Raw genomic sequence first — 137,282 nt, 5'->3', positions numbered from 1 at the left:
GGGGGAGGTGGTTCTTTTCTTTGATGAAAACGCTGCTGGCTCTGAGTATCTTCAGAAGATCTGTGCATTAGTGCATTCTCTACACAGGGCCCAGAGGGGGCTAGCTACAGTGCTGTCTGGGGGATTGAATTGCCAAGAGCGGTAGATCTGGAAAGAAAGCAGATTTGATCTCAAGGTCTTTAGCTTTACTTCTGTTTAATTTAAAAGCTTTTATAGTTTATTTTATATTATAATCACCCGTAGTAAGATGCTGACACACCACTTATGTTGACAGAAGAGTTGGACACAGGGACATACGGGAATTCTAGAACTTTATTTAAATGCTAAGTAGAGAGAGAGAGTGATTCTTTAAAACGGAAATGAAACCAAATGTCTTCACCCTTCACCCTCACGGGATCCAGGCAACAACAACAAAGGAACACAACAAACAAAAATGTTTTATTTTTATTTATTTAACGTTTATTCACCCAGGGTAGGTTCGCTGAGCACGGATGCTCTTTTGCAGCAATGCCCTGCTTCACACTCATACACATTCATATCTGGGAGCTGCCCAGTACAACCACCATCCTTTATTGTTGGCCACTGAGCAGCTCCACTGGAGGGGAGAACATTTTTATCCAGTTAAATCAGGGGATAATTACGTGTCAAGTTTTTGTGAGAGCCAGATCTGGGATTTTAGCCAGGACACCGGGGACCTCCAATTCTTTGCGATAAGTGTCATGGGATCTTTAATGACCACAGTGAGTCAGGACCTCGGTTTAACGTCTCATCCGAAAAACGGCATTTCCTATAGCACAGTGTCCCCATCACTGCACTGGGGCATTGGTTTTAGCATTGACCAGACCTATGGATAGCTGAATAAAACACTTACACGTCCATGTCCAATACTCCAAATCATTACAGATATGAAAATCTAACAATCTAAATGTGCATGTCAATCAAAGTAATCAAGATAATGGGGTGTCTGTTACAAACACCCAACAAAATTACTGATGTCCACATCCCATAATGTATTAAAAAAAAGGATAATCATGTGTCCAATCAGAAACTATTCATAGATATATGTCCTACATAATGTACATGTACATTTATTCTTGATCATTCAGCAATATCCAAAAACACAAAATGATAAAATCTGAATGTCATTTCTGATGCATGCATCTTACCAATCACAAGAGGCGTATGAGATACTGAGGGTGCACTTATAATCGTTTTATCATCAACCATATTGACTCTCAAATCTAAATTCCATCTACTTTAAAATGACAAACATGTATTGCTTGTGTGAAGTGCATCACTTGTTTCAATTACAGTTCTGCATGAGTATTCTGCAAAATTGACAGGCTACAAAATTGACAGGAGAGATGATGTAAAAATTCTTTGATGCATTAAATTCATTTTCAATAGAATACAAAATGCATTTCACAGTACTTGTGTATAATCAAAATTTGCATGTAATGTGTATTTAGTTTGACATTTTTAATTTTCTATCGTGTGTTCTTGTAAAAATAAGGGGACCGTAATTTTCCCATCAGAATATACACAACACAATCCTAGACACAGACAAGGGTAATTGTTATGCTGCCAGTTGGCCATCCCTCAGCTTTGTCATTGATTAAGACAGCCTATTCATTTAATAGTGTTAATTATTATGAATAAATGAAAACAGAATTGTACAAAAAGGCTCTAGCAGACAATTCATTCATTGCATCAAGTTACCTTAAGATCATGTTGACAGAACATAAAGAGCAAATCTCAATGAAAAACAATAGCATTTTTATGCTTTGTTTTATTCTATGAAGCATCAATTATTTAAAAATGTCAATCAGGTTTAATGTTTTATGTATAAAATGTTGCCTGCTTTATGCTATTTAATCACCAAAGTGTCAAATTTACCAAAATGGACTCCCTTCGAAGCATTCATGCTTGAATAAATCTACAATTCATTTCTAGATTGGTGTGATCATTGGACCAATTATATGTCTCCACTGATGGGTGTTAAAAACAATTCATTTGACTTGTTTATTGACTATTGAATGCTGTAAGAAGCATTGCCTTCATTTTGCTTGGAAACAGACCAAAACATCAATGAAATTATTCAATGAGAACAGGGCTATTTCACTTCAAAAGTCTAATAAACAAGCATTTGCTGCATAATAAAATATAATAATACGGTAAGGTACAGTAAAACATGTTTTACCACATTTGAAAACCCTATTCTTGAATAATAAAGTAGAAAGCAACAGAAGTAATGGGAGATAGAGGTGCAAAATGTAAAGAAGGATAGACACATCATGAGACCAGTAGCAATGTCCAAAGGGACTTATAGGTGAATGCTTATCAGTCTTCTTGAAACAATATCATATACTGGAATGTGTGTAACCATTAAATCCTCAGGTTGTGTTCATTAATTTGACTGGAGGGGTGGCATTTATCTATTTTGTGAAGAATTGGGACTGGGAATGTGGAGTTGTAATTCCATGGGGAAAAAAATACGCTTGAAGGTTTATTATGGAGGGCAGTTTAATGTCCATAACAATCTGAATAAGACATACATGTAAAACAATACAAACACCACTAATAAATAAAATACACAGACGTACAAGGCTAGGTTATTCGTAATATACCACTTTCCTGACAAATCATCCTCAGGTATGGTATTTTATTTTATCTAATTTCTACTTTTTTATTTTATTTATTTTTGTTTGTCCAACAATTTGGCTTTGGGTACAGTGCAGTTGAAAAAAACCGAAAAACCCTTTTATTTTTCTTTGCACATTATTTGCACTGTACATGTACTACTGACTGTGCATTACACTTTTGACACATATGTCACACGTTGTAGTGTCAGAAACAATTTCAATACCCCAAAATTATTTTCAAAAAACCTGGGCTTGGAGCCACACCTGCCTGTGAGGTTGAAGATGTTAAGCCCAGGGGCGAACATCATGGATGAAAGAAAAATGAAGAAAAGGGCTGTAAGAGAAAACTTAAAGAGGCAAAGCGATCACATCAGCAGTAACTGCAGGCCAAAGGTGAACGTGTGCTCACAGTTGCCTACAAAATCCAACAGAGCCAGCACACATAGGTCAAAGCCAGTTCTGTGGCAATAGACTTACAATTACGGGGAAGAAGAAACCTTTTAAGTTACCCACTTCAGCCTTAAAGAGTTGGGTGAGTTTCTCCAGTAATGATTATTGGCGTCCAGCTCAGCGTACTAACTTGTATTATTTTAACAATGTATTACTTTGTTTAGATCATATATAGCTATTTCATCTTTAAACATGCCATGCAGCTGCATTCACAGTCATGATTGTAATTGGTCTCATTTGTTTGATTTTCTCTCTCTCTGGCTTTGCACAAATATTTTATTGCACCAACAATAAAATGATGCAGAACAGATAGAGGCTTCTTGTAGACACGGATGTGCCTCTGGCTTGTGTAGCCTGCATAAATCCGATTGTGTATCTTGCTACAGCGCTAGTGTATAGGCGACCGCTTACGGGTGCAGATATCCGGAGTTCCACAGTATGTGTGTGTTAGGATGTTAAAACTGCTAGGTGTGCAGTGGTAAGAGTCAAAGAGGACTACCAGGTCAAAATGAAAGTAGTTTGTTGTACTGTTCAATAATGACAATATACAATGGTGCAATACGATGCATAGGAGACCATGACAAGCCACCTCAAACCACTGTACTTCTCCTCTTATATGCCCAGAGAATCAAAGCAAAACCCCAAGTCATCAAATAAAGACACAATCAAAACAAAACAGTACATTAATGATCCTCCTTGTGCAACCTCTGTAAGCATAGCACACGGGGTTAACTCTTTTAACTGAGACACAAACTTGTTCCCCATGACATCAGCTTTCCTACAATACTAAACATGATTACACTGTATTATGGAGAACCTAAGGTTTACATAATGCTGATCCAGTAGGAAGGATGCAACTGAGCACTCTCTATTACACCCTGCTGACTCCCTGTCAGCACAGTAAACAGTCTATTTTCCTTTGGGAGTCTGATAAGGGGCACACTTCTGTAAACTACCCAACACCGATTAGGCACAATTCTTAAGGGGCCAGGAGACTGAGTTCACAATGGGTGGGTGTGGGAACCATAAAAAGTTTTTAAAAAGTACCTGCAGATTTCCTAACAGGTAAGGCTTACATTCACCATGAAAGGTGGTATAGACTAGTGCAGGCTGTATGCTAAATTGTGAATCTTGGCCTAATATGACAACCAACCAACCATGAATTGCTCTTAAAACATAATCTTCACGCTTCGTCTTAAGTTTAGAATGGGGAGACAGTAGGCTGGCTTTAATTCATCAATTAATATAGCCACATACAATATTATAGTTAGGCCTCAGTAAATGACGCCTATTTTTCAAGGCAATGATAGATTTTTTCCATAGTACTAGTGACACCTCCAACACGCGGGGGGAAATCCATAAAAGTTGACCATTTATTTTAATTAATTTATTTATTTACTTATTTATTTTTGCTTTAACAGGGTCTACTTAATTCAGCCCTCCTACTGACTGAGCCCACCCGTCTGCCCCTTGCCACTCTTCTCTTGTGAAGAGGATCTATCAAATTGTTTATATGAAATGGACTGAAATGCGTACTTGAATTTATGAGTGATCATCTGCCAATGAATCTACTCCCCTGGCTCAACAAAACCCAGAGGAGCAAAATTAGCAGTTTTATATAAAAGGATTAATTAATTGTATGCTTAAAAAAATGTCTTTGCTCTGCATTTGCGGACAAAAGAGAGTATATTTTGATAAGATTAGAGGAGAGGGGATTTAATTAACAGATGTGCTCTGTTTTCAGTTATTAGGAAACTGCTTTAATGAGTGGAATACATTTAACTTAGCAGGAGTATACAAACACTTTTGCCAATAGAGATTAGTTACTGAGGTAAATTTAAAATTCTATGAATTTTAGATAAGATTTTACCTTTAAATAAACAATGACATTGCAGAAAAAGGCACCACATGCGTAGTAGTGAGAGAGAAAGAAATATAGTTGTAGTCAGCAAAGTAACCTCGACTCTCTTAGTGATAACAGTAAGATTATGAATACTGCCTGAGATTGACACCTTGCACAAATCAGCACAAGAGGACTTGTGTTCTGCTGTCATGAAACCACTGCATCAGCCTTACATGTCCACAGTAATCAGGAGATCCTTGCGATTAGATGTCTCGAGAAAACCAGGCGCAATACCCTCCCACCCACCTTTCCGCCTACAGCTTAAAGGCCAATTATAGGCAATCAGACACTTGGACTAAAAATTCTTCAACAACTGCCTGCTATGTGAGTTTGTAATGAATGCATATATTTCAGAGTGAGGACATCAACAGCCATTCTTTCAGTGAGATGAATTTGAGGGGGGGTTTTCAAACCCCACTGTCTTATAAATCTTTCAGGAAGACTCTGCTCAGCAATACAGCAAAAAAGAGGTTTTAGAAAATAGCCAATCCAGAAGAACAGAGTAATTGTGGATCTTGTCAAACTTGTTTTGCTTCAGAACGGACTAATGTTGTAGTTCTGAACGGTAGGTACCACTTGGTGGGAGGTCCCACATTATAGAACAGTCGGACATTTTCAGTGATGCAGCTGAGGTTTACAGTCTGTGTCACAGCTGCATCAAGCTTTGTGTCGTGTGGCCTGGCCTTTGCAGACTTGTTGACAGATGGTGCAGGGCATGACTTTGCTATCTCAGAATCAGAACAACAAAGAAAGAACACCATAAAAGAAACTTTAATAGCTTCGCCATTTTAGGCAGTAGGTTTGAAGATGAAGATGTACATGAAGAATTATCTGAAGATTGTCACAATTTCCAGGGATTCAACAGGGTGTAAGGAGGTCAGTCCTGGCAGAGGAGGCGAGTGGTGGCAATGGCACTTCAGTTCGGGCCCTCTGCTGCACCTTTAAGCAGACAAGGCTATGGGGACGTCTCTGTGTTCTGAGCTGCAGGCAGCTCCACTGCCCCAGTCCATGTAAAATGGTTTAATTTGAGAGACAGTTTCTGCATCCTCGAGAAGCGGATAACTTCTCAATGACCAAAGCCCTTGTCATTTCCTCATCGAGAGGTCTGAATTTTCGAGGCTTCTCTCTTCCTTACAAGATTTGTGACTGACTGCGAAATTGACTATACTTTTTGGAAGAATAGCTATTAACGAACACTAAGCCATTATAAAGAACATTAAAATGCATCAATTCCTTGAATTTCCAAGAGGAAATGAATGCTCTGTGCTTCACTCACTAATCCTGGGCAAAGTGGAAGAAATGTGTGAATCTCGTCGTCAAGCCATGAACAAGTAGATAAGAGGAGTTGGCTGAAGCACATTCATAACTGTATTGTATGTATTAAAGCATATTATTTGGATAAACAATGCCATGCTGCAAAACAGAAGGCATATTTGCTATTTGATGCTGATTTATCCACAGGCTTGCAATTTATGAAAAGAAATGACAAGCACAATAATGCAGTCTGGTTTGGGAAAAGAATTTCTTTGCACAGCTACACGCAAATGATAATTTAGCCAGTTCTCCACAGGAGCATTTGAAATGCAATTTGCAAATATTCTCGTAAATGGTTATGTGAGGAGGAACAGTATTTTACTACTCAAATAAAGTGTGTGAGTCATTACATGTGGTATTTAGCTGAATTTTGATTGTCAGAATTATTTTCTAAAGTCTAGCAATTTATATAACACATTTAAAAAGTGAGATAGGTTGTTCTAGGTTTGTAGGAACAAACAATGAGGAAACAATAGGACACAATGAGATTAGCAAGTTCACTGAGTCACAGTGCCATGAAAAAGCATTTGCTCTTTCATGATTTCCTTTATTATTGTATATTTGTCACATTGAATGCTGTCAGATCTTTAGACAAAATGTAATATTAGAAAAAGAAACTGTGTAAACACAAAACAGAATATTATTAATTTTATTTAATTAAAAAAGTTATCGAACACCCATATTACCAATGTGAAAAAGTAATTACCCACTTTCTATTACTCAATCAAACAAATAAGCAAATTTTCTTATTATATTCAACTGATTGAACACAGCCTCAGCCACAGTTTGATTTCCAGTCAACCCTGTTCACTTATATTGGAACTTATATGGCAGGGGTCCTCAATCTTATCCAGAAAGGGCCGGTGTGGGTGCTGGCTTTCATTCCAACCAAGCAGTTGCACACCTGATTCTACTGATCAACCACTAGAGTCTTTGCTAAGGACCTTGATTAGTGGAATCAGGTGTGTAACTGCTTGGTTGGAATGAAAGCCTGCACCCACACCGGCCCTTTCTAGATAAGATTGAGGACCCCTGTTATATGGGGTTGAACCTACCTCTGGGCCTCGACAGAACCATTATCTCCAAATGGAGAACACTTGGAACAGTGATAAATCTTCCTAGGATTGGCAGGGAAGTACTTTTTCATGACACTGTATAATTACCATAAAACCAGAAATGGCAAGAACATAATTTTTTAAATTATTATTATTATTATTATTATTATTATTATTATTATTATGCATGATTTTGAATCAAAGAAAAATAAATATGAGAACATGAGTATACCAAATATATTTCCGCAGGAATCATACTATCATAAAGAAAGAGAGCTGCATTTCATTTGGTATGCATGGGTTTTCAAGTCTGTTTCTCCGAAAGTAGAAGCCAACTTGTCAGCCTCATATTGTAACACAGTATGGCACATTAATACGTAATGAATGCATATCTATTTCAAAAGAATTTGTCAGCCAGTGCATTATAAGACAACTGTAATTGTCTACTTATGTACACTTTCTAGTCACTCAATAATTGAAATACTTCTAAACCAGCAAGGCTACCTTAGTGGAAAAAATGTGAGCATTCTACTTCCAAATAACTCACTCTAACTCTATAACTAACTCTAAAGAAAATCCTATTTTAGTTTCTTTAATCAATTACTGAACATCTGTGAATATGACTAGCAAGAAGCCATTAACAGCACACTGTTAATTAGCTTTTCTGAGCCTTATAATGGAGATTATGAAATTGTTTAATTGCTTCGCTCTTATCAGTATGCACAGTGGATTACATTGAGCTGTATATTTTTCATTGTGTTTAAGTAAAACTCACAAAGACACATTCAGGTACTCAAATAGCTTTCAATAGCCAGAATCATTGTAGGAATAATGCCACAATCGTATGGGTATGAAATGTGAAATGCAAATGTAATATGGGAACAGGATTTTTAACACTTTAAGTTTTCATTAACTTTAAGCTTCATTTACATCCCTGTACATGGACCGGTCCACATTACTAATTTAATGCACCCTTTTTTACTGATTTTTCTGAACATAGTGATTAAAAAAAACACAAATTGTTGTGTTTTTGTGTTTTGAACACTGAATAAATTGACAATATGATTTGTCAAAAACATTCATAATTGGATGTGGTGGTTCAAGCAAGATAAATGTTGAAGACTTGGTGTCACCGATGACCTCAGATTTTTCAATATGGTCTGGCCCACTGGGTTATTTCAAAACAGTCACTTGTAATATCATGAAACACAGATTTTCATTTACAGCAATATCATCTGTTACTTTCCAACATTTTATTTTACAGCAATATCATCTGTTACTTTCCAACATTTTCTTTTACTGTTTTGCCAAGTCCGGTTTCTGTTTTCTTCAAATCATTTGTCAACTAGTATTTTTGTTTGTACATAATCTTGCAAATGCCTTATACAGGTTGTTTCTTTAATCAAAATGATCTTGTGATTCAAAAACATATTTTATCCATATCACTATTCCCAGTTATATTTTCTTCATATATTATCAACACCTTTTTGAATCTGATTTCTGATTTGAATGTGTTAGATAAGACCATGTATTTCTTTTTTTCCCCCTTTTTTAATTTGAATCCAAGCATTTCTCCATTGGGTTGGTTTGTTTTTATTGTTTGTTTTTTTTTTTCATATGTCTTAATGGCATTATTAATTATAAAGTAAGTATTTCTTTGTTTCTTTTTTGAAAATAAAATCCACATTACTGCTCTTGCACCGTAAGTTACTCCACCCCCCAGCCAGGCATCAACTTTCCCACTTTGAGCTGTTGGATGAAACAATGGGTAGAATATTACAGTTCTTGGGCGATTGGCTCGTGTTCCATTATATAATGAACACAGGTGTCCATCTCCTATTTCTTGCCCTGGGCAGATATGTATATTTGTGTCAGAACGGAAAAGCCATTGGGATCATGACATAGTTAGTTCCTTGCTGCGCACAGAAATTAATTCCCCCTCTACAAATGCTCTTGGGCCTGATAATAATAAACCAGGGATTGTGACCAATCTGCTTTTATGTTAACTTTTTTCTTGTTCTATTTTTATTTATGAAATGTGTGCTGTAGTTTCTTCTATGCATTAACATTTTTAGTAAGGAAAGAACATTCATTGAGATAATAACTGTCTTCTGCATGCACATAATGCATGGTTTTAATGAATAATAAAGATGTGTAAAGACATGTAGTATTCTGCTGAATATTGTCATTAACTGGTTTCCACTTTGTCCTGAAAAAAATCAGCTAGAAACATGCTAATAAGCATCATTCCAAAGAATGCAATTTTGTACAGAAAACAATGTGTTATCATCTTTCCCACAATCAACCAAAATGACAAACTAACATCTTGTGCCATGTGTCATTTTGAAAATGATATTTACTATTGAGTTTTTGAGTTTCATTGTGAAAGGGGGGTAGAAACAAACAGAAAGAGAGGTAAGAAATTATACTGAAAGAAAAAAAAAACTTTTCGACAGACTGGGCTCTTATCTGATGTAAACCTGTCAGAGAAATATAAATTTCTCTCTCACAGTCAAATGTGTGGATCCCACGCAGCTATTGTATCTCATATTGTATGCATACCTTGGGCTTGGATGGAGGGAATAATCTAAATTCTACACATAATGAATGAGCCGATACATCAACCTTATTTAGAAAGGGTCAATATTTTGCAATGTAGTCAGGTTTGAGGTTGACCTCTCCTATGAGTGATGATGGCACATTTTCTATGACGCAATTCTCGCTATTTATACAGAAGAAACAAAAGCCACAGGGATAATTAATTTCAATATTAAATTCATACAATATTTATTATGAGCTTGGTGCATTGGATAAAATGCATTCACCACATTCACCTGGCAGCATTAATTAGTTTATGTTTTTTTGAATCACATTTTTGAGCAAATGTGTGTATGCCCACAGCATTCAAATTAAAAGCCAGATGGCTGTCAGCAGTCTTTCAACTGTCAGAAGTGAGTATTAAAAATGAACAGGGGCAGAGGATAGCGCATTGACCAGGACTGGGATACACACGGGGAATTGGTATAATGACTAAATTGGGGAGAAAATGGCAAAAAAAAAAAAAAAATGAACAGGGGGCCTCAATGATAAGATGTCGCAGAGGTACCCTGAAAGTCAGTTTATCAAATACAATATCTCACTTTTTAATTTCCTCGCAGTTCTGTGGCAGGATATGACGAGGTGTATATGGCCTCTCTTTTGATCCTGAGAGGATAATGTGAAAAATTCACATGAGATCTCTATCTCAAATGTGGTCACAAAGCCACATGAATGTAATTAAAGAAATAAATGATACCCATCATTACAATTGTATATATTGTCTTTAACTAACGTATGACTGCATAAATGTTATACACACATGGTGTACAAACAAATGTCATACAGAGGATATGGATATGGTAGAGTGCAAAACAGAGTTCAAGATATTAAACTTGATATTGAGATTTTCTCAGCTGATCTGAAACTGCTATTTCATATGTTTGATCTACTAACTAAATGAATGTTTGTGACAAGCTGGATAAGAGCGTCTGCCAAATGCCTGTAATGTAATGTAATGTAATGTAAAGCTACACATCATTGTCAAATACATGAACTAAAAACTTATTTTTTTGATGTGGACATATATTTACAGTATATCTGAGTATCAATCTAAGAAAATTTTGAGCACAAGTCTGAAGTTAGCCCACATTCAATGCTGTTTTAGTTATATGTCATTCGTGTACAGTAAGAGTTTTGAGGGCAGGTCAGTCGGTCAACTGATGATTCCCATTTCCCAGCTCTTCTGGATTCCATTCACACTTTTTACTTTATTTTGGAAGGGGATGGGTAAATAGCCTCTCAAAGAAATTAGTTCTTCATCAGTTGCTTTATCGCATCATCGTACTTACAACACATGGCTTAACTGCTTTCTCTGTTATGATTCATGCGCAAAAGAAATTGGGTTCTATTTTTATGGCGTACAAGTGCTCATATGGGTGAGGCTATTATTTCTGTGAAAGGTCTAGTCTTGTGTTCCTGAAAATTGATATTCAACTTGATGGCTGATGTAGCAGTGGCTCTGCCATAATTGGGTTGTCTGTAATCGAGCAGCCCTGGGAGGGAGATGAGCAGCCTTCTTCACTGTTACACATTCATCCCAGGGATTCTTCCCATTTCTCCTCATAAGAGACTCAAACTGAGATGCAATTTCTAAAGCCATGCAATGTGAGGCATGCTCCTACACACTTCCTACATGAATGAAGAATGATGAAAGCCTTCAGACAGACAGTTTGTGCAATTGCCTTTGCTCACTGAAGAATATGTAAGTGATTTTATTTGACTTTTTAGTAATTCACTCTGCCTTTGAAAGTCTCAGTCAGCAAGGTATCGAAGATGGAATCCAATCAGTGGTAAAGATTGAGATTTGTAAGACTGAAAGACCCCATACAACTCCTTCCTTTTCTCTTTTTTTCCCCACAGAGGTAAGCTACCCACAGTTGGGTGCCTTATTTTATAGTGTGTTATTTAAGCATAAAGGAGAGATGTGGCAGTCATTCTGAAAAAGTGAGCTAAATGCAAATGCCTTGGTGTCAGTTTTGGTTCCAAATCATATTTGTTTTTCCCAAATAAACAAGGCAAAATAAAATCTACTGACAACAGAAAACTCCCAAAGCTTATGTTTGAAATTATTAAAGATGAGAGTAAATTAACATTGATAGACACAGCCAGCTGTGATGAACTGTAATTAATGCAAATGCATGATGCATATTCTTCCAAATTGTCCCTAATGGATCAATAAGGAGTCTCTCCACTTATGTTATCTTAATCAAGTAAAAAAAAAAACTTACTGGTGTCTGCATGCTGGGGAACCACAATTTTGCCCAAATTCATTTTGACAAAAGGAAATTAACAAAAGAGTCAATAAAAATTCTTGAAGCACAGAGTAGCAGTATTTCTGTGAGAGAGCAGAAGCTGTCTGTGTTACTTCAACAGATGTAATGTTTTTAGAGAAGGAGTATATACAGTTGGGGAGAAACGGTTTTCATATTTGACACAATCCTGAAAATATTACTAGAACTAGATTAATTATTTTTTAATAACAACCTACATCCTTTGGCTATGATCACACATCATAATGAATTTATGGGACATACCCTTTCACTAGCAACCTGACTGAAAGTACTGGGAGTAAAATTTTACCGTTTTTTTATTACATTTATGTTTTTCATGGCTACCCTGAAAATCTATGAGAAGACTGTACATTATTCTCCAGTTCTCATCAAATGTCTTTTCTTTTCCATCGAAACAGCTGTATCAGTTGATGTCACATGTCATCATGTAGCCTAAAGTTATAGCTGAGTTACTTATACTTACAAAGATCAGGTCTGAGTTGAAAAAATCCAATCATTTGGTTTATCAATAGTCTACTGACAAGACTGTTAATTTCAAATTTTTATTTCAAACATATCAAAGACCCTTCTCTGGAGACCCCTCTCAGCAGTTCTTTCTATTTCTCATTTTCTGCAAACAAATACAAATGACTGTTGATTGTTTGAGAGATATATTCTGCATTGTGTAGTTACATGCTTGTCTGCATTGTCTTCATATTTTGTTATTTTTTGGCTTTTTTGGGCATTGTATTGTGTATAGATCAGGGTGGGAAATTAACATCAGCCACCAGACAAATGCTGGCAACTTTTATCTGTGGCTGGCAAGTTTCTTTACACTGGCAGGTAAACGCCCATCATTTGGCAATCCTTTTCTACTCTAAATATCTGGTTTTCTGGTAAAATAGAGAACTTGGCTGGGAAATTGGGACGCACCAGCCACTGTGGCCAATGAACCAAAAAAAATTGTTTCCTGCCCTGAAGCTTAAGAATTGTCATGACAAAGTCCTTTAAAAACATTCCTTGGTCCACTGTATTCTTCTGTCATTGGTGGCATACAAGTAGCAGAGACTGGGATTGGTTGGCACACTTTTCACTGTTTGCTTCTCTGGTATAAATTATGTTAGAACATTCTGGCAGTAGCAAATGCAAAGCATCCACTACAAATAAATATATTTTAATGTCCATGACTGTTTTCTAAAATTAGTTCACTAATGATTAAAGGAATGCTGTGCATTTGTGCCAACAAGCCCCAGCACGGGGTTGGTTAACATTATGGTACATTATGGTATGCCATTGTTACAAAGAATGAAGCAACCAATAGAAACTATTTTCAACATTTTACTCAAATAAGAACTGGACAATAGGAATAATAAATGGAATATACATGTAAATATCATAAACCAATAAAATATAAAATGTCTTTCCAGAAATTTATGAATCTTAAATACTTAAATAATGCCAATACCGGTCATTGAGAATTAGCAACACAAAATAAGTGCAAACCATAACAAATCAGCTTCATATTTATTTAATTTTTATCAGAAAGAATTAACATGGTGCATGTAAAAAAGAAAAAATGCTCTTGCTCATGTTGCTGATTTGTAGTTGTAGTTTCAGCCTACAGTGACACTTCAGTTGCAGTTTAATATTTCAAATGTATAACATTTCAGCCATGTGTCAAACGCCATACAGTACAGATATCTTTCCATATGTCAAATTTGTCATTTATTTTAGTATTAAGCATGCCGTCCAGCTTTAACATCCAGAAAAATGCATGACAGTATAATGTCTGTCATTCCTTCTCTGCCCTGTGTTCATAATGCCCAATATTAAAATATTCCTGTTGAGTAAATTCTGTTGAGCAAAATAGCTGCACGTGGAAAGATCCTCAGATAACTGAACTGAGGGACACACTGTCCAATACTGGGACAGTAATCTCCAGTAGGTATGTGGATAAAAGGAAATTACCATTGTTTTCACAAGAATGCGTACCATTCTGCTACGTCCCTACAGTATCATTACCATCACTTTTGAAATCAGCATGTCCTTCATCTTAAGTGATGACCTGCTGAGAAATCTTGTATCTACTCTTTGCTGCCTCATCAGAGAGAGTTTTTTTTTCCATCTGCCGATGAATAAGGGACATTTGTAAGTGGAATTTCTCTGTGGGAGACCAATGAATTGAGCTTCCTGTTTCATGTGGACTCATTTACTCTGCTGACTGAACAAACATGTCATTTACTCATGTCATTTCATTTTACAGAACAGTAATAATGTGGTTTCTAAAAAGAAAACAATCTGTAACATGGGGAAAAGTGGAAAACAGTTGGAATTTTATAGAAAAGTAATTTATATGTACAGTATACATATAAATGACTTGTCTATTCCAAACAAAAGTCAACATTGGTTCCTATTGTTCCATTACTTGTTTTATATTAAGACATCATACAACAAAATGAAAAGAGAACAAAACAGACAAGCAAGCAAAACAAACAAATAAACAGACAAAACACCACGGCTCAATTACAGTGTACTTAACTGGAAACAACAGACCACAGGCCTCTTAAAACCCGTAGACCACAGAACTGTGTAGCAACTGGAGCAATGGTCCAAAGCTGTTGAATAAGGATTAGCAATACCAGTTTACATGCAGTTCTGTGGTCAAGAGATTTACACCTGAAGTTTAAACTCCTGCTAAGCGCATTGCAATTGAGCCCACATGTCCCTTCCACTAGCCAACCCATGGCCCTCCACCTCCCCTGTGCTTGTCTCAAACAATTTACAAAACATAGCGCAGACATTTGTTTGAAAACAAACATATAACAATACTACTACTACTACTAATAATAATAATAATAATAAAGAGGTATAATTGGAGCCCAGGCTGAAAAAGCCCCTTGAAGTTGCCCTGATGCCTGCACTGTGAGACACCTCCAGGTAGGAGGGTGACCAGATCATCCGGTTGGTAGTTGATCACAGGTTTCCAAATCATATTAGAATGTTCTTTCTTTTTTAGTCTTGAAAGAACAGAGGTATCCTGTGTGGTACATACCATTTAGGCACTTTGGCAGTGGCCCCAGTAAATGCTTCCTGTGGCCCCAGTTAAATTTGGCTAACTGTGGCCAGCGCAATGTCTACCAAACTACCCATAAAGCATTGCCCAGGGGAAAATAACATCTTTCAGCAAGACATCGCCTGCCTTCTTGTTTAAAAGCAACCTTTCTAGTCAATCGGAGACCTTACCTTCATTAACTTTGTAATCCTTCAGCACAGTAGTTTTGACTGTCGTCTGGCAGAATGCAGGGTGGAAATAGAGTGGTTGGATGGCTGCATTTGACAGGGTGCACTCTCTTTGAACTGAAATAGAATGTCACAGAAATAGGACAGAAAATTGAGAAAGATGTTTTAAAATAAAACGCATTGCCTTCTGGAAAGTCAGAAACTTTTATTGTGCATGTTTTAGTTCCACACTTTTCATTTTTACTAAGGAAAGAAGTAATGGAAGTTCTGCGTGTACCAATCTGTCTTTACCCCAATACCAATCAAAGGAAAGGTTTGAATTCCAATAGAAAAGGAACAGTTACACAGGTTGGAAACTGCAAATAAACATAAACCGTATAACAATGAGTCCACCATAAAAATATGTTGCTTGGTCTCCAAGGTGGTTTATTTATACTTTTTGACAGAAGCTGCCCCTTAGAAGTTATTTATATATTTGGTTCCCTGATTCTGCCAATTGCTTGTGTTTGACTTGTGTTTGAATGCATGTGATGTTTAAATACACACAGATGTATAACGTAGAGTTGGATCAGGATGAAACGCTGGTGGATGAAAAAGCCTGGGAAAATAAAAGGGTAACAATTGAGTTTTCCAGTCATCTTGTTACTATAGCTAAGATGTGAACTGTGAGAAAATGGAAGCATTTAAGAGGTTTTTAATTTGTGAATGAATCAAAATGAACTTCCAGTGTTCCAGAACAAAGGTCCAAATTATATATGGTGATTAAGCAGTTAAAAAAAATTCCAGAGAATGTCTGCAATTAAGAACTGAGTGAGGAACTTGCCTCCCACTGGTCAATATCTATTGTACAGATATTTATGTACATACAAAAACCTTTGCAGATATCTGTTTTTCAACCAGAATAACCATGGGTATGTACAGTGACTGGTCATACGGTAAGTACTGACAAGACACGGAACATCTGATCCTGATGAATTCTTAACTTTGTCAAGTCAAAAATTACAAAAGCTTTATTTAAACATTCCTGTTCATATTTAAATGTTGGGTTCAACTGACTTTTCTGGTATACTACCTTGTAGTATCACTTGCCCATAGTACATCTCCATGATTATCACCCAGTTCACTTCCAGCTTAATGTGTTTATAATAATATTGCACTTTGACATGACTATTCATCACTGATCATTTTATTTCTTATCCTAAATCATTTGACCTTGAGCCTCCCAGGTAACATTGAACAGTGTCGTTTTCTCACAGTTTTCCTGTAAATTTTCTCAACTTTCTTTCCATTGTTCTTAGCTCTAGTTCAACGGCTGCTGATGGTATTTAACTCCCCCAATTATATTTCTTCATGCTGATATTGACTGACATGCTGTCATTTTTCACTACTCTCGGATGGATGCAGCGTAAATATCACCACAGGTGAATGCTATTTTGAAAGATAGCATAAAGATAAGACCAATTACTGTAGAATTCAGTCACAATTTAATTAGCTCTCTGTATGACCCAGCCTGAGCAGGACTAGCAGTGCATGCTTCTTAAAAGGCATATTCAATGGTTTTGCTACCAGGGTGATAATTCTTCATGGCCACCAATGGGATAGGTATAACTACAGATCACAGTTGTGATAAGTGCTTGGTGATTGCCTACACAGTATGTAATCAGACATGACTGATTGTAAAACCTCTTCATATACAGTCAGATCCATAAGTATTTGGACAGTGACACACTTTTCATAATTTTGGTTCTGTACGCCACCACAATGGATTTGAAATGAAACAATCAAGATGTGATTTAAGTGTAGACTTTCAGCTGTAATTTAAGGGTTTTGTCAAAAATATTGTATGAACAATGTAAGAATTACAACCATTTTTATACATAGTCCCCCTCATTTTAGGGGCTATGTAAGTAATTGGACAAACTAACATGATCATAAATCAAATTGTCATTTTTAATACTTGGTTGCAAATACTTTGCATTCAATGACTGCCTGAACCCATACTCATCACCAGACGCTGGGTTTCTTCCCTGGTGATGCTCTGCCAGGCCTCTACTGCAGCTGTCTTTAGTTCCTGCTTGTTCTTGGGGCGTTTTGCCTTCAGTTTTGCCTTCAGCAAGTGAAATGCATGCTCAATTGGATTCAGGCCAGGTGATTGACTTGGCCATTGCAGAACATTCCACTTCTTTGCCTTAAAAAAAGTCTTGGGTTGCCTTCGCAGTATGCTTCGGGTCATTGTCTATCTGCACTGTGAAGCACCGCCCAATGAGTTTTGAAGCAGTTGGCTGAATCTGAGCAGATAATATAGCCCTATACACTTCAGAATTCATCATGCTGCTTTCGTCAGCAGTCACATCATCAACAAATACAATGGAACCAGTTCCAGTGGCAGCCATACATGCCCACGCCATAACACTACCTCCACCATGCTTCACAGATGAGGTGGTATGCTTCGGATAATGAGCAGTTCCTTCCCTTCTCCATACTCTTCTCTTCCCATCATTCTGGTACAAGTTGACCTTTGTCTCATCTGTTCATAGGATGTTGTTCCAGAACTGTACAAACTTTTTAAGATGTTTTTTTTATTTTTTTATTTGGCAAACTCTAGTTAGTTAGTTTAAGTTTATTGTCATTCCTTCTCCTTACAGGTTATGCAAAGAGTAGAACGAAATATAGTGCCCCCGGGGCCATAGTGCAATACTTAAAAACAAAAAAATTAAACAAGCAGAACGTACAACAATAAAAACAGCAAACTTAAAAACTTCACTCAAGACGAAGTGTAAAAACAGCAGAGTGTCTGACTGTTAAAGTGCTGAAGTGCTTCTGTAAGTACTCCTGGAGGGTATTCTTGATCTGGCCAACTGTTGTGAAGGGGTTTTTCTTCACCAGGGAAAGTATTCTTCTGTCATCCACCACAGTAGTTTTCCGTGGTCTTCTGGGCATTTTGGTGTTCCTAAGCTCACCAGTGCGTGCCTTCTTTTTAAAAATGTACCAAATAGTTGATTTGGTCACACCTAATGTTTTTGCTATCTCTCTGATGTTTTTTTTTTTTTTCAGCCTAATGATGGCTTGCTTCACCGACAGCTCTTTGGACTTCATATTGACAGTTAACAGCAACAGATTCCAAATGCAAATGCCACACTTGAAATCAATTCTAGACCTTTTATCTGCATACTTGTAAAAGAAATAATGAGGGAATAACTCACACCTGGCCATGGAACAGCTGAGCAGCCAATTGTCCACCTTTGGTCCCTTAAAAAGGGGGGAGCCACATATAGAAAGTGCTGTAATTCCTACACCGTTCACCCGATTTGGATGTAAAACCTTCATATTAAAGCTGAAGGTCTGCACTTTGAGTTTATATTGATTACTTAATTTCAACTCCAATATGCTGTGGTAGACAGCTAAAATAACAATAACTTTGTCAATGTCCAAATATTTATGGACCTGACTGTATCCAGGGCAGGAAATGGGGGGGGCAAGGGAGGAGTCCAGGTTAAATATCAAGGGTGGATGCCATTCCAATTTCAAATGTCTCCGTTTGTCCTCTTGTGACGCAGGTTCTGAATTTCTATTCATTTAAAAAGCTTTATGTCGTGCCAAATGTTACCTTTGTTGAATTCACGCAGCCAATAGGAATGTAAGCCTCTCTCTCCTCGTGCACAGAAGGCTTTTTCTCTGTAGGGAACACTGGCACTAGTCTCTGCTGGCACGCTGCTGTAATTTGCTGTGTGTGTGACTGTGTGACTGTTCACTGAGATTAAGTTAGTTAGCAGCTATGTCTGCTGAGATTACAGTTTTTGGATGATTTTGATGACTTTTTAGCGTCATATTTCTCATGTTATGTTAGCATGCTGTAAGCTGTAGAACCTAGCTAATTTCTTTGCTAGTTCCCGAAATGCATGGGTGATCTAATCGCACTCGATAGCAAGCTAACACCACTAGCTAGCAAGCTAATGTTAGATAATGAGTTGGAAACTTTATTTGATCCTAGCTGGCTAGCTAGAAAACTAGTGACATATTTTATAGTTATTGAGATCAGAAATCCAGAGGTGAGGTCAGAAGAAGAGAGGTGGTAAGAGGATATGAGGTGACATACTACTTCAGAAATATGCATGTAAAGGTCTAATGTCTTGCTTATTCTTAATGTGGACACATATTATAGATGATCGGTTACATATCACTTTTTAGATTAACGTATTATTCACTTAAATGGACCTGGAATTTCCACACTGTGTCTCAACTGCGTGGCTTTATGCGTCTGTACCTTCATGTACAAATACCGGAAGAATTTGGCACCTTATACTTACACTTAAATTCTGTTACACAGAACAGATTATTCAGTACCTACTGAACCTACAGTTATTCATATTTTTCCCCAGGTTACTAAAGCCGAAGAGTGCTCCAAACAATTTAATTGCATGCTATTTGTAATTCTCCTTTAATTAACAATTAAAATATTCATGAATGATAAGCTTTGCCAAATGAAATGGCAAACTCATAAAGAGCAAATAATTTTGGATTTTATTGGAGCAGTTTTATTGGAATATATGTTTTGTTGGGACATCTATCTTGTGATATTCCTTCATTATCAATTATAGCCCCTTAACAGCATGCATTGCATGCTAGTCTGGCCAATAACCTTACAAAATATAACAATATGTGTATTTGGGGTTGTATTTGTTGCACATATCGCTTGTCCTGTAAAGGTCATGTTCACTGTGAGTTGTTGTGTGCTATGTGTATTCTGTGAAATTTTGTTTTCAAGTTTCACATTTGGACAAATATATGAATGACTTGGCACTGTCCATTCATTTTCACTGCTCTTCTTTGAGCTATCTGTTGATTTTTATGCTGTCATTGTGCCTTTTCTATGGTCCATCAGAGGTATGGACCTCCTCACCCTGGCCACAATAACAACACCTGGTCACCATTTAATTATTCAATGACTGAATGTGACTACATGGTATTTATGACAATACATTAACATTTATGAGGCTGCCGGATGGCACTGACAATCACGAATCCTTTTACTACAATTTATTACTTCCCCATTAATCAGCTAAAAAGCGGGTGAGAATGCTATGTGTTGGAGCATGGCAATAAAGAAATGCCTAGTTTATTGTTTTTCCATTGTACAAAATAAGAAGTCATTAACATGCACCAGCTACAACCAGACAGTGATTTTTTTTCCTGTTTATAGTTTATTTTTTTATGTTTTTGGTCCATATAAATATTGCAGTAAAAGTTCAGAGATGGTGGAAATATTTTTATTGTCCTGAAGACAGATGGAATGGCTTTATATTGCCACTAAACAGCACTTATTCTTGTTTAAAATTCTAATTGCAATGCTGCTCTGGAAAAAGGGGCACTTACAAGTCATTCTATTTCACACTTTTACTTTTAACACATATTTAGTATTTTCTTTTGCAGTTCCAGTAACTGGAATACTAATTTCATTGCAATCTAGGTATTCACATTAATGTTTTGACTTGCTGTTTCAATATCCTTTGGCCCAACGATGTTCGACTTAATCCAGACCTTTCCATCCCTTATAGAATGGGAAAGTAGTAAGGCTCTACTCCTTCAGAACTTTAAAGGCCGTGTAAGTTTAATTTAATCACTGCTGCTAGAAAATTGAATTGGAGGCAGGCCTTGGAGGTGAAATTGTTGATCTATTGAGTTTACAATTCCACTCAATCCAGTTGACTAATGAGAGCCTGGGGGCTCCTGTATAAAACAAACAGTGTATTTCACACTGTTTTGGTTACAAATCAGAGAAGGACGCCACTGAACTGAGCAAATGTGTTTGTTCAGAAGAACAATTATTTTTACAATATGGCAGGTTATTATTAATTAATGGTTGTAAGCTAGATAAACAAAATGTATGATGCAATAAAACAAGTACAATACATTAAGTAACAATAATGAATAATATTCAAATTGTATTTACAATAGATGCAGAAATATACAATCCATGGTTACAGTAATACTCTATATTTCTGTATACATCATGGCTTGCTAAATACACTGTACAAGGCCAGTGTACTTCAGTACAACATCTCAATCTCACACTTCCTGTCTTTATTAGAAACACATAAATCAATCAATCGATAATAAATCAATAAATGCAACAGTGCAGGTGAAATATATCAATGTCTGCTATTTCTAGGTTCTGGAGTTTTTTTATGTTTTTTTTCTTTCTTTTTTATCTTTTTTATAGGACGCATGCTGTAACTGAGACAAGTATTCTGCAGATCAAAGGGATGTGGCAATGCTCCTGCCATTTTATAAATTACAATAATGGTGAAGGAGAACACATTTTGCCTAATCATTTTAATCAAAATAACTCTCTCAATCAGTCACCCCCTGCCATTTTCAAATGCTACACAAACACTGTGCCAGCTTTGATGAAAAGCATTAATTACAGAAATGGTGTCCTGCATTTTCTGTAAACACTGTTGATAATGTATTTTTAAGGCAAGATCTCTCTACAGAACCTTGCTGAAATCACCATCTCTGTGCTTGCTGGAATGGCTTTTTGAAACATCAAATCAGAGTAATTTTGGTGAAAAATAGGGGAAAACAGATTACCATGAACCATCATTTTGAAGGTAGTCTGAAAAACATTGTGTTTCTGGAAAAACACGTGAAATGTTTGTTGAGTAAAAAAATGTGAAGAAAACCCTCGCAACTCAAGTGGATTGAATTTATATATATATATATACATATATACATATATATATAACCCACTAAAGTAAACTAGGATCAGTAAAATAATCTGCTGGTTATCAGACAATTGAGGACTTTTGCTCTTAAAAAGAATAAAATGGAACTCAATACTACAGATAATACTGATGTTTGTGCTGTTATAAACATCACTCCTGAAAACAAGGCTAAATGTGAGGCAAGAGTGGGAACATATTTGACCTAGTTAGCCTCTTTGCCATCTAATCTTTCTGATCGAGATAAAAAAACTTGGTGGCTTAACTGAAGTACAGTGATAACAGAGAACAAAACAATTTTGTAAAAAATAAATAAATAACTGACAGCTTGTGGACAAGATGAGTGGGGATAATGCTCCCGAACTGATTTCTTCAGTTGCCTTTTACAGATGGACTGCACCGTTTTCCACCAGTTGAAAGGGTGTCACTGCTCGCAATACTGCCTCATCACGTACCTGCTGATGCACAGGAAGCACGTGTAGCTTCTTGTAAAACTGAATCATTATTCTAACAGTAAATAAACACCTCGTATTTAATTAAAGATGAATTAATTAGAATGGAACAAAAATGCCAGGGTTAGAGAACATTTCCACTTCATTTATGCAGCTATTCATCCCTGGACTGAAGTGTATCATTTAGAGTGCTTTGATTACCATGCAGCTATGCCCCGCTCTGCTGTATGAAAGGGCAAGTGTAGCATGTTGTGCTCATATCAGGATATCTTTTGTATGCTTTAGTGGTAAATCTAAGTACAAACATATGTGAACAGGAACAAATTGGTGTACAATTTTGCATATATTCACAAAAAATTTTTTTTTTAATCAAACCAATGCACCATTACAGACCTGTCAATATAATGTAAAATATCTTTTTAAAGGATGCATTGTAAATTATTTTTTTAAATTTGATATTAGGGCCACGTCTCTTATCCTAAGGAATGTGACTATATACTGTAAAACATGTAGATGATATGCCATTGGGTCATTGGTTCTGCTGCTGTCAGAACCTGCATTTGATTTTGCACCCAAAGATTGCAGTACTCTCACTTCTTCAGAGAGGAAGTGAATTATAATGAAAAACTTCCTGATCAATGCCATAATTGGTCTATTTGCTTTGTCCCATGAGACTGCCCTGGCATTGTCTGATTTTGATTCCAGACCACGTGGCATCCCACTAAACCAGAATTGATTCATTTAGCATTTTATCAGAGAATATTTGTACTGTCAGAACCGAAGACCATTAAACAACCCGCATTATTTTCAAGACATGGGTTAATACACTGAATCTCGATATATTTCTGTGGTTTTAAACACACAGTATTCAGCTCTAGCAGGACATTTGTTGAAAGCTTTGTGATGTTCTTCCTGTGTAATTTAATGATTGCTTCAAGGTCTACTTGAGTGGTGTTATTCTTTTAGGCTTCAGAGTATCTAAGTGTGAGGAGTTTGTCCCTTCATTGTTGCAATTATACCCAGATCTACTGGCTTCTGTCTGAAGGTAAAAAACAACAACAACAGCTTATCATTGGGGCAGTGTGTACTCTGGCCTGGCCTTTCAGCAGAGTAAGGTAGAAATTATGAGACATCGGGGTGGGCTGCGAGCGCCACTGTCAGCCATAAAAATTCCATGGCACTGGCCATTTAAGCCTTGGCTCAAGAAACTATAATGATATAGTGCTGTGATATATCTTTTCATAGGATTATTGCAAAGATGGGCATGTATTACTTGTGGGAGATAAAACCATATGTAATCATCGTACTGATGAACAGTTTCAGTCAGTTTTCTCTTACTTTTGTATGCTTACAGTATAAGTGTTGTCCATAGTCTTCATAAGCTTATTCTTAATAAAACTGCTTTGTAGTTTAATTGTTTACTCTTAGTCTGGTGATTTTATCCAAGCATCTGGCACATGTAAACTGAAAAAAGTTTTATGCATTGCTAGGACATTATGTTTGTAGTAATATTTATTGTAACTGTCACCTGGTAGAAGATGCAATTATTTAATGTGGAGGTGCTGGGAATGAAGAAATGATATACTGAAGCTCCTTTACTGCTTATTCCATCAAACACATATAATTCTCATAATTCTCAATACTTCTGTAATATTGTTCTTATGTTCCCAAATTATCACATTATCAAAGTAGTCATTTCTTTCTTCATTTTTGTAGGATAATTTCTTTATGGGTACATTTTAATATTTAATGTTACTGAGCACTTTTCCTTCCTCCTCTGCACTCATATATTTCTCTTTGCAATAACTGCACACCAGATGTATATTAATTAAAGTATTACAACCATAGGGAAAGTGGGGGGTTTCTTCTGTTCAGGCTTATAAAAGTTTCTAAACCCATAATTCTTGTCAAAGTTCAAAATTATGGAACAAATCCTAACAAGGATGGTTCAAAGCTGTATGACCAGTCACTAACCAACCACTCAACACATTTCTGGGAAAAATTATTAGTCACCATGGTCCTCATTCATAAGGTGCTACATTAGTAAATAGAGACACTGATGAAGAGTGATCACTGTGTCTGTTAGGCAGGATGAGAGTCTCTGGCATGGACCAAACCATAATTTCACCATGATAATGGGGTAGGGTTTGTAAAGTGGGTATCCTTATCACCTCAAGCATTCTCATAGACAATCTGTTGACTCCATGACCTGTCCATCATCGTGTCTGTGATTTACAATAATGGCTGATCTGGCCCTCTGCCTCAAGCATTCTTATTACTCAAGTGGACAGATAGATCATATTTCAGATGTAGTTCCTGTAGCAATTTTATATTTGGGAGGGAAGACCTCATTATATCACTAATAAATTACCGGAAAAAAGCCTGCATTGGACAGGTCACCAATGGACAGGTCACCAATCCATCTCAAGGCACACACAACATTCACTCACACGCTCATACTAATTAGCCTGACCTGTATGTCTTTGGGCTGTGGGAGGAAACTGGAGTACCCACAGACACAGGGAGATCATGAAACGGCCTTAAATCAAAACCCCTTTCGGGATTCAAACCCAGGACCTTCTTAGTGTGAGGCTACAGGGCCATTCACTACACTACTGTGCCTACATGCACTGCACTCCATATAAAAGATAAATGATAAAATGATAAAAGATAAAAAGATAAATAACCATCAGGCCAGTGTGCTCCCTCACTTATGGTGTCCCAAGCTGTGCTCCAGTCTTCACATCAGCCTCCCCAGCTCTTCACCTATGGCAAGCCGTTTTATCTTTTAATAGATATCAGCATAATTGCATCACACTAATGTTTGGTCACTGCCATACTTTACCATGTTATTTTTGGGAGCCCTTGCCTTCAAGTGCTCATCTCCCTATTGCATGTGAATCATTTTCAAACGGTAGCAAATGCTTTCATATTGCAACACTTTGCACATATGTTTTGGGTTGAGGTTGTTCCAAGCAAGAGGATGTGGAGAGCATCGATGAGACCCTGCCATGCTAAAGTGTAGAGTCGAGCTGAAAAGCAAATATGATAAACCCAGGGTTTGAAAAATTCAGTGGTGCACTCATGTGAATACTTGGTTGCACACAGGCACTTTAATACAAGATGCGTGTTTTTAACTATGAAATCACATTTAATCTTTCCTGATACGAATTGAACCACACTACCACATGACTGTCAACAATAGTTAGTTTGTAATTCTTTAGCCCATAATGTGATGCCAGTGGTGGATTTTAAAATCAATTACAGAGGATTTCAGCTATATGTGACTTTCAAAAGTGATCAGTTCTGAAGAGCCACATTGGCATTTTGCCAATATATCTTTCCTTTCAGAGGCAGCCAATGCTTCTGTGAGAAATCATTTGCTACTGTAGCACGCTCTATTATTTCTGGCCTTTACCCTTCTTTAGCTTCAGTGCTTTGAATCCCCAGCTTGTTTGACCAGTCCTTATCACCATTTTCTGTGCTGCCATTACTCTATATACAGTATAAATTGTCTGGCTATAACTTTAATTGTAGTCCTCTATCTTTCCTCAAAGTCTGTAAATGAAGGAAACAAGAAGGCAAATTTATGAAAGGATTTTTCAGATAAATGTCTTATTTTATTCCTTTTTACTTGCTGAAAGCTATGTGGAATGTGTGTCCTAAAACTGAGAAAAGTTTCTTTTTAAAAAAGTTTATAAAGGCTTGTTTTAGAATGCCAGTACTGCTGTATAGTAGATAACATAGAAATGCATGGTGAAGAATGGAATGTAACCTGTTCTCATAAAATTGTGCTTCAGACTTTTTAGTTGCCTGTGGAGCAGGATATTGTAGAGAAAATTAGTCAGCTTCTGTAACCAGTGTGTAAAAAATATAGAATACAATGAGAACTGATGTAAAATACAATTACATTTATTTTAATGCAATGGTCTGGATTTGGGAAACATTTCTTGGTTTATAATAAATGTATATATTGTTTTCACAAATAGCTTGGTGACTATTAGAATAAAATTGGGTTTAATGCTATTTACAATTTCTTTCACTGTTAAAGTTTGAGTACAATGTACATTTTAGCATACCTATTTGTAAGAAGTGTATATAGTAAATACATTTTAACTTTGGCGGTGTTATTAGCAATCAGTTATATAAATATGTCATTGTATGCATTTAATTTTTCTTTAATTTCCTCCTAAATAGAAATTCTGTTTAACTCAGGGAATTTGGTGGATTTGACACATTGTCAGAATTAAATTCAGCACTTCATGAAAGAAGGGCAAATCAATCAGTTCTAGATAATGCACTCAAAAATATGCAATTCTGTCCATTGAAAGTATAAAAGGGTCTCAAGGCCATGATAGACAACCGACCAATATGACAGCCATGCCAATTTTAATGGGATTTTTAGGTCTGTAGTTTTATTGAGTGGGAAGCGTTTCAGAGCTCAACCATTCTGATGTGCTTTCTGTGTTGTACTTTTACTGTGATCAAAGGTTATGACAAAGATTATGTTTAGTGATGAGTATTATTTCCTGTTTATTCTAAGGCATTAATGTTAAATTAATTATTAGGGGAAATCAAACCCATACCATGCGACAGTTATCAAGGGGACAGTTTTCTTAGACATGCTAATCCAAGCATTTCTTTTTTTTTTTTACTTTTATTAGGCTCAGTTGATATAAACTCTTGAATATATGATATGACAGGACAATATATGATGTGACAGGATTTGACATATTTCAGAGGGTCTGTTTCCATGTCCCTTGCATGGTGGATTTATGCAACAGGGGAATGCAGATTCATTTCCCAGGTGGTTTGTCTGTTCTACCCCTGAGTAACCAATGAGGCCATTCAGGCTAAATGCATTGCTCATGGGTGGAACAGATGTGCCACGTGGGAAATGAACCCGCAAGCCCCTTTGTATAAGTCTGGCTATATTAATGAGCACTGTGGCAAATTCACGCTTTTAAGTTTGCCTAAGAGAATCTGTTAAAGAAATGATTGCAATAGTAGAGAGAAAGTTTGGCCCACATTTTGAGAGGATCAGTTTGGTGGAGGCTGTGACAACGCCTTACTGCAATGTGTGCTCTTTTAGTCTGTTGTGAGAGCCCTCATATGCTAATAAATGGTCAGTGCAGCTCTTAGCAGCTCATGTGCTTTGCCACACTGTGAACCTCAAAAAGTGGAAATGTCAAGGTTATAATGCTGGCTGGAACAAGGAAATCTCCATTTTACTTGCCGGTGACAAGACATCTGCTTTGAATTATACGCACTTACTTCACTTAATGCACTTTTGTACCTTTTAGTGAGCATCACAAAATGAAGGAAAGATATTAGGCAGTGAAATGAACTGAAATGAACAAGATTCATTGGGATAAGGAGCTTTTAGCTTTGAGCCCAGTGTGTGTAAGTAATTAAAACACTAAGTTGATATTCGTTGCTTACTTTATATTGGAAAATGCCAGTTGAGTCCGTAAGTGTCTTGTGTACAGACGCAGATTCACACCCACACACCAACTTAGCTGAGCCTATGATTGACATGTGGACAATGAATGTGAACACTGAATAGTTCATTCAACGCAATGACAAAGCATGACGCTTTTCTGGGTGTAATTTCTGGGAAAATAGATTCCACGTCCAACGGATGATCAGCTGAATGCGCGGCAGGAAGTTCACATGCTGATCACCAGCGTGAGTCCAGCATGCGTTCAGAGACAAAGGGAAGAGGGAAATGCCCCTTCACAGACTGAGACCGCTGAAGCCCACTGCAGAGAGGAGAGACATCCACAATGATTCAATTGCACTGTCAATGACCCCGAGAATGGTGGGTGTGCTAAAACAAAGTGAACAATTGTCAAAGTGCTGCGTTGACACAACACATGGAATGGGAGAGACAATGTAGGGCACTTGAAGACTAAATGGGTATTGCCAGTGAGCTGTTTCAAACGAAATCGGAATAGAATTCTGCGTTCATCCAAATGGATAGCATTCAAATGGTACTCAATTGGATACAGGAAATATTGATGTTTCAGTAAACAGTACTAGGACATCACATAGCAAAAATTTGTATTCCTAAAGCTAATGTGGAATGGCTTGAAAAACAAGAAAATTAAAACAAATAATCATCATGATATATAACATATACAGTATATTATAGTCTAGATTATATACATGTCTACATATACAGTGCAGTTTGTATTTGGACAGTGACAAATGTTTAGTTGTTTTGTTCTGGATTTGGGTGGGGGGGACAGGCTGTAATTGCTTTATGGATTACCCGATATGGACATGAATTACAGCTGACGGTCTCCGCTTTAACCTTATCTTCATTGTTTCATTTCAAATACAATGTGCTGAAGTACACGGCCAAAATAACAAAAATTGTTTATATAGAGATGATTTTATTATTTAATTTCCATCTAAAATGATTTGAACATTCAGGTTAAAATGTCTGCCGTACACAGCTCATTTTTACAAATGCCTTTCTGAATGCATAATTGTGGGTTGTGGGTGAAGAAATACAATTATTCCTCCTCATCCAGACCACAGCAAAGGAACGTTCCCTCCTCCTTGATTTGATGATTTGCTTCCTGAGTCAAATATTCCATTTTGAGGGTCATAAGGCCTGACAATATATAATTTCCTGTGAGTGGCCAATCACTAATCCGCTGAAGTGTCCTTGCATGGTTCCTTTTGGTAATAAATGAATCAGATGTCTTTTCTTACAAAGTGTGTAATTATATCTGGACAAAAACAAGTCAGAAGACCTGAACTTCAGCCTGAGATGGGGTTTGCTCTTTTCATGGTTGAAGATGATTGAAAATTCAGGTTCAGTAAATGCAGCCTGATAAAATGGAAATGATTTTTAGACACTTATGTCAAATATTGCTTTCCAGATCGAAGATTAATTATTCTGAGAAAAGGCCATACAAACAAATGGAGAACACCAACACTGCATACCCTGGGCTTGAAACAACATGAGTTTTATAATCTTTGTTTATATAAAATGTTTGTATTCCTTGATTTGTGTTATTGATTATGTAAGCAACATTTTGACTTTTAAAACATTCAACTTTTTATGCAGGAGGACTGGTTGAAAGATTAAAAGAAATGTCCTGACAAATTTCATTAAATTTCCTTCATTTGCTTCTTTCTTTTTACAAACTATATCTGAATTAAGTTTAGTTAAGATTATTTTACTGTGTAGAAGAACTTTGAACTCTATTCTGGATCTATGTGGGAGCCAAAGGAGACTGTAGACTATGGGGATATGTGTTCACTGCTGCGTGTGCAGGTGAGAACTCTAGCAGCAGAATTATAAACAAGCTGGAGATGAAAAAGTAAGAGATACTTATGGAAAACATACACGTAAGTCAAAAAAGCTAGCCACGTCTACAATAATTATTTACCTGAACATCATGTCAGCTAGTGACATCATCAATTGAGCGAATACATAATCATATTTGACAAATCACTGCGTAACATTCGACACTAGTTTGCTTTGAACTTGCACTTCGTCATGTATCCTTACTCATAACTATTGTATATGAAAATTTCTTTGGACTGAAAAAAAATACTTTAGTTCAATCAAATAGTTTACATTTGTTTGAAGCAAATCCACTTGGTGACCAGCCTCCAGATTCAGTTTTCATTGTGATGAAGATTGTCCTCCAGCACAATGAAATTTGAGAAGACTGCGGTAAATGGCTGTGAATAAAGCACAAACTATGATTGCCTCCATTGAGCACCTCTGATGTGAGGAGCGAATCGCTGGCACTCGCTGGCGTGCGTAAGCGGTATTGATTTTATCCACGTATCGACCTCTCACTGTGACTGTGCAACTGTGCTCTTTAGTTCCTTATCGTTTTCATTTCCAGAAGAGTGTCCCCTCCAGCTCCTCCTATTTGTGTGCTATTAACAGGAGCTTCCTATTGCCCTGAGTTCAAAGCAGTCCCATTAACTCCCATTGTCTCACTAATACCCCACCATGGCCTCAGATATTTCTCCTGCTGCAAAGTCCAGGCTTGTAGGCTGTAGGCTGTTCTGCTATTAAGTATTAGATTCTAAAACAACAAGGATACTACTCGCTGAGTACAGAGTATGTTTCATTCATTTTAAATCTAAGGATTTTTAAAACATCACATACAGTATGTTTATATCTAAGTGCTAAATTGGTAAGTATTGTTGTAAGGTTTATAAAATAATTGTACACAAATGCGTTAAAATATGTACATTTGCCATTTATGTTGTTTTTGGAGAATTTGATGTGTGTATATACATACTGTATATTAAATGTTTACACAACATCATACACCAATGCAGATTTTGAGGACTGGTCTACATGGCTTGTCTAGTAAATGAGGGGTTCAAACTCAGTACATCCGATCACCTAAAGCCTGGAAAACTGGCCTGGAGAGATGCACAATGTCACCTTGCATCTGGTGGAGTCTGTCACAACGGAGGGTAGAGGCGAATTTCATCATTTGTTGTTGCTATGGCCCCCACTATCCAGCAAAAAAACCTGTTCCTCTCTGAGCACAAGTCTGCTGCCCTGGAACTGCAGTGAGTGCATATGGAGACAATCAATAGTCTCCCAATGGGAAATGTCTGATGCTGTTCATATCCTGATATTCTCATCTGAATCTAGAGGAAAGTTGCAATTTAACTGAAAAACTATACCAATGTTAAGGAGAGGAGGCAGCACACAGCAAAAGGGCCAAACTGAATGCAAAGCTGAGAGTGAACTTAAACTAGAAATTTGGAATGAAGCAAAAGCAAAGGACTTCAACACATTCCTTGTAAGCTGGTTTTTTACTTACTGCTCACATGCTGCAAGGCCAGCAAAGAGGTGTAATGGGCATACAAAATTGCTTTGGTGTGAGTCCGCCTTGCCAATTTTACAGTATTTTCAAACACGGAAGGCAATACATTTTCACATCTGTGGCAGTAAAGTGTTTCAGATACAGTATTGCAAGAGGCTTCATTTCCTGAGCAATCACTTTTCCCATTCCTGCTTAAAATGTTGTAGATGTTTGTAGATGTTAGTTTCCTGAAATAAATATAGTTAATAGTATATGTGCACATACAGCTAGGGACATTCTAGTACAAGCATTAAATATCTTAGCGCCTTTTAATCTGTGTAGCCTTTCTGCTCAAACAGCCAACACAGTTAGGCTCATGTCCTGGGTAGTGTAAATTAATAGCTAGGTAATAATTATAATGATTCAGAGCCTCTGCAGCCTCTCTATGCTTGTGACTAGCAGATAATTTAAAAATGAATTTGTGATGAGAAATCTTGCTTGATGGAAATGGATAACTGAAGAAAAAAAATGATTACACCTCCCAGCCTCTCACCAGGAAAGCATCTTCCTATTTTACCCACACGTTTTAACCACAATTAAATGTGTGGACTCCAATGGCGCACAGCAATATAAGAATACGTCTGTGAAACAAGTCTCAACTTCCCCACAGAACAGCAAAATACAGTGGCATGTAACACATTCGTTACAAAGGCAAAACAGAAAACCAAAAAATTATTACTCCTACAGATTTCTCCTGCGGGCTCTTAATTTATGTAAGGTGGTATTGTCTTAAAGGAATTTGTTCCCATATTCCCAGTATCTGTATGTGAGGTTTATTCCGCTTTACTTTCTTATGTACGTTTTCTTTAAATTTAATATTTTCTTCTGTTCATTCACTGGTGGTGAATACAATTTTACCAGCATGTTATAGGTGTTTCTCAATGTGTTGAGGCCATTTGGTGGTCCAGAAGATGGATTCAGTCCAGAAAACTGCTACATTCAATCAAAGGCTTCAGATGCTTGTGGCCCGAAAAAGGATGCTACTCATTAGAATATCACCAGTAACATACGTATACACTGTTTGAATCTAGTCATTCTTGCTGAATAAAAGCATGTCTGTTTCCTTTTCAGGCTGCACTAATATAAATAAACTTAGGGAGCTATAACAGAGTAAGGTCATCTCTTCTTCATGACAGGGTTTTCATTTCCCCACTACCTGGTTTTCAGCGGATGTAGCATGTACTACAATGGGCTCAACTGGCCTCACAGAGTTTTTTGTTCACCATCAGTAGAGTGAAGGTTCTACGTGGTTCTACTAACATGATTGAGCAGAAAGACCAGCTCAATCCTGTCTTTCTGCTGTCTGAAGAGAATAACTGGGAACCTTAAATGGTGTGGTGAAACTTGTGAAAGTATTGGCAATGGCAAATGGAAAATTGTTATTACCAATGAGATATGGAAGATTACACATTTTTCATATCCAAAATTCCATTCCTCAAAAATAAGTCGATTTGTTGAATCCCTAATGCAAAGTAACTGAAGCTGTTTGATATGTGATATGTCATCTCTGGAATATAATTGAGGCACACAATACCAAAAACTACCTCATATTTCACAATATAATGAAACAAGACATATGCAATCAATGTTATGCAGATTAACTGAAGCAATTACTAAATTATATAGTAATAACTTCTATATTAAAAACTATAAAATAATAATATGAATATCCACTAGTCTACTAGCCTTAATCATGGAGGACAGCAAAGGAGCTTTTGCCAGAGATCGAAATACAATGAATATTCTCAGTAAAACATAACAGTAAAATGTAATAGTACCATTACCTAGCAGATCAGTTCACATTTGCGTGTATCCATTTTTATCCTAAATTTACAGTAAAGCTTGCATGAGACTCATTCCCCTACATTGGTATTAATAATTGATATATTGCCTTGTGGAGTTGCTACTGTACATACTGTAACGCTGCACAATGCCCCTGATACACAATTGAACTCAGCAGTTACTGAACATGCATGTAAAATCTTAGTGGTTAATATCAGAAATAAACATTCAACCCAAGCAAATCGCTGTTCCATATTCTGTGGTACAAGTGGAGCATATTTGGAATTAACTTCCTTGCCGGGATGAAATCAAACAAGACCTCAGTGTACAGGATTATTGTAGAATCTTTTTAAGCCACAAGGCCAAAGCTACCTCCTATTATGGCACCATATCATCAAGAAGTAAATTAATTGTCCAGCGAATTCTCAATTTTTGTGTGACTAACAAGGTAAAAGATATCGTTTGAGATGAGTGACATCGTAATTGCTTTTGTCTTTTTTTTCTACCTCAACAGGAAATTGAATTGAGTAGATGATTAAAAAAATTCAGAGGTTGCCTGGACCCTGACTCTGAATTAATTCATTTTGTTTCCAAGGAATTTTACTTCTAAACTCATAGTCATTGTGACTAGCTCAATGGCTGTGAGAGCCTCACCCCATGGCCATGCGTACAAACAGGTCTGCATGGCATCTCATTAGTGCACATTTCCACTACTGTGTTACTGCAAAGCGCTTCTGCAGTCTGAAGACACCACCAGTCTTAACGGAGCTCTTGGATAGATGAGTAAATATAACAACTGCAAATACTTTCAATATCTTAGCTTCTTTTTTGCACTGAAAAAAGTGCAAAACCAGTGCTCTTGCTTGTCGCTTGTCAATCTAAAGTATGCATTCTCAGTGCAGTCGCATGCCCCAGTGGTCTGGAATCACGCCATGCCAGTGCTGAGTCTCAGTGCTCATGATTGTCCGCAGTCAGCACTACCTGCACCAGCTGTGCGATTACTGCAGCCCTCTGGAACGATGACTGGAGCAGCGCAGCTGGTGGACTGTGAAGCAAATAGAAGCAACAGCTCCCCACATGCATATGCTAATTTGACTCCTCCCAAACTCACAGAGGGTTTTTCAGCAATCAGACCAACCAACACAATGTGACTGGGCATACTGCCTTGGGGAAAGAAATAACAAACAAAATAGGTGGCTTAAAAGAACAAGAGATGAATTGCATATATCATGTAAAATAGTGATGGCAGGCATGTAGTGATATCTTGGTAGAACTAAGACTGGGTGACGTCCATGTTTATAAATGTGATTCCAGAGTCCAGTGTTTAGAGGCTCATTATCTGTGCTTATTATGGTTTTGGTCTAATGCTCTGAACAGCTGTAACCAGAGAAATTGCTAAACACAATTTAATTTAGCGCTACGCTTTGGTGGTTCATGTTCTATCAACTGTCCTCCTGGACTATAGACAGGGGACCCTGCGCCATCACTCAAGCTATTCTGAAACTAATCATTTCACAAAGACAAGGCCAAACATCACTTTTACCCTGGAATGGTCTAATCTCTTCAATATACTTCTGTAACAGACTTTACTCCTTTACATTCAATGATGTTCTTGTTTTCCTTTAAAGCAAATCATACATCATTCCTAAGGCAGCTGTCAACAGGTTGACATAAATAATGAGTCTGAAATGGTATCTTTCTAATTGAATTGGTGCCAAATGAAGAAACTGAAACTAATTCACACCCGCTTTATTTCATTCGGCAAATTTTCAAACCAGAAACTTAACAAACAAGAAAAATGAAATATATTGGCATAACAATGGACTCAAAATTTGTCCAAAATATATTAACTAACATTGCAGCAGATGATCTTATCCAGAGCGATTTATAATATTAGAGAATGTACGTGTAGTCGTCTGAGTTATATTAACAAGAGTGCCAGACCTGGCTAATGTCTGTGGACCAGCATGCATAGGTGATATACTGTATCACCTATGCAAGTTACCTATGCAAAACCAAGAACCATTTCAATAATGAGAAATAAAAGCATATGCATTAAAATAACTCAAGAGGGCAACATATGGACTGTGTCATATAAGGCAACAAAATTTTCACTAATTAGGATATGCAAGAATTTTGTGTGGTCAATTAGATGAGACCGTACAAAGTTCCAAATTTATATATTGAAAGGGTGTTTAAATAAAGTTGTCATTTCCATGCATGACATGTACTCATTTATGATTGAGACATTGCTTATTGTTATACTTGCACTGAATCTCAGAATTTTAGCTAGGTTTAACACATGCCAAATGTGTTATCAGCTGCAATTGGAACACAGAAGGGAAAACACAACTGTACAACTGATTCAAACAAAGACCACATGAGTACGTGTAGTTGTAGCATGACTGTACAACATGCAATTATGGAGAAAAAAACCCTCTATATATGATATTATATGCTGTAACTTGATTTGGTAAAAGAAAGTATTTCTTCTTGAACAATATGAAATAGATCTTTTTTTCCTGTGAAGTTCCATTTTAATTCAATTGACAAATGGATATTGAAAGTAAGCCATGCTGTATATGTTGTACACATGTATATCAATTTATGTGTGTATGGTTTATGCATCAATTTTATTAACTACTGAAACGTTCTGATATATTTTGAGCATCTACATTCCAAAGAACAAATTGAAAATGAAAGTACAATGTGACAAATTGTTTAAGAGAGAGATTTTATTTGCCTCTAAATATGTTCTACCCATAAAATTGGTTACAATTTCTTTGAATAATATACAGCAACTACAGTATAGACTGAAAAAGTTAATTAGATGATCCTTCTGGTCTATCCACCAGGTGTTCTTATTGATATTGTCACTTTATTTAAAAAAAAGCATTTATTTTGGGGCATATTAGACACTGCAGTGAAATCACACATCCATTATCACCACTATATCAGATGACACATCTGAAGTAATTTTGGATAAAAGCCTGGTATGCTTGTAGGTATGGCTCATGTGATGACCTCATAATCTCCTATAAACCTGAGAGTGCTTCTCCATCAGTACCACATATGCCATTCATCTAATTCCATACCATAACATGTGCAATCAATAATCTGCCTTTCCTGCCTAATGAACTGAGGCTTGACTATAAACCAGGCAATGTAAGACTGAAGGCTTACATTATTGAAACAATAAGGGGTATATTGGTCTATAATATGGGTTTCTATATTCTCATTATCTTTTTTTATTATGATTTGTTATCAAATTATATGTTTCATTCCATGTGTTCATTCTCCTTGTTAGACTGGCTGCTGGTCATACAATGACAAATATGAAAAAGTCTATTATGAGAAAGTATATGCTTTGATTTAGTTAAAGTATGTACATTTTAAATGAATATCTTCCCATTTCTAAACCGGAATAATTCTTAAAACATGTTCTGAGGTAATTCACAAGAATGGAAATGAAATGGTTGAGATTCTCTTAGTTGTATTTCACAATTTAACTGGTACTGACATGATAACCAACTTAACACTGCCTTCAGCATACTAAGAAAATGAACTGTCCCTCATACATTAAGTTAGTTGCAAGGCACACAGCATACTCATTTGAAAATTAAATCTACCTTTGCTTGGATACTATATATATATATATGTGTGTATATGAAGAAATTGGGCTTAAACGGACAGACCAGCAAAAAAATGTCAATACGATGATATGCACCTTGATGTTGTTGGTCTATAGTATGTTATTTTCTGTCTCGTATTTATTCTGGTACCACCAAAGGTTGCATTCATTTTCTCAATCAATTCTGAATCAATATATGTGTGCCTTACCCATGAGGATATTCTATTTCTCTGGTATTTTCTACTCAGGGTTTTTGCAGATTGTGGGAGTTGATGCTAATTCTGGGCAATAACCTACCTGGCTCTTTATAGAATTGCTCATAGAGGAAAGGTGAACTACAGAAGTCTTTTTATTCTATTTCTGTACTAAGAGGACATCCAGGTCAAACAGGGAAAAAAAAAAATTATTGGGCTACAATGTAACAGACATCATGCACACACACACGCACACAGACACACACACACGCACACAGACACACACACACACCCATACACGCACACACACAATTACAGATTTGGGCCAGTCAAGAACATTCTACTTTTGGCTCGGAAAAACTCCTTGTTGCTTTAGCGGTCATTGTCCTGCTGCAAAGTGAAGCTCTCTCCAATGAGGCATTTTGTCAGAGTCAGATAAGATGTTTCTTTACACTTCAGAATTAATTCTGCTGTTGCCGTTAGCAGGCACATCATCAGTACAGACAAGTGAGCCCATTTAAGTTGCAGCCATACATGCCAAAGTTATAACACTATCTCCAGCATGTCTCAAAGATAAGGTGGTGTGCTTTGGATCACAAACAGTTCCTTTCTTTCTCCACAGTTTTGTCTTTCCATCACTTTGGTACAGGTTAATACTTATCTCATCTGTGCATAGGATTTTGTTCCAGAACTCTACAATTATTTTAAAAATGTACTTTATAGCAAAATCTAACAGTTCTATTTCTGCGGTTTACCAGTGGTTTGCATTTGCAGTGAACCCCCGTAGGTTATGTTGGTACAGTTTTCTGTTCTTGGTAGTCCGACACAACTATGCCTACATCCTGGAGAGTGTTATTCATCTGTTTGACAGTTGAAAAGGCCTTCTCCTCACATTTGAAAGTATTCTTTGGTCACACACTACAGAAGTCTTCCATGGTCTATCAGGTTTTTTCATGCTACCAATTTACCAAACAGTTGACACACCAATTATTAATATGTCTCTGATTGATTTATTATGATTTTTCACCCCATGATGGTCCGTTTTGCTGGCATTGACACTTCTTTGGTTCTCATGCTTAGAGAAAACAGAAAAAGATGCAAATGCCACACCACTGTAGACCTTTTGGTAGCCTTCTTGTGCATGAACTAATGATGCAACAACACACAGCTGGCCAAGAAATAGCTAAGCAGCCAACTGTCCTATTACTTTTGGTCTTTACAAAATGGGGGACTATGTATAAAAAGGGCTTCAATTCCTACATGGTTCACCCACTATGTATGTAAATACCCACAAATTAAAGCTGACAGTTTACACTTTAACCTCATATTTATTAATCCAGTGCACTGGAGTACAGAGTCAAATTGAGTCACGGTCCCAATACTCTTGCATTTATATGTACACCTGTGTGTGTGTGTGTGTGTTTGCATGTGCGTGCATGCGTGCATGTCCATGTCCGTGTGTGTGGAGGTTGGCAGAGTAAATGTGCAGTGAAAAAATCTGTGTTAACTGCATGATACTATCAAATCAGCATGGACCAAAATCCCGAAGGGATATGTCCAGCACCTTGTTGAATACCCTGTGGAATCCAAAGTAAGCAGCCACCGACAGCACAGGCTATGGAGGAGAATGAGCACTGGTGTGCACTGTCCCAGATTCATGGGAGACGTTGCAATGAGAGACAGATACAAATACGATAGAACATTCCAAATGTATATGAAAGAAGCAGAAGCTACCTCCCAGCAGCAAAACAGCAAAACCAGATAAACTATAGGTGAACTATTATTTCAAACAGCTTTTATGGTGGCCAGCCTGAATAATACTATGGACAACAAGGGGATAGATTTTTTAAATATTTATGGAACTTTAATTTCAGATGTGCAAGATTGGCTAAAACATGTGGAAATGAGAGCTGAAAAAGCACCATCAAGATGTCCATGTCACACCCGCTCCCAGTCAGCCAGCTCAGCCATGCCCAGTCCAGCCCTGCTCAACTCACCTACTAATCGTGTGCACATGTAACCCATTATTCCATCAGTTCCTAGCTACTTAAGGACCCTGTCTCTGTTGCCTCAGTGTGAGGTATTGTTCGTGTCACTCTACCAAGCCTGTACTCTGCTATACCGTGTGGTAATGACAATTTCTGTCTTTGTTGATTAAAAAGATTCTTTACAGCACTTGGATCCCTGTCTGTTATGTTACATTTTGTGTGCACCATCTGACATAAAATTTCTGTAATTTTGATTTTAAAACAAGCACCAAAACAGATCTATTTATGGGTTTCTGGGAGCACAATTATAGTATGCCATACGATTGATGGTGTCACCTTTGGGATTTAAATACGTATGTAAATCCTAAATGTATATGCATACATAAAAGACACCGGTATATGATTATGGCGAGATCACTGCCAGTAGAGTGTATAGGATCTCTAAAATTAATTTTGAATGCATATCATACACACCAAGATGGTGCTGAAAAATATTAGTGGGCAGCACAACTTGCTTAAGCACAAAGACAGGTCAATAGAAGACAGAACATTGTGCAGAACTTTCTATAACACAAGGCCAATTAGAATTTAGCCAGACTCTGTTTGAATGTCTTAGTGGCCAGGCATAATGTGTTGGAACAATGGACACTAAACAAATTGTCTCATATTTTTTACTGGTGAATTCCCCGCCACCACTGAATGCAATGCAGTGCCATCACTATGCATCAGATCCTGGTCATAACTGTTTGCACATTATCAGACCACTTAAAATATATTTTCAGTGTTCAAATTGCACACATTCATTATAGAGCTGGGAGGACTTGAGTGAAGGCCATCTAATGGGAAATAAATCTCAAACTTTACTGTCCCAAGTCTGTTCTGGGCAGTAAAGTGCAATCACTCTGTACTCAATTCATTGAAATTATCTTTCTGAAAGAGAAATACTAACAAGATGCAATACAGTGGGAGATAGCCTTTGGACAACAAACTTTTTATAGAGTCCCTTACTTGCATTATGTCAATTGCCAATTTTTCATCGCAGGCCATAAACATGCAGGTTAAAAGTTTGACTAAAATAAAATTGAAAACAACTGTTGGTTGACCTGATGCCAGATGCAGGAATGACCAACCAGGAGATAGGAGAGGCAAAATAATTATAACATTAAAAAACAAAAACTTTTTTTCTCTTGTTGTTGTTCTGCAGTTATACAGTAAGCAACAGCTGGTCTTTAGTCTGGTCTCTCCATAAGGGGTTAAATTAGCCACACGAGGTAAGTACTTTAAATTCATGTTTTGTGTGGGAGGCAATTTGTAAAGGTCACAAAATCTAAATTCTAAATAGCCCTACTGATATGTGAACAATCTTGCAAAAGAACGATTACACTTCATTAATGTGATAAATATATTTTATAACAGTAGGGTATAAAAGAGAACATCTCAAACAATCTAAAAGTAGTGTTTAAGTTCATTTAATTATTTTGTGCGGGTAAGTGGTTTGAATTTACTGTATATAAAAGGAGTGAACTTTCTCATTTTAACAGAATAATTACAAGGATTCGTTTTTACAAATCTCTGCATTATTCATTAAGGTGCAGCTTTTTTGTCTATTAAAGAAGTAATGACTCAACCTTGCCCAATTATAGTCAAACTTAAGTCTATTACAGCTACATTTATGTTCAAAACTAAATAGCTTGCGTAAATACACGTATATTAAAAGTATTTGGTAGTAGGCGGGGCATATATACTTTCGGGGTTGAAACAATCGCGGTGCCTATAAAATTTGCTTAAAGACTTCACTATCCAAAATAATTTCAAACGTAAATTCCGTTACTACTGAACAGGACCTATTCTCTCCATAAAGATTAAAATGCTGTTTTGTATTTTTGAACTAACCTCCGGTCTATTCATCTGGGAACATTAGAAATCCCACTTATTAAAAAAACATCCTTACCCCTGACAGATGAATGTAGTTGTCCTCCTAAATATTAAAATAATTGCCTTAAAACTGTAAATGATTACTCAAGTGTTGTTTGCGTCATTACGCGTCAGGAACTTCCCCCCTGTGATTGGGGATTACTATCAACCCCCAACTTGTCGTGACATTTAAGAACTATCTGCAAGCTGCAGCGTCTGTTATATTCAATGAATACCTATACCACTGAGACGTTGTATAGCTGAAGCCGGAGCTCTGCCACCAGTCTTACCTCCAAAACAAACTATACATATTTGGTTGTGATTGGGTTTACCACAGGGTTTTTTCTCTCTTGGTTTTCTCCAGAGAGATTGGCTGGCTCCTCTATAAATATTTGGTGCGAGGCGACAGCCGCATCAGTGCAGTTTGAAACTTCCGCGGACTTTATCAGTACCCAGAGACCCAGCGAGGTAAGTAAACCACCGTACATGGATCTGTTCGCTTTTATTTGGAATTTAATGTTCCCCCTGTTCATGTCAGGCTGCTGCAGTATTATTCCTTAGAAAGATTTTAAGTTCATGGCACACATCTACTTTGAAACTGGATTCCCATTGTTTTCTAAATGATTAAAACATATGTTTACTATTACGACAAATATTTACTTAATTTCAGTAACTATTGACCCATCTGTATTATCATCGACAAAGTTTAAATGCCTGCTATTTTAGTCAGTGCCAGTGATCTGTTGAATTCGCATTCTACTGTTGCTTCAAAACAAATTATTTTTCAAATACAGGAAGAAACAAGCTGCGCAACAGAATTGTTTTTGATTGCTCTAGGGATCACGAGAAGCCATTAGCTTACCATTATGCTGATTCTTGGTTTTCTATATTGCAGCTCATGGCGTTACCGATAAACCTCTGTCGGATGCTGGTTCTAAGCACCTGCTTCGTACTTACGGTCAGAGCTGAATGTGATAAAGACTGTGAGCACTGCACCTACCACATGCAGGGTCGACAAACAGAGATAAACACTATTGTAAGTACCACTTCATTACATGTTTTGAAACTATTTTCACTGTTTCGGTTCGCTTTTTAACTGAGTGGGGATTTTACCTCGTTAAACGAACAACTGCCATTATCTGTCAATCTCGTTAAATGTTGGCTAAGTGTTGAACTCTGTTTAACTGAAACACTGTAGCAGCGTGAAAAATCTACTTTTCCCATTTGAACCATGAATGGAAGTGCAAAATAAATCACAAGAGGAAATTAAGTATGTTTGATAAATATCCACTACTCTCGACGTTTATCAGGAGTTCAAAACCCGAAAATCTTTCCAATTGTCAATTGTTAGTAATAATATTATGAAGACTTGATTTTCAAAGTAACTTTGGCTACAGTATACAGCTTTTATACGTAGCATAGCATTTGGACATACAATTGAAATGTATCTTAATGGATACGATATCTGGGAAGTCACCTATATTCGTATCATAAAATATAAACGCTGTGGGTTAACACAAATTCATCCATTATTAGGGAAATTAAGATGAGTAGTAACATCAAAATAAATCCGCATTCACATCAAATGAACATTAACTTGACTTATGAAGTTGTTTCAACTGGTTGTGCTCCCGGAGTTGTTCATTTGGAGGTACTGCATATGACCTGGCGTAAACATGTTCGTGCTAGCACCCTGCTCTTTGAGTGTTCTCCAAAGTTGAACAAAAATGTGCTGTACTGTATGAAGATCATGCTTATGAAGTACATGTTTGATGAGGAAATACGTTTGGAAGTTTGTCTCCATGGAAATTCCTCCGATGTAGGCTGCTACTCTGAAGCATAAAATCAATCATAATAATATAATATATTTTCTGAATTACTGAGTAATGTATTTAATCAAACTTGACAGCAATGTTTGCAATTATTTCGATTTCCTTAAAACAAATCAACGATGTTGTCCTTGTTCCGTCGCGAAATGAAGTGGATGAACATAGGCTACTTCATCCCTTTAAAGTGCACGTTGAATTTTACAGTAAAAAATAGTGTTAAATTACACAAATAAAAATGGTAGGGTAGGCAGTTGGGGTGGGGGTGGGGGGCGGGGGGTCATTTAACGCGTTCTCGTTATCACAATCCTACGATGTCAGCGTTGGTTTACAGTTTGTTGCTTTGTGGCACTTATCTAAAGCTAAAAGTAGTATCTAAAGTAGTAATTACGATTGGTTTATTCGACTTCTTTCAACAATTTCGCTACAATTCCAGAAACGGAGGCAGGGGAGCGAAAGCATATGTAGAACACATTCCTTTCTAACAGGAGTGCGTAGTCTGCATCATTATCCTCCACAGCCATTCATTTTTGTCCCTTGTAGGGGACGTGAGTCTCAGGTTTTAATTTCAAGAATTATACGATCTATTATTATGACACTACACACTACAAGGAGCATTCAGTAAAATAAAATAAATCATATTTTTGAAAATATTTTAACTGCAGCATGTTTATGTCATCCAAGACTATTATTTTACCTTAAAAGTTTAAATGCTTAAACTTTTTTTTTCTGCTGAATCTAAGGAGGTTTTGCAAAAGGTTTTCTGTTTTATTTAAAAGCATCATCGTCCTCTCTTTTGATTCTTAAACATTCCAAACTTCAAGATATCCGTTCAGAAAGTATTATACGTTTACAGTAATGTTATACAACATAAGCAATACACCAGATATTGGCGGGAAGACTACTGTTATAATACAAATGCAATGTCTATTATTTATCTCTTGGCTTTTGGCCACGTAAAATGTGAAATTACTATTTAAGTGCCACACACGCACGCGCGCTGGGTGTGTGTATAAAATCATGTTATTAATATGCGTATTTTATTCTTAAATAGAAGGCAATAACTATCATGTCATATATATATATAATATCTATCACAGAGATGTACCATGAAGTACTGGCTGGCTTGTACGTAGGTTTATGTTTATGTTGCTTTAGTAGCCTACAGAATGCGTGTCCCGCTTTCTACCACTAGATAGCAGTAAAGCGTCATAATTCATTCTGTCATTAATATTTCATTGCTGTAAATTTTCATGGAAAGAGAAGATACGCTTGTAATGCTGGTTAGTTCTAAAAATCAATATATAAAATGCAGATGAAAAGGCATTCTACACGTTTAATTGTGCTTCTTTTACTTTCAAAATACCTGCAGTGAAGACATATAAAATAACATTTCTGTATAAGATCATACAGGAACTCCAGCTTCACGCAGTATTAGATCAATTTCCTAGAATCGCTTCAGGGAGTGTTTGGTTAAGCTTTTATGTAGTACCACCCCCAACATGGAATGTGTGCTTGGGTGTTGTTTGCATCTCTGCCACTCTACGGAATGACAGGATGCATACAGTTTGAAATATGTGCAACACATGATTTTGTTAATATCTAGGCTGTTTGCGCAACAGGTACACTAGTCTTGCAACAAGAGACATTTACCACAGTTTAATGTATGGCCATTTATCCAAAAGAAAAAATGGTATTGACTTCTCTTTTTCAAGGAAACTAGCCAACTGAAACTTACATAAATAGCCTATAACATTGTGGAAAATCAACGTGTGCAAAAAAATCCTTCACCCATATAGAGCAAAAAATGACAATAAATATCAGAAAAAATCTGTTTGGACTGTCAAAATGTAAAATACCCCCCAAAAAAGAGACGTACTAATAACTTACTAATGTGATTGTGTCTTTAATTTGTTTCAGACATGTACATTAGAATGTGAAGGAAAGTTGGCCCCTAAAAGGTCGTGGGATCTCTGCAAGGCTGTATTGCTAGGGGAAAAGCCTAACAGTTTGGCAGAGGAAGACCAAAGTGTCACTGAGAGCATCAAGCAGGAAAACGATGAACATCAACTGGCCAAGAAGTATGGCGGCTTTATGAAACGCTACGGTGGCTTCATGAAGAAAACTGCTGAGCTCTACAACGTCGAAACGGATGACCAAGACCACGGCAGAGAAATTCTCGCAAAGAGATATGGCGGATTCATGAAGAAAGACGGAGAGCACGGAGTGGACACACTTGCCGTTTTAAACGATATCCTGACCTCAGAGGGCGGTAAAGGAGGCCAAACAGACTGGGATGGAGAGATCCTGAAACGATATGGAGGGTTTATGAGAAGTATTAAAAGAAGCTCAGATCTGGAAGACGGTATCAAAGAGCTGCAGAAAAGGTATGGAGGATTCATGAGGAGGGTGGGCAGACCGGAATGGAAGGAAGATCTAAAAAGGTATGGCGGGTTTTTCAGGCGGTCCTGGGAGGAAGACGGGGAAAGTAACTCCGAAAACATGCCGGACACGGAGAAGAGATATGGGGGATTTATGGATTATTAGTTTCCAAATTAAAAGACTTTAAAAATCATCTTTTCATGTCCCACTGTCTTGCTTGCAATGTACAGTTTTTTAACTGTCTGAGCTAAAGATTACCTATAAGTATTCTTCCTCTTCCATTCAACCTTACAAGCTTTTCAGTACGTATTTAGAGATGTATGTTTATTTCAGTGAGTGCAGTTCGGGTGTCGTCCACTCTGTACCATACAAGATATTTTTACTGAGCAGAACCCTTTTCTTGCTACAGTCAGCAAAATTAAGAGAAAGCATTACACTGTACTCTACTCTCTCTCTCTCTTTCTCTCTCTCTCTCTCTCTCTCTATCCCTCTCTCTCTCTCTCTCTCTCTCGCTCTCTCTCTCTCTCTGAGTAGTCGTGAATGGTATTGAGACACTTTAATGAAATTCAGTGCCTGACATAAAATGGAGTAGACGTGTAAGGCAGTGATTTTAGGCTAAGGCTATTATGGGGAGACATAACTTCTTCCGTGCTTAATCATACATGTTAAAATAAATGATTCCGTTCTTTTTAATGCTACTGAAAATACTATGTGATGTCTTGCACTTTTGAGCTCAAAAAGCAATTTGCTGGCCAGGAAAAGGGTTTGAAATATGTTGTTTACTGATTAGTTGATATTTCCCTGTGTATGTAGTTATTAAGGCTTTGACTCATTTTTTTTTTTCAAATGTTCTATATTTTTTCATTTTAGTGAAAGCTGTATCTCCTATTGCTTAGCTTATGACAATAAATTCATCAAACTGCAGAAATGGCCGTGTTTTTCATGAACAGATGTTCTGGGTAATATTTTGAAAGGTATCACCCAATGTCCTAAACCCATGGTGTAATTCTCTATTTTAATGCATGCTATTATCTCAGTTTGAGAGTAATAGCCTACACACATGAATGCATCCATTGTGCTGCCGGAGCAGAATTGAGTCTCATAGCCTCTGTGTCTGACATCAGAGAAGAGTGATGGATGAAAATTGATGCAGATTGTAGGGTATTAATTTTTTATAGCCTGATGGACATCTGACATATAAAATATGAATACCGTATTACAGAATACATGTGACAATAGCTGCACTCTAGGTATGTTCACTGCATTGTGCATTACCGCCAGAGGGATGTGTCATATACTCCCTGATCCAAAGACAGAAAGTCTGAATAGATTCAAACAGAATCTTAATGGCAGCTGGAACACCTGCTCAAACCAAACCTCTAAACATTTTCTACTTTCCTCTACTTGTAAGAATAGAATATGTATTATAAAGATGGTCTCAAAACTCACATACTACTACAGTGAATAAATCAATGAAATTAGAAGTGAGTAAATGACTATTACTTCACAGCAGCGGTTCTCAGACTCGATCCTGGGGGCCCCCTGTGTAGGCTGGTTTTCGCTGGTTTTTGTTGCAATCCCTGAATTTCAAGCCTGTAATTTTTCTTAATGAGGTCTTTTTGTGTTTTATAGGTATTGTTCACCCTCTTCAGCTACATTATGCCAGAAATATCTGTGCATACCCTTGTTCATATTGTGCTATATTGCAGGTAGCAATGCTTTTATAAAAAAATAAAGACAGGTTAATCAATAGGTTTCTAATTAGGTTGTTGAATGTATGTTTAATTCTGGCATTGCAATTGTGGTTGGAACAAAAATCATCTTAAACGGGGGACCCAAGACCAAGTTTGAGAACCACTGCTTCACAGAATATCTTTAAATTTTGTATGTGATGCATATAAAACTGAGTTAAGACCCCAAGTACAGTATTCTGTGCATATTTAACATTAGCATTGAAACGGCATGTAAATTCACACACGCAGGCCGATACAATTATACAATGATTTCCGCCCGGGTATGTATATTTTATATACAAGAAACGCCACAAGGTTGATCTAAAAAGAAATGCATTTAAGAATGGATGATTCATTGCATATCAAAAATCAACTTAAAAATACTGAATAGTCACTTTTTCTCTTGCTATAGAGGTTACAAAAATAATCTAGAATTAAGGTTACGATTTGCATATAGCTCCATGCAATTCTTTTTAATAGATCAATTAAATGGTTTTGAATAGCTAAATTACATCCATCTACTGCATGTCTTAAATATCTTCCAGTGCGCAGCCCCACAGTGACTGTGATTGGCTATAGCATAATTCTGGTCGATCGAGCGCCGGCTATCTCCCTGCAGTCTGCTTGTTTGAGCCCTGCCTGAACTATTCTCAGTGTACTCATCGGACATAACCGCACAGCCCAGTTCGAGTCCTGAATAGCGATGAGGAGACCCCCTTTTCTGTACTCTCACAGATTGATGGAGGACATTGAGGTGATGGGATGAGCTTATGAATATGATGGAAACAAACATATAAATATTTACAAAAAAGTCTAAAACTTGCTCAGATAAATGAATATAATATTAATGCTAAAACAACTGCACAGAACATTTGAAATATTACATTGCATATTAAACATACTTATGTTCATGGTTACCAATTATTAAATTCCAATAAATGTAATCTCTGCATCAAATGTCCATTGTCTATGAGGTTATCAGAAACCTGTGTAACTACACAGAATCTTTAAAAAGCAATGTTACTATTAGACATAACTGGAGTTGTTCAAAAGAATGGGCGATTCATTGGCCTGGGTTTTAATTCACAGGTCAGTCTGAAAAGGGAGGGCAATGGCTACCAAAATAAATTAACACCCATTAGTAAGATGTTCAGTTACAGGGGCAATTGCTAATCTTTACAGGAAGAGGAAGAGGGTGCATGCATATGTTGCCACAATGGGCTGAATAAAATGTAGCTTAGTATGCCAAATGCCAGTTCAGGGACCACATTTATTGGTCTTAAACCATGTTTGTGATACTCATGGAGATCACATTGTGAAACTGGCCAGCCCACATTATCAGTCTGAAACTGGTCCTTGTAGAGTTGAAAGGAGGAAGTCTCTTTCTAAACAGAAGCAGAAGAACATTTTGAAAGTGGCAACGATTCATCAAAACGCAACTTGAAAAATGCACCATATTTTTTGGTCAGATGAAGAAAACAGAAAAAGTTTAAAGTTAAATTGAAGCTCAAACAGAGAATAACCCCATCCTTTCAGCTAAACATGGAGGACGATCCATTTTGTTTTATCATTTATTTATATTTTTGGTGCTAGCAAGGTTGGTTAAAACGTATGACATTTTAAGCTAAATCCTCGATTCTCCTGCCAAGAGGCCCAAGCTTGGCTGAGAATAATGACATTCCAACAGGATAATGATCCTAAACATTCCTTCAAATCCACAAAAAAGGCTAAGTGAGTTCAAAATCAATATTCTTTAGTTGTAACCACAATCAAAATCATATACTGAACTCAAAAAAAATCTGAAGGGGCTGGAGAAATTCTTCTAGGAAGAAACAGAAATACCCCAACCAATAGGCCTACATCAAGTATCTTATCAGTATTATCACAGCTAAAGGTAGCCATACAACAGAGCCAAAATACTGTATACAAATTCCAGTTACAATTATGTTAAAATTGGGAGGATAATGTAGATATTTATTGCATTTAAGCTCTGTGAAATACATTAATTCCAGTCTATAACTGTCAAAGTCCATGGGCCCATTTGATGTATAAACCTTTTCACTTTAAAATTTAGACCAACAATTTTGTGGTAGGCTAATAATCAAACCATGGCTGTAACATTCTTATCTTCCTGGAAAATCTTTTCTATGTTATGTAAATTGTGACTAATTTTATAATATTATGCTCATTCTAGAATGTTGAGTCACTTGCTGTTCCTTTGTTGAACTCACATAAAAAAATGAACACATAATTAATATCTTATGTAAAATATGTATTATCTTTTTGTAAGCCAAATCTCTTTTAAGGACCAGCTGTATCCAGAACATTGTCATGAGCTTTTGGTAGGACTTCAACAATCCAAGGACTATCTTGAGCTGACAGGGAAGTGCCTTGCCTGTTTTTTGTAATAACATCTGAACAGCAGGGTTTCAAAATTTTTATTTTATTTTTTTGTAAAAATCCATGAACCAAGCCGATTACATGTTATACACTATGATAATGATTAGTAAAAATGGATTTGACCAGAAGTAGTTTTCAAGCATAAAACAAAAGATAAGAAGTCATGAAAATAAATGACTTGGTTAATATAAAAAAAGGGAAAAACATATCTTCAGGATGATGGATGAGTTTAGTAATAATGGCTCATCCTTACCATACATCCTCATTCTAAAGCACCTTGCTCTATGGACTAGATCATGATATTCACTCTCACACTTACAGAGAAAATGGGCACATGAAAAGGTCTTAACCTACAATTTAACTTCACTTACTTTGTTGGAAATTGTGAAACATGCCCATGTATTTTGACTAGCTGTTTATATATTTTTAGAAGTAGATTTAGCATGGGTGATGGATTGGTCTGTGAGTGGTCATGTGGGAATAGACCCCTCCATTCATTTGACAAAGGTTCATTCTTAAAGGCGGGAGACACTGCACCCCAGTGATTATGGCTGAGACCAAACTAATCAAGGTCAAGGTGATTCAAGATAACAAGGGATAATCTGCTGTAGGCGTATATTGTCTGCATTGCAATGCTGATTGTCTTTTAATACATCGTAAAACAGATGGCCATTGTGAGAGCATTCTGTTGCTCGACAGCTTCAAAAATCATACAAATATGAAATATTTTAAAGTATTTATGTACTTTTATATGATGCCACATTCACAATAGTCTGACGGTATAGCAAATACCGTCTTATTTTGAGGTGGGGTTGCATAAAATATGTTTGTTTCTCTTTCTCAAAACCTAAAGCCCAGTACAGTCACAAGGTAGCGTGGTGAGGGGAAGGGCTAACACACATAATGAGAGGGTTGGATCAAACCTCACTCATTTTGAATGAAGCGATTGTAGTATGAACATTTCTGAGGCATACAGAGCTGCCCACTGGTTACTGATATGGTTTCAAGCACTTATGTCACACCAGGAAACACAGCCATGCTTCTATCCATCTGCCTTGCTACTTTTTTCCACTTAAGTTGCCTGTGTTTTTTTTCAGTGGTAGCTTTGACAGATTCAACTCGCATGCTCATGTCACAACCTAATAAATTCCTCATCTTCTACTTTTTAATTGTGTCTTTACCTGTTTTTTTGTGCTGGGGGGGGGGGGGGGGGCATGAAGAGATCATTAATACAGTGGCACACAGCAAAAAAAAGGTCATATAACAGGTCATTAATATGAGCTCTCTGCAAATTAGAGTTGGTCATTGTATGGAGCAGTTAGTGATGAGGGCATACTCTCACCTAATGAAAGTTACACATAACCTCTCAGCAGGACAGCAGGACATTACTGCTATTTAGTTATCTGCTTTTTGTATCAGCCCCACTATGCTAAGTATTATATAAGAGAGTAAAGTGTGAGTGATACATGTGTCAGATACTACTTTGATTGTATATACAAGTCAATGAAATATATAGCAGACTGTTAGTGCCTAACTTTTACACAAGCAATGCTGCATAGCTTGTACGAATGCATTATTCATTATTACCATTCCCATTAGTGGCAAGTATTGCGTGCATGTGATGCTAATTTCTGAGAATTTCTCAATTAAAGGATGTTGCAAAAAAGGACACTTATAGTGTCTAAGAAGGGTTGTATTGACTGAACTAAAATAAATATTATTGTAGAGTGAAGGGGACTGTTAAATTAAGGCTGCATCATAAAATTAGCAGTGGGTAATAGAGGTTTTTCAAAAATAAATAAATAAATAAGAAGGGCCTGAGAAGCCAAGCCAACATCAGGCCAGTCTTTGTGTGCTGGAGTAGTCACTACAAGTTGAAAAGTGGCAAGGCTGGTTACACAACAATCAAAGACTATAAAGCCATTGTAATTAATGGATAAACTGAGAATCACTTCAGGTTTGGCTAAGCTGTTGCTGGATGAGAGGCCGGTGTTTATTCTGGAGATACGTAAATATAGTAAATGGATGGACTGGCACGGGCGACATAGCTCAGGAGGTAAGACCGATTGTCTGGCAGTCGGAGGGTTGCTGGTTCAAACCCCGCCCTGGGCGTGTCGAAGTGTCCTTGAGCAAGACACCTAATCCCTAACTGCTCTGGCGAATGAGAGACATCAATTGTAAAGCGCTTTGGATAAAAGTGCTATATAAATGCAGTCCATCCATGTAAATATAGCAATGGTGTGACAAGCTAAACAAATAAAGGACTTACAGCAAGCTGTTATTGTATAACTAAATTACGAAGAGAAAAAAAAAAGACATTCAACCTGCAGTACACATACCAAATAGGGCCTAATGACCACTGAGCATGCAAATGCTCACATCATCACATTTGGCCACAGCCAGCCACAGGAGTGCAGATGTTTGTGACCATTTCCCTTTTCTGCCTTTAATAGTGGCGTCATACCAGCTCAAGGTATTTTTGAATAAATGAATAAATAAATACACTACACAATTAACCTCCTATCACAGTTTGCTAAATACTAGTTTAAATGACAGTGTATCAAATGGGTAATATCCATATCATTAGTTGTGGCTATGTATTTCATTGCATTACTTTTACATTTTATTTTTACCCGTGAATTTGCAGTTCGATGTGTTATCATGAAAGCAAAGCTCCTGCTTATGAAAAATAAATGTTGACACTTAACTAAACTTCAACATTAACTTAACAATGAAATATGAGTGAGGTCTATTAAAAGGAATCCTTTGTTTTCACAAATTTAATGGACAGGTTTAAACACGATTCTCACAACACCAATCGCAATTCTACCCCGTCATAGCCAGTTTGTGGATTTACAAAACATGCCAAGTCACTCGCATACAAAGCACTGTCTCTAAGTCATTACTTAAAACTTGCTAAGTCTAGGCCTGCCGTTAAAAGTACTGATATCAATATGAGGCCAAGTTACAACAATATTGGCTATATTAGCTCTTAACACAACAGTGGGTAGCATTGCTTTGTAATAGAGCTCGTTTAATTTATGCGAAATAAAATAGAAAATATTATTTGTTATAACTTCATTTTGATATCAATACTTTTAATGGCATGCCTAGATTTAGCAAGTATTCATGACTTACAGACAGAGTAATTTGCGACTTTTGTGCGTTGAAAACGTTTTTGTTGAGATATCACACGATGATAAATAGATATGAGACACGCCTGCTTTACTTCACGGATGCTGATAAATGCGGTCAGGCTAGTGCTTCTGACAAAACATCAGTTAGCAAGTGTCTTACAAGTTCCTGCCACGTGACCAGTTAACCCGTCACAGCCGTGCTTTCTTTTCTCAAAATTACCGAAACTACTGCTTCTCATAGGGTGTATTCCTAAAGTATTTATCTTAAAACGTTAGAAGGTGGACAATCATGTAGATTCTGGTAGACTATCATTTACTTAACATGCTGGTGTTAATACATGAACGCCACTACGACACTGGACATGTGAACTAAGTTACGGCAATTAAAGGGTTAGCCAGCATTTCTAGCCGCACCCTCATCTACATCCTGTGCACCGTTAGCTGCCGGAAAGTCTGTGGCTGTGTGCAAATGAACTTTGCTACAAGGTGCTTCTTTAGCAGTACAAAGGTTGTGTAAACGTTGAATTGTACTACACTCTTATGCCCACGAGGACTGTCCAAAGCCATTTTGTCACGGAGACCGAAGGTTGGGTCGAGAAGCTTGAGTGGTAAGTTTATATAGCTTACCTCAGTAACAAGCGAAGAACGGACAGTTACTTAGTAGATATGACGTTCATTTAAATCAACTTGATACTTGCGTGAAGTGCAAGTAGCCTTATTAGGCTCCTGAAAATACTTGTATTTACTTAAAGACGAACTATTATGATTATCTCAGTTGTGATTTAACAGTTTGCTAGCATCCCTTCCAAATCCTTATTGAGTCATTTGAGTTCACTCCGTTCAGTAGGGCAAGTGTAACCGTACTAATGTGGGGGTGGCCTGATAAGCCCGTATACTGTACTTTAACGTTAATTTGAGCTAAATGAAATGCATTTAACTAAAATAATAAAAGTCCTTAATAAATGTTTTTGTTCTTCCATATTAATACGACCCAGATTTCCTCTGATCTGCACAATGAACTTCCTTCTGGAGACACTGCAGGTGCTAATCCTGTCCATATACTTATCCTTGGAAGCTTTTGTTAAACTGTTCATCCCAGTAAGGAGGAAATGTGTGGTTGGGGAGATAGTGTTAATCACAGGTGCTGGAAGTGGCATTGGGAGGCTAATGGCCTTGGAGTTTTCCACCATGGGTGTCACGCTAGTACTGTGGGACATCAACCAGGAGGGTAACAAAGAGACGGCTCGTCTAGCCAAGGAAAAGGGTGCCTCTGAAGTTTACACATACATGTGTGACTGCAGCAAGAAGACAGAGGTCTACAGAGCCGCTGATCAGGTAAACTCTATACTGAAATGGTGTTCTGTAAACATCAAATCCGTTGTCCAGTTTACACTGTACTCCCTTTTAATTAAGGGTGTCACTGCTTGCTCATGTTAAGTCAGGAATGGGTGGTGCTATTGGAGAAAGGAGAGGTGATGCTACAGTGGCCTGATTAGGTCAGTGTGGTTATCCAGTTGATTTAAATGGAAACAAGCTTCATATTTTCAAAACGTGCCCCAATTTGACATGAATGTACAACAGGTATTTCTTAAAAAAGTAAAAATAAAAAAACATCACCCTGGTTTTATCCTAATTTGTAATATTAAATTTGTGTGTTCTTGTTCATCGCCACAAGCTCTGGGAATTCCAGATAGTGCAGACACGCACGCTCTGGCCTTTAAAATGTGATGCGGAGCCACTGCTTCTTTCACGTTGCAGCTCACCAGTTAATCTCTCCCAGTCAGTGGAGCACACTTCACCTGGCCTAACGGCACAGCCCATTACCACGCCCTTTTGGGGTTGCCACTAGAGCCATGTAGATTAGCTAGATTAGACAACAGACTGATCTATAACAGTACATTTTTACAGTATAGGGGTAAAAGTGTCACTGCATTTTTTTTAAATCCAGGGCTCCTTGTATTCTTTGGGTGTATGTATGGTTTTAATATAGTCCTATATATTTCTTGACATTTTATGTGTAATCCGTAATCAGGTTTGAAGGAGCCCGTAGTCTCCTCAGCAGCACAATGCATTTTTTATGACATCTTACAAACTATAAAATAGAACTGTAACTGTGATGCACACATGGTGAGCTTCCATTTTAGCCTCCCTGTGTGTCAGTATCACATAGCCCGTAGGGCTGAGGCACAGTTTGTAATGGCTTTGATTAATGGAGAACATTTAGCTAACTGACACCTCACAGACCCATTATGATTTAATTATTCATAATTTGCCAGATGAACATTTGATGCATAAAATGAAATTGTTTACATCTGTTATGTGTGCTATGTGTCGATTAGGCTATGCGCTTCTTTAGGGAAGCTTTTGACATTGTCAACAGCTTCCCTAAAGAGGAAGCAATCTTGTTGTTTTACATATTTACGGGTATGTGGTGGAGCTGAAATGGTAATGTAAATGTCATTTGGACATACGTATAATAAACTAATGAAAAAGTAATGTTCAATGACAGTTAACATCTGAAAGCAGTGTAACTAACATTACATTACATTTAATGAAATAATCTACTTGTAGATACCTGAAAATATCTGTAGTAGTGTAGTGGCTTTTTGAACAGTTGTGCCCCACCTGGTGTGGGATGCAAATTTTCAGAAAGAGAGCCGAGGAAGGTATCCTGCCTGTACTCAGATACCGAAGGTTACAAAGAGATCCTTTCGGTAACCTGCCTTTTTTTCCCTATGGTATCAAACTGCAGCTGAGTGGTTTTGTTTTAGGAAAAACAGTTGTCCAGTATAATTCGGTCTATGTTTATTTGACTCACCAAACCTGTTTTTTTTTTTTTTTTTAACCTAGGTCAAAAGGGAAGTTGGTGATGTTAGTATACTCATAAACAATGCTGGGATTGTTACTGGCAAGAAATTCATGGATGCACCTGACAGCCTTGTAGAAAAAACAATGGAAGTCAATGCAATGGCCCACTTCTGGGTAAGTTAGAGTTGAGTGTACCAAATGTTCAAATTTTTGCCTCCACAATGATTGAAAATCAAATAACAGTGTGGTAAACAGCAAAATAACTGTCCTATTTGTCAATGCAGGATGCAGGATAGTGTTACTAGTTTCTGATAATGTCTACTTTGGTCTTGACGTTCAGATCCTCTTTCATTTTATGCCAGGCCTACTGATATTTGCCAAATGTATATTTATTTATTAATTAATTTATTTACATTGTCAAATCAGTGAAAGTAATCATTAAATATTTTGTTCTTTAAGACGTACAAAGCATTCCTTCCAGCAATGATGGCAAGCAACCATGGCCATCTTGTCAGCATTGCCAGTTCTGCTGGACTCATTGGAGTTAATGGCCTTGCAGGTAAGGTTCAATAACCCTGTCGGTTTTAACCAATGTCACAGAAACCTCTTATTTTTTTGTAACACTATTATAAATATTTTTAACTGGCAGCAGCAGTGGGGAGAAGTAAATGGGGAAATATATATATTTTTTATCCAGCCTGGGTAGTGCCCGGGGATTATATGTAAGGCACATGTAACATTTCCAGGATAGTGTCATCTGCTAAACAAATGTGCATAAATTTGTATCAGTAAAACCTGTTGCTTAAATATGGCATTGATCACGTAACTACATATGGATACATTAAGAATACATTGCAATTTGTAGAGAGAGTACATTTAAGGTTGTTTTTTTTTTTTTAGATGTCAATATACTATTTGTCATTGACCCAATACTGACTTTATACCAATAGAATAACTGTTCTCTGAGGTTTTTAATAGTCCTTCATCAGATGGTACACAAACTGCAGTAAGGGGTGAATACAGTACAGTATCTTTCAAGTGACATAAACATTCCATCTTGCATATGATTCTATAAAATATGTTGAATCAAAATGCTAAAAGACTTCAAGACGGCTTTGTACAGTTCAGCGTGGCAATCTTAGTTAGTGACTACAGTTTTGAAATTCAGCTGTGAAATGAAATCGTCATGGCACATGAAACTTGTACATTACAAAAAAACAAGTTGCATAACAGAAAGCCATGTGACTAATTATATCATGTACAAACAAAGCAAAAAAAAGAAAAGAAAAGGTAAACACGTCGGACGTATCACTGCGTCGGACGTATCTTTCGGTGCATTCGAGTGTCTTTCAAATTGTGCATCAATTATTTACATGAAAGCATTTGAGTGAAATGCAGACTGGTTTTTGTATTTGTTCTGTAATGAATAATTCAAGGACAGATCTTTGAGCTCACAATGGTACCACACAGTCGGTCATTACATTTGTAAAGAACAATGGAGCAAATCAGCTTGTGTGCACACGAAGAGCCTTGTGCTTGTGGATATTGAACTAGGTTTTGTTTACTTTACATGACCAGAATTGTCGTATTTTCAAAGGTCCAGCATGAAAATCTTACTGCCTGTAGGTATATAATTCAGTGTTTAAATAAGAATTACCATATCTGCAAGATTCCACCTGTGGTTGAACCACCAACCTGGGTCGTGGTCAGTTTTTCAGTTGTAGTCTCTTATTTTATCATTTTTTATCATGCTAATCCAGAAAGTTATAGGGACAGTATGTGCATATGCACCAGTATTACTTACCTGTCTACTACTCAAACAATGTATACTTTTGACAGATTGAAAAAGCGGTCATTGGCAATACTGTTATGCAAGGAAAATACGTTCAGCCTTTGACATTTCCTACAGGTTACAACACGTACGTCCATCCATATGCTTTATTTACACAGATTATTGTGCCAGCAAATTTGCTGCTGTTGGCTTCGCTGAATCCGTGGCCCTGGAATTGCTAGCCACAGGGAAGGATGGGATTAAAACCACTATTGTCTGCCCATTTGTTATCAACACTGGAATGTTTGATGGCTGCAATACTAAGTAAGTTCTCTAATGGAAATTGTGTGCTGCTGACCTGTCGTCCTGTCTCGTGCAATAAAGCGCTAGATTGCAAGAGGCTGTGGTTTATGGGCTTCATAATGAAAGTGGCACAGTCAGTAAGGGCTGAGCCTAAGACATAGCCTTCTATGACTGGGAGTCCACAACAGTCGGCTTCATCCTGTAGGGGCAGGGTTGAGTTAAGTTGGCCACAGTAGTTACCCTTTAGTGCCATCAAGGTATCAGCAGTCATCAGTGAGAGAATCACATTGTGTGGCTTGTAGTGCGGAAAATAGACTGACTTGCAGGCGTGTGCACTAGAAGACTGCATGAACTTCAGCTTATCTAGATGTGGCTGGCACAGATGAGACCCAGTACCCAAGCAGATCAAGTGTGTGCACTCGCTAGCAAGCCAGAAAGCCTTTTCCCCACTGCCATGTCGTTCCACCACAGCATTTTGTTTTTTAAATCTGTCATACAGTTGTGAAATTCGATTAGAATGGTTCAATCAGCACATTTAGAACTTCTCAATTTTTTTTATTTTTAATGTTTTAACCTCAGTGCCTGTATGCCTGTCCAGATAAAGGGGCAGTTAACTTTCGTATTCAGGCATCCAAAAGTGGAACATGTAAAGGGAAAATAAAATAACATTTGAAATGAGTGCTCTCCTAGCAAACTTCAGGAACTCGTACTGTCAAACTGATACCTTCCTTCACTCTTTGGCCAAAGCCCAGCTGTGTTAGATGACTTCTGTGTGTTTATGCAGGCTTGTGGCAGTTTGAAAGACAATACGATGAGGCATGGTTCTGTATTTGTCGCTACGTTGATGCCTCGGGGCATATTTTAGGAATTGCCAGCTCCGGGTCGGTGTTTTGTGTAAGCTCGGCCTCGGGGCTTAGGCAGAGGGATGCGTTCTGACGTCCTCTTTGTGGAGCACAGTGTGCCCGTCTGTCCCACACCGCCCCTCACTGATGTGAAGACACAGACAGGTGTTCTTCTCTATGTGACGTTCCCAGATCTCTGTCCCTAGCCATTAGGAGTGACGTGCCCCAGAGCTTCTCTCTGTCTGCATTATTTAGACTGTTTAAGGGCCATGTTTAAATGTTTTAAATGTTTCTGTTTAACAGTGTTTAGCTTTTTTCTTTCCTTTTTTTATTGCGAAGAATGTTTTTTTGGTCGTTTTTTGAAATGCAGTTTTGAATTGTATGCGGAAGCTTTTTACCTATCTCCTTGCAGTGTAATAAAGTTTTTCTTTTGCTTTTCAGATGGCCCCGTGTGATTCCCATTTTAGATCCAAACTACGTTGCCAGAAAGATTGTGGATGCCATCCTGACGAACCAAGTGCACCTTCTGCTTCCCAGGAGCATGTACTTTATCGCAGGCTTAAAGAAGTATGTTTCTTTTTTGTTATTTTTACTTGCCACATTAGTACAACTTGTGTGACAGACTTTGGTCAATTTTCATTTGGCCTTGGCCAATGAAAAAGAATGAGAAATGAAACCTAGCATTCTCGCTGTAAAATAGAGAGTTTGACAGCCAGCTTTCCTTTTTAGAAGACAAGACATTTCAACCTTCAGCTTTTTTCTGTGAATACAAAATATTTTCACATATAAAAAATGAAGATAAGCATGTTGCAGATTTGCCTGCTTGTTAAATGAAGAACACACACCTCTGTTTTTAAGTGATAGGACTGTTGTTGGTTTTAAGTCTGAGTGCAATTGGAGATAAACTGAAAAACAAACAGGGAAAGTATAAAGTACATTTGAACATATTATTCATTTTCAGTAGCAGGGATGTGTTGTTGAAAACAAACCTGGGTCTACATTGCAGAAATGCAGAAACTACAGATGTACCCAGAAGAACAATGAATCTTGATGGTTTTGCTGGAATCTATTTTTACTCCCCTAGGACTGAAATAAATTCATACTTAATTGCTCACATTATAATTTCTGTGAGGTTTGAACACTGTATGCTCAAACCTGTTTAAACTTCCAAGTTATTCATATAGCTGATGAAATGATAACAGCTAATATTTTGAATAATGTCAAACATTACATTATTCAAATAATGCCAAATATATTGTAATATTTGACATTGAATAATATATCAAATATTACATTATGTGTGGAATAGCCTGCCAGGTCATGTAGTAGAGGCAGAAACTCTTTTCGAGATTTTCAAGAGTAGGCTTGATATGATGTTAGATACTGTCTGGTCTGTTGGTAATCAGAGCACTAATGTAGTCAGGAAAATGGAGGCATTTTTGGGCTGAATGGCCTATTCTCATCATTATGTTTTGTTGTGTTATTACATACTGTGCAATTTGAATTAACTGAATGCAGAAAAGAGAAAATGGCAAAATGCATTATACGAGGTGCTGTTTAAATGTTGTCAAGTCCAAATTTCTATGAGCAACTAAAACTACTACTTTCTAAAATGCTGAATAATTGATACTTGTTTGCTTGAACAAGTTTTTTTTTTGTTTTTTAAGGACAACATTTGCTTGTATAAACACTTGACAGAGCTTAAAACATATGACTAATTCATGCACAAATGGAGACCACTTGACATGACAGTTCCCCAGAAGGAGGGAATGGAATGGTAGACAAAGGTTTGAGGACTGTTGCATGCGCTGCTCCATGACAGTGACTGGCACCTCTTCAACTATTGACATACATACTGTGGGGAACTGAGTCATTCTCCAGTGAAATTACTCTCGCAACAGGGAGACAGAACAATGGTCTAGGCTTGCGTTGTCTCCTTTTCATGGTACATGGGCTTAAGGGCAGTTCAGTTTCTTGAAAGGAATATAGGCATATATTACTCAGATGGCATTCTTCCAAGACTGGTGGGTTTTTCTGTTCAGGTTGTGCCATATTCTATGAGGTGCTCATGAGTATATCTCCTGCTGTGCCATAACATTAACAGTCGATGTGAATAGCAGTAATGAGGGTCTAGTTTCTAGATAATTGGATCCAGTTGGGGCCTGTTTGGAACCAAGAAAATTTTCTTGAATTGCATGTCTACGCAGAGGCTCAGATTGATGTTGAAAACATGCTATGAATCTTAAAAAAGAAAAAAAAAAAGTTATTTTGTACCCGTTTCGTTTTGCATCGAGGGGGTTACAAACTCTGCACTTCATTGTTTACTTTCTCGAAGTTTATACTGCCGTACAAATGCGAATTGCAGTAACTACCCGATGAAATGGCAACACTGAGAAAAATAGCTGTCCAGCCAAATGTTGATGGTAGATGATGGTAATGAATGGTAATTAACTAATTTAATTGGTATTTATAGAGGTAATTTGATGCCTAACGGGCCTGCTCCACGGAGCCCATTGAGCGTTGCTTTTAATGAGCTTTGGATTGACCATTGCCATCAGCCAGGGAATGCAGCCTTTGCAATCAATGAAAGGTGCTCCACAGCCCGCGTTGGGTCAGCATTGCATTGCATCAGCATTTCATTGCGTCCGATGGCTGTGCCCGAGTTCAAAAATCGGTAAACATCAATTCTTGATGGTGAACACCATGCAGCCACTGCGTCTGCTCACATAATATTGCATTAAAATAATGAGAGAAACTTCATGTTGACTGTTTTCTGGTGTACGCTATTCTCTTGCGTCATAAACCAGCCTATTAAATTATTATAAAAATATGTCTGGCCGGTAAATTCTTTTCATTTACTTCCCACATTGGCAGGTAAGACAAAAAGTAAATTTTGGACCCTGTATCCTGCTCTAATGGAAGCCTATTACCTAAAGTGAAAAGACTTTTCTTTTAGTTAACGTTATAGACTACATTATGTGCACTAAAGTTAAGCTGTGTATAGTCTGAACTTGTTCCTAGCTGCTAGCTAGCCATACAAAAAATGTATTTCTTACCACTTGTAGCTACTAACTTGGGACATTTACCTTTACATTTACATTTACCTCATTAAGCTCTTACAATTATCTGGATATTTGTATTTCAATACAAGTTCCACCATTTTGCCCTCTGGATTGTGCTGTCTTAATTGTTGTTAGCTAGTTGGCTAAATGGATTGCTGAATGGCTGTGTGTGAGGGATTTAAAAATGCACAATGATTGGTAGAATGAAAGATGGATGCCCGGATGAACCGCAGTATCTGCAGCCAAAAAGTATGGGGTGTCAGATTGCAGTAACTGCACTTGGAGCAGTTTGCCTTGGTTTTGACTTGGATTTTGTCATTACTGCAATTTTTCCTTTACATTTTCTCTAAACCGAGGCAAGATTTGAACCAGACACCTTGTCACAAATTAAAACAGATATCCAAAAATTATTTTTCAGTTGTAACTCAATTTTGACTAAAATTGTAGTTATTGATGTTTGCCTTTTTAGGGCATATCATCATGCAAGAATAAAGCTAGGCCAGTCATCCGATTCATTAACGTCTGTAATTTGTTAAACTTTAGTGGAATGTTCTGGATGCAGGGATCTGTAGCGATCAGTCTTTGTTCCCTTTGTACCTTAATGAAAAGGGGATGTTTTTTAGAGCCAGAATGAGCCACTGATCAGCACTGATTAAGTCTGAATTGAAAAAACGAAGTGATTTGTACATACTGGCTAATAATCTGAACAGGTTCTCTGATGCTTGTGAAGACTCACATAGATGAGCAAAGGTGCAGTATCATTAGAACACAGCTGCTACTGTGTATAGGAAAGGCTGGCTACTTGATATGAATTTGAACCTAGAATTCATTTGAATCTATGCTTTCGAGTTTGTCTTTCTTGTTGTGTGACTTTTATTTTACATAGGCTACAAGTAATGCTAGGCATTTTTTTGTTGTTGTTTGTTTTTTCAAGATACCAGAAAAATGGTTAGAAAGTTGTTTGAATTACACTTGACTGTAGCATGTTAAACAGTGAGTCTTTGAGTTTAAAGGCTTTTGAGTTGAGACTTCAAATTTCCTTTCTTTTGGCTGTTTATGAATGTGTATTACTCACATTTCAATGTATATGTATACAGCTGTGTATAGTCTTCCTCCTTGGATCAATAATGACTCATAATGGAGTCATGATGTGTGACCACTTGTGATATTGGAGTCATGATATTGTTCAACCTTTAACCCTGTGTGACAGCCAGCACTTATTGACATCACATATTATGGAGATATCAGTACATGCCTTAACTGTTCCAGAGTTTGTCAATCTCTGATTGGTTCAACAACTTCACATCCTGTGAAGTCTTGATGTTGTTCACATCCAGTTAGGAAAAGGCAGAGCTTATATCTTTGCTCCTTTGTTGCAGGTGAAAGTATTTAGCAGCTGGATTGTGTTACCACTGTTTATAGCATAATGATCATAAACATCCTAAATGAATGATTTAATAAGATTAAACACCTTATATTTAAAACTGGGAACAGTAGCGAGTTTCCCGTCTGTGTCGTTCGGTTAATGCTCTTTCTGTTAGCACTTTCGTGTCACAAAAGGAGAATTGAGAGTTAAAGTTGGATTTAGACAACAGTTGCACTAACAGCCTCTTCACAGTGCTGACAATACCAATAATGATGCTAATTGTCTCTGATAAATAAGTTCATGCCTGATGCTGAGAGCTCAGTTCAGTGAAGTTCAGTTCAATTAATGTGTCACATTAGAACAAGCTCTGCGCTTCAGTAAGTGGTGTAAGATACAGGAATCTGTTACTGTTCTGAATATGGATGTGATGTTATATTACCTTTTTGTATTATCTGCACAATCCCATGGCAATGTTCTGTCATGCAGCAACTTAAAAAGGAAGATTTTCAGTGAAAGGATAATTGTAACCATTTCAGATGAATTGGGGCTATTTCAAATTCTTAAATGGGGCTGTCTACGTAAAACTAATTTATCCAAGATGGGACTACCTTTTGTGTATCTAAGAGTCAACCATGTGCAGGTCAGCAGCTACAATCATTTTATCCGTCTTCATGTTTTCGAGCTGTACCACAGTTTTGAGTGAAAGTGGACCATCTCACATTATTGGCTCATTTGTGTCAAGTTGTATACTTGTGGGCAGTTACGTTCAAAAAAGACAGGAGGCCATATCCATACATAAGAAATTAAAAGTATTGGACAATGTCTTGTGCCGGCCATGTGCTGTGCATGCACATGGTTCAGTCTTCCTTTGATTAGCATATGCTTCCGCGACATGATTCTGATTTTTATCAATCCTTTGTTGATTTCTCTGCTGCTCTCTTTTTGCTCTATATTTTCTATGTTCTTGAAACTAAATGGTACATGTTATTTCAAAATCTCAAAATGTCTCTTGGATATCTTGCCCTTGCCCATCAGAGGAGGGCTGAAGTAAATCACGTTCATCAATATGAAATCCAAAAATTTTATTGATTCTTAGCAATGACTAAAAGCAAAAAGACTGATTACTCCAGTTGTCCTATTTCCTCAGGTGTATAGACAGTATTGAACATTCTTTACAAAGTTCTCACAATTGTCAGACTCAGGTATGAGTCAGGCATGATGGAATAATGAAGTGAAAACCTGGAAATTAATAAAGATCCATATTGAAGACTGAAGTGGATTTTTTTCATCCACTTGCATTAACGGGTCCCATTAATATAATTACCATATGAAGCATTATACAGCAGTATTTTAATGGGGTGTACTGTCCTTTGTATATTTCAGAAGCTTTAGAATATTATAATGGCATATTCCTTTGAAAATCTATGCATAATGCCTAGTTTATTTTATTTTTATGACAAAAGCAATTGAATCAGTTAAACCATCCATAGTGAATCATGGTCAATATGAAAGCATATTTTAGCTTTATACCATGAGATCTTTTGTGAATAATTCATAATGGTTCATTTTAATTTTTTAATTCAATTTAAAAGATGTTTTAATGCGTTTTGACTATTATAGAGTGCCATTTTCCTGTGTATATGAAATCAATTATATATACATAAAATAGAATTTTAACAAATTATACATTACATACAGTACATGTACCTTTTTATGATTATGTCCATTTATGGTAGCACTTATGTTATTATCTTGCCATGTGTATGGATACTCCTGTAGTATAATTTGTATCTTTCATCCCCAAGTCTGGGTGTGTGCACATGCTTTCATGTGTAACCTGCACTGAGGGTCCTCTCTTCTTCAACATCCTTTTGTAAGAAACCCCTCAGATACACCAAACATGGGAAGTATCTGAGCAGCAAAGGAACATTTGCAGTCTTACCTGGTGCTACTTGAACGAGATTAATTATATGCTAAGTATCTCAAATATCTGACTCCAAAATAGTGTTTTAACCACTATTTCCGCCAGTAGTGTGGCTCTATGCGGATTGTTATCTATCTTGGTAGATATGGATGTGCCTCTGGCTTGTGTAGCCTGGATAAATGCAATTGTGTATCTTGCCACTACACTATTGTATAGGCAAGTGACTACGAGGTGCAGATATCCTTGAGTTCTATGTGTGTGTTAGAACCTTAAAACTGCTAGGTGTACAGCGGTAAAAAAAAGAGGAGAGTCAAAAGAGGACTGCTAGATTAATGTAGTTTATTGTACAGTGTGTTCAGTAATGGAAAAATACAATGAAACAATATGTGCGTAGTTGAATGGCTACACACATATGATACGGAGGACACTGTGTTGACGAATCTCCCCAAACCATTCCACATTCCATACATGCCCAAAGATCAAAAGAAAACCCAAGTCATAAAATTAAGAAAACAATTATAACAAAACCGTACTTCAATGATCCTGCTTGGGCTTCCTCTGTACGGTTATCACACCGGGTTAACCATTATAGCTGAGACACCAACTTGTTCCCCATGATCTCTATCTGACTGGTCTCAATGTACGTAGCTACTGATCATGTTTGCTCCAAGCTTCTTTATATGACTAAAGGTGTCCCTCAAGGTTCAATTTTAGGTCCTGTATTATTTACAATTTATATAAAGGATGTTGTTTCTTATATAAAGAGTTTCAGTCTACTTCTATATGCAGATGACATTGTTCTGCTTCTACTAACCCAAGCTGTTGAAAATCTGCAGCTCGAATTCAGTGCCTTTCAGAAGGCCCTTTTAGATCTCAAACTAGTTTTAAATTCAGACAAAACTAAATACATGGTATTTACCAGATCTAATAGGACAAATTTGACTGAGCTACAGATGTGCACACTCAGTGGTGTCCATTATTGAGAGAGTCTCACACTATAAACATCTGGGTGTCTGGATTTATGGAAACCTGACTTTTTAAGACCCATATTGATATATTAATTAAATGACTTGGATTCCTTTACATGAATGTATATTGTTTCTCATTTGACAGTAGACAGAGGATTGTTCAGGCAAAACTCTTTCCAGTGCTTGATTACAGTGATATAATATATAAACACACTACTGCTTCCACCTTAAAGCCTTTAGACTCCATCTATCATTTGGCCCTACGTTACATCACTGGGGATGGGTACTGTACTCATCATTGTGTGCTTTATCAGAAAGTGGGCTGGCACTCCCTGTCTCAGAGATCAACATTGGTTCCTGATTTTTTTTTAAAGCACTTCTCCTAAAGCTTCCTCCTTTTATTTAATCTCTTATTGAATGAAGAGTTGGAGCCTATCAGATATGTTCTCAGTACTTGGTGATTCTCCAGGTGCTGTGGGCCTACTCTGAACTAGGTAAAACTGCATTTAGATATAGTGCTCCTCACGCCTGGAATGAGTTACAGTGCACATTAATGCTGAACTTCGATTTCCGTGGGGATTATTTATTTATTCTTTTTTTAAATTAATTAAATATTAATTAGTTAGTTAATTTTCATATATTCATTTTATCTCTTGGAACCTCTAGCTTTTGTCTGTCTTTTTTCATCAGGGCTGCATTGAAAAAGAGACCTAGTGTCTCAATGTGATTTCCCTGTATAAATAAAGGTTAGGTATTGGCTTTCCAACAATACCAAACATGATTACACTGTATGAAGAACCTAATATTTACATAATGCTGATCCAGTAGGATGTTTTGCAACTGAGCACTCTCTATTACACCCTGCTGACTCTCTGTCAGCACAGTAAACAGTCTGTTTTCCTTTGGGAGTTTGATAAGGGGCACACTTCTGTAAACTGCCCTTCTCTTTCTGCATCTAGTACTCAGGAACTCAGGAGTATGAAATGTATTGTTGTGGAAGCAAGTTGTACAAATTGCATCTTGTCTCAGTTTGTACTATGGTTACCTTTTAGTGTGTTCTGTACCTTCATGGTTACCCTTTTACCTTCTGCATTCTGTACAGTTCTGGTACCTTTTTTGCACATTTTTAAGTTTGAGTGTGATGAATGTAATGACACGTGTTTAATTGATTATTCATGTTTTTTTCACAGCATTTTGCCAACTAAGCTTGGAGTGGTTCTGGGAGATTATCTTGGTGCATTTCACTTGATGGATGACTTTAAAGGACGCACAAAAGTGGATTAAGTCTGTGAAGTTGTCGAGGGATACTTCCATGGATTCTATTGATCTTCTCCAGTATATAAAATATCAATTTGATTATTTTATTATCATTTTTTATAAATCTGGTATTTTAGATTTGTCACTTTGAATTTGAATGTTAGAAATTTGCTAAACTAATTTACTGGTCTGCTTGATTGTAATTACCTGTTATTGAAATGGTATGACATATGTCATGTTTTAAATATGAAGGATTTTAGGATTTTAAATTGCCTGACTTAACTCTTGTTTGATAAGAGGATTTGGTATATGCCTGTATTAAAGCTGAAAGGTTCGTAAAGCTTTCCTGCACTGATAGAGGTTGTGCAATGAAAGTTTACTTGGTAAGTTTGACGTTCCCAAAAGAGAAAGCATTAAGTTCCACAAAGAAGAGTGATGCTAAAAGTTGATTGTCCATAAATATATTTTGGAGTGCTGCTTCACACCTGTGCCCCTTGAGCTCAGTTTGAAATGCACAAAGCACTTAAATTGTACAGCCTACATTTGGTGCTTTTTTCAAAATCTATTTCCAATGACACCTTCACTGACCTTGATTTAATTGAACAGTATATTGATGAAAAGCTATTAATTCACGAGAACGTTGTTTGAAAAGAGAAAATAAGAACTGGATGAAATTATTTGAAATGTTTGATCAGTTAAAACTAGGTTTGCTCCTCTTAGATAGTTGAACTTATGAGAAATTGAAAGAGGGTGAACTTCTACAAGTGCGTTTGGAGATCCTGCATTACTTCCCCGTCAGAATCGGGACCTCTGTGGGGTATAAGGACTGTGGTGCGCATTTAATTGTTTGAACACACTTTATCAGTTTTACTGTGGTCCATAAATTCTTTATCTCATGAAGAATACCTGCTGCTAAATGTGCTCCCCGTACAAGAGCGTGCATTTGTCAGTAAAACCCTGCAGGCCTCTGTCTGGTCTTCACTCAGTTTCATTTCAAGGTGATGAAGTCCTTACTTTGTGGTGTTATAAGTTAATTCAGTGTGTGTGCGTGTGCGTGTGCATGCGTGCCTGCGTGACATGTATTTCCATTAAATGTCAGAGGTGTAGATAATAGCTGACCAGTAAGTCAGTACCCTTCATATCCAATTCCAATATACTGCATGTCTACTTCTATGTACCCTGTCAGAAAGCATAGAGACAATATCAGAAAAGCAGCATTTCCTGTTGCAAAGTTATTGTAGTGTAGTCAAATCTACATATTGGTTAATGTGCAAGACTAACAGGTAATCTTTTCTATGCAACAGTAACATGAGAAACCTCCCAGGATTTGGAATTCCATCTGGAAATTGTACCTGGAATTAATGAAGTTTTGATTTGTTTGGATACTGAAACCTGAAGGAACATACTATTAATTTTAATGTTGTCTGGCACATTTGTTATATTCATTGTTGACTCACTATTGTATAATCATTGGTAAGAATCCCAGCACAGGAAGTTTTAACGCGTAAGCATTTATGCTCGCATGAAGTTGTGTAAAAAATAAATAATTATATCCATTCAATATCACTGTATTTAAGCATTATACTATATCTTACTATGAACATGTCATTCCTTTTAATGTGCTCTAAATTAATATTTACCCTAAAGTAATTTTTGTGTTCAATTGTATTCATGATGTTCTTCCTTGAAATAAATAAAATGAACAAATATTCTGTGCTTGTGTAATGACAGTCTATTGTAATTTAGCTAGCAAAATTGATGTATATATATACATTATCACCATTCTAAAACAGCAGTGTGTGCATTAGTGTAACATGCTTTTTAGATATACCTCTCGTGTTAAAATTGCTAAAAAACATTTCAGTTTTTTTTTTTTTGGGGGGGGGGGGGGTTGGTGGTGGGTTGTCAAGTGCCAACAGGGGAGAGAAGTCACTGGTTCAAATTTGATTATTATCTCTAAAGGGCTCCAATGTGTAAGTCTGGTTCCAAGTTGCAGAAATTGGTCACACTGCTGAGTGAGCTGTGACCGCTTCATGGCACACTGGAGAGGGAAAACATTGCACCCCACATCTGTTGTCTGCTTTTTATGACCCATAGAGGTGCTTTATGCATAAAAGACACAGCACTGCAGTTGTACTCAAATGAAATGGGCTGACAGTGACAGGATCAATGCTTGCAGTGCTCGGATGTTATGCAAGCATCCTTGTCCGCAGTTTGCTATATAAATAAAACTAAAGATAAATGGTATGAGTCAGCAGTTTTAGAGATGGCAAAAGGGCAAACGCTTGGAGGATTTTATTGGTGCTTAATTAATTTTTTTGTAATATTCAAACACGTTTTCTGGCTACATGTTTTTTAATGTACTTTTTTGCAGTCAGTTTAAATTAAAGTCCATTTAGCTTCTTTGTTTTTTTGTTGAACCGCAAATTTGTGTTTTAAGGTCTAGAAACAGGACAGTTGTATTTTAAGATGTCTAAAATGAATGACAAAACCTACATTGGGTGTCCTTTTATTTCAAAACTGTGGCAACAGTGACTCCTGCTGGGTAGAAAGAAAAGTGCACATGCTGAAAAGTCCAGTTCTATCCCATGACTATACACTTTCAGATTTTATCCATTCTCTCGATTGCTCTATTTATTTCTTTACTAGGGCTATCAGGTGAAAAATATGCTCAGTCTCTCACTATTGCAGCTCCCATTTAGCTAACTGCCTGACTATCATCACCATTAATTGTGATGTCCTGTGTAGAACAGCAGGTCTGCAGTATTCATTCCTGTTCTTGTTACTTAACTGGGCAGTTGAGTTCTATAGGCATGATTCTCCTCCTGTCCGAGCTACCAATCAGTTGCCAGCTGAAATGTGTCTCTCCCTGAGGGCCTTTAAAACCAAGAGGCGCTAAATCTCTCCACGATATTTTTGTTTTGCTTCGGTTTGCTCTGTTCGTCTAACTTCGGACCACACACTCAGAAAAATGGTATGAAAAAGTGCCAAAAAAGGTACAACAGTTGGGGTGGTCATTGGGGTGGTACCCTGTAGGTACATAAAACTATAAAACTGTATCCCAAGCCATGGGTTTAATTATTCTTATTTGTACCTTTTTTGATTGTAAAAGCTACTTAGTACCCAAATGGAACATTATTGTACCTCTCGGGGTGCACTTAGGAATTTTGTTCCTTAAAGAACAGAAGTGTACCTCCAGTGTACCTTTATTTCAGAGAGTTGGGGCCCTGTATACAGCAAAGATCCGCTTGCTCCAAGAGGCCTGCTTTCCTTGTGTCGAACGTGAAGTTTCATAAGGTCTTAACCCACCTCCTTTTGGCACCATATCCCCATATTAATAATACAGACTGCAAAGGGTTCACTGCAGCTAGTCGGTGAATCATGATTCTACTAATCCTGGTATTAACTGAAAATTTTTTGAAAGAGAGCACAGGCGTTGGCTTGTGTTAACTAATCAGTCCTGAAAAGCTTCCACTGTGTTTGGTTTGTGTGTCTTTGTTTTCATTTGTTGTTTTAGTGTACTGTTTTCACCCAGAACCTGGGTTTTCTCTCTCTATCCCTGTCTATCCCCCATCAGACAAAATTGGCGTGAAAATATCTCGCTCCTTGGGAAGGCATGTACCTATTTGACTTCACCTGCTGTCTAGCATGCTTCCCCAGTGGAATAGCCTTCTCATTTTTTCCACACTGCTGTATAGCTGCTCAGCCAAAAACAGCTTTATTCTGGATATTTACGTGGATGTGTGCACCATCCTTATTATTCATGACAATCGCAGGTGACATTAGCGTGGCCACTGTATCAGAATAAACTGTCAGATGAGGTGGCTGTGGGAGTTGATTCCGGCATTTCACTGGGGTGGGTTAAGTCCTTCCAAATGAAAGGGCTGTGTGGGGCATGTTATGAAGCTGACTTCTCAACACCCACTCCTGATAACAGCCTGTCGAATCATAACAATGTCTGTCCCTGCATGCAAATAAGCCGAGGCTCAAACGTGGCACAGCACATTAGTCACTCCTGTGCGTGGCATGTGTAGGAGGGGTACAGTGTGCCTTTTTAGCTGTCTTTGCCTTTTAGTTGTTTGCAGCTGAACTGTGAGCAAACTGTGGTTCAGCACAGATAATTGATATCCCGATCACATGTATGTTTACTGCATAACCCTCACTCCAACCCAAATTCGCTTACAAACCTTATACTCAAAACAGTTCAAAATACAAATGTGATTGAGAATTCATGATGACATGCTGGAGCTTCATATTGACCGGTTTAAGCATGGCTGGAATTGATTTAAGTAACTGAAAAATGTTGCTTTAAAGAAGCAATTATTGACAAATCATTGAAAGCACTGAAATGATCCCTTCTGTTTTAATTTATTCTCTAGTATCTAAAATGTGTGAGCTGGATTATAGCCTGTTATTATTGATGACAGTCAATTTTCAGTTTATATAAATAATAGATGCTTACTTGATCACCAACCAAAGATCGATAGAACAAAGAATTTGAACAGTACATGTCTTTAAATCGCTGTTTAAAAGTCACTACTGTTTGCTCATAACTTACACATCATATATTTGTTTTTTAAAAAAGGTTCACATTTCAGTGGACAGACAGCACCATCTAGTGATTGAGAGAAACGATAACATATTCACATCCTCCTCCCCAATTCTTCACTTTTGATCAGTAACCTGTAATAATTAAATAATTAAGTAATAATTAAAAAGCAACCTTAGGACTCTTAGGACTTAGATTATATCCATCATATAGTAGCATAATCCTACTACACTAATCGGCCTAAACTACACTAACAGGCCAGGTATTGAAACTGATACTGAAGCCTGACATGGCTCAAATTTTGGTAAAACATGATAAACATATTTCTCAGAGGCAATGAGCAAAGAAAGTCTTTAAATACATACCTTGGTGTTCCTTTAGACTGGGCTATACCATAACATGAAAGATAAATAAAATTAACTATAAAATATGTTGAAAAAAGCAAGATGTGACCTATGGGAAATGTAAAAGACTATATTTTCTTTTATAACCATCCCGAGCTTACACATTTCCTTCAGATGCAAAGACCAGCATTAAAGTATAGCCATCCTGTCATTTGTAATCTTCAATCTGCCCTTTGGTCACTCTGTAGTTTTATTATGGAAATGAACACAACTCAATTATGCCATTTTTGTTGAGGAAAAGCAATTAGAATTGTATAATTACTACATATTTGTTCTTATACTACAGAATGTGTTTTAGCTATACCTAATCCATTACATCAAATGTTCCCATGACTGTTAAATCCGTGTTTGTTTATAGTCCCAAAAGAGAAAATAAGTCAAATAAATTCCTTGATATGTTGAGCTCCAATTAGCTTTTTTTGTTGTAGCAATGTAGTGTGAATGCAATTTCACATACTTTTGGAACTATTTGAGGATCTTCTACTTGTAGCCATATTAGACTGTAAATGTATATTAGCCTTGAAGAATCTAATTTCTCAAGTTATTACCAAATATGAAATGACAGATTTGTTTCCCTATAAAAATTATATAAAAATTGCATAATTATTTTTTTTTCCTATTACCTCATGTTTTTACTGCATTTGACATCTGTAACAGTAAATCACACAGCAGTCTTTCCAGTTAGTAAAATCTAGTACATTTGCTGTCAGTATAGTAACCATGGGAATACACCGTGCCAGCATAAGTTGAAGTGCAGCACCTTGGTAATACAGTTCTATGTATATTCAAAGTGATAATTACTTGGAGCACAAGAAGAGCTCTTCGGGGACTTTGAAACCATTTGAAAATATGCCTATGCATGACATGGAAATTAAATAGCATTAACCTCTGGAGCCTTTATATATCATAATTGTAAACATTGCAGATTTTTACCAAATAGCAAATGCATTATTCTTAAGATCTACATATAGCCAATATAAAACCAACCTTCAATTTACAAGGAACAAAGCAAACTTTATGATTATTTATAAATGAATACAACAGCAAGTTCTAATCTGTTTAGAAGTGCTACAAGCTATTTTCACCCCATCTAGTGTCCACATGAGAGAACTGCAATCCCAATCCAAAGAATTACACGGACTCGCTAGTTGCTCTCGATTGAAACTCCGCCCCCGCAAATGGTTGCCAGATTCTCTAACAACCTGGTCCTGCGTGGTTGTGTAGAACATAGTGAGGAGAACCTGTCTTGTTGCATGAAAAAATGTCAAGTGATGAGTCTTAGGTTGGACAAGTAATGATAATATTTTCATGTAGAAACTTTGCAATATATTGTAGGAATGCATTAGCCAGATCGCCCGAGAAGTGAATGTGCCAGGCTTGTCGCAGTGTTCGGTTTAACTTTCACAGCAACGGTAAACACAACGGTGAACTTTCACAGGTTATATGCCCCTCCTTCCTTTCAACAACTGCAGAACACAATTAGTTGGACAATTCAGCTGCCACAACCATAGACATATATACATAGACGCCGCTGGTACAGGCAATACTGGCCTGAAAACAAATAGAAATAAACGGGGGAGCTGCGGTTTTTCTGGATAAAAAGCACTATAACATTTTACAGTTTACAGTGTACATTTCTCAACCGATTTCAATGAGTCGTTTTTATATTCAAGGGTTGCATAAACTACATGTGATGCTGTTCTAACCGCAACTAGCCAACGTTAGCAAACAGTTGGTTTGGCTTACACAAATAGCCTAGCCCTAGAAGCAATAATTTAGCTAAATGGGCCTATAGCAAATGTTCATACATTAGGCTGTCGGGGTTCTATATTATTAGATAGTTCTTCTATAAACTAGCTTACCTGGTGAGACGGGTAGCTAACTCTACGTCACTTTTTGGCCCTCTTATCCCCCTCGATCTTTCTCCACTGACCAAAAGCAAGACCAATGTTCACGATCGTTTTCCCACAAGCTTTATCCTGACCAGAGGCTGATCCTGACGCTTCATGTCAGGGCTTCTTTGGTGTAGTCTTGTTTGAGTTTAGCTGGCTTGATGGTAGTCGTGCGCTTACTAACGTAGTCGTCCATTTGTTCACTGTAAATGCCAAACGGCTGCACATTTTATTAGTGACAAAAAGATTGGGCACGATACTGGCTCAGGAGCCTTGTTGGAGGCGGTAACCCAGAATCACACGTTACAGGGAGACTTACATAACATCATAAACAATATTTGAAATTTCAAATTGATAATCAATGTATTTTTTTTTTTTGGGGGGGGGATCAATACTTTAACTCCGAATCTTTCTGCTAGCTCTACTGATGCCTTTATTTTATTTTTGTATAAATGATTTTCAGGCTATACACAAAAAAGTAACAGTACTTTTATATGCAGTTTTCCCAACACATCACTAATATATCAATTCCTATTGGATTCTATAAAAAGCACTTGCATGTCTTGCCATATATTTGGAAATCTCTGAAACTCTACTGGAGGAATGGAACACCATTCTTCCAAAAGATATTCCCTCATTTGCTGTTATGATTGCCGTCGATTGGAGAGTGGCGTCTAACACGTTCGTCCAAAATCTCCCATAGGTGTTCAAATGTGTTGAGATCTGACTGCAAAGGTCATAGCAAACAATTTATATCATTTTCCTACTCATCAAACCATTCAGCAACCCTTCGTGCCATGTAGATGGGGACATTGTCATCCTGGAACAGACCACTCCCATCAGGATAGAAATGTTTCAACAAAGGATAAAGGTGATCACTTTGTATTGATTTCCTCTAATTGGACCCAAACCATGCAAGGAAAATGCCCTCCACAGCATAACAGAGCCACTGGACCCTCTCACTGTAGAGGTCAAGCATTCAGGCCTGTATTGTTCTCTTGGTGTACGCCACATATGCACTCACCCATTTGTTGAGAATATGGTGAAGGAAGACTCATCTGACTATCCAACTTTTCTCCCACATCTCTGTAGACCAATGCCTATGGTTTGTGCACCATTTAACTCTCAAATGTACATTTGTCTTTGTATTGAGGGGTTTATGCAGTGAAACCCTACTATAATATCCCTCTCTATGTAGTTGTCAACAGATGCTTGCTGACACAGTCTGATCACATCCTGCATTGACATTCTCAGTCAACTGAGGAAGAGTTGCTCTTTTGTTTTTTCCTTACATATTGCACTAATGGAGGATTATCACGGTCATGATTTTATCCATCTTTTTATTTTATGCATCTTTTTATTTTTCATTGTACAGCACTTTGTAGTCCCTCCAGGATTTCGCAGTTTTTTTTGTGATTGTTGCGATCAAAAATGTTTGATTTTGCAGCGGCTTTTCTCAAAAATTGCAATGCAATTTGCAAAGTTTTATGTGGTTTTTATTTTTTTTTGCTGTAAAATTGTGGCAAAAGCTGCAAGTCAAGGAAAAAAACTGCCATTTTTTTAATAACTACTACCTAATGAAGAAAGAGTCATATGTAATCACTTCCTATGATAATAAGCATACTGCACATCGCAGAAATAGGTGGAAATATTTTAATATTTAAACCCTGTCACTTCCTGTTCTGCCGTTCGTTTTGATGATGAGAGGGGAAGTTGAAGAGCCTTGCTAACTGTAAATGAGGAGGTATTTTAGTACAAAGTTTCCAAACTGACTTTTGGAGTAAACCAAGTTGTATGCAGTGATGGACGGTCTTTCCCAGCGGAGCAACAAGTAATGTTGCACAGGTCGAGCTACGCTATTCTTGCTAGATAGCAGTGTTGATAACAGAGATTGAGCGAAGGAACCGTCTGCCATCAAAGATATTGTTTCATCAGAGAACAAATTTATTCACAAAATGGATCACCATTCAACGTTATTGAAGACTCCTGTGACAGATTAATACTCATGATTACTTTCCCAAACCATTATGTCATGCACTTCTTTATGACCGCAGCAAGTACAGACGCATTTTGCTACGTATTTTTGGCTGGACTGCAACAGCGGGGCCAGCCCTACAAACGCGAATGTGTCAGTGACTGACTGGCTGAGTGATGAAGTTACACCATTGGTCGGCCAAGTTATGAAGTTACACCATTGGTCGGCCGGATCACGTATGTTAGGTACAGCCATATACTAGGTTTCAACCTGGTCTTGTTTTATATGCGTTAACGCATATATACGGCTCTTTATATGGCTCTGGATTTGGACATTTAATGCGGATAAATTGCAGGAATTTTGCAAAATTGCAAGCCCCCGCAAATATTGTGGAGTTTTGTTGAATTTGCATTAATTATTGCGATCGCAATTTCCTGGAGGGACTGACTTTGGTCAACTTCTCTTGTTTTTAAATGTGCTTTATAAATAAACCTGACTTGACTTGACATGAAATGTACCCTTTCAACCACAATTTCTGACCCTATTTACGGATTTTTTCCCATAGATCTAAATGCAGATATCACTTTAGTCACTGTTCCTATTGAAACACTAGCCAGTCCAGCGGTCTTACTGATTAAAGCCCCTGCCATTCGTGCCCCAATAATGAACCCTCTTTCAAAGTCACTTAGATCTTTTCCTCTTGCTAATTTGATCCAAACTCAAGGTCAACTAGGCCTGCTCAGCATTTTTAAACATGTCAACAGAGCATGATGGGATGTTAATTGTTTAATTGTATTATGCAGTACACCTACATGGAAGCATCTGCATTCATTATGTTTCTCCACTCATTTATTCAAGTTTTTCCTTTAATTTGTCACCTGTGGGTGTGCATATATATATATACACACACACACACACACACACAAACACATAATGTTTATATGGGTGTATTCACATGATCACCACTGCCTCACAAAGACCATGAAGTCAAAATGTGGTCACTGCTTATGAGTAAAATTAATTTACATCAGAATTGTTCTCAGTTCAAACAGGTCTGAAATTAAGCAGGTATTTATCTCTCTTTAAACGACTAGTAATTTCAGAGCTGCGATAAATGAATTAAGAATGATTACTATAATAAAGATGATGTGTTTACACGTATGGTTCAAAAGACAGTTTTCAAATGTTGTCCATACTGTGGCTGTATACAGCCAACAGGTGAGTAGACCTAAAGTTATCAGAATACATGCACATTCATACTTACTGCTTCCAATCACAAATATTGGCCCCCTTTTAAAAGGGAAGCCAACAAGTTCAGCTCCTAGAGTGCACGTTAGACAGTCCTGAGTCCTGAAGGTCTGAATAAGTACTGAATGACATCCACTATTAAAAAAAACAAAACAAAAACAAAAGCCAAATACATTTGCAATGATTCGTCCCTTAAACAATGCATATAAACAACATCAGTCAGTAGTGCAAATTCAAACACATTGAAAGTGTCCTGCTTCAATATGGTTTCCTTCCAAGGGCTGCCAGGATTTCCTGCCTCTCATCTGCTGTGGGCATGTCTGGCTTTACACCGCCTCTTCTCCGCGTTATCATTATTTCATGCTGAGCAGGAGAGAATCAGTTACTGAGCATAGTATACTCAGCATAGTATGTTACCTTACCCTTGTTAAAAGAAACATGTCTAGTTACATAAGTACCATGCCTCCCTTAATAAAAGCAACTTCATCAGGCACTTATCTGTGCCATTTTCCCTGAGCAAACTGGTCACACTGGCAGCAAACTTTTGCGTCAATATTTCTTAATATTTTTATTTTCTTATGACAGAATTATCATAATTATTTACAAAATTTACAATTCATCAGTGTTATCTTTAACAGCAGCTACTGCAGTATATATGTTCCAACTACAACAATTCTAAGCAACAATTGGTTTACTGGAAACGGTATATGTTTGCTCCAGGAATGAAAAAAGTAATGTCAAATTGGATTAAATATGCAATGCAATGCAATATGCAAAGACAGCAAACTCTCACCCAAAACTTTCTGCATTCTTTGTATCTTTGGAAATATGCTGTACACATCTCTTTATTGTAGCCATTGGCATCTAAACACTTCCGAGAACCATCGCTTTCCTACAAATAAAACAAAACAGAAAGAAATCAGTTCATTGTGAAGACAGCTGAAAACATAAGTGTCCCATGTGTCAATTTATGAGCATAAAAGTATTATTCCTAAAATCACTACACATCCATCCATTATCTAACCTGCTTATTCCTAGGCTGGGTTGCTAGCATGCACTGGGTGAGAGGCAGGAATACACCTTGAACAGGTCACCAATACATCACAGGGCACACACACCATTCATTCACTCACTCACTCATGCCCATGGGCAATTTAAACTCTCCAATGAGCCTAATCTGCATGTCATTGGACTGTGCTGCCCAATCACAAAACATTTAATACATAATTTTAGATGGTTAATTATTTACCTCAATGCATGGATTGCTATCATGGTCTCTAACTTTCCGGACATTTGAAGTCATCTTGTATGCATTACAGTCTGAAAATGTAAAAGGGCAGATCTTTAATTCATACAGTAGGCCATCATTTAAGCAGAAATTGTATGGTAGATGCCATCTAATTTAAAAGTTATGTCACAGGAAAATATAACAAATTTAACATGCTGTACACTAATCATTCATCAAAAACTGTCATCATTAACCATAGAATCCTTGAACACACAAATTGTCTATAGAAGGTGCCGTCACTTATTTGGCTATACACATAAGCTCGTAAGTGATAATAAATAAAAATAAAACCCTAATGCATGTGATTACTAGCAAGATCCATCAAACGTGCATGTTCCATTTTTTTTTTTATGTAGTCTTGCTTTGGATCAAAGCAGTTGTTTCTGAGACCAATAACTTGCCTTATTGGTACTCCATTGGTGACAGATTAAAAAAGGCAGAGTCAAAATAATATTTCATGTCCTTACTTTAAGGAAATGCATTACATTGTGCAGCAAATACCTAAATCTTTAATGATTAAAAAATGAATAAGATGCTTAATCATTTCATTTAAGGTTTTATAAGCCATCATAAGAACAAACTTGTGTCTTAATAGGGAAATGTATACATTTCAGAATAAGATTCAATACCACTTCAAGCTTCCAGTGTGATAAGTGTTTTAAGTAGCCTATAACTAAATGTAATAAATATGAATAGTCATATTCTTCAGTTGCACAATAAGTAATTATGATGTGTAGTGACAAAAAAAAAAGGCAGACATGATTTGAGAAAATATAACTCCTTTATTAAGATTGTTGTAAAGAGTACAAAAATGGTCCAATGCCACAGATTGTGTATATTCTACATTAACTACATATTAGAAATCCACCCTGAATAATTTGTAAGCTCCAACAAACATGACCTCCACTGCAGGTTTCTTTTGCACATTGTCTCTGTAAATCATGATGTTCAAAGAGACCTTGAAAAATTATTTAAGAGTCACTCGGGGATGACTGATTGAAAATTGAACTAATGTGGTTAAAGGAAAAGAAGACCATATTCTAGGCACAAGCCTAATAGGCATGACAAAATTATTGCTCTGGATGGAAGGGTAGAAGAGTGTGATTTGTGAACATTACTAGAGCTAGAGCTACCGTGTGCTCTGAATCACTGGCCACTTGGTTAAAATGTGTCACTTATGATTTCACATCCACACTGCTTCATCCACAACTATCCCAAGGATGCACGGCTCGTTTCCTTGGTAAGGTTGCGCCAAAACTTCAATCAACTGTGTCAGAGAAAGTAATATATTTTCCCATGATCTTATGCCAAAACACCTGTTAGTTTCATTCATTAATCGTTTAGTTTACATACTGGAGCCTGTAATTTTCATTAAAAAAATAGTTGTCCCTACAGTACACTTTCAGGCATAGGTTATTGTTGCAGACCACTGTTAAAACTCTTTAACAAGCAATGCTATCTGTCCATTAGTTAATTAACGTTAGCAAGCTTGTTTCTGTAGCAAACTAGTTTAGAAGGTCAGAATATTATCTGCACGTGATGATACAGAGCAGAGGCTACAAATCCATTAAAGGTAAAGTAGAGATAAAAAGTCACATAACCTACAAAAACTGATCACCGCAGGATCGTTCCTTCGCTGACAATCACCTGAAATAGAATGCACTTAGCTAGATAATTTGACCTATGCGTATGATGTTGTGCGACCATCGTATTACTCTGATCATGCACCGTCACCTCACCTTGACAAACTGAACTAATGTTCCGGGTAACTAGACATTTGGCTCGTTCGCATCTAGTGAAATATATCCACAAGCTTACTGTGCTATGTTTCAAATGTAGAGTTTGTTAGCTAGCTAAGATAGCTAACGATAATCTTGATATCCTACAGTTGTTAACTGCACGCGCTAACTGACTTTTCAACGTCACGTTGAGGACACTGGTGATTTTAGGTAACGTAAACTGTATGGCTGAAGTCATGCCTGCTAAGCGTCACGCTAGCATGCCAGCTAGCCTTCGTGAGACATTGTTGTGCATAGGCCTACTTTGTAGACGCAAAGTAATTTAATTTTAGAAATGACTTTCCACATTTTCCCAGAACCACATTCGCACGACAGGATACGAACTGGCTTGATTACAATTATTCACTAAACTCGCCGCACACTTACATTGCCGCTTACTCAGTCGTACCAATCTTGCATATTCACGTTCAAGCCAGTTGGGACGTCATTTACCAACACTGAACAACCAAACATTCACAAATGAACGCCTTTGAATAATAGAAAGTTATACTGGCCAACCACTGTACCACAATAAATAAGATTGGCGGTCGTGAAGTTAATTGACACTCAATGCAGCCAATAGAAATATTAAAACAAATATAATAGCCCACCTTTCGTTAAACATAAAATAATAACTACTTAATTGTGATTGACAATAGCGTTAGCAAGTCAGACTTTCCTTCTGTAAAAAATGGGACCAATGATGATGCAAGAATGCTAAAATGGCAGGTTCTTACGCAAATAGAAAATAAGAGGTGGGAGGTACTTTCAATAGGCGTGGTCAAGGCAAAGTTTGGTTTAACCGCAGCGCATACAATGGCTGCTGGAAAGAGGGGAAAGCAAACAATTTTCAGGCCCGCCGCGTCCAGCAAAAAATATGAGAAAAAAATTATTAAAAATTCGGAAAATAGTTGAAAGTCAAGAAAAAGACCGTAGAAAGGATGTTAAGGCTCCCGCGGTAAGTTTGGCGTAAATTAAGTAAATTGTTACTTCCTTCTTGAATTAAAATATCGGGGTTATTCAAATTATGGGAGAGGGGTGAGCAGGGAAAAAAAGTTTGCGTTAATCAGCCCCCTGTTTGGGACCTCAGAGAAAGCCAAAGGAAGACATAAATATGAAGAAATTTTAAATAAATTGTGTTAAAAGTTAGTGTCATATCACGTCGCACGCCAATTCATGTCAACCATCATAGGGAATCAGTAGTGCAATAAAAAGTTGCAAAAAAGTTTTGGAAAGATAGTTAGCTTAAGTTTTTTTCTCTCCTGAATATAATAACAACACTGCTGACATCCGAACGGGGAACACAAATCAAACTGATTTTGGAAAATGATTTTAAATGCACGTTGCCTTCACCCTACTTCAGTTTTGACATATGTGTACAGAAATAAATGTGTATACATGCGCCTGTCGATAGTAGAAAGTTGGCATTTTCCTGTCTGCGTTTAAAAATGAAATATAATGAATGCCATTTAATTTGAATTTAATTTACAAATAGATAGTCGATCAAAGCTGGTTATATGGGAAGAAATGTTAGAGTACTTTCAGAAGTTGTAGTGCAGCAATGGGAAAGCTAGCTAAACAGATTAGTGACGAATAAGAGAAGTTGCTTGTCAATATCATAAACAACCAAAATGGAGGGAGAACTGAAGGGAAACTAATTATGCTATGCTAAACATTTCCTTAGAGATGCATTCTCTTCGATTATTTATCTATGAACACCATTATTAACTTAAGCTGTTGAAATGTAAAATATTGCCTGTAATGATAATGCCTTGTTTCCATCAAGATCAATATCTTCAAACCTTTTATATTGCAACAATTCACCCATTGGCCGTGCACGGCAGAAATCAAAGAAAGAATTGCAAGGCTGTGTTTGGAGATCTTATTTTGTTTTGATGGGACTTGTTTCATAAGTGGTTAGCTCTCTGTAGCCTGTAGCCCATGCATGTTCTTCGCTTGATAAACTTGCTGTTTTCTTTTGAAACGCTTAGTATGCTATTCTTGGTGATTGATCAGTTTCTTTACATTTATGTACACTTGTGTATAGTGGAAGGATGCTCCATTTTTGCAGTTCAAATGCTGTTTTCTATGTACGTTGAATATGAATGTTAAGTAATCAAAAATTTAAGGACAGTAGCCAAAGCATGGCATAACACCATGCATGTGTCGAGTTGCTCTGTTTTTGAGCGTGCTTTTTCGCAACCAGTGCATACTTTTTAAAATCTCGACTACAGTTTATGCATGCAGTAATATGTTTAATGCTTAAATTTCATGTTTGATGCCATGAGAATCAATCTATAGCTGTTTTGAATACTTTGAAGTACTGCCGATGTTGGTTTCACGTGGGAACGAGGAGTTTGGCATCTTAAAGAGACAGTAGCATTATTATGGCTGCAGTGTTTCTGCTCCTTCGCTTATTTTTGGATTCACTATGTTGTTATACTGGGGTATTCTTTGAATTCCTTGATACTGAACCAAAAAATGTAACCGCGTTTCCATCATGTATATTTGCACAAGCTAGTCTAGATATAAATGTAGGTTACGCGACAATATCGTTATGTCAGTGCTGTCTAAAACCCTTAAGATGTAGCCTACGTTTAAATGTTTTCAGAATATTTGCAATGTTTTGACATGATGGTCGATTTCATGTTTGTTTTTTTTTGTTGTTTTTTTCTGCATGCATTGGTATACAGGTTACTCTTCTGTTTTCTTTTGTATGATTCGTTGTTTGTTATGGATTAGCCTAAATGGTTGTACATGTTTTAAAATACGTTGGAGAATAGTAGTCATTAAAACACTATTTACCCAGTCCTCGCTTTCACAATTGTCAATATGTGATCAAAGTAATTATTTCATTAACAAAATTAATTCCATATTGATGGGCTCTAGCGTCTTGCTGATTGGGACAGAGTTTTATGGTTTTTAGATTTGGGAGACATGTAATTCAACAGCTTTTGTGCCTTACTAGAGAGTATTTAATGAGATGGAGCTGTCTAAGTTTCTCAAGTTCTTAACAAGAATTGCTGTTTGTGTTTCAATCAGTTGGATATTATATTTAGAGACAACTCAATTAAAGGCACAGTGAATCTTTGTGTAAGTTCTGGAATCAGGCAAGTTGTGAAAGTAGCTTTTAAATAGTATTTAGATTATTACTCTGGTATTATTAGTATGTTAATAATATGTTGTACGATTTAATGCATGTGGCATTTCAACATCGGCTATCTTGTTTCTCCTTTACCAAGAAACAGTAAAGAAGTTGTCATGTAAATAAATGCTTGGTCATTATAACCGTCTTGAGTATTTTCAAATGTTTGTCATTTTACAATTAGTTTTTTGTTGGATGTTTCTGACAGATGTTTAAAACATTGCAATGTGATTACATGTGGTGTCATTAAAATGACTGTCCTAGCTTGATCTGATACTGGATGCTGAAGTTAGGGATTAATCTACAAGCAACAGTGCTTGTATTTGAGAGCTTCTGTGATCTATGATTCAAGTGTTGGCTACTTAAAATTAACATTTCATCTGAACAACTTGAAGCACATTAAAAATTACACAAAGCGATTATCTCAGTGTGATCTTTAGCTTTAGATTATATTTATCATGTCTATTTTTCCAACATATTTAGCAACATTTTTATGGACTGAAGCTGGTTTTGTTACTTTTTTTTAAAGCATCTTGTCTTGTGTGTCTTGCATGGATTAATCAAATTGTTTCAAGAAATTAAATGATTTGGAGATTAAAATAAATTTGGCAAATAAATATAGGCATGTTCACAGATACTAAAGACAAAAACACACATTAAAGTCATTTGTTTCTTTAACATGACTGCAGTTAGGAAAACCTTTCACTGACAGGTTGATGTGCTTAATTCTGCAGAAATATATATAAAATCATTATCTGCCCCAGCTTTCTGTGGGATTAGGCAGATGAGTCTCAGAGTTATGTTTCAAAGTTATTGTATCCTGTGACAAACAAGATTAGTTTTTCCATTTTTTGTATGTTTGTAATAATTAAAATCAAATTTAGTCTTAAAGTTAATAACATTAACTTAGTATAGCAGATTATAAGACTGAAAGAAGGCATACTATTCATGTGTATGCTTTACAAAAGAAAGTAGGCTATATAAAATATTTTAGATAAATACATAGCAATTAATAGATCCAAATAAGTAAAATCTAAAAGGTTTGTAGTATTCTTAGAAATGTGTAGGGAAATGACAATTTTATTGGAGAGATTCTCTGTGTTTTTAATGATTATTTTCTTATTCACGTTGTTCACCATACTTTCAAATAATATTCAGTGTAGTATTTGTAAAACGATACAGTATTTATGTGCAGTACCTTATATTTTTTTCTGCATGTATTCTGTAAGATAATAAATTGTTTACAAAGCTTTTCATGTCCACAATCCATTTATTCAACTTTGTGGAGACGATCTTGATTAAGTCATTATTTCTGTTTGAATATCTTTCTTTCAAATCCAAATGGTGTATTAGTTGTATATCTTTACACTGAAATTGATTATGTTTTTATACCAATTTATACATTTAATTTGCATCAGAATTATGTAGTGAGTTCCATTTTACATAAACCTATTTTCAGTGTATTAAGTTTAACTAATGTACGGTTAAACTTAACTCCACTTAAGTAATTTCTGGTAACCTGAACTCTGCTTTGACACAAATCATTAATAACTTAATTGCAATAAATTCAAACATTTCCCTTGAAACTTTTGAAAATTATTTTATTTAAATCTGTTTGTATTGAGAATGTAAAATAATTGTGGAAAGTGCTCTGTGGCTATACAGAAATGTACTGAGACTGAAGTTCTGAAACCATTTATTTTCCAAGTTGCAACCGTTGAATTATGTTTATAGACCTATTGTGAAGAATGTAGAAAATATAGAACTACAATTAGAATAATTAGAACTAATTAAAATAACCAGACTCAAGTTTTTTTATTCATTTTTATACATGAATAATATGTTTTTCTTTTTTACATGTACAATGGTTAAGAATCTTTTGGGATAGGAGCTTTTAATTCCAAACATACAGTGCAAATCCTGGCTTTTGCTTTCAGTTTTTGCCACTTTTTTATAAATCAGTGACTTCTGTATAAATTTATATAGAACCTTTCTTAAACGTTATGAATAGGTCCAGTCATCCCAAATTTGTAGCTTTCATATCCGTATGTATTTTACTACAATAAAATAATTTGAATGAAATTGCGAGACAATTGGGAAGTACAGTGAATTGCATCTGCCAATACAAACCTCTGATTCCATAATTCGAGTTACAATGAATGCAAGGAAAGTACAGCCAAGGGAGACATGATAAATAATTTTATACTATGAAGGCATGGAAGATCTGGTGCTGAGTTGGGTTCATGAAGCAAGGGATCTCAAGATTTATCCATTTTATCCAGCTCTAACAATCATATTTTTCATGTATACATCCTGAAGGATGCTAGTTCCATCAAAAGGAGATATGCATGGCTTGTTCATTTAAAGAGCCTTGCATGTTGTTTGCCAGGGACCTTCATAGAGAAAGGTATTCATCTGCAAGTCACATTCCATTAATTAGGAAGATTTTAAGTTAAATGGGATTAATATGATAGTTATCACAAATGGAAGAAATTATTCTCCCCTCCTTATCTGTGGCCACTTTAGTAAGTTAAAAGCTGGATTTGAAATTAAAATTTGTAACCATTGAAACCAAATGGGAACCTGAATTGACATACACAGACATAAAAATATATTAAATAAGTACAGGGATAAGCTTGATTAACATGGGATGAGTATGATATGAAAGCTGTTCTCTACTAGTAGGGAGGATTTAATGATGCCACTTTTCCAAAATGTACATTGAAGTCTGTAAGTATTTGGACAGTGACACAATATTTGTTGTTTTAGCTCCCTAGTTCTGCATGTTGAATTTGAATTAAAACAATGCATGTGAGGTTGAAGTGAATGTCAGCTTTAATTTGAGGGTATTTACATCTAAACTGTGTGATCCATGTAGGAATAACCCCTTTTATACATAGTCACCCACCATTTTGAGCGACCAACAGTAATTGGATAATTGGCTGCTCAGCTGTTTCTTGGCCAGCTGTGTGTCATTGCATCATTAGATCATGTACAAGTAAAACAGCAAAAGGTCTAGAGTTGTTAAAATAGCAAAAGGTCTAGGTGTGGCATTTGCATTTGGAGTCTGTTGCTATTGTTTCTCAACATGAACATGACTTGTCAATTCCAGTAAAGCAGCACATAAAAAAAACATAATAAATCGATCGGAGGCATAGCCAAACCAATGCGTGTGTCAAAATCAACTATTTGTAACATTGATAAGAAGCAAGAACTCATTGCTGAGCTCAGCTGCAGCAAACAACCTGGTAGTCCACAGAAGGCCACTGTAGTGGATGATCAAAGAATACTTATAAGTCGTGAGGAAAAACCTATTTTTGTCCATCAAGCAGGACACTCTTCAGGATGTAGGCAAACTACACAAGAATAACAGCAGATGGTGAAAAATGGAACAAGTGTCATGGCTAGGGCGTGTAAGGCTGCCACTTGTCACACTGCTAAAGCAACCAGGGGGTTTTTCAGGGCCAAAAGAATTATTGACTGGCCAGTCACTCAACCTGAATCCAATTGAACCATGCATTTTTCTTGCTAAAGATGAGACTGAAGGCAAAACGCCCCAAAAAACAAATAGGAACGGAATAGGACTGCTGTACAGGCCTGGCAGAGCATCACCAGGGAAGATACCCAGCATCTGGTGATATCTATGGCTCACAGACTTCAGGCAGTCGTCGAATGTAAATTATTAGCAACCAAGCTATAAATGTCACTGCTTTATTTAAGATTATGTCCAATTTATCACTTTTGGTCCCCTAAAATGGGTTGGGATCTATGTCATTTCTATATGGATCACCTGATATGGATGTAAATACCCTGAAATGAAAACAGTCCAAGCCAATGTTCTGGAATACAAAGCCAAAACAAAAATTGCATCAATGTCCAAATGTTTACAGGCTCCAATGTACATTTTTCATAATGTTCTTTTGCATCCACAGGGTTTCATATATGGTTTGTCTGTAGGTTGAATATGTTTTTATTTTATTTAGTGTAAAAATAGTAAGCATACACTAGATTGGGTATTTCTGTAGTGGTACTTCTTTTAACAGAATTAATTACAGTGACCTTGGTATGGAATTGTGGTTCCAGATATCCTTGACTTTTCCAGCTATCCACATTTTGAAGCCATGGCCTTCAGCCTGTATTCTTGAGTCTTGAAGTTTTGATTCACTTGGTAGGATTTGGTCTCAAGAAATACAGGCGTGATTGCACTATAAGCAGATCATAAGTCTAGATTCCTTCCCGGTACAAACCTTCATAACAGTTTTTTGTTTTGTTTTTCTTAGATTCTCAACCATGGGAAGTATTATGGTCTTGTCATCTTCAAGTATATTTAGATGAGCACATCAAAGAAGAGTGACTTTTTCTTCCATCAGGTGTGCTTTGACATATGCTAAGTAATTTCATATTAGTTATCATTTAGATGTGGCTACACTAAGGAGGTATTTCTTGAAGATACTATCTTGGCAAAGGCTACAATGTCTGAGTAGCTTCAGTCCAGAGAGAGATAAGTTTTGGAGGGCTGGGCTGTATTACTGGCTGTCTCTGCACCAACAGTGCATTACAAAAGTAACTGTGATGTCTGCTTTGGAATGGCAGATGCCTCTTTCATTGCTGTAGATTTAACTACTGAACTACAGAACGATCAGTGATGAGATCATTTAATTGTTGTTGTTTTGATTGTTCATCTATTCATTTAAATTTCTCTCTCTCTCTCTCTTCTAGGTCTCTCTGTGCTCACAGTGTTGATCACATGAAACTGGAGAGTGTTCCCAAAGCACAAACATTTACGATATCTGGGCAGAACATAATTGTCCAACTTGTAGGCCTGCCTTAGGCTGCAATGGCCACGGTAATACCTGGGGATTTAGAAGAAGTTAAGGATACCCAGAGGGTCCTGTCAGCAACAGGGAAGCGTAAGAGAAGTGAAGGCAAGCCCAGGAAAAATTTCCCCTGCCAGCTGTGTGAGAAGGCCTTTAACAGTGTTGAGAAATTGAAGGTCCACTCTTACTCACACACCGGCGAGCGCCCGTACCGGTGTACACACCAAGACTGCAGCAAGGCCTTTGTTTCTAAATACAAGCTGCTAAGGTATTGCATTCTCTTTCGGGCTTAGCTATAGTAGCTGAAGCTTGACAAGCATTTGTACAGTGAAAACACCATAAACCTACAAGCTTTTTGTGTTCAGTGAGCTGCACATTTGTTGTAATCAAATTAATGAGTTCAATGTATGTCAGCAGAATTGGAGTAAGATGCTATTTTAAACTCATCCTTGGCATCAAAAATATTAGAGGATGTTAGGCATTTTATGCTAATTTAAGCATTTTGGAGTCAGTGAATAGTATTAATTGAAAGCTTAAAAATAATTTATATACTGAACTGTTGATGCTCCATTTCTTTTAATGCCTCCATATTTGATATATTGAAAAGATGATGTAAAAGGGTATTACTTTTTAGCATTTTTGTCTTATAGCTTAAATTTGTTAAGGAAAGACATGACAGCATTTGCTGTTATTTGGTTTCAGTAACTCCACATTATATTTCTATTTTTTTAAAGAATAAATGGATACATTGCTCAAAACCAATTGCTTACAGATTATATCTATGTTTAAAGGCATATGGCTACTCATTCTCCAGAGAAAACCCACAAGTGTAATTATTGTGAGAAAATGTTCCATCGCAAGGACCACCTAAAGAATCACCTTCACACACATGATCCAAACAAAGAGGCGTTCACCTGTGAAGAATGCGGCAAGAACTACAACACAAAGCTGGGCTTCAAGCGCCACCTGGCCTTACACGCTGCCAACAATGGCGACCTCACCTGCAAGGTCTGCCAGCAGACGTTTGCCAGCACTGGCGTGCTACTGGAGCACCTGAAGACTCACGCTGGGAAGTCTTCAGGTGGGACCAAAGAGAAGAAGCACCAGTGCGAGCACTGCGACCGCCGCTTCTACACCCGCAAGGACGTTCGAAGGCACATGGTCGTGCACACTGGGAGGAAGGACTTCCTCTGCCAGTACTGCGCACAGAGGTTTGGCCGCAAGGACCATCTCACCCGACACATGAAGAAAAGCCACACGCAAGAACTACTAAAAGTCAAAACGGAGCCCATGGATCTTTTGGACCCGTTCTCCTGTAACATAACTGTGCCAGTCAAAGACGAATTGCATTCGATGATGTCAATATCTTCCAGTGAGCTTGCCTCCAAGCCATTTGCCAATACTTTGCAGCTGAACATCTTCAACACCCAGATCCAGTCCATGCAGAGCAGTGGACCTACACACCAAATGGTCTCCACGACCCTGCCTTTAGGGATGACCTGTCCCCTAGACATGGACTCGACTGTCCACCCCTCCCACCAATTCTCTTTAAAATACCAGCTTGGTTCTACCTCGTATGCTCTTTCCATGCCGGAAAAAGAACAGCCATTAAAGGGAGAAATAGAAAGCTATCTAATGGAACTACAAAGCAATATGCCGTCCTCATCAGAGGACACACCGATCACTGCTTCAAAACTAGATTTAGAGCCCCAAGTAGGTCTTGACGAGACGTCGGAGGATGTCTCTCTCCCAAAAATCTCGGGCGTTGCCTCGGCCAGTGAATCCCTTCACTCCTCCTCCTTAGACTTCTCCCAGCTGTTTAACTTCCTCCCTTTGAATGGGCCCCCATACAGCCAGTCTGTTCCAGGGGGAGGCCTTGGAATCGGCTACGCCCAAGAGGAAGCACTCTCTCTCCCTCAGCTCCCTCCACAGTCCCAGGAGCCCCAGGACCCAGGAAGTGGGGTGTGTGTCAGCCCCCTCCACGGGCTGTCCTCATCGTTCGCATCCAACCTAAACTCCACGACCACCCTGCCTCGCTTTCATCAAGCTTTTCAGTAACAGTCTGAGGCTCTGCCACAAAATGTATGTATCTGCCAAATTTTTTGAAGCCAGTAACATATTCCGTCTACACAAATGTACATCACACATATTACGTATATGTATGTGTATTCACATATATATACAGAAACATACCTATTTATATTTAAATGTCTGTAAACATATATTGATATTTGGATATCTATGTCAATATATATCTAAATATGTATTGATACATATAGGGATAAATTGTTCAAAACTAACAGGAGTGTGGTTTGGCTCTACCACATAACACAACCCATAGATATTGTTTAATATTTTCCTTTCAGTTCAGTATTAAATTTAATAATCATTTGCGGCTACCACGATCACTTTCATAAAAAGGACACACCTGTTAAGATATGACTCCTACAATCAAATTTTTTTTATTTTTTTTGTTAAATAGGATTTTGGATTTGGAGAGGTATGTTTAAATAGTTATATTTAGGAATGCGGTTGCAGTGATATTTTAGCACAACTCAACCTCCCTACCTTATAGCAGTTTGTTTAGTATGTAGATTTTTTTAAACAATGTTTTCAGATAGCACTTTGAACTTGTAGTGGATCTCTAAATCCCATTACATCTGTTGATTTTAAATGTTGTAGGTAAAAGATAAGCTTTTAAAAACCATGAGGTACTGAAAAGAGTAAGCCCCATGTGATGTTAACATTTGCTAGGCCTCTTCAAAACCAAAACCAACCAAAAAATGTATTTAAGAGCCAAGTAGAATGTTCTGTTTTGTCTGATTTGTTTTATTTGATGCTGCTGCTCCATACCCTCTCAAACACTTAAAATACGACACTAAGTAAAGATATTGTTGCTCTGCTTACTTTCAATACGTATAAAGGGACTAGACATAACTTTAAAAAGTTAAAAAAGGCAAAAACTCTCGTTTTACAGCACTGCAAGTACAAGTAGTGTTTTTTGGGTGGACCATCTATATTCAACAGGGAATTAGTCACGACTGAGCTCTTAAGCATGGGGGAATTTCCCTTTGATCATTGAATCAGGTGTGCTGCAGATTTTGCCATTGGAATTTAAGGAAGTGACCTGTATTGAAGTCAGGACGGCTGCCATTAATCAATATATACAAGTGTATTCACGTATTCAGTGTGAAGAAGGTAGGCCCATCCCCTTGCAGGAAACCATAATATTTTGCTAGTCCGATATGTTTTCGAAATAAGCGGTTGTTGGCAAATATCTGGACTCTATAAATCATGTTTGTGTATGCATTTTTTTTTGTGAGCGTGTATATGTTAATTTACATCTTTGTTTGTTTTTAGCTGAAGGTTTTAAATGTGCAGTGGAGTTGTGATTTATCCCACTTAAACATTTTTCTGGGAGAATGTGCAGGAGGTTGCAAAAATGTGGTTTGGCCTGTCTACAGCTATTATTTTACTCTGTATTAGTTCTTACCTGTGTGAGTGTTTGTGTGAATGAAGGAAATTTGTGCTTGCATATGCATAAATGGTGATGATGAAGTTGGCTTATTGTTATAATGTATGTCTATAAAGTGTGATGTTTGGGTAAGATAATTATCGCAGCTATGAGAAGTGGCAGTCCTTAGATTTTGTCACTTGACTACTGCAGTAAGAGAGGGAGATGTCACGGCATTAACTCATAAATAGTTTAATCATTGAATTACTGGAATGAAATGAATGTTGTGATATGGCTAAAATAAGGCGATCTACTGTGAAAACACCATGCCGTTATTGTTTACCTGATCTTACGCTGGCAAAACACCATTTTACGTATATAAGGCTGTAGAGGGAAAAGGGTATATGGGGGAGGGGGGGGGGGTGGGCTGATGTGATGTTATAGATTACAATAAATACAAAGATGTCAGACATCTATGTATTAAAATATGAGCATAAAAGCACTTTTATATTTTAAGATTTTATATTTTTTAAACATTATACAAATTGTTTGTATTGACTTAATGTAACAAAGAATGTTAACTGTAATTCTCTATGCTTCTATATTATAATATCTATCTGTAAATTGAATTGGGCTACCCAGAAGGTTGATTCTCTATGGTTTGGGTCATCCATGACTCCAGACTGCCAATTATCAGTTATTCCTGTGAAGAATAGCAAAGCTCTGATTGGCATGCCACCGTGAAACAGTAAGATCCTGTATTGCTAGAATGATAACCCATCATCACCACAGATTCATTGCTTAAAGGAGGCTCTGACTTGCGTATAATAAAAAGGCCAACTTTATGATCATTGGATACAGCAGTGCTGTTAATTACAAATTGCTCAGTGACCGAAATGCTAACTGGTCTTGTTTTCTGTCAAGGTATCTTAACCAAAAATGACCAGGTTTGATGGCAGAATGGCAGAGAGAGAGGTTTTGCTAAATAAGGGGGGGGGGACATGGAGTGTTGTCAGTCGTTCCTTGTTGCATTCTGTCCCAGCTTAATTAGTATTTAATTTTTGTACCTTGTCCCAATCTTAAAATATAACTTTTTTCATGAATTATACAACTTTTGTCTAAGCTTATCAGTTTAGATGTTAAATGAAAAAGAAGACTGCCTTTACTGTTTAATTTTTTCAGGATTAACATAAAGGCATGAGCATTGAAGAGCCCCCATATTTCTAAAATAAGATGCACAGTTGGTAGAGTGTAATATGGGATGAGGATATGACCATGTATATAGATCTTTTTTGTAAGAAAGTCACATGGCCAGAAAAAAAGGAGAAATATGTTAGGTATATTGTATAGTGTATGCTTTATTTATCAGGTAGTTGCTCTGATATCAACAGTCAAATCCCTGCAAATTATGAAAAATGAAGATAGACATTTTAATATGTTCTAACAAGTGTTCAGGATCACAATCTATATCTGTGGTCACTTACAGGGTTTTGTATTTTGTATATTCAATTTATCCTAACTAGAATATAAGGACTTTCAACAGGCACTGAAAAATGCATTTTTTTATTCTAATGGATAATTACATCTACTTTCAAACATAAAATACTGCTTGATTAAGAAACAAATGTCATTCCAGTGCTTTTCTGTGCAAGATACTGTAACTGAGGAATGTTGTAGAACAGATTCTGCCATCTGACAGTTTTAATGAAACTATGAGGTCAAACTGGTTAACTGAGTTTTTCTGAGGATTGATCACCTTGAATTTACTGTAATGCTAGAGAAATTAGTACATTTGTCAAAACATACTTCTGAATGAACACTAAATCATAGAGCACTGTCTGTGTGCATATGTGTGTGTGTGTGTGTGTGTGTGTGTGTGTGTGTCTGTGCGAATGCTTGTGAATCTTTGTGATTCTATTGCTACAGCACCTCAGAATATGTGTTGCCTGTAGAATTGCATTTTTATTATCAAAAATACTGTGCAAGAAACTTGCTACTTTGAATGAATACAGTGGAATCTTTTTCTTTTTTGTGATTGGTCCAAATTCAACTTGTCATAGAATTCTGTTTTTCAAAAAGCATTGACAACTCTTTTACAAAACCCTTTGATGTTGTACACAGTCTCTCTAAATGTTTAGCTTCTGTAGTTTGAATTTGGTACTCATAGTTCATTGTTTTGTGGTGCAGTCTTTTCCCTTAGTTCTGTTTATGCTGTTTGCCAGTGTCCAATGGCCTCATACAGTATAAAGGGAGACTGTTTTGTACATTGTCTGTAAAGGAAGGACCTCAGACACAACTCTGAACCTCATTCACTTCAGTGTAGTGCCACCAATCAAAAGCAATCGGTTTGTGCTTCTAGCATTTTTACCCAAGTACAAGAATTTGGCAAAAAGGTTTTTCCCCCAAACTTTACCTTTTAAAAGCTCATTTTCTATCTTTCCATCATCTTGGAACCATGAATTATATCTGTACACATATACTAACATGTTGAAAGCCTGTTATTCTGTATATTCCATGTAATTTGCATATTTCAATTTGTATTCCTATAAATGTTATTTGGAAACCGCAAATTAAGTTTTCACTCCATTAGTCTTGATATATAGAACATGTACAGTATGTATATGTGTATTCATGTAATTTGTGAATGTGTACATCCCAAGATTTTCCATGATCATTATCCCAAAGGAAAAACACTACCTGTGATGTTTCCATGAAAGAAAATTCCTTATCTTTGTGTGTACTATCGGCTACAGATTCTCTTATTGTCTATTTTATTCTAGGCTTTGAGTGTTTCCGTCACCTTTTGTGAAAATCTACTACAAATGGTTTATAAATGGTATGGATGTTGGTTTAATTATGATAATTATAATTTGCAGTCAGTGGGTGATATTCCTCTGATCAGTTGATTGTCGCTTGTCCCTCCCTCCTATATGCTCTGTTATTTCTTAATGCAGGAAAACACCATGAAGAATTCCCCACACTATTTTTTGTCATCCCTAATTATATTATTTTTGGGAGATAGTTTTCAAAAAATATCATGAGCCACATTTTGTGTCATAGGAAGGTATTGAATGTCTGTTCTTTTTCTTTGATATTGGGTTGGAAATGTGCTATATCTTGAAGGTATGTGGTTTTATTAAAATGCTTGGTTAGCCTCTATATAGGGCATATTTGAATTATAGCACTTTCTGAGATTGAATGCCTTTGTGAGTTTTCTCATGAACATTTGTATTGTTAAAGAACCTTTATTATAAATGGTATGTGCCTGTAGATGTCATATTTAGCTCTTTAGAGAAAATGTTAACATGTATATACAATGCTAAAAGTTTCTATTTTTACAGGTACAGTTTTTACAGTGTTTTTACTATCAGTGTCATTTTTGCTTTACTTGCACAAAACTTCTGTGTCTCTCCCTTAAGGGTATTAAGTTAATGGAAGTTTTTTTTTTTTTTTTTACTTTGCCATTGTCTACAATTGTGAACACAACATTCCTTGGGATGTACAATATTTAAGACAAAACAGTTTTGCTGTTTGTAATGGCATATTCTTTAAATTTCACATCTTGCACCACCTTATTTTTTAAGTCAATTTTCATGTTTGTGACTAAACACATTTGCAGTCCTTCAGTCCGTTGAATGACCAGCTTCATACTTTCCATGTGCTGCATTGATGTATGTATTGAATGTAGTACAGAAGCTATTTTCTGGCAATATTCTTACTGATATTTCACTTAAAACATATTGCCACATTTTACCATTATCATTGTCATTGCATCTCTGCTTATTTAAGGATTTTGCATTATATTCTTGAAATATATATTCAGCGCATATCTTCCCAGAGCAAATGGGTTTATGAATTGCAATAGTGTATTTGCATTTCCATGACCTGATTGGTTTGTATAGTAGTTATTGTACCCTAATCTAAAATTGTCTGCATTCCAAAACACAAAGTGAAATATGCCATTAATATTAACATTTTACTCCAAAAGTGAAAATATTTATCATAAATTGTAACTATATCAACTTTAAGGTCAGAGCGGTTCACATTTATGAAAATCCAGTTTCATTTCATTTTGTAGAGGATGATGGCTTCTGGAATTTGTAATCCTTTGGTGAGAGACACAGACCTTTAGCAATTCATGTCAACTTTCAATATAAGCTTCAGTGGTACAAGAGAACCATATTGAATGTGTATGTTAGAAACACTCCTGCAATATTTTGGTATTGGATCAAGCTGCTAATGTATTTTTCAGAAAGCTCCTTATGGTGCTACAGACCTCTTTTTTTCTTGTTCATTTTAGGGGGCCAAGCACCACAGGTGCATTGGCACCCTATTGTTTTTGTTTGTTTTGTGTGTGTATTTTTTTTTGTTTGTTTGTTTGTTATGTTTTTACAAAATATCAATTTAAGCTGAATGGACAGAGATTGTGCTTAGTCGTATCATATATTTTTGTACTGTGACTTGTGTGGTCTTTTATGGACTTATCTGTAATATCACAAGATGATCTGGTGCACTTGAGACAGTGTCTGTACCTATAGATACCCGCTGTCAGAAACGTGGGGACGATTAATTGAATTCTCCATAAAGTGCAGTTTTCAGGAGGGAATGAGATGGGGCTACTTTGGTTGAATGCCTTCAGCATGACTGAAATGGAAACAGTTGAAGTTGGTGAAACAGCTCTCCACTGTTGGAAATTATTGTGAGTTACAGAGCAATGGATTTGTTCAGAGGGAAACTGCATTCCAGCTGTGTCATCGTTTGTTCCTTTCATCACATTTCAGTAATGCCATCCTGTGATTGTTGGACTCATGTTGCTAATCATGTATATTTTACTTAAATGTATTTTACAAACTACTGTTGTATTTGTATAAATATAGACAAAATAATTCATATATCCGTGTATAAGCTGTGTAAAATAGAAATGCTGCAGCTTTCATCAACTTCCTAACATTTACATCATCCAAAGAGACAGATTATTTATTGTCTGGCAAATAACATGATTTTTTGTTTGTTTGTTTTTTTCCCCCATACTACTTTGCTGCTATTAAACAATAGAGCTGCAGTTTACAGCCTACAGTGTTATTACTGTGTAAACAGTATATGAAAAGTTCAATAAACATACAAGAAGGACTCAGTTCATGTGATGACAAATCTGGCTCCATTAACCCTTTGTGTATGTGGGTACATGAGTTATTTACATCTGCACCTAAGGTTAATAATTATCTGAAAAGTTTCTGTATGGGAAATTTATACTTACCGGTCATTTTATATTTTAATAAGGTGATGGTCAAATATTTAACAGTGAAACGCATTTGTGTGTAAATCACTGTTGCAATTATTTTACTTAAAAATGCAGGCATGAAATGTCATTATGACATACTTTAAAAAGCATGGGCCTCTAAGACATGACAAGTTTTGTTTTATTATTGGAATAGTATCTAAATGGGTTTTTTAAAGTTAAAAATATTTTGCAAATATTCCAAACTATGAAAACTATAAGGTAGCTGTATTATTTAATGTTTTTGAAAAATAGGTGACATACCTGAAACAGATTAGAGGGCAGTCCATACATATCTGGCCTGTGACACAATTTTTGTTGTTTTCGCAGAAAGACGCAGAGTAAAATTATTGCTTTTCCTCAAAAAAATTGAGTTTGAAAAATTTTAAAATGGCTATTAATTTATCATTTCAAATGTATTTTTTGTTCCTTAAACTGTTGTTTACGTGTATCTGAGGCATCAGATACTGGGGTTGCCACCTCCAAAAGACGTTTCTGGGCCAGTAGCACAGCCATCTTTTTCTTGTGAATAAATGTAGTTGGTTGGCAGTTAGTTACAGTGAAGAAATGGATGACTTTGTTGGTAAGTACACTGCTCCACCAGAGAGCCAGCTAAGCCCAACCAGCACTAGACCCAAGAAACCCCACTATCCATCTCAAAAGTTGAGTGATGAACATCATGGGAAAACAGGAGTCAACAATGGTCTGGCTTTTAAAGAATGTTAGCAGTCAACCTATTGTTCTATCGTAGCTAATGTTAGTTTACATGTATATCGTACAACACCGAACACAGCTTGCCCACATAAGACCAATCCGATCACTAGCTATCTGTGTAACTAATGCATTGTTATAATATATTGCAAAGCTCCTATATAAATATATCATTTGTTACTTGTCCAACGTAATACGCATCGCTTGACATTTTTGATGCTGTAAAACCAATGCACACAAAGACACAAGTTGTGAGTCAACCTGGCAACCATTCGCAGAGGCAGCGTTTCAATTAAGAGCAACTAGTTAGGTAGTGTCATGCCTTGGGTTGGGATTTCAGTTCTCCCTTGTGGACAGTGGTCACTAGATGGGGTTTAAAATAACCTATTGCTTTTTTTTTTAAATGGCATATTTAGTAGTTGGTTGCAAATCCTTTGAATTTGATTACTGCCTGAAGTCTGCGACCCATAGACATCAACAGATGCTGGGTGATTCAGTCTTGTCTTCAACAAGTGAAATGCCTATTCAGTTGGATTCAGGTTGGGTGATTGTCTTGGCCATTCAAGAACATTTGACTTATTGGCCCTGAAAAACTGGTTGCTTTAACAGCATGTTTTGGATTGTTTTCCTGCTACAAGCTGAAGTGCCATCCAGTGATTTTGAGACATTTTGTTGGATCTGAGTGAATGTTTGTGTACACTAAAGAATTCACTCTGCTACTATTGTCAGCAGTCACATCATCAGTGAAGATGAGTGAGCCACTTCAAGTGACAGCCATACATGCCTAAGGCATAACACTACCTCCATCAGGTTTCACAGATGAAGGATTATTATTACTATTTATATTCTTTAAAAAAACTCTAACCTGGCAGTTTTGTACTTGAAGCATTCCAGTGGTTTGCAATATGTAGTGAACCCTCTGAGATTATGCTGGTTTAGTCTTCTCTTTACGATAGTCTTAGAAACATCTGTGCCTACATCCTAGAAAGCGTTCTTCATCTGTTTGACAGTTGAAAATGGGTTTTTCACCACAATTGAAAGTATTCTGTCATTCACTACAGTGGCCTTTTTTCGCCTCATGGCCTGCTTTACTGGTATTAACACTACTGCAGTCCTCATGTTGAGAGACATCAGCAACAGAATCCAATTGAAAATGCCACACCTAGAATCAACTCTAGACCAACTCTAGAGCTTTGTTTTGCATAAACTAATGATGCAATGACACACAGCTGGACACGAAACAGATGAGCAGCCAATTACCCAATTATTCTTGGTCCCATAGAATGGGGACGCTTGTGTACAAAGTCCTACACGGACCACTAGATACTGGTGTGAATACCCCAAATTAAAGCTGAAGGTCTGCACTTTAATTTTAATTCCAATGACAGAGCCAGAATGACAAAAAATTGTGTCATTGTCCAAATACATACAGACTGCTTTGCAAATGCCTCTTTATTTCATAAGTACTTGGTGCAAGTTAACAAGCCTGTAGCTCTACAAACTGAATCACCCAGTATATTAGTAGAACATGATAATAATATTATGTAAGAATCATAGTTGAGTATGTATTTATTTACAGTTGCACAAAACACAGACATTTTTAATTTTTCAAGTGGTACATTCTATCTGAGCTAAATACAAATTAAAATTGCATTTATAATTCTCTAATTTATTTTTATATTATAAAGGTCAGTATTTGTTTTAGATAGTTAAAAACATAACATGTATTTTATCTGAGCTAAATACAAATTAAAATTACATTTGTAATTCTCTAATTTATGTTTGTATTAAAACAGAATTGATTTGGTCCTCAGTCAAATGGAAAACTAAGGGGGGGGGGGAAAGCAAACACTGTTGGAAATAATTATGATGTAGGATTCTTCTACTGTTCTCAAGCACAGAATGTTGGTCACAATTTGCCTCAAGTTTTTATCATAAATTATGAAGGGATTCAATGTTCCTGCCATGGCATCTTTTTCAAATTCATATTAACTCAAAACAATATTGAACCTTCCACTTGTAAATCAGAGCAAATCTGTTTTAAACCGACTACACTATTTTGCTGTCCTCTAGTGGTCAAAAATCATAATTTTGGGAGTGAGTCTGTCAAACAACGTGTGGTCTCTCCGCATGCCACCATATGCAAATCCCAGAGGGTGCTCCTCATAAAGCCACATTTTTGGCCTGCACGCAGGGTTTTAAAGGCATATTTGCACGTCTACCTCCCTGTTTCAAACTTTATTAGCTGAAATTCTACTAGTTGAGACTGTCCATAAATTGGTGTTCGCATTTTGTGCGCATAAGCATATTAACAAGAGCTCAAAACTATTCCATGTATAGATACATCTCTCCAGTATTGTTTTCAGTGTGGACTATCCGATATTATTGTTGAGGATATATGCGAATACAGTTGCTGCATGAAACATTTTTTTAAATCAAATGGACAAACTACAGTGTGTGGTGCTGCCTGCTAATGATTTCCGAAATTTCCTTGTGGACGGAATTTATCTCAGGTGCAGCTTATCTCTAAATATACCCTCAAGGATGACTGGTCGATCTTGGTCGGTCATTAATCAAAGGTGGTGATGAGCAATTTGACAATCAAGCAAACTCTGTTCAGCTGTGAAAAAAATGTAATGTAGTTCGGTTCTCTTTGTGGAAGAGAGCAAGCCATGCCCTCTCCTATCCCACTGACTCGTCTGTTGCCCAAGGAATTTTACCCGTCTCTTGATTTCGGAGTTTGCAGCAGTCCGTTAGCAAAATACACTAATGATTCAACTTTACACGTGCCATCTCAATACTTTCACGGCAGAGTTGCACGCAAAATCTGGTCGTCTGTCATCAATTGGAAAGAACTACGGTCTCTCCAGGTCATTGGATCTGGCGGATTTGGATCAGTTTACAAAGGGCTTTACTTCGGCGAGACTGTTGCAATCAAAAAGGTGAAGAAGTACTCAAAAAACAAGCTCGCCTCGAGGCAAAGCTTCTGGTCAGAGCTTAACGCAGCTCATCTTCAACACAAAAACATTATTAGAATTATAGCTGCTACAACTTGTATGCCTGAAAATTCGGACAATGATGACAATATTGGAACCATATTGATGGAGTATGCAGGATGTTTAAATTTACAGTATTTAATCTATGGTACCACTAGCACATTGGGGAAGGACAAGTGTTTGAAATATTCAAAAGACATTGTAAACGGGCTATTTTTTCTGCATTCACATGTAATTGTACATCTAGATCTAAAACCAGCGAATATCCTTGTCACCGACGGTGATACCTGCAAAATCGCAGACTTTGGAAGTTCGCAGAAATTGGAATTTGACCGAGATTCGTCCGCTATAATCCCGCGTATGTCTCACGTGGGGGGTACGTATACACACAGAGCACCTGAACTCCTGAAAGGGGAAGACGTTACCTTGATGGCAGACATTTACTCGTTTGGAATTACCTTTTGGCAACTGATTACAGGAGAGCAGCCGTACGCAGGAGATCGCCAGCCGGTATTGTACGCCGTTGTTGCATATAATTTGCGCCCATCTGTCACAAGTGTGTTTTTCCTGAAGACAGCATGGGGTCAAACCTGCAAGTCGGTTCTCGAAAAATGTTGGAACGGCGACCCAACTCAAAGACCCAGCTCCAGAGACCTTATTAAAGAAATTGAAATTATGCAGTGTTCTGGACAAACTTGAAAGTAGGCCTACTGGCAAACGGGTCGAACTACAATCGTGAACGCCTTTGGTTAGCCTATATTTAATTTCTTATTTTACGTGTCGGCTACATTGTTGTAAATAGGCTTGGAAATATATAGGTCGGAGTAGGCTACAATGTTTTTTATATGGTGTACGTCCATTTGTAGACTTATGTTTCATACGGGATGCCTTCACAGTAAAATGAGTGTTAATTCAACTCTACCAGATTACATTTGGTCCCAGTTGCTATCTGTTGGTTGAATTAACACTCGACATTTTACTGTGTTGTATTTTAATTGTCTTATTTACATTTACAACATTTTTAAATCAAAAGAATCAATCCTGCACCTGAGGTGGATGAACGTAATCCATGAGAGGACGAGTAGGCTACGTTATTACCTTACTCGGGATCATAAACCCGGATTGGTGTAGCCTAGTTATTTTTCTGAAGTAAATAGAAGCGGGTAATTTGTAGTTCGTATGAGTTGAATGGTGTAACCATGATTATGCTAAAAATATAAAGAAAATATGGTTTATTGACGTAGGTAATGGACAATTTCTTAGCCTTGTTGGCTTGCAATTTTATGTGTTTAGCCATACATAGGCCTATCTTAGGTAGCCTCTTGTGCCTTTTAAAAATGTTGTACTATACTCAACTTCTTAAAAACAAGGTGTCATTCTTTTGTTTTACTTTAACCATGTCTTAATTTAACGTAAATATGTAGGCTATAAATGGATTAGATCATTTTTTATGTTTAATGCTGTTGTCTTTGAAATGGCAATACTTATTTTTACATGTATAAAATTTCATTAAAATGTATTTGGCATGTGGTGTATGTATTGTAATCAACTGCAAAATATCAAGATACACACATCCCAGATTTATAACACTACAGTACAACCAATTGGATGTGCTTAATCAGAGCAAACTTCAAAAGCGTAGAACATCAGTGTTACATTTCAGGAATCAAGAAGTGCCATAGCAAAAGAGGGTGCTGGTGGTAGTGATGTCCAGCACCCATTGGTTGCAGGAATCACGCTGATGTGCTACAGCACTGTGATCAATAAATGTTTGAATTCCATAAGAAGGTTTCACAGAGAGAACTGGACCAAAACATTGCCAGTCTTGAAATGATGTTGAGGAATTAAGAACGCATACCAAAGAGCCAGGGTGAAGCAGGCCCGGATCTAGACTTCTCAGATTTGGGGGGGGGGGGCAGTTAGAAATTTGGGGTGGGCACCTTTTCACACAGTGGACTATACTATAGTGTTGAGCTGTTCCTAGTGCTTTCGGTACCAGCTCGGATTAAACGAACGAGATGTCTGACTAAACATTAGTTTAGGAAATACTTTTAGTATTGGTTGGGATGGTGCACTATTATTCAGATCACTTAGGTGATTTTTGGCAGCAAGAACTACACTGCTGATTGCACTGTGTTGGGGCAAAGTGGGCAGGGGAGGTGTACAGGAATGCAAACTGATCAGGGGTGAAAAGGGTGACAAAGATGCAAACCCCCTAGGGGGGTCCGGGGGCATGCCTCCCCAGGAAGAAAATTTTTTAAATATCAGCTTTAAAATGTGGATTTACAGTCGATTTTAGCATGAGGATATAGAGAAATACTCGCCCTAGAATTAATATAATCTTACTGCTACAAAAGTATTATAATGGGGACATCAGTTCAGGGCACTTAAAAAAAATAAATAAAAAAAAAGTCAGAGTGCAGAGCCAGATCCAAAATTGGTGCAGAATAAAGTTGACCAGTTGGGTGGGCACAGCAGAAATTTGAGTGGGCACCAAAAGGGCACCACCCCTGCCCACCCCTGGGGTGAAGTATAACAAAGCAAATGGGTGGCAGTATAGCATAATGATTATGGATCTGTAGTCAAATGATGTCTGTTAAATTCTTACAGCTGAGTCCTGCCATGAAGCAAAGTATTTAACCTGAATTACTTTACATATCCAGCTGAAAAACGGTTGTATAAAAAATTTAATCTGTACAAACCGGTGAATAAGAACATGCGGTAAAACACCTTGATGTAATAATAAGCCAAGATGTATTTAAATGCAAAAGTTTTAACTGTTTAGCTAGTTATTTGATTTTTTAAGATTACTCAATTCCTTAACATTGGCCCTAGTAGGCCTAACTTTCAGAATGCACAGGTGCACACATAACCGTCCAAACTCAAAACAAGAATTACTTTACTTTCCTTTTCCATCTTTTGTCTACTTTTCCTGCCTTGTACATTATTACAAAAAAGGGAGAAAAAACTAGATAGAGACTAGTGTGTCATAAAAATGCAAAATGCTGCCAGACGGCATGGAAAACATAATTGTAGGCTATTCACTTGGGCTAGATTTTTGGAGTTCATTTACAGTGAACATATTCCAATATTTTAAAAGTAGCCTAATAAACCATTATTTATGTGGGAAAGTGTGTCGTGCCAAATGATCCTACAAGTAATAGAAGATGTAAAGTCACCGGGTAAATTATAGCAATATTGGAGCACAGCATTAGTGTTGGAATAACAAGACCAGGTCAAAACCTAGTATATGGACCTCTCCGGCCGACCAATGGTGTAACTTCATAACTCGGCCCACAAATGGTGTAACTTCATCACTCAGTCAGTCACAGACATTCGCGATTGTAGGGCTGGCCCAGAGTGGCTGGCCCTGCCGTTCAAAGATATGTCTACGCTGTTGTTGCGGTCCAGGCAAAAAATCCCGGAACAACTTCTACCATTGGCCTGCATAACAAGAACACTGCCGTCATACGTTCGTGGAAAGCGATTGGTGCACGTGGTGCAAAGGTCGTGGAGTACCCGTATGCAGACGATATATAGCTTAACAGGCCCGTATTAAGGCCTTTTTTGAGAAGTGTGTGAAGCAGTACTGTTTCCTGACTCACCGCTGTTCCATTTTTACGAATAAGTCGGTCAGGAATACGTTAACATGGTAAGAATCAGAAATGTTTAACAGCCAGTTTTGCGTTAGCTGTCTGGAGAGACGTAGTGACTTGGAACTATGCTGTCCCGTTTAAAATGTGCAACGAACAGGCTAGCTGTGTATGGTCTCTCGCTATTGTTAGCTACAAAGCTATATATAATGCGCACGTGTGACTTTTGCTCTAGTCTACGTTTCCCAGAAATATTGTTGGCTCGGCAGTGATGATGTTTTGACGAGAAGCACTTACTTAACGAGAAGCCTTTGTGGCAGCTAACTTGGATATTTTTTCAACTAGATATAATTTTTATATGTTTATTAGCTACTAGCTGGTGAGCTAATAATAAAGATATGTTCGGTACGGGAAATTTGGTTTATAATACAGACTGCATTACTGTACTAAGTATGACTAGATTTAGCTCAGTCTATTTTGATCATTATTAGGCATTTAAGGATACCGGCAAAGCTCCCGTTGAAGCAGAGGTTGCAATCCACCGCATCAGAATCACTCTGACGAGTCGCAATGTCAAGTCCCTGGAGAAGGGTAAGATGCCAACTTAACGTTTGAAAGGAAACCGCATGTATTGACTGACTTACTTGGCTATGAGGATAACCTTTTTTGTAAATGAAAATTTATGATTGATTTATACGCTATTCTGAGCCATTTGAATTCATCTTAACTAGCGTTTTGCTACTTTTCTGACCTTACATTTAACAAATTTTACTGTACGTTTCATCCGTCAGTGTGTGCGGACCTGATCAGAGGTGCCAAGGAGAAGAACCTGAAAGTCAAGGGCCCAGTCCGTATGCCGACCAAGGTACCCAATTTAAACAATACGAGTACATCTCACGTTCTGTTTGTATAGTAGGCTATGTAGGTTGTAATGGTGCGCACGTGGCGTGATTATTTGAATCTAGATTAAGATGATGGTATATTGCATCGAAGGGGGCTGCAGGTAGTATTGCAATATCAGTAGAATGCACCTTCTTGATAAGGACCTTCGATCATTATATAATTTTTATTTGTTTAATGTTCATAAAACCATTACTCTTACTCTCGCGGGCAGACTTTGCGCATCACAACCAGGAAGACCCCTTGTGGTGAAGGATCCAAAACCTGGGACCGGTTTCAGATGCGTATCCACAAGCGACTCATTGATCTCCACAGCCCATCTGAAATCGTCAAGCAGATTACTTCCATCAGCATTGAACCTGGAGTAGAAGTTGAGGTCACAATCGCAGATGCATAAGTGCCCCCCCTCTGTGCCACTGCAATAAATGATTTGAAATGAACCGTTTTCTCTGAGAATTTATTTGTAGTCTATTACTGGATTGGTTATTGCATTTAACAAAGGGTTTATGGTTCTGCCTAATGTGAGTTCGGGCAAGATTCATCCTCCATAGAACACTTGAATATCCATTATAAGAACTTTGATTAGTCAAGGTTTGTGGAACCATGTATATGTGATTTCAGATTGTGAATTAAGTCATTGCTTAAAGCCATTTCACACTCGTAGCACTTGACTCCTTTGGCAATATCAAATGTTTTGATAATGGTAAATACAGGTGTGGATGTGTCAGAAGTCCTGCTGAGCAGGGGAGGGATTGAGTGAATGTGTGGCAGGTTATACAAGTGCATTGCTGAAAAATTCCCATGTGGTATTTTCTAACGCTATTGTGGATTTACTAGCAGTTAAGATACTAGTCAAATGCATAAAGAGGGAGAGATTTTGTCACAGACTAGATCAACAACCCTGCCCCACCACCATCCCTCCTTTATTTCTTCCTTGGTACCACAAATATGAAGTGCATTTCACACTTATGCATCAATAGATACTGTCCATGACTATATTTGTGTTATGAACTAAATTTATTCAAAAAGTTGGGCCAAGTGATATGCAAACTATATAAAAATATAAATACATTCTCAGTGTGTTCTATTCAAATGTATGATGCAAATTTCAAGTGAGATTTTGGAACATGGGAGCAAATTCCCTATACATTCCACATTAGTTGCACATGAGTTCATTAAGTTAATTTGTTCCATATGAAAGACTATCCCTGAAGGCATAGACTATGAGGATGTCCATACACAAAGCATGAATGCATAAAGCTGGCCTGGATGAAGGTCTGTCTTTATTTGAACTGAGACTTGAGTTCCAAGTGCTTACAGCTGTACAGACAAGCAGACAAGCCCATACAGGCAAAATTTACGAACTACAATCATTTTGTGTTTTGCAACGTCATAATTCTTGTACTTACAATTTAAATCTGGCATTATATCTGCTTTATCACGTTCGTATTTCGATCGTAGTGCGTGAAAAGACGAATGGTTGCTAAAGTAAGGTACTTAAATGGTCTCAGATCGCCAAGATAAAAAATCTATTTGAAAAATATGACAAGGGTATAAAGGAGCGTCGGTCTTCTGGAATAATTGAGGTAGCCCACTTGCCCTAATTTAGGGTTGTGCATTGCGTGCGCGTGCACATGAGGGGAGTGTGAAATTCTGGCAGGGATTGGAATTTTGCTACAACATTGGATGAGTTTTTGAGCGCTCGTTATGCAAACACCGTGGCCACCTGTGTTAATTGGATGATAAAAGGCAAGAAAGCTAGTTCATGCAGGCTATTCGTTTCTGTCCTGCTGACCCAAGGATAGTGTTGATTCAGAGGTTGCGTAAAACATTTGTTTTAACTAATCAGTCGTTTTCTCCAAACCTGTAACGAAACAAAACTTAAGTAGGGTGGTGTACGCTTCCAGCTTTTCCTGTAATTATCCATCGTTGTTTACTTGGCTATTTAAATTATTAAATGGGTTGCACATGACTTGTATATGAGTTAATTCTAAAGTAGACAAGTTTTATAAGAACTAGTTGTCCATTTAGGCTTCTTTCATCGTATCCAGAAATGTCGACCGTAATTGATTTAACAGATGAAGGCACGGTTCTTGTCCATTCTGATCTGGATGCGATGGAGTCAACGTGCAACGAGTTGCATGTCGGCAGTTCACATAAAGGAGGTCTGTCTGACATTTCGACAATATCCTCTATTGTTTCTGCTCAGGTAACTTTTTTTTTGTTGTTGTAATATACCTTTTCACAGTATTTGATTTACAAACACTGGACAGTATTTTGGCTAGCGTATAATAGGCATAGTGCGATAGCAGTAGGCTGTAATAATGGCAATAGAGAGTTTCTGTAAGTCAACAAATGTAAAACGTGTCAGGTGCCATTGGACTAATCGACATTCTGATTCTGTTTTTGTCGTAATAGAGTGAGACAGCAAGCAATTCTGGACAACATCAATTGAAGGTCTACCTAAGGGTCAGGCCATTTTCCAAAGAAGAGATGTCGAGTAATGAAGATCAGGTAGCCTTAAGTGTAACAACCATCACAGCGGTTGACGTGAAATTGTGACGTGAAAAATAGCCGGAATGATGTCGGTAATTTTACTGTATGGTTTTTATTTTCTGTCCCTCCAGCGCTGTGTAGTTTTGGAAAGTGCTCAGACAGTCTTGCTGCAGGCTCCAAGGGGATCAGCAACTTTAAAGAGCAGTGAAAAGGGAATTGGGCAGGCTGTGCATAAATTCTCTTTCTCTCAGGTAATGCTTTTCCTGCAGAATCTGCGTATGCTGGTCAATTTAAGTGCTTGGGAATTAATATCCTTTAGATCAGGGGTGGGTACTTGTGATCCTAGAGGGCCAGTGTGTATGTAGGTTTTTGTTTCAGCCAGTTAACTTGGCTAAATTAGCTAACTGGCTAAACACATCAACACTGGTCTGCTTGTGGATTATATAAAATGTTTTGTATTGTTGGCTATGTTGATTATGGGTTTTCTTTGTTCAGATCTTTGGGCCCAAGGTTGATCAAGCTAACTTTTTTGAAGGCACCATAAAAAGTCAAGTGCATGACTATTTGGAAGGGAAGAATGCTCTCATCTTTACATATGGGGTGACAAACGCAGGCAAAACTCACACAATACAAGGTAGCTCTCAAGTGGTTATGTTAACCACATGCACTGCAATTGCATGTCTTCCTTAACAATTTTATTTGGATAGTAACCTCCTCCTTCCTCCCAATTTTCAGGATCTCACAAAGACCCTGGACTTTTACCTCGTGCACTTGATTTGATCTTCAAGCACATTAAAGGGAAGCAGTATGACCAAGTGAATTTGAAACCATATCTTAGCAGTGATGTACAGTTTCTAGGTCCTGATCAAGTCAAATTGGAGAAAAGTGAAAAGGCTGCACTGTTTGCATTGCTGAAGGAGGTGAGTCTACAGCAAAGCATGCAATTAAAAACATTTGAGTTGCTTAATTTAGATTTGAGATTTTAAAACTATGTTGTGCAGTTAGACCAAATGGGTATTAAAGCTGACTTCTAAAGGTTGTCATATCTTGAAGTAGCAATGGGTATGGTTACTTTAAACCCAACCATAACAAACCATCTAGAAATGTGAAAATCTGGATTATATCATTTTAAAATATAATAAATTTGGGTTTAGTAATTTTTGGCATGTGGCCAATTATCATTATGATTATCTCTAACCCTCCAACAAATAGGAAGATGATCAGCATTCAAAAGCAGATGGAAGTTCAGTCAATACATCAACCTCTTCAGTATCCAGTGTGTCCTTTTCGTCCATTTCCTATGACCAAACGGGTAAACTGTGCACCCACCTATGTTATGTGGCTCCTGCATTTCCTAAACTTGTAGGAAAATCTGTTCAAAAATGGAGGAAAAAGGTTTAATTTTTTTTTTTTTTAAAAAGCCTTTGCTTTTTATCCAACCAGTTGACTCTGACACGACTTCTGAAAAGTTCTCCATGTGGGTCTCTTTCTATGAGATCTACAACGAGGCTGTGTATGACCTGCTGCAGCCTATCCCATCTGCCAAGAACAAGAAACGCAGTGCACTGAGAGTCTGTGAAGATGGTACAGGGAATTCTTATGTCCGAGGCAAGCTGGAGTTCCTTTGAATCAAGATCTATCATCAAGCGGCTTGAATTCACAACAGACTGATAATGAAAACACTGCTGTCTAGTCATTAAAAAAAATTATTTTATGCATGTCATTTGTTATCAGATTTAAAGTACATAAATGTCCAAAACTCGGGGGAAGCTTGCAGAATTCTGAAAATCGGAAATAAACACAGAAGTGCTGCCTCCACAAAGCTGAACCAGTCCTCAAGTAGAAGGTACTTTTTGCATACAGGTGTTCCTGAAGCTACTTTGGATGAATGTGATAATGCACATGAAATATGTAGTGCATGTGTACTCTGTCATTTTGAATTCAGAAGGTTAAAACGGAACCCATAAAGCTGTAAGCGTATGTAGTTGTATAAAGCTTTACATTTCTCTAAGTACATTTCCTTTTTTCTTTTTAAGCCACAGTATATTTACGATCAAACTCCTGAAAATCGATGGCTCTCAAGTTCAGAGGATTTCGGAGTAAGTTTAAATGTGAATCACTGATGGTGATGCATCATTAAATCAACTTTGCATCATTGTGAACTCTAAGCCAGTAAGTAGTTCCTGTTTGTAAGATTTCATGATTGCCCTTTGGTAGCTAACATTTTGTCACAGGCTCTCTTTGTGTGACTTGGCTGGTTCTGAAAGATGCAATAAGACCAAGACTTTTGGAGAGCGCTTGAAGGAGGCAGGAAACATCAACAATTCTCTGCTTATTCTGGGAAAGTGTATTGCAGCCCTACGACACAACTGCAGTGATCGGTAAGATGTTTCACTGTATGATACGTCTTGTAGCATAATGTTGTGTAGTAGCATTTTTTCGTCTCGTCGCACAAGGAATGTGATTCCATGCATGTTTAATTTTGGAGTAAATTTTCATTCATGCTTTTCCTATTAGAATGAAGAACAACTATATTCCCTTTCGTGAGAGCAAACTTACCCGGCTCTTTCAGTCTGTATTCTGTGGGAAGGGCAGAGCTTGTATGATCGTCAACATAAACCAGTGTGCCTCGATCTACGATGAAACTCTGCATGTCATGAAATTTTCAGCTGTTGCCAAGCAGGTCTGTCACAATTTCTAAACGAGTACACCAAGCCAGTTTCACCACAGCCTTGCAATTCTGTATATTTCCTGCAAGCATGTCAATTTTGTTTTGTTCAGCTGTTATTGACCAAGCATGTCATGCACAGCCTGTTAATAATGTTAATATTAATTTAAAAATAAATAAAACGTGTAAAAATCTGAATGTTGGTATCACTGGAAGATCATGCTAAAATACATTTTTAATTTGTTTTTTGGTAAATCAAACCTCAGCTCTTGTATGTGAGCATCTTTGTTTTGTGGTACCACAGAACTGCACCTGGTATGACTGGTTTTGTTTTTCAGGTGGTCCAGATCATTCCTACAAAACCCTTGGAGCACCTGGCACCCAGGCTGGTGGGCAGGGATGGGAAGCCTCTGGTTAAAGATGGGGTCATCGATGGGGAAGCTCTAGAGAGTTACCTCTCTGAGGAAGAGCTGCTGGATGAGGAGGATGAAGCGGAGATGTCCATCCTGCCTCAGGAGGTACTGAGGAACCCAGTCTCTGTGTGGCTTCCCTTGCTCCCCTGTTCATCCTAGTGCAGCGCTGTCGTCTCTCCTTTCACCTTCTCTGGCTGATGCAATGGTCTCTCAGTCCCCTGGTTGTTACCTGCCATGCTGAGAAGACTAGCTCCTCCCCACCCAAAGGAGGCAAGCATTTCTCCTCATTTAATAAACCTCATCACTCTTCTCTCCTTTTGAAGGACCTTCTGAACGTCATTGAGAATCTGAAAGAGAAGCTGTTGGCAGAGCGGCGCAGAAACCTGGTCCAAGAGATTGAGATCCGTAAGGAGATGGGTGACGCCATGCTGCAGCAGCTCATGGAGAGCGAGGAACTGAGGAGGTACAAAGTTTGAGTGACTTCTATATCATGAATTTTTTTCCTCCTTGTGCAAAAGGGAATGATTTGTTGGCCACCATTTAGGACAGAGGGATGTTGTGGGTTATTTTTGAATTTATTTATTTTTTTTTCTTTTTTTTTTTTCTTCCCCGATATTTGTGCCTCCGGCCCAAAACGGCTTAAACTGATTTATGTTTCATTGGTACTGACCGCTATAAAATGAATCGCATGTACAGCCTGGAAACGTGACGTTGCTGTACAATCTTATTTGGGGTTACAGCAAGTGTATTTTCTTGTTGTGGATCATAAACCGTCATCAGACTCATCAGACTCTACGTATGTACATTATCCTTCATTGCATACACAACCTGTCTGGGACAGTCACAACATACCCTGATACTAAAATGTATTATGACAATTCCAGACAATTAACTAATCCCTTTGAACAACCCTTGTGTTTTAAACGATAGTGGTTTGACAGTTAACCATTTTTAAGACCTGGTCCTCCTGATTTCAACAGCCGGCAGATGGCTGAACTAAAGGAAAGCTATGAGGAGAAGCTGGAAAACACCTTTGAGCTGTATAAAGATGCCCTCAAAGATCACGCCTATCAGTGTGCCCTTGAGCGGATTGAGGACAAATATGTGCACGTGGACGAGTTTTTTGCTGAACAGCAGAAGACTGAGGTATAAGCTTCAGGTTCTGTGCCATTGTAATACCCCCCCCCCCCCCCCCAAAACAAGCTACACCACAGGTGCCCCAATACAAAATGCATATACAATGACTGTTTCCTTTTAATGCATACCATTACTGTATATAAAAATGTGAAGGTCCCAGTTGTAGTTTTTCGGCTGCTGCTAAAGCGTGCATGTCTGTGTGTGTGTGTGTGTGTGTGCGCACATGTTCTTCTGATGACCCCGCAGGAGTTCAAGAGAAAGCTGGTGGAGGCGGAGAACAGGCTGCAGAGTTCTGCACAGCGTGTGGTGGTGGTTACCATGGAGAGTGCCACTCAGTGCTCCCCAGAGTCACTTGCACAGGAAATGGCTGCAGGTCAATGTGCTCTGTCTGCACAAAATCCACCACTCATGTTCAGGTTCACCTGTCAGAGGTGTCATGAAGGAAAACTACACACTTTTGCACTCGTGTTTAGTGGAATGACCTTGTGTGTTAAGCATATTAAGGGAAATAAGTGCTTTGTGCCTCCTGCCAACTAACCATAACAATGGTGGATCTGGTATGAATGCGAGGGAATAGCAAGTACAGAATGTGAAAATGCTTCCAAATATCTAACATCACAGAAAACGCTGATCACTTGCATAGCTAAGGCACAACATAATGTTTGAATCTGGCACCCTCCCAAACCGCATATCCGATTTCAATGAAAATTTGTGGTGAAAATATTTCAGTTTATTTATATTCGGAATATAAGAAACACAATTATAACATGCATTCTTTTCCTGCAGATTTTAAGAAATACCAAATACTCAATGAGGCAAAATGTGCTGCTGAAAATCTCTGTAAAAAGAAAGAGGAGGTATGTCTCTTTGAAGAGCATAGCACCTCAGGTGCATGTCTGAGAACGGAATGCATTCCTAACTCTGTGTCTCTTCCCCAAAAAAATAAAATAAAATTTAAACTGGTAATTGCATATTTAATGTTCAGTCCTGAGATCAAACTTATTTTGCTTGTTTTTCTGTAGATGATCAAGTCCCTGGAAAAGAAGATTGGGGAGCTATCTGAAACCCTTCAGGAAGCAGGGGAGAGCTTCATGGAAAAATCGGCTGAAATTGAGGGACTACGAAAGAGCCTTGCTGGCCAGGTGAATGAATGTTAGACCTGTGACTGCTCTGCAGAAGAATGCTAACCGCTTCCAACGCTTGTATCTTTTAGTTGTGTTCTGCTTGTTAAGTTAGCTCTTTTTCCCCACAGGGCCTTGAAATCAATAGACTGCAGAGGGACTTGGCTGAAAAAGATACTTTAGTTTCATCTCTGACAGAAGAATTGGCAAAGCTTTCAAAGGGGCACCCCAGCCAATCTAGACCACGAAGGGGCCTGCTAGCAAACATAAGGGAGTCCGTCACATCTCCCAGAAAGGGACCCCTCGGCCGGACCTTGAGGAAGTCCGTAAAAGCCACTTCCTCTTCGACCACAAAGAAAACACCCTTTCACTGAATTTTTACCTTTCTTTACTTTTAAGTGTTTCTTTTTAAATGTTTTAATAAATTTGTTTCAATGTTTATGGCTGTGTTTAAGAAGAATTTTACTGGTAATGCAGCTCATCGATAGTCCACAAAAACTAAACGCCTTTGGTAAATAAGAACTGTCAGACACCCTATTATGGTATTTTACTGTGGCTTGTTTTCCCTCTACCTATTTGTTGCATACTGAAGTGGATTTCTTGTCACAAAGGTCATCTTATTTGTTACTGTTCACTAAGTTGCGTAATTAAATTGGGGAGCGGGGGATGGGGTGCAAGTGGAGTATCATAGATTATTGGCTAGAGTAAAACCTTATTCTTCGACATACTGCTAAATTGGAATGATACAGTAATTTCATTGTGGTCAAGAACAATCTAAAGATTTCAGTGTTCTTATGGAGTGTGCTGCAAACGGAAAAGGAAAATATTGAAGCATTTTTATTCTGAATGCCCTATTCTGAACGGGTATATTGCACAGAGCTCAAAGGCATTGTTCTAGTCAAATTACATTTAGTACAGATTATAGTTTTATGTAACAAAAAAAAATAGTTTCATAAACATGTATATAATGCAGGCCTAATAAATATGATTATTCAGAATGAGTAACCCGAACCAGTATAAAAATGTCACAGTTGACTAAACACACATTTCAATTACTAGCGTAGTCAATGGGTAACCACTAATTATCAAACAATTCTGAATACTTGATTCAATTCTTGAAGGAGAATGAACCATCCCCAGGTGACCAAGGACGAATATGCATGTTTCCCCAAATCTGTTTAGTGGAATGACCTTGTGTTAAGCATACTAAGCTTGCTGTGTCCTGAGGGGTTTTTGATTTCTGACAACTAACCACAACAATGGTGGTTGTTGTATGAATATTGAGGGATTACCAAGTAAAGAATAGGTTAAAACAGTAACCACTAATTATCAGACAATTCCAAACAATTCTTAATTCAGTTCATGAAGGGGAATAAACCATTCCCAGATGACTAGTGCTGTCAAATAACTTTCATATGTCCATTTCATAGTCATGTTAAATTATGAAGCACCACAGTCATCTGCATTCCTTATATCTGAAATGCTTCTTGTGCTTGGATTCCTGGCATTGGTTTGTGGTGCTGTTTCCCCTGAGGCTGGTTGGCAGTCACTGTGCTCACAAAAGTTGAAAATATTAGAAATTCCACCCTGGCAATGTCAGTGACTCCCAGGGTGGTGATCTCAATGATCAGTATAGGAGACTTCACTCACACACTGGCAGAAAAATAAGCCACAAAGTAAAAATATGTCAAAGCAGATGAGTTCTTTTTCTCTCCACTGATTGATGCAGAATCATTTCCATAAGCTTGCTCTGTCCATTGCAGAAATGAAGTCTTGAACAAATGATGCTGCACATCCACTTGTCAACTGCCACTTTATGGCTGTTGTTGGTACTGGCCCTCTGTGGCTGTGTAGAAGTCATCTAGCACACTCTGCATGTAGTCAAATGTAGGCCTGTCTTCCGGCTTGTCCTTCCAGCACACTGTCATGATTTCGTAGAGCTCTTTTGGACAGTTTTCGGGACATGACATCCGATAACCTCGCTGGATAGCAGTCATTACATCTGCATTACTCATCCCTATGGAAATAAACATGACCAGTAAACAGATGAGGGCAAGTGAGAAATTGTGAATCATTCTCTATTTTTCAGTCTAGTACTACGAGTGTGACCCAGTCTGTCAAAATAAGCAAAGATCTTGGTGAACTCCTCTAATGTGAAATCATCACTAAATCACTAATGTATTTCCAGTCCAAACCCAAAGGTAATCCTTCCATTATCTCGCAGCATTATGGTCACATTTACAGAAAAATCCAGAGACCTATGGATGCAAATATCCCCAATGCTATCCTTGTCCATTCATTTCATTTGAATGTTGCTGATACAGTAGCAAGGAAAGGTTTGTGAACCCTTTGGAATTACCTGGATTTCTGCATGAATCATTAAACGTGGTCTGATTTTAATCAAAGTCACAATAATAGACAAACACATTCTGTTTAAACTAGTAACACACAATCAATTAAACTTTTCATGTCTTTATTGAACACATTGTCCAAACATTCACAGTTCAGGCCGGAAAACGTATGTGAACCCTTGTATCTAATAACTGGTAGGACGTCTTTCGCAGAAAGAACTGCCAATGTTTCCTACAGTATAGCCGCCGATCAGACTTGCACAATGGTTAGGAGGAATTTTAGACCATTTCTCATTACAAAACTGCTTCATGCCACACCATCTCAATTGGATTAAGGTCTGGACTCTGACAAAATTTGAATTTTCTTCTGTTTAAACCATTCTATTAATTTACTCGTGTTTTGGGTCATTGTCTTGTGGCATCACCAAACTTCTATACATCTTCATGTGACGGAACACTACCCTGACATTCTCCTGTAAAAGTAATTGATACAATTTTGAATTATTTGTTCCCTCAATGATTGCAAGCAGTTCAGGCCCTGATACAGCAAAGCAGCCCAAGACCACGATGCTCCCTCCACAGTTTCAGTTGGAGGAGGTTTTGGTGTTGGTGAGCAGTGCTTTTCCCCTCCAAACATAGTGTTGTGCATTTCTGCAAAAAAGTTACACTTTTGTCTCATCCATCCATGGAACATTGTCCCAGAATTGTTGTGGAACATCCAGGTGGTATTTTGCTAACATGAGATGTGCAGCAATGTTTTTTTGTTGAAGAGCAGGGGTTTCCTCCACGGTGTCCTCCCATGAATACCATTCTTGTTTAGTGTTTTTCTTATAGTGGACACATGAACAGACTTTAGCAAGTTCAAGATATTTCTTGTCCTTTACCATTACCCTTGGGTTCTTTTTGACCTGCTTCAGCATTGCAAGCTGTGCTCTTACCACGATCTTTACAGGATGCCCACCCCCAGGGAGAGTAGCAATAGTACTGAATTTTCTACATTTTCCTCCAACTTGTCTTATTGTAGATTGACGAACACTCAGGCCTTTAGAAAAGCTTCTGTAGTCTTATCCAGGTTTATGCATCTTTACATTTCTTATTCTAAGGTTCTCTGAAAATAGTTTTGTACAGGGCATGGTTCACATGAACTCTGTCAGTAAGCAAACTTTGTGTGCCTTTTTTATAGGGCAGAGCACCTCCAACCCACACCGCCAATCTCATCTCATTGATCGGAACACCTGACTCCAAGTTGCTTTATAGAAGTCATTAGCCTCAAGGTTCACATACTTTTTCCAACCTAAAATTTAAAATGTGAATATTTAAATTATGCTTTCAGTATTGACAAGAAGTGCAACTATTTCTTTGTTATTAGTTTAAGCAGAATGTATTGGTCTATTATTGTGACTTAGATAAAGATCAGACCACTTATAATGAGTAATTCATGCAAAAATCCAGAAAAATCCAAAGGGTTCACAAACTTTTTCTTGCAACTGTATATTGGAAGCTCTCCTCCCTGGACACCCCCTTCGGCTTTATATCACGTAAGGGGCTTGGTTTGATGCGTTCAAATCTAAGGAGCGTTACTTTTTAAATGGACGTGATTGACATAATAAAGAAATTTTAACGACTTTAATGTACAAGCATTTCTTCCTTGTCAGTGTGACTTAGGTAGTGTTTCCTGTTCCCCTGATTCTGAGCTTGCACTAGAATACTTTTCCTATCTATATCTTTGACAGACAAGCCTGCTCCCATTAAATATTTAATATTAATATTTAACAGCCATCTCTGATTCTGGACGTGATCATCAAGATTTTTTAAAGGGGTTAAATCCTTAAAGTGTACTATCTCCACCTCCCTATCAGAACTAGTGCTGTTCAATTATGGCATCTTTACCAATAAAAAAGGAGTATGTAATGTCTTTAACTGGCACTTTATTTAAGCAGGGCATCTATTTGAGAGGGACAGTGTCCCTCTCAGTGGCTCAAATAGCCTTGGACGGCCAGGGAATAGCTAATCTCAAATTCCAAACCCATTTAACTGCATACCCTACAGTTATTAACAATCTATTTTATTTTCATGAGATTACTACTCAGGAAGTATTAGACGCTTTGCTTATTACTCTTGTTAAAAGAGACATTCTTGATTCATGTCCAGCTCTCCGCTCACCTGACAACTGAACCTGTTGCTCATATGTCTAATTTGACAATTCTGACAGTTTTTTTTTGTGTGCCATTTTTCTCCCATTTTCTCCCCAATTTTAGTCGTTATACCAATTCCCTGTGTGAATCACGGTCCTGGTCTATGCACTATCCTCTGTCGGTCTGGGGTGGGTGTAGACTCCGATACATGTGGAGTCGCCAGCCGCTTCTTTTCACCTGACAGCGAGGAGTTTCACTGGGAGAGTGCAACACATGCGGAGGTTCACGCTATCTCCCCCAGATCCCCTCCCTGCTGAACAGGCGCCCCGACCAACCAGTAGGAGTCACTAATGCAACGATCAGGACTCATACCCTCACCGGCTTCCCACCCGCGAACACTGCCACTTGTGTTCGTAAGAACGTCTGACCAAGTCAGAAGTACCGCTGCCGGGGATTGAACCCGGGTCTCTGCGGTGGTAGGCGAAATTCTGTCTGGTTTTATTCTGACTTGGAAAGTGGCACACATACATACTGTACATCTGAACTTTCTTCAGAATTTACTTTTCTGGTTGATTTTGACCCTGCGACCCTGATCAGAAATAAGCAGGTATAGATAATGGTGGATGGATGGATGGATAGCTGATCTTTAAAGAATAGAGGAAATTAAAATGTTTATCTGTCAACATTCTTTCTAGCAAGCAGGCTTATAGAATTGGCTATGTAACTCCCATTTTCAACCAGCAGGTGTCAGTGGCAAACTTTTAGAAGAATTAAAAAAAAATGTATACCTATTTTTCACTTCATGGCAAATGACAAAAAAAAAAAAACAGAAGTCATTCAGAACAATTAAAAACTGTAACCCTACAAAATTCTGGCATGTGAGTTGAAAACTATTTGTTGGGTTGTGTTGGATTTCATTATGTGAATGCTCTCACCTGGGTAAGGTATTTTTCCATACGTGACCATTTCATATAGAAGAATTCCAAATGACCACATGTCTGATTTAATCGTGAATGACCCATAGTTGATAGCCTCAGGTGCTGTCCACTTTATTGGAAACTTGGCCCCTGCAACAAAAAGTATGTCAGCTTCCTGAAAAGCCTTATGCAGCAGTTGTTCTTTTTTTTTTTTTTTGCTCAATATTCAGCTTAGTTTCATTTAACATACAGTACCAGTCAAAAGTTTGGACACACCTGCTTAAACAAGTTTTTTCATGATTAAAAATGCTTTAAACTGTATAAACTTGTCTATAGACAAAAATGAAAATGTCAGCTCATTGGGGGGGGGGGGTGCATTGTTTTGTTATTTAAATATCTTGGTACGTATTGGTGTTCATGATCACATCTATCTTAACAGGTACTCCAGGACCTGTAGAATTTTTCATATTAAAAAAATAAAATAAAGACCACATGCCATATTTCAAAATGCACGGGGTATTTGATATCATTTTCACCACATGCAGTACCATCTATTTCCAATGGAGGGTAGAAGGGTGAAACTGATGTAGGAATAAATCCTTCTAATAATGACTTAGAAGTGCAATACATGAAAGAATGCTGCAATAGTTATTTTATTACAATAGTGCATAAAGAATACCCACCTTCTCTAGCTGTATACTGGTCATCTTCAATTACTCTCGCAAGGCCAAAATCAGCAATCTTGCACAACAGGCTCTCAGACACAAGGACATTTGCAGCTCTGAGATCTCTGTGAATGTAATTCTTCTTTTCAATGTAAGCCATCCCCTCCGCAATCTGAAAGAAATAGTTCTATTCACATCAGGCAACTGTCTAAATTGTGCTTGATATAAAAATGGTTCCGAAGGAGTTTGTTCTAAATTCAGTATTAGCACTTATGATGTTGTAACTTAACACCAATCAGAACACCAAAAGTTAGAATAAATATAAATGCTCATTAAATCAATCACTTAAGTTTTTTTTTTTGTACTTTTAACATTTGAACTATGCCTGGATGACAACTTATCAGGCAACACTGCACAGCATGACAGTTATTGACAGATCACTTCTACAAAAACAGCAGATGTGCTGGTAACCATGACAGCTGAGGTGTGGTATCTTTCCTCCATTAGACCATAGATCCTTTTGCACTTGTTCCACCTTAACATACTTTCAACTGAATAAAGGGAACTCACTGCAGTAATAACAGACATGTAGGACAATTCTTTTAAGATCTTGAAATTTTCTGATTATTAACGATTACACAGACCAACTGTAGTGACAGACAATGACCATATAATATACATTCTTTGTCCCCCTTTGATAATTTCGTTCATTTTTGAAAATAAGAAGTCAATGTTGTTCTGTGATATGGATCTAGACTAAGATACTACAGTACAGTAATGCATATTAAGAGTAAATGGGTGCTGTTGCAGCTAGGGCAGAATTTCTATTGGCCTGGGTTTTTATAAAGAGGTCAAAAATATTGTATGCACTGCAAAATAAGCCTACTGCATAGTAACAGCCCAGTCATTTAAATTGCAACGATGACAATTGTGCAAGCTGAAGTTCCCTTTTCACGGTAGCCAGTGGAAAAACTGACATCACTGAATTTGTTTTCCCATGACAGCAGAATCTTATCAAGCGGCATCTATGCAAATCTATTTTTGAAAAAATAATCACAAGGGCTGCACAGTCTTAGGTCGATATTAATAGCCGATATAACCACATTAGCTGACACGAATGCTGATACCTCCCCGTTCTTAAATAAAAATAATAATGTCGTTGAGAACAAAAGAACCTCCTCCCACCCATCAAGTCCAAAATGAAACAAACACACATACAAAAATCTTACCTGGGCTGAAAAGTCTATCAGCTTGGGCAGTAGTACTTTTCGACCTGAATCACTTTTTAAGAAATCAAGCAAGCTACCTAAAAATGACAAAGATATAGCACTTTCAGTTAACTGACAAACCTGAGACAATGACAGATTTATCTTCATTTTGAAGCCATTGAAATATATACGCAAATAGAAACAAATGCATGAAGGACATTAAATAAACAGAATGGAACAGTGCATTTTCACATACACGCCTCTATGATTGGTTAAAAAGAAAAGAAAAGAGAAGAATATGGATGAAATATAGAAGGCCATGTTTAGCTACCGTTGGCCATGAACTCGGTGATGATGTAGATGGGCTCAGATTTAGTGACCACAGCATAAAGTCGCACCAATCTGTTGTGCTGGAGAGTTTTCATCAGGTTGGCTTCCTCCAGGAAGGCCTCCACAGACATGGTCCCAGGTTTCAGGGTCTTCACCGCCACATTGGTGCTGCCGTTGTAGGTGGCTGACAAAGAAACCCACATATTCTCAAGTACAAGCCCTCATCGCTCAACATGCTGCACATGCAGTTTGTGTACATTTGCAGACTGGGCCCTCTTCATGGTCAATATCTTGCTCTTTGCAAGAGACAGTATGGGGTACAAGTTAGAGTACTGACCTCATGACATTGAACTATAAAAATGGATAATCAACAAAAAAAAAATCAAAAAGGTAATACTGATTTTCTTTAACTTGCCACAGGACAGTTACTCACAGATACAGTGTGCCAACAAGTAACAAAATGCAAATCAGCATATCATAAAGATTTACAAATTCACCAACCAAGCAAAAGCAGACCGACATGACATGCCAATGAGTACACCTCAAACAAAGGCCTCTTTCATTTTGATTCTGGCACAGCTGTGTGTCTCCACAGGATAAAGGCATATTGTAAAGGAAATATACTGTATAATGCTAGGCTTTGTCATAGGTGGTGCTTGTAGTATCAGGACTGAATGCAATGTTGGAAGCAACAGACAGTGTCCGGCAGAATATCTTTTAGTTGAAGAGACAACTATCCTGCACAGGGCCGGCGTTTAGGGGTGAAAGGTGATGACAATCCTAGGGGCCCACAGCCCTTGGGGGAAGGCCCACAAAAACCCCAGTAGCCTATTATGTAGGCCCCCCTTTCTATGACTAAATTATTATGCATAGGCCTAACTAACACTCATACCACACAATCATTCAATATTGATGAAAGAAGTTTCTGTTTTCTGAGCAATAACCCCCTTCTTTAAAAAAAAATGGTTTGGTCCATGGTTCGCTCCTCTTTTGAGAATTTGCGCGTAACGTAACGCTATTGCTCCCCAACTGCCGCAGCAGCCAGCAGGTTATTAATAGAGAAGCGCAATGCCAAAACAGAAATATAAATCGGGACGCCAAAAAAGAGTGGAGAAGAAGGAAAGAGAGGCCAGGAGCAGATCAGGAGCCCAGAATATAACAGATTTTTTTTCGAATAAAGGTGAGAGTATTAAGCTAGCTGTACAGGCACCCTGTGGCTGCCTGGGGCTTATCCAGCTACTAACGTTACTACGTTAACCAAATGACACTAACGTTTAACCTTACGTGCGGTCAGCGGTGTAAAATAATCGCCTGACAAGGCTGACATTACTAAATTATCCACTAAATATCAACCACAGAAAAGATTAGTAAGGTTGTAATTCGCCAAACGATACGCTGTCAAAAAAAATCCAGTAGCAGCAGGACACATTTTTCCATTCTTGCATGAGTGTTTACTAAACTGCTACGTTAGCCTGTTGACATGAGTCTTGTTAACGTTAAGAAGGGGCTAATCTTACAGTTTGCCCTCCTCATACAATGAGATGTTACATAGCTGCCTACCATGGTGATTTGAGTACGAGCAGCTACACCTTGTGGAGTATCTTGAGCCAGTATAATGTGAGTTTGGGTGTGTTGCACCAAGTGCTTGATTTTTACATAATAATACCCAGTGACTCTTTGTTGAGTGGTTAATTGAAAAAAAGAAACCTAATTGGGTGTATTGCGTCAGGCACTGTCAAGAACATAGAAGAACAGAAAAATAAAGAAAAAATGATAATACATAGTCTAAGAAAAAAAGTTGTGTAAAAACTTTGGCGATGCAAAGTCGGGGGGCGGGGGTGCACACCAATATTGTTTCAGGGGGCCCAGAATTCATAGCAACGGCCCTGATCCTGCATAAACAGGAAATAATCATTTGGGCATGTTGCAAGTTGTAAAATTTGATTCTTACTTACTGCACTTTCCTAAGTACAAAGGGTATGCTTTAAGAGGGAAAAATTGATTAATAGATAAAAAATTAACTAGAAATACCGCCTCGCGGTCGCGGTTGTATGCCTCCGCCAACCAGTAGCCAGTTTGGATATAGAACGTCACTTCATCAAGGCTTCATGTATGTGATAATTCACTCCTTCCCTGGTTCATTTTCCTGGCTAGATCAATGACTCTTCACATATTATATTGTTATATTATATTGAGTATTATGTTTTGTGAAGTCACAGTGACCTTGACCTTTGACCACCAAAATCTAATCAGTTCATCAGTTCATTCTTAGTTCATGCTCATTAGTCCTCAGTTCATGCTGTACAGCTAAGATGCTTTCAAAAAGAATGAAATGAAAGGTTATAAATATCGAAAAAATTGTATAAAGAGCAGTAAATAGTTAAAAACTAAATAAAATCAATGTTTGGTGTGACCACCCTTCGCCTTTAAAACTACATCAATTCTCTTAGGTACACTGTCCGGCAGTTTTATGAGAAAATCGGCTGGTAGGTTGTTCCAAGCATTTTGGAGAACTTGCCAAAGTTCTTCTGCAGATTTTGGCTGTTTCGCTTGCTTCTGGCTCTCCAGGTAATCCCAGAGACTCTTGACCAAGTTTTTATCTGAAAAGTAGTCTATTACTTAAAATATTACTTTATTTAACAAAATACAAAAATGTATCTGAGTCTAAGTGGACATTTGTGCCAAATTTGAAGAAATTCCCACAAGGCGTTCCTGAGATATTGCGTTCACAAGAGAATGGGACGGACGTGAGGTCACAGTGACCTTGACCTTTGCCCACCAAAATCTAATCAGTTCATCCTTGAGTCCAAGTGGACATGTGTGCCAAATGTCAAGAAATTCCCTCAAGGCAAAAACGTGTTTTGTGAAGTCACAGTGACCTTGACCTTTGACCACCAAAATCAAATCAGTTAATCCTTGAGTCCAAGTGGACGTTCGTGCCAAATTTGAAGAAATTCCCTCAAGGCGTTCCTGAGATATCGCGTTCACGAGAATCGGGACGGACAGACGAACGGAAGGACGGACGGACGGACGGACAGACGGATGGCTGTGCCGTCGCGGAGGCATAAAAAATGCGTGTTTTGAGTAAAATATGAAATAATATATATATACTCTTAAAGAAATGGCTTCAGAGACAACCATTTTGTGAATTGTCTTGTTTCATAGGTTCATAGGGTTGAGAATGAAACCTACTCATATCAGGCATTTTGAGTCACCGTATAGTGGTTTTGTTTACTGTAAAAAAAAGATACTAAAAAAACTGCTCTCACCAAAAGCCAAAAAGGAACTGCGCAGCAGTGGTTTCCTCCAAATGTCACAGGGGAAAAAGGTTTCACTTTAGTTTTTTTTTTTTTTTTTTTGAGTCAAGGAGACCAAATAAACAAAGGGAACATCCTGAACTCAACCACCCCACTCCATTTGTATATTTGCTAAGGCTGGCTATTTCCTGGCATTCACAGCTAGGATGGGAGGCATATGAATACCCACCACATCATTACATCATTAAGTTCACAGCTGAGGTGAATACATATTCAATATAACTTATCATAGGTACTGTGATATGACCAGAATACATTACCACAAAAAACACTGGATCATGCAGTTTACATCATGCAGTTTACAACTATGATAGGCATGGCCAATCACTTTGCAGCACTCGAAGAATTTGACCTCAAAGTGTTTCACATAGAATATGTGCACGCATACAGAACAGGCCAATAGGCCACCTGTGCTTTTTTTTTCTTTCTTTTCTTTAGGTTGAGTTGAATTCTGTTAATTTATGAATATTTCTTGAATAACAAACCAAATTACAACATCACCTACAATTCCTACCTACAATATCACAAAAGGATATATATAAATATATAATAAATATATATTGTTTTACTTCCTCAAACTAGCCAATTAAAAAGTAAAGCTGAATGTGCCTGACTCACCCATCCACACTTCACCAAATTGTCCAGCTCCAAGCTTTTTCACCATCCTTAGGCACTCTTTGGAGATCTCCCACGCGTCTTTGTCCCATGGCATCTGCGCTTTCGGCTTCACACATGGCTTGTCCAGCTTCCGACAAAGTCCATCTGCTTGCTCTACACCACAAACACACTCCCTTCACGTGGCTGGCCTTGTATTCAGCAAACATTTATTTAGATGTAATTAAAATGACCCTGTGCAATCACTTTCCTTCTAACATGTAAATGTTCATTAAGGCAAATAGATAATGATGAACATAATGATGTCGACTTATGCATCCCAAATTTATTAACAGGGAAATAAAAATCTTTCCTTTCGATGTACGTCATTTCTAAACACGAAACCTAGAGGTCGGACAAGGTCTGACAAGTTCACCTCTGATTGGCAGCCCACTTAACAGACACTCCACTGTTGGTAAAAATGTAAATTATTATGCTGTGTGCATAAGAAACAGTCTCCAAAAGACCAAACCAAAAAAAAAAAAAAAAGTTTAAATCGAATATATTCCTTTGTTTTCTTCAGGATGAAAAACAATTGCAGTTCAAACTGAATATCTTAACTGTATAAAATCTTAAATCACAGTGCTTATTTTCTATGGTTTTTAAAAACTTCTTATTTTCACTGCATACAGTCTTTATTGTGTATTGTGTATATGGTTCTTGCTGATTGGTTCTTGCTCCAAATCAGCTTGTAACACCCATGTGTAGTGCTTAAAACCTTGAGTAATCATTAATCAAAATGAAGGGTCAGGAAAAATTTGACAGTACAAGCAAATGTAAATGTATGCGCATTAAATAAATACATACCATAAGCAGTGCAATATTACTGGACAATCGGAAAATAGGAAGAAAGCTGCAATTAGACTCACTTTGGTAATGCTTTATCATGCTGTGTAAGTCAGAGAAGGTGATTTTGGGAGATACATAGAAACCACCATTGTCCATTGCGCGAATTTTGTAGTGCTTGACAGCATCTGCACCCTGGACATCTACATCTCTGATTGAAAGTGAGTAACTTCCTGATTAAAACAAGTAAAACAGAAACACCCAGGATTAAAAACAAACAAAAATCTTCAGCCTTGATACATAACATTTAATGAAGTCCTTTCACATGGTTGAAAATGTGTCTAATGGTGCCGCATGCTTGGAATGGCATTTGTTATATCTTTTTACCCTTTATAACCTAAACTTGCAACTCAATTACAGAACTTCTTTAAATGTTTTACACAACTAAACTTTAACTTTATATATTTAGCTATTATCTGAGAAAATATATCAAGGTATTGGCACTTCTTTGTAACTTTAATTTGTCTGATATGTTCATGCAGACCCACTGCGTTGGATGTTTGTTCTGAAACTGCTTCCATGGACCTCAGCCGATAAATGCTGCTATCATATATCCCTGAGTCTGAAATGTGCCTGATTCCAGTATGACACTAGAAGGATGTGATATTCACTGTTACTTAAAATATTACTGTGAATTAGTTATACTGTGGTGGATGCGGATATTTAGCTGACACTCTTAGAAGTAAGATTAAAATCTAGGTAAGGCAATAGCAATACTTAAATGTACCTTTTGATGTTTCACTCTCTCGAATAAGGAAAGATCCTGGTTTGTTAGCTGGGGCCAGCAGTTGCCGCTCAGCATCTTTTCTGGTAATGGCTTTAAAGAACCATCTGTGTAAAACAAGAGAAAAACAATGTTAAGAACCTCTATAATTTTCTCATGCCAATTTGTATAGACACATATCAACTCATTTCTAAGATACAGTAGGCAAATGTGTCCCATTTGGTCATTTTACTATAAATGCCTGTTCAGTTGCATGGCATACAAACATGGCAAGGTATTAAACTGTAATGTTTCAAGATGGTACATGATAGAAAATACAACTCATAATATAATCTTGGCATTTGTAATCAGTGAATTGTGGCCAAAGCTGAGTGCACCACATACTTACTCCTCAGTCTCAATTGTGTTTGCTTCAGCTACATAATTACAGGGAATAAGGCCTTCTTTCTTCGTTACAAGAGACTTTGCCCTCCACCATTCTCCTTTCCTTTAAAAAGCGAGACATATATGAAACAGTAAATTCTATATGACACATCTGTATGTACACAGGTGGCAAATTAAAAGTACCTGAAAATAAATGTTGATGTCAAATTCAATGTGCCAGTACTCAACTATCAGCAATTACAAACCATTCAAGAAATATAAAAATCTACCCCTGTAAATTCATGCCTGATATCCATAGTAAGGATAATTCATGGTTCTAATACTGTGCTCCTGATATTATCGAACTAAAAAGGTTTAAAATATCACAATGTCCCACAGAAATGGAAGTAAATAGCAATAAACATACTCTTGAAGAATTTTAAGGCGTTCTCCCTTCTTAAACCCCAAATCCTCTGCATGTTTTGCTTCATATGGGTACAGTGCGATCACTATTTTGCCAGATTCTCTTTGCTCTGTAACAGAAAAAGGATCGTTATGTAGTATTACTTAAAGTTGTTCACTAAAAAGAGAGAAGTACAGTAAGGAAGAAACACAAACATACCTTCCAATGTTTGGAACACTTGGCCAGGCAGAAGTCCACTTTGAGCTGAAACATTCTATAAAAAAAAAACAACTGAGTATTTATGCATTTGAACAATAAACAGTATGCCATAGTGCAAAATGCAAACATTGGTATTTTCTGACTTTGATTAGTATGGATGTTAGTACTGATGAAAACCTTAACAGAAAGCAATATTCTTGTTTCTTCCGTTATTTGTATAACTAAAATGATGCTTAGCTGATTTCTGCAAAGAGATGTAAAATATGCTTTATGGTTCCACAGGCCTAAATTCAAAATTAGTGCAGCTAAATATAGTTCAATATGCTAATCTGACATACTGTTTAATTCTTACTTAGTGTAGCAGGAAGAATTATGAAATATTGCATTAGGGTAAAAAAAACATTCATTTTGATATTCCATGTAACATTTATTATGATATATGATATTGTGTTATGTGTTATTGTTGTAAATCTGCCATTGTAAACTTCCCATTAGATGATTTTTTTTTTTAAATAAAAAAAAAAAAAACTACGACCTGCGGCCAAGCAATGTACAGTTGAGGCCAAATGTTTACATACACCCACGCTTCAAACTCAGTTTTTCACAACTCCACACATTTCATGTTAGCATACATTACTCTTAGCAAGTCAAGTACAGCATCTACTTTGTTCACCTTAGAGGTAATTTTAAAACAATCGATTAGAGACAGATTTATTTCAGCTTTAATTCACTATATCAGAATTCCAGTGGGTCAAAGGTTTACATACACCAAAATTGACTGTCTCTTTAAACAGTCTGGAAGATTCCAGAAATTGAGGTAATGACCTTCGGCTTCTGATTGGCCAACTGTCATAATTAGGAGTTAATTGGGAGTTAATTGGCACCTGTGACTGTATTTAAGGGCCTACCCTTAGAGCCACTGCCCATTTGCCCTTGATACCATGGAAAAATCCAAGCAACTCAGCCAAGACTGTGGACCTCCTTAGAAGCAATTTACAAACAACTGAAGGTACCACAAGCATCTGTACAAACAACTGTATGCAAATATTAATATTTTGGGACCACACAGACACAGCATTGTTCAGGAAGGAGGCACAAATAAACTCCCAGGGTTGAGCGGACTTTGGTCCGAAAGGTTCAACTGAACCCCAAGACAACAACAAAGCAACTGGTGAAGGAGTTGGAGGCATTAGGTACCAAATTATCTACATCCACCATTAAGAGATTCCTACATCACCATGGCCTGAAAGGCTGCCGTGCAGGGAAGAAGCCCCTACTCCAAGGCATAAAAAAAGCCAGAATGAAGTTTGTAGGTGATCACCAGGCTGAAGACCTAGCCTTTTGGAGGAGTGTTCTCTGGTCAGATGAAACAGAAATTGAACTGTTTGGCCATATTGATCAGTGCTATGTATGGAGGAAAAAGGGTGAGGCTTTTAATCCAAAGAACATCATCCCATGGGGTTGGCAGCATCATGTGGGGGTGTTTTGCTGGAAAAGGGACTGGTGCAGTTTAGAAAATAGATTGCATCATGAGGAAGGAAGATTATCAAGAAATACTGAAGCAACACCTCAAGACATCAGCTAGAAAGTTAAAACATGGTCGCAACTGGGTCTTCCAGCAGGACAATGACCCTACGGAGTGGCCATCACATCATATGGGGTGACATAGCTCAGGAGGTAAGAGCGGTCTGGCAATCGGAGGGTTGCCGGTTCAAGCCCCGCCCTGGGCGTGTCGAAGTGTCCCTGAGCAAGACACCTAACCCCTAAATGCTCTGGTGAATGAGAGGCATTAATTGTAAAGCGCTTTGGATAAAAGCGCTATATAAATGCAGTCCATTTGCCATCACAAAGCCCTGAACTGAGTCCTGTAGAAAATTTGGACTGAAATGAAAAGGCATGTCCAAGCAAGGAGGCCCATAAACCTGACTGAGTTACATCAGTTGTGTCAGGAGGAATGGGCAAAAGTATTGTGAAAAGCTTGTGGAAGGCTACCCCAAGCGTTTAATTGAAGTTAAAGCAATTAAAAGGCAATGCCACCAAATACTAACAAAGTGTATGTAAACTTTTGGCCCACTGAAAATCTGATATAGTACATAAAAGCTTAAATAAATCTGTCTCTTAGCTATTATTTTGAAATTGCCTCTTATGGAAATAAAGTAGATACCCTAATTGACATAACACAGGAAATGTATGGAAACATTAAATGTGTGAAGTTGTGAAAAATTGAGTTTGAATGTCTTTAGCCTAGGTGTATGTAAACGTTTGGCCTCAACTGTATGTTGTCCTTAAACTGTAGCTTGGCATCCACCACTGACTTTAAAATGCAGCCTGTGTTGGATGGCAACATGCTTCTTAAAAACTTGCTTACACATTTTGTCACAGTTCAAGAAAAACAATGCATTCAAAGCAGTTTGGCTTTGTGATTTTCTAGAAAAACTGATTGCGGTTGTTTGGCTGTACCACTTCTCTTTAAACTTGAATGAAGCACAAAATCAAGCATGCAAGTGTGACAACTAAATACCTAAAAACGGTTAAATAAAGCAGCTATGTTAAAATTTTTTTTTTTTTTAAACAGCCAGGTCATGCATGATAAATTCTTCATCCACTACAGCATGTGAAAGCTGCCCTGCTAAGTGAATTGACTTGTGCAGGGAGACATGCTTTCTGAATTTGACTGACTACTTACTATGGCATGTGGTTTACTGGTGGTGGGATCTCTCGCATATCTATTTTGGTCAGTACGTACTGGTTGGGTTTTCTTTAGATCGTGTGCACCCCGGGCTTCGTCACCAGTCAGCTTGGATTTTCTACAGCCCATATTTTCTATCAAAAGAAGAAAAAAATGCTTAAATACTCAATATCACCAAAAAGGAAACTGTCACAAAGAAAAAAGGAGGTCAAAAGACAGAAGATGTACGAAACACAACATTCTTTAAGTCAAATCCCACTGCTTAATGACACCTATTCCAATTTGAGAATTCTAAATTTTAAGCATGCCACTCCAGGAGTGGGTGCTGTGAGCGGACTACAAACAGACCTTCAGAATTAACTGCATGTAAAGTTTCATTCCATGTGGAACTCTGGGATTTGTGAAAAAAAAACCAAAACATACTCACGCACGCACGCATGCACACACGTACACACATACACACACACATACAGGTGCACACACACACACACACACACACAAACGCACACACCCACACACAGTTAGATATACCCATGAGCGTTAAAATGGTAGTGTGAAAACAGTTTATTGACATCTCTACTAATTTGGCTGTTTAACAGTGAGAATCGGTCATCATTGATGGGTCCATCTCTCAAATTTAAAGTACGGTAACACATATTTGGATTCAGTCTTTCCTGCAATAATATTCCAATAATTTGAAATATAAAGCAGCAAAATATGAAACAACTTGTCCATTCAGTACATACAACTACTTTAACACACAGTATTAAGTGGTTAACGTAATGACGCCAACATAATTATTTGATGGTGTCATTACATCAATGGTAGCACACAATACTAAAACATAATTCCCAAGCATTGCATATGATCATGTGTCCACTAATTATCTTATGCATACAACCTGGAAAAAATAGCTGGTAAATCTATACTACATTTCAAAAAGTATGTGGACACTTGAATATCACACCCATGTACTTGTTGAATCTCATTCCAAAATCATGGGCATTAATATTGAGTTGGAACCTGCTTTGCTGCTGTAACAATCTCCACTCTTCTGGGAAGGCCTTCTAGTAGAGAGCATTAGTGAGGTTGGGCACTGATGTTGGGCACAAGGCCTGGCTCACAGTCAGTATTCCAATTCATCCCAAAGGTGATTGACGGGGTAGAGAACAGGGATCTATGCAGGCCAGTCAAGTTCTTTCCCCCAAACTCAACAAACCATTTCTTTATAGACCTTGCTTTGTGCATGGGGACACTGTCATGCTGAAACAGAAAAGGGCCTTCCCCGAACTGTTGCCACAAAGTTGGAAGCGCACAATTCTCTAGAATGTCATTGTATGCTGTAGCATTAAGAGTTCCCTTCACTGGAAGGGACCTAGCCCAAACCATGACAAACAGCCCCAGATCATTATTTCTCCTCCACCAAACTTGGCCCTATTCAGGCCAGTACAGTTGGCACTATGCATTCTGTGCAACCCAGATTCATCTGTCAGACTGCCAGACAGTGAAGCGTGATTCATCACTCCAGAGAATGCATTTCCACTGCTCCAGAGTCCAATGGCAGTGTGCTTTACACAACTCCAGTCGGCACATGGCATTGGTGATCTTAAGGTTTGTGTATGGCAGGATGGCCATGGAAACCCATTTCATGAACCTCTTGACAAACAGTTCTTGTGCTGATGTTGTTTCCAAAGGTATTGGAACTCTGTAGTGAGTGTTGCAACTGAGGACAAATGATTTTTACGTGCTACATGCTTCAGCACTCAGTTGTCCCATTCTGTGCACTTGTGTGGCTTCCTGCTTCGTTTTTGAGCTGTTGTTGCTCCTATGTGTTTCCACTTCACAATAACAGCACTTGCAGTGCCACGTAGAAGTCACTGAGCTCTTCAGTATGACCCATTCTACAGACAATGTTTGTCAATGGAGATTGCATGGCTGTATGTTTGATTTTATGCATCCGTTAGCAATAGGTGTGGCTGAAATAGCCAAAACCACTCATTTGAAGGGATGTCCGCATACTTTGGAAATGTAGTGCACCAACACCAAAAGCATGCAGTCAACACTGAGCCTAAAGACTAGTGTGACACTGTAGAGCCAGAGGCAACTTGTGTACCAGTATCTATAATTAAAGTAACATACACTATTTGAAATTAAGAATTACAGAATTTAGAGAATGTAATGCAGGATTTTAAGTCACCAGAAGTCAGTCATGTTCAGAACATTGGTAGAGATAAAAAAAATGCTTGAGTGAAGAGCAAGTAAGGGTGGGGTGACAGAGAATAGAGGTTCTCTTTGACCTTTTTTCCTTTAATAATCAAGATGGGTTTAAAATAGATATTTCTTCCTAGATTTTTTTAGAAAGGAAAGACGGGAGCCCACACTCTTAATGAATAGATATAGCCTAGATTATGAACATCTTTCCTTTCTATGATTATCTATGAGAAGCCAACGCACCATTTATTTGTTATATAGCCTAGTTTGTTAAAAACACCTTTGAGCATTTACCAGTCTTGCTAACAAAGCCAATTGGAGACTGACATGTTATTTTTTCATTGTATAGATTTGCAAAAAAGAGAAATATATTATAATTATATTATATAACATTATTGCTTAACTATAAATTCAACATCAGGTGGACATTGGTAAATTTGTGGAAACATTTCTTCCAGAAGCACATAGAGTTGTTTCTTTGACAGTAAATTATTTTTTGAGTTAATAAATACCAACCTTTTCTTAAAATATTTAATCTGAATAGAGGACGATTCAAGAATGTCAGAAAAACAAAATGTGACTGATTAACCTACAAGGAACAAAACTTCTCAATTAAACTGTAAGTTATATGCTGACAGACGCAAATAATACGTAATTATATAAATAAAAACATTTTAAATTGAAGGAAATTCCCTTCCCATGAAGAAATTGTGGTGCACTTAAGCAGGGAAGATGCTTGAACAGATACTTTCAGGGATGGACAAAATATTTTTACTTCCCAGAGGAAACACAGCACTGTTCATTCTGAGGTATTATTTCCTCAGACTTTGGTATTTGGTCTTAAGGCCAGTTTAGCTGCTGAAGCCCATGATGCACTATGCCTGGTCTCTGACCCTAGACAGACTCCCCAAATTGCGCCTCATCCAGTTCTTAAGGTGAAAAGAGTATGTGTCTTCTGAAGACACATATGGAACATGAAACTGCATGAAAGGACAAAAATGTAGAATAAGAACCACAATTTTCACCAATGTCTCACTCCAACTTTCTCAAAAAGTAATAGCACCGGATTTGTACATTAAAGACAGGTTAATTAAGAGAAGCAAAGTAACATTCCTTCTAATAAACTCTTTACAGAACCAAAGAACATATTATTTGATGCGTTTATTTTGGAGGAAAAATGTTGAAGGACAAAAACAGGATCAAATAAACGACCCATTGTCTGCTTGGTAGAAAATACCAAACATGTTTGACCATGTTAAAATGTTAAATTTATCGTGCTGCAGATGGTTTTTGCTTTGAGAGAAGCCAGCTGTCAAGTTGCTATATTTTTAGGTTCCTGACAGGAAGCTGGAAGAACATTTTGGTCAGATTAGTGTAGTGTGCACCATGCAAGTAATTTCACACTTCCTCCAAAAGCCATAAGTAGGTTGAGATGGGGGATGGCAACACACAAATCTCTGGTGTTTAATACTGAGCAGTTTATTCTCATCCATATGTTAATTTCAGTCATATTCCACAACCAGTTACCTTTTTATCCTTAACCAGGAGTTTCCACTGGGTTTATGTTTAGTAAATTATTTTTTTTTCTCTCTCCAAATACATTAAAAGGCCTAAAGCTGGTGCTGTCACATTTCTTATCTTGGGGAATAACATCCGTGATGAATACACCACACTGTTATCCACACCATCTTCCCAAATATTCTCTATATCTGCCATACAAGACAAGCATAAATAATTAAAAGCTTCCTTCCTTACACATGGATATTTTGCTGCTGACTTCATACCAATATCACTTTGCAGTCTATGATATAACCATGAACAGTTAATAGGTTAACTGTTCATGATTATGGAGGGGGGGGTTGGGGGGTCATACACTCATACCTATAGCCAATTGAAAGTCTCAAATTAACCTAACTATGTCTTTGGACCGTGGGAGGAACCTGGAGTTTATATGTGGGGAAAACATATTCACCACTGTGCCGCCCATCAAAAATAATATTAATTTAAATAATTGACTAGTTATTTGTTAAATTAACTAGTTTAGTTAAATTGACATTTATTTTATATATTAATGCATTGGACTTGTATTTCCCTAAAGTGGTGTTTAGCAAGTTCTGTTTCATTTATAAGAAAAATTCAGTTGTGTATTGATCAATAGTAAGCTAAAAGCAAAGTAAAATTCCAATGCATTGCACCGTAGATGGTATCCATTTTAAACTGTGACTAAAATTGCTGCCATACAAGTACTCTGATCATAGCAAAATCTTACCCTGGAGGAAAAGAGATAACCATTGCAACCGTTAAACATGTTCCATTAACTCGTGGAATTTAGCACAAGTACACTAATTATGGTTCACTTCCTTTGGCAAGATGTTATCAAGTTATAAGCTGTATTGGTGAGACTGCATTAGCATGGTCTATAAGGAGCTTGTAAATATAACGTACGTTGACTAATAGAAAGCACTGAACATTATGATTAATTCTGGTCTGAAATAGCAGCACTACAGTTAGGTGCACGCCCATGTCGTCCTATTGGTACGTAGACTATACGACGGTATGGGCCTTATGTATTGCCTGCCCCAACAATAAACGAATATGTTGTCAAATTCATATGTCATATTCATCATCATTATCACTATGATCATCGCCAAAATATGATCAGAATACCGATTGAAGGCATTAGACCAATATCGCGTACAGATTTTACATGTGGGCTTAGGCTAGAGGAAGGAGTCTGTAGCAAGAAACATTAAGCACTGTGTCGCCACAATAAATTCCATCGTAATTAATCAACTAAATACAGACGCAGTGTGTCAGACATTGGCTAATTAAAAATCATCAGACATTCACATGGCAGAAACGGAGTGTAGGCTACAGTAGAATATACATATGAGTCCATACCCATAGGAATCTATAAAGAATCGAAATATTTCAGGAATACAGAGAATAAAATTAATAAAAACATGAAAAACTAATACGTACTCAGTTAGGAGGACGACTATAATTCGCCGGTGGTGATCCACGTAAAATCTTAATGCAATCGCAATCCGACTTCCTTAAGTGTACTGAAGTCCGTCTCCAACTTCAGTACCATCACCCACTTCACAGAATAAGGAACTGTTCATTTGCTGGCAATTTTTTTTTTAACTTCCTAGTACGCTGGGCGTTAATAATCTTTAATTAACAACGGTGTATTGCACAAACCAGCCCCCCGGAACAGACACTGTATTTACAAGGGCTACAGAAAGCACCGTCTAGGTGAAAAAAGAAAGAAATTAGTTTCGTAAATTCAGCCAATCACATTACATCACGGGGCAGCGTGCATTTATAGCCTATCATTGAGAACCTATACAAACTTAAATGTTCATGAGACATACAACTTTTATTTAATATAATGTCAGCCTATTAACACCCGACCAGCCATGCACATTTTACTTATAACTACATAGTTACATACTGTGCTCCCATAACCGCTCACATTGTGCAGAGATCAAGGAAGAAATATTGTTATTAATGTTATAAGCTAACATGAACATTTATGAGAATGTATAGCAATAATTAATAACAACCGAGTTTTATACGGAATGAAGAACAACATTGAAACACACGTACGCACACATGCTGCATACTCGCCAATATCTGTTTAAATTAGGCAAATAATAAACATAAGAGCCCTTTGGAAGCTTTACTGTCACGAAAAAAAAAAAAAAATTATTAGGACAGTTGAAACTTACCAGCCTATAGCCAAACCGTTCTACAATACTGCTTCCCAGAAGCAACCTTTAAAACTGGATCAAAATTGCATAAGAAAACTATAATATAGTTTATATAATTCCGATAAACCGAAAGTGGGCTATTGCCTAAAAAGTAAAAAGGCACATGACAAATACATCCACAGTACAGTTTTGAAATACATATAGTAATCCAGGATGCAATGAAATTGTAACAATTCATTTGGCCCGAGTTATGGCAAATAGGAGATCCGCAGAGCACAACACGACCAGACCTTCTCTTCATCTTTGGACTGTCACTACAAGCATATGATGTCTGCCTAGCTGCCATTCACATCGCTAGTTTTACATTTCCCCAATATGTATTCCACTGAAAACAAAAACAAAAAAAACATCAGCTTTCACTACATCATGTTTTTTTCAAATGACATATTTTAATTCTGACTTTAAAGTCAGAATTCTGACTTTATTCTCGGAATTCTGACTTTAATCTCAGAATTCTGACTTTAAAGTCAGAACTCAGAATTATGATAGAATTCTGAGAATAAAGTGATAATTCTGACTTTAATCTCAGAATTCTGACTGACTTTATTCTCAGAATTCTGACTTTAATCTCAGAATTCTGACTTTAAAGTCAGAACTCAAAAAAAAATTTTCACGTGACCCTAATCCTCTTCCGTACCAAACTAATAATGTATCCTGATATCAGAAATAAAAATGATCTTTAACCACAAGGAGACATAAGTAAAAAAAAAAATCATGACCTCCTAAACGCTGATGTATGCATTATTATTAATAATAATTTCTTCCAGTATCATTGAATTACAACTGCTGTTGAAAACCTTGTTGATCATGTTTTATCCTCTCCAATAACTTGTGCTGTTAGAAACGTAGTAGAGACTCCTGACTGGCTCAGAAAAAGGAAGCAGGTAAAATGTTCTCACCACAAACACTGGGCCTTGTAGCCTAGATTATTTTGTTTGTTTGTTCAGATCAGCCAGGGTGCCTCAGGTTACCATTGGAATAGTTTCACCCAACAACACACCAGGCACCCACAGGCAACCAGTATCCAGAGATACCCTCTTATCTGATTAGCTTCTCTGTAGATGGCTCATGAGTACATCAGAAGAGTACACTTCAGCTCCTGCCCACATTGTGCCGATTTCAGCGGTGCAGTAGTTACTTACTGAAAACTCCTGAAAACAACAACATAAGTCACACAGCAGCCGATCTCCTCTTTGGTCAATTTGATCATTTACTTTTCTACTGCTGAACAGATTTATCTATTTATTTTACGGAAATTCATTAAGACGTGTTTGACAAACAAAACAGAAAAGGCATCATAATTTACAGCAATGCATTTCAAACGCGTGGCTGAAACATATCAACAGCATGCACCCTGAGTATATTATAGTATAGTTGGACCGCATACGGTGGTTCCCCAGAAAAAAATTGATTTGAAACTGTCTTAATACGGTAAAGCAGAAGTGCAGGAATCCCCATGAGTCACTCTCAATAACCTGGAAATTACATTGCAGTACATTACATTACAGGCATTTGGCAGACGCTCTTATCCAGAGCGACGTACAACAAAGTGTATAACCATAACCAGTAACAAGTATGACGAAAACCCTAGAGAGAAGTACCGGTCCAAGTGCAGGGAACAACCACATAGTTCAACTTGGACCCTGAAGGTTAAACTGATTAACACTAACACAGCGAGAACGGCAACAACGCAGTCTATGGAAAAAATACAAGCAGTAGTTAAGACAGTTAATGCACCTAAGTCACCTACGAAACAGCTGCCTAGTTACAACCCTAAGCTTACAGTCATTTACAGGGGGGGTAGGGAGGGATGGGGAGA

The 137,282-nt window shown here is 37.5% G+C and overlaps 8 protein-coding genes and 1 non-coding gene across 14 annotated transcripts; 7 read left to right on the top strand and 2 right to left on the bottom strand.

Moving 5' to 3' along the window:
• The first annotated feature begins 41,220 nt into the window (after positions 1 to 41,220).
• On the top strand, positions 41,221 to 46,149 carry penkb (proenkephalin b). Its single transcript, XM_064332937.1, has 3 exons — positions 41,221 to 41,481; positions 41,909 to 42,049; positions 44,760 to 46,149. The coding sequence occupies exons 2-3, from the start codon at positions 41,912 to 41,914 to the stop codon at positions 45,384 to 45,386; spliced, it is 765 nt and encodes a 254-aa protein (XP_064189007.1). The 5' UTR covers positions 41,221 to 41,481; positions 41,909 to 41,911; the 3' UTR covers positions 45,387 to 46,149.
• Positions 46,150 to 52,653: 6,504 nt separating this feature from the next.
• Positions 52,654 to 68,321, top strand: sdr16c5b (short chain dehydrogenase/reductase family 16C, member 5b). Its single transcript, XM_064332936.1, has 7 exons — positions 52,654 to 53,099; positions 53,487 to 53,826; positions 55,342 to 55,473; positions 55,759 to 55,858; positions 57,250 to 57,394; positions 58,657 to 58,782; positions 66,726 to 68,321. Exons 2-7 carry the CDS (start codon positions 53,506 to 53,508, stop codon positions 66,817 to 66,819), a joined length of 918 nt encoding a protein of 305 aa, XP_064189006.1. The 5' UTR covers positions 52,654 to 53,099; positions 53,487 to 53,505; the 3' UTR covers positions 66,820 to 68,321.
• An 8,064-nt stretch (positions 68,322 to 76,385) lies between these two features.
• Positions 76,386 to 80,461, bottom strand: chchd7 (coiled-coil-helix-coiled-coil-helix domain containing 7). The gene is made up of 4 exons (XM_064332935.1): positions 80,314 to 80,461; positions 78,110 to 78,180; positions 77,654 to 77,752; positions 76,386 to 77,223 (listed from the first exon to the last, which is right to left on the bottom strand). The coding sequence occupies exons 2-4, from the start codon at positions 78,161 to 78,163 to the stop codon at positions 77,119 to 77,121; spliced, it is 258 nt and encodes an 85-aa protein (XP_064189005.1). The 5' UTR covers positions 78,164 to 78,180; positions 80,314 to 80,461; the 3' UTR covers positions 76,386 to 77,118.
• A 291-nt stretch (positions 80,462 to 80,752) lies between these two features.
• plag1 (pleiomorphic adenoma gene 1) lies at positions 80,753 to 96,493 on the top strand. 2 transcript variants are annotated; one of them, XM_064332933.1, is made up of 4 exons: positions 80,753 to 80,884; positions 87,352 to 87,441; positions 87,791 to 88,156; positions 88,680 to 96,493. In XM_064332933.1, exons 3-4 carry the CDS (start codon positions 87,909 to 87,911, stop codon positions 89,944 to 89,946), a joined length of 1,515 nt encoding a protein of 504 aa, XP_064189003.1. In that variant the 5' UTR covers positions 80,753 to 80,884; positions 87,352 to 87,441; positions 87,791 to 87,908; the 3' UTR covers positions 89,947 to 96,493. The 2 variants fall into 2 exon arrangements, with proteins under 2 accessions (XP_064189003.1, XP_064189004.1); XM_064332934.1 differs by lacking the exon at positions 87,352 to 87,441.
• A 3,458-nt stretch (positions 96,494 to 99,951) lies between these two features.
• mos (v-mos Moloney murine sarcoma viral oncogene homolog) lies at positions 99,952 to 101,853 on the top strand. Its single transcript, XM_064332930.1, has one exon. It carries the CDS (start codon positions 100,004 to 100,006, stop codon positions 101,024 to 101,026), a length of 1,023 nt encoding a protein of 340 aa, XP_064189000.1. The 5' UTR covers positions 99,952 to 100,003; the 3' UTR covers positions 101,027 to 101,853.
• Positions 101,854 to 103,817: 1,964 nt separating this feature from the next.
• On the top strand, positions 103,818 to 105,260 carry rps20 (ribosomal protein S20). Its single transcript, XM_064332931.1, has 4 exons — positions 103,818 to 103,979; positions 104,412 to 104,511; positions 104,712 to 104,785; positions 105,035 to 105,260. The coding sequence occupies exons 1-4, from the start codon at positions 103,977 to 103,979 to the stop codon at positions 105,215 to 105,217; spliced, it is 360 nt and encodes a 119-aa protein (XP_064189001.1). The 5' UTR covers positions 103,818 to 103,976; the 3' UTR covers positions 105,218 to 105,260.
• Positions 104,566 to 104,634, top strand: LOC135254329 (small nucleolar RNA U54). Its single transcript, XR_010329842.1, has one exon. It is a non-coding gene; the product is annotated as a small nucleolar RNA U54 (small nucleolar RNA).
• A 1,316-nt stretch (positions 105,261 to 106,576) lies between the features above and the next one.
• Positions 106,577 to 113,094, top strand: zgc:56231 (uncharacterized protein LOC406257 homolog). Of its 4 annotated transcripts, none has more exons than XM_064332924.1 (18): positions 106,580 to 107,029; positions 107,239 to 107,334; positions 107,448 to 107,567; positions 107,812 to 107,950; positions 108,052 to 108,236; positions 108,529 to 108,628; positions 108,760 to 108,924; positions 109,051 to 109,162; positions 109,353 to 109,415; positions 109,551 to 109,697; positions 109,834 to 109,999; positions 110,323 to 110,502; positions 110,721 to 110,860; positions 111,378 to 111,543; positions 111,781 to 111,907; positions 112,321 to 112,391; positions 112,557 to 112,676; positions 112,787 to 113,094. In XM_064332924.1, exons 1-18 carry the CDS (start codon positions 106,874 to 106,876, stop codon positions 113,027 to 113,029), a joined length of 2,496 nt encoding a protein of 831 aa, XP_064188994.1. In that variant the 5' UTR covers positions 106,580 to 106,873; the 3' UTR covers positions 113,030 to 113,094. The 4 variants fall into 4 exon arrangements, with proteins under 4 accessions (XP_064188996.1, XP_064188997.1, XP_064188994.1 ...); XM_064332925.1 differs by having other exon boundaries at positions 106,581 to 106,985; XM_064332926.1 differs by lacking the exon at positions 107,448 to 107,567 and having other exon boundaries at positions 106,577 to 107,029.
• Positions 113,095 to 113,290: 196 nt separating this feature from the next.
• Positions 113,291 to 134,952, bottom strand: LOC135253536 (tyrosine-protein kinase Lyn-like). 2 transcript variants are annotated; one of them, XM_064332929.1, is made up of 13 exons: positions 134,670 to 134,952; positions 129,534 to 129,610; positions 126,788 to 126,842; positions 126,593 to 126,698; positions 126,191 to 126,289; positions 125,806 to 125,909; positions 125,102 to 125,251; positions 124,197 to 124,349; positions 120,263 to 120,445; positions 119,953 to 120,029; positions 118,742 to 118,895; positions 118,077 to 118,208; positions 113,291 to 114,672 (listed from the first exon to the last, which is right to left on the bottom strand). In XM_064332929.1, the coding sequence occupies exons 2-13, from the start codon at positions 129,603 to 129,605 to the stop codon at positions 114,470 to 114,472; spliced, it is 1,488 nt and encodes a 495-aa protein (XP_064188999.1). In that variant the 5' UTR covers positions 129,606 to 129,610; positions 134,670 to 134,952; the 3' UTR covers positions 113,291 to 114,469. The 2 variants fall into 2 exon arrangements, with proteins under 2 accessions (XP_064188999.1, XP_064188998.1); XM_064332928.1 differs by having other exon boundaries at positions 129,474 to 129,610; positions 134,670 to 134,951.
• Between the last annotated feature and the right edge of the window lie 2,330 nt (positions 134,953 to 137,282).

This window comes from Anguilla rostrata, chromosome 4 (genome assembly GCF_018555375.3).
Source record: "Anguilla rostrata isolate EN2019 chromosome 4, ASM1855537v3, whole genome shotgun sequence".
In the NCBI taxonomy this organism is placed as follows: domain Eukaryota; kingdom Metazoa; phylum Chordata; class Actinopteri; order Anguilliformes; family Anguillidae; genus Anguilla; species Anguilla rostrata.
The sequence above is the reverse complement of the archived record's forward strand: the minus strand, read 5'-3'. Positions and strand labels throughout refer to the sequence as shown.

What these genes read in the sequence shown, in the direction of transcription:
- penkb (XM_064332937.1), top strand. Translation starts at nt 41,912, where the DNA reads ATGGCGTTACCGATAAACCTCTGTCGGATGCTGGTTCTAAGCACCTGC. An exon ending in AAACAGAGATAAACACTATT is followed by an intron (nt 42,050 to 44,759) that starts GTAAGTACCACT and finishes AATTTGTTTCAG; the next exon opens with ACATGTACATTAGAATGTGA.
- sdr16c5b (XM_064332936.1), top strand. Translation starts at nt 53,506, where the DNA reads ATGAACTTCCTTCTGGAGACACTGCAGGTGCTAATCCTGTCCATATAC. An exon ending in ATGCAATGGCCCACTTCTGG is followed by an intron (nt 55,474 to 55,758) that starts GTAAGTTAGAGT and finishes TTGTTCTTTAAG; the next exon opens with ACGTACAAAGCATTCCTTCC. An exon ending in TGGAGTTAATGGCCTTGCAG is followed by an intron (nt 55,859 to 57,249) that starts GTAAGGTTCAAT and finishes TTATTTACACAG; the next exon opens with ATTATTGTGCCAGCAAATTT.
- chchd7 (XM_064332935.1), bottom strand. Translation starts at nt 78,163, where the DNA reads ATGACTTCAAATGTCCGGAAAGTTAGAGACCATGATAGCAATCCATGC. An exon ending in ATAGCAATCCATGCATTGAG is followed by an intron (nt 77,753 to 78,109) that starts GTAAATAATTAA and finishes TTTTATTTGTAG; the next exon opens with GAAAGCGATGGTTCTCGGAA. An exon ending in AAGAATGCAGAAAGTTTTGG is followed by an intron (nt 77,224 to 77,653) that starts GTGAGAGTTTGC and finishes TCTCCTGCTCAG; the next exon opens with CATGAAATAATGATAACGCG.
- plag1 (XM_064332934.1), top strand. Translation starts at nt 87,909, where the DNA reads ATGGCCACGGTAATACCTGGGGATTTAGAAGAAGTTAAGGATACCCAG. An exon ending in TCTAAATACAAGCTGCTAAG is followed by an intron (nt 88,157 to 88,679) that starts GTATTGCATTCT and finishes CTATGTTTAAAG; the next exon opens with GCATATGGCTACTCATTCTC.
- mos (XM_064332930.1), top strand. Translation starts at nt 100,004, where the DNA reads ATGCCCTCTCCTATCCCACTGACTCGTCTGTTGCCCAAGGAATTTTAC.
- rps20 (XM_064332931.1), top strand. An exon ending in TGTCAAGTCCCTGGAGAAGG is followed by an intron (nt 104,512 to 104,711) that starts GTAAGATGCCAA and finishes TTCATCCGTCAG; the next exon opens with TGTGTGCGGACCTGATCAGA. An exon ending in CAGTCCGTATGCCGACCAAG is followed by an intron (nt 104,786 to 105,034) that starts GTACCCAATTTA and finishes TCTCGCGGGCAG; the next exon opens with ACTTTGCGCATCACAACCAG.
- zgc:56231 (XM_064332924.1), top strand. Translation starts at nt 106,874, where the DNA reads ATGTCGACCGTAATTGATTTAACAGATGAAGGCACGGTTCTTGTCCAT. An exon ending in CAAGTTCAGAGGATTTCGGA is followed by an intron (nt 109,416 to 109,550) that starts GTAAGTTTAAAT and finishes ATTTTGTCACAG; the next exon opens with GCTCTCTTTGTGTGACTTGG. An exon ending in CGACACAACTGCAGTGATCG is followed by an intron (nt 109,698 to 109,833) that starts GTAAGATGTTTC and finishes TTTTCCTATTAG; the next exon opens with AATGAAGAACAACTATATTC.
- LOC135253536 (XM_064332928.1), bottom strand. Translation starts at nt 129,605, where the DNA reads ATGGGCTGTAGAAAATCCAAGCTGACTGGTGACGAAGCCCGGGGTGCA. An exon ending in AGTGTTCCAAACATTGGAAG is followed by an intron (nt 126,699 to 126,787) that starts GTATGTTTGTGT and finishes TTTCTGTTACAG; the next exon opens with AGCAAAGAGAATCTGGCAAA. An exon ending in CACCGAGTTCATGGCCAACG is followed by an intron (nt 120,030 to 120,262) that starts GTAGCTAAACAT and finishes TGTCATTTTTAG; the next exon opens with GTAGCTTGCTTGATTTCTTA.